Source organism: Crinia signifera, chromosome 5, assembly GCF_055691185.1.
Source record: "Crinia signifera chromosome 5, ASM5569118v1, whole genome shotgun sequence".
Taxonomy (NCBI): domain Eukaryota; kingdom Metazoa; phylum Chordata; class Amphibia; order Anura; family Myobatrachidae; genus Crinia; species Crinia signifera.
Window position 1 is genome coordinate 287,202,529 of NC_139221.1, and position 144,179 is coordinate 287,346,707.

General features: G+C 42.0%; 3 protein-coding genes across 5 annotated transcripts; 1 reads left to right on the forward strand and 2 right to left on the reverse strand.

Moving 5' to 3' along the window:
* Positions 1 to 10,619: 10,619 nt before the first annotated feature.
* IGF2BP3 (insulin like growth factor 2 mRNA binding protein 3) lies at positions 10,620 to 90,154 on the forward strand. 2 transcript variants are annotated; one of them, XM_083189163.1, is made up of 16 exons: positions 10,622 to 11,186; positions 11,296 to 11,461; positions 13,311 to 13,371; positions 44,924 to 44,972; positions 72,409 to 72,460; positions 72,549 to 72,612; positions 75,855 to 76,166; positions 76,781 to 76,915; positions 79,933 to 80,055; positions 80,141 to 80,276; positions 82,666 to 82,797; positions 83,089 to 83,208; positions 83,296 to 83,370; positions 84,220 to 84,351; positions 86,792 to 86,905; positions 87,299 to 90,154. In XM_083189163.1, exons 2-16 carry the CDS (start codon positions 11,437 to 11,439, stop codon positions 87,401 to 87,403), a joined length of 1,635 nt encoding a protein of 544 aa, XP_083045289.1. In that variant the 5' UTR covers positions 10,622 to 11,186; positions 11,296 to 11,436; the 3' UTR covers positions 87,404 to 90,154. The 2 variants fall into 2 exon arrangements, with proteins under 2 accessions (XP_083045288.1, XP_083045289.1); XM_083189162.1 differs by having other exon boundaries at positions 10,620 to 11,461.
* Positions 90,155 to 110,796: 20,642 nt separating this feature from the next.
* Positions 110,797 to 116,433, reverse strand: MALSU1 (mitochondrial assembly of ribosomal large subunit 1). Its single transcript, XM_083189164.1, has 4 exons — positions 116,060 to 116,433; positions 112,391 to 112,569; positions 111,448 to 111,529; positions 110,797 to 111,209 (listed from the first exon to the last, which is right to left on the reverse strand). Exons 1-4 carry the CDS (start codon positions 116,298 to 116,300, stop codon positions 111,052 to 111,054), a joined length of 660 nt encoding a protein of 219 aa, XP_083045290.1. The 5' UTR covers positions 116,301 to 116,433; the 3' UTR covers positions 110,797 to 111,051.
* Positions 116,434 to 127,982: 11,549 nt separating this feature from the next.
* On the reverse strand, positions 127,983 to 138,594 carry LOC146081157 (protein QNR-71-like). 2 transcript variants are annotated; one of them, XM_083189165.1, is made up of 11 exons: positions 138,437 to 138,594; positions 133,193 to 133,345; positions 132,209 to 132,352; positions 131,968 to 132,135; positions 131,529 to 131,687; positions 130,450 to 130,818; positions 130,212 to 130,373; positions 130,033 to 130,135; positions 129,750 to 129,967; positions 128,865 to 128,955; positions 127,983 to 128,680 (listed from the first exon to the last, which is right to left on the reverse strand). In XM_083189165.1, exons 1-11 carry the CDS (start codon positions 138,501 to 138,503, stop codon positions 128,530 to 128,532), a joined length of 1,785 nt encoding a protein of 594 aa, XP_083045291.1. In that variant the 5' UTR covers positions 138,504 to 138,594; the 3' UTR covers positions 127,983 to 128,529. The 2 variants fall into 2 exon arrangements, with proteins under 2 accessions (XP_083045291.1, XP_083045292.1); XM_083189166.1 differs by having other exon boundaries at positions 129,750 to 129,955; positions 138,437 to 138,593.
* Between the last annotated feature and the right edge of the window lie 5,585 nt (positions 138,595 to 144,179).

Here is a 144,179-nt window from a genome sequence, read left to right on the forward strand (position 1 = left end):
GAAATCAAAATATGTGAAAATGACAATCTCCATGAATGGGACCACAGCCATCACATTGCTTGTTTTGTTGATAATAAACAAAATATATATAATCGCATAAGTTGTTCAAAAGTGGAAAAACACTATACTTGTTTATGTTCTGCAAATTTTATAGAAATACAGTGTAAACAAGTGGCGTATGGCTATTTTCCTCAAATTATCTGTTTAATTGGACAGTAGGCACGGCAGACTTTTTATCAGCTTGTAAACTACACTAACAAACAATGCAGAGTTCTAATAAAAATAATAGCTGCTATTAAGGAACATCCATAAAAGATATGTAAATGCTTGTGAAACTCTACAAAACAGAAAGACTTATGCAAGTAACCTTTTCATAATGATGATTATTAAGTGATTAGTGACTAGTAAGTCATTATTAGCTACTAATACTTAAAAAGGAAATAACAACTGCAGTCAATAACTAGTTTATATAGATAAACAATAAATATACATGTAATTATGCACATATTTAAAGTTTTGCATATAAGTTTTAAATCTAATTTAGTGACAACACACAATATAGTTAAATATAATCTAGGGAGGTTTGTGCTGCTATGCAAACAGGTGCAGAAGAACCAGATTCTTCATGGCACCTGATCCAGATGGAACAGAAAGTTTCTAACACCTTCAACTGTAAACTGGTTTGCTTCTAGCAAATAACCTCATTTTTATTATTCAGAAAAAGACAAATTTTATAGGCTTCTTTGAACTAATTTACCCATAGAATCATACTAGACATATAGTAAGCGGCTTCCCTGGCAATGTACTGGCATATTTTCTATTAAATGTTTGTATTATGTCCCTATAATCTAGAATGTAACTATCTTGAACTTAATATGGGAAAGAGACACGTTTAAATCTAGTTTTAGAAACATCTGTACACTTAGTGCCTAGTTAGTATAGTTATTAAATAGTAAGAGTTCAATAATGAATTCAAACTAAAAATATTCTAAATAATATGTAATATAATGTACTTTGTTGCTTTTTAACTTCTCCGATGTATCTGGGAAATAAAAAAAATATATAAAAATAAAACGAAACAAAAATATAGGTATTTATTAAGCAGCAAATATGATAATTTCCTGTGAAAGGAACCGAAAGCCATATTATTCATTTAAACTACAGCATTATAAACTGATAGATAAAGAATTGTGATGCATAAAAAAAGATCAAGCTTGTAATAATTATAAGGTTTTCAATTAGATTGTTCTGTCCTATCATAAACTAGGAAACTGGGAAGACAAAACCAGTTTAAAAAGCAGAAACATTTAAGGGTGGGCTGGAACATCTATCAAAGCTGGAAGAGAGATGGAATTCTGAGAATTCTGATCAGCTCCTAATTCTTTTGTTAAAGTCTGTGTTTGAAGAATAATAGGAGCTTATTGGTTGCTTCTGTACCCCTCATATTGATCTCTTGATCTCATATTGATCTCTTTTCAAGTTTTGATATATATACCGCCAACTTAAAATGGTTATTTGAAAGATGTTTTTTTTTATGTTTGTGAACTTGAATTTTTGCATAACCACGTTCATTGTTTAATTTACAAAATATATTTTTCAAAAACTTGTCAAGTGATGATCACAGTTCAAGTACAACTTAAAAATAATACATAATACAAATAATTGATACCCCCAAAATGGAACGGTCAGCTGTAAGGTTATCTTAACTGGTAAAAGAACCACATTTATCAGTCAAAAACCCTAAGCAAAGTTTGTAACTTTATCCAGGAATTTCAAGTTTAGCTTTCATCAAGTAACTAATATTTTAACTGATTAATGAGCGAGTGAATCAATATTAAAATAAAATCTGGATTATTTTAGCTTTTATTAGATAATTACTATTGTTTTTTTTTTGTGTATATATATATATATATATATATATATATATATATATATATATATATATATATATATTTGTCATACCATGTGAAGGTAGGAAAAATTTATTTGGCCAAACTGTTTTCTGTACATGTATCTGTATTAATGTATGGATTAACAGTGGATGGATACTGAAATTGGCTATTTTAAACATTCAGCAAAGTAATCCATTTGGTAGTATGTTCATTCCTCTTCTTCACTTGTTTGTTTTAACCTGCAAATTCCAGCACTACATAGCAAGTCTTTTCCTGTTTGGTCACACCCAAACATGCATGCAGGACCCTCATTTAATAGGAGAATTTCCCTGCCTCTACCATTCAAGGCCCCTCTCATTAGCATGCTGACCCAGAGCCACATGGCCTGTTACAGGTTGATTGATCATCTGAACACATTCAGCTCATGTTAACATCATATATATATATATATATATATATATATATATAAATATACACATATATATAATATATATATATATATATATATATATACACATACATACACACAGTATAAATAAATATACATATAGGGTGTGTGTGTGTGTGTTTTGGCTCATAGTACATTTTTATTTTATTTTACTCCAACATCAATTGCTTGGGGAAAAAAGTATGCTTCTAAATCTTCCGTCCTTTTCACATATTTTACTAGTTTACCATCATTACATGTTCTCACTATTTACCATTATGTTTCAGTTCCAAAATAGGATTTGTTTCTCAAACTGCTAAATATATTTATTTTAATTTGTTGTACAAATTTCTTGTAATGTAAAAAAATTACTTGATTTTTTTTTCTATTGTAATGGAAATATATTTGATTTTTGATACTTTTCTGAGCTATATAATGGTTTGAATTTAACAAAAAAAAATAGTTTCAGGAAATATTTATAAATTTGTAGTTTTATTTTTCACAAATACTGGGACACGAAAAACTAACATTACAATGAGCATGGTGTGGTCTGATTCGATGAAGCAAGCGATTATAAATAAAAAGGATGTGGTTTTGTTTTGTTCTCAAAGAGATAGAATTGTAACAAAACTTTTGTAGAACATTATTAAGTTGGTGGCATTCCAGATGTAACACCAGCAGAACACAGGCACATTTACTGGGTACTTTACCTTAAACAAGTGTTCATTAAAACAGTAAACTACAATAATATAAACATATGATAACATAATTTGGGTATTAAATAAATGATGTGAAAGGCTCATCATAAATACATGTCTGTAGAACAAAATAACTTGAACAATGTGCAGTGTACATGTTGAGGCATCTTTGATAGCATATATAGTCTCAATTAACATGTTTACATATAATAAGAGCATACATAATATATACTATATTAGATCTAGGTTCCATGGCACACTCGTGTTGTTTTCACGAAGAAAAAAAACTTTACACTAAGCCCCAAAGTTAATGCATGCATTTTCCTTGTTCATTTGTTAAACTTATATTTGTTATGCTTTATTTTACAAGTTCTATTTTTACTGTAACTGTTTTATACCCATACAGTGTTGACCTTTGCCTTCGATATATAGGAGACTTTAGCAAACTTGTGGAATCCAGATTGGTGCAGAGATTAGGGAAATGTATGTTCCAATGTTGTGATGCTGGGTTCAAAGTGCAACACCCCCTCCCCTCCCCTCCCCCTCCACACACACATTCTACATTCCCTGAACACACATTCAGACAAGACTTGGAAAATGTATTGTTCTGGAAAAAAAAGTCTTCCTATTGGTCTACGCATATAAGGCCTTTAGACCTAAGCACTGATAATGGTTGTTACTAGTTTACCATGCTACAGAGCCAGAAGTATGCTGGAGGAATGTCAATCAACGATGTTTGATGTTCAGCTCTGGCTTGGGACACTCCCAATCATGTTTAGCTTCTCACTACCAGCTTTTATGGTTTTCACTTATGGGGTTTTATGCATGGGTTGTTGTCACATTTTACTCCACTAGATAAGATTATACAAGTTAGAAGTACTCATAAAACAACAATCTCCTTGCCTGGAAATCAACTTATATTTAAAAGTGCTGTTTGCATTAACGTGAACTTGTTTTATTAGCAAAAGTGACGTTAGGTAATATCAGTCACCTGTTACGTTGGTGTATAGGTACACACTTAGAAAATACACAAGGTTCCTAAGTACTATTGTTGTGTGTGACATAATTAATAAGTAGCAACATTCTGTAATTTTTCAAACACAGCCTGCAAAATGCTGATTCGCTAGTACTTTTTCACAATTGTATCCCTCCCCCCCTTACATATACAACTCTATTCAGCTGTAAATAATGTCCCATTTTTCTAATGTTATTTATTACCAGTTTCTTATATAGCGAACACATATTCTGCAGCTATTTACATTTGAAAATTCAGATCAGTCCCTGCCTCAGTGGAGCTTAAAATCTATATTCCCTACCACATGTACCCGCACACACAGACATTCTAGGGTTAATTTTTTGTTGGGAGACAATTAACCTACCAGTATATTTTTGGATTGTGGGAGGAAACCCACGCAAGTACAGGGAGAATATACAAACTCTGCACAGATAGAGCCATGGTGGGAATCGAACCCATGACTTCAGTGCTGTGGGGCAGTAATGTTAACCATTATACCATCCGTACTGCCCCATGTTATGGAAAATTCAGATTACTTGAATGGAAGTTTACATATATTTAGGGGGTATTTATCAGAGCTCGAAAAGAGAAAAAAAATGTGAAATAAAATATTAGCTAATCAGCTTCTACTTTGCGTTTTACAGGCTGTATTTTAAACAATAACAGAAGCTGATTGGTTGCATGGACGGTGTAATGGATAGCATTATTGCCTCACAGCACTGAGGTCATGGGTTCAATTCCCACCATGGCACTAACTGTGTGGAGTTTGTATATTCTCCCTGTGCTTGCATAGTACTCCGGTTTCCTCCCACAACCAAATTTTTTTTTACTGGTTGGTTAATTGGCTCCAAACAAAAATGATCCCCTAGTATGTCTGTGTGCGTATACATGTGCTAGTGAATATACATTGTAGGCTCCACTGATGCAGGGACTGATGTGAATGTTCATATGTTCTCTGTAAAGCGCTGCGGAATATATGTGTATGCTACATAAATAACTGATAATAAATAAATGACAATTAAATTGATAGGTTGGTACTTTATCTCTCACAATTTTATCTGTCTCCAATCATTGATAAACAATCCCCTTCAAAATGCTATATATATATATATATATATATATATATATATATATATGTGTTTATCTTTTGACTGGTAAGTAACGTGGCCAGTAAAATAGGAGCTTGTCTATGAATATTTAAGACTATTACTACATAGTTCTTCAGTATTCTTAGGGGCTATTTATTGGAGAATGGAGAGGAAAAAAAGTGGAGAGAAATAAAGCAATAACCAATCAGCTCCTATCATTTTTCAAACACAATATGTACAATGAGAGTTAGAAGCGGATTCATTAGTGCTTTAGGGGTGTGTTTTACCAACCAATCAGAATCTGCCTAAAGGTGCATACACACTTAAATATTTATCTGTCCAATCTATCTGGTGGGAACAAAAACCTGGAAATGTATGGGAGCAAATGACAATCAAATTTTTTTCCCCAAACACTTAAAAACAGACAGTGATCAGTCAGTCAAATTGTTTAAATCATTCTGATATAACAAATTTACCAAAGCATATATTTTTTTCTGTTTCTTGCATTTGGGTGGACATTTTTGATGGTCATTTGCTCCCATACATTTCCAGGTTTCTGTTTCCACCATATAGTTTGGACAAAGAAATCTGTACGTGTGTACTCACCTTTATATATTTACAGACTGTGTTTGAAAAATGACAGGAGCTTATTGGTTGGTAGTTTTTCTCTCTCCATAATTTGTTATATACCCCCAAAGTAGTACATTATTATGCATCTAATTTGTACAAAGACATGGGTTATGACACTCTATGTGACATTAGGAAATTCATAATTTCCACCATTAATTACACAACCCTAGAAAACAAATAGATCAAAAGACCTTAAAAACTGTAATCCCCCCCCCCCCCCCCCCCCATGAATAATTTAGCATTCTGGTACACAGGGAATTTTAGCAAAGCTCGGAGAGAGACAAAACACCATGCTTTATTTTACAGTCTGTTGGGGGAAAAAAAGACAGGAGGTGCTTGGTTGATGTTTATACTTTATCTCTCTCCCTCCCTCTTGCCAAGCTTTGAGATATATACACACCTCCTTTAACAAAACAACAACAGCAACCTGAAAATTAAAATGGTTATTTGATTATTTTTTTGTTAGTTAACTTCAATACTCTTATAACCAAGTTCATTGTTTAATTTACAAAATATATTTACAGAAACTTAACAAAATTATGTGCATATTTCCCAAGAAGTACATTTACAAAACCCTCCATTTTACATATTTAGTTTGCCATATTTAAAAGAATAATAACCACAAAACAAATCAGATTTAGCATTTACTATTATCATCATCCTTTATTTAATATTATTACCCTTTTAAATATGGCAAAATTGGTTAAAATTCTAGTTTTGTAATACACTAAAATATACCACTAAACACCTAACTGTAAAAAACTGTGTAAAACTAATACTTTAGGAGGTATTTGTCAAAACTTGTGAGAGATAGAATGCCAACCAATAAGCTCCCTTTTTCAAACACAACTTGTAAGGCAAAATCTGATTGGCTCTTACTGTGTCTTTGAAAATACTTAAGAAATCCTGTATATTGTTCCATAAAATGAGAGTGGTAAATATCCTAAACGTTGTAGCTATAGTCTATGGATTGATGTGCAAATGCTTGTAAACAAACACACACACTATTGTTATGTTAACGTGGCTTGTCAACAAATGTATTCTTTCTAGCAGAGAAAGAAATCCATACCCAACATACTGAGCCTCTCCATGTACACTGCTGACATATGGTTTGAATTTTAAAATAGGAATTCCTCCATTTTAGAGGAAACAGTAGCATGCTGAAAATATGTAGCTCCTGCTATATATTCACTGCAGATCAAGTTTGTTTTGCATAAAGCCCACAAAGGTCCCTTACAGCACATTCTTCTTATGGTACATCACATGAACTCGCCTGAGCTGCAGAACATTCCTTGCTGGTGCATTTTGTTTTTCACTTGGATCAGAAGGAATAAATATATCTTTTTACTCATTTTATTCAATGCCATCAAAGCTCTCTGTGCATAAGGAGGAATGTGACACAATAAGACAATATAAACGTCTATGAATTATATATACAGTGTTACCAATAGAATTGCCCTGCCAACTAATCATTGTACTGTAGTGTACTGATCATGTGGCTTATAAGTTGATCCTTCCAGGAGCCCCACACTGGATCAGGGTCCTAGTAGTGCCTGGTGTGCCGGGACTACTCGCCCATCTACTAGTCGCCACGTGTTCCTGTTTATGAGTGTATCAAGGGGGGTGGGGGTCTACTGACCACACACAAACACACCGATCTCAGAGCATGGGGTGGCTCAGTAGCTAAGATCACCCTCCCCACCCAGCTGCAGCTATAGAGCCTCCGTGCTAGAGCGACAGCTCTCATTCATTCCATTGAGGAGAGAAAGAATTCACCACGTTCCATCCGCTCCCCGGTCAGCGTGTAACAGAAGAGGCCAAGTACTCAACCTATAGGCTGCTGCCCCCGCCCCGCCTATAGCCTGGTGTGGGAACAATGAGAGCACACGGTAAACAAGCGGAGTAGTATATGGGGGGAGGAGGAGGGGGGCTGATTTGGCGCCAGGGGCGCAAGCATAGGGAGCGCTGAGAAGCCAATGAATGGGGAAAGGGAAGGAGATACACCAGTCAGCCAGTGCAAGGGACGTGAACGAGGCTGCGGGGAGGGGATTCAGAGCCTGCGCTCACCCAATGGGCTGCTACTAGAAGGACGCGGCTACACACGGGCGCTGGTGACTGCCTGCCTGCTGCTGCCGCACTGTCCCCGGCACCATTCATGGGCTCCTAGCGTGTACTACTTGCGTGCACCGGCCGCTTCTGCTGCTGAGCTACCGCCGCACCTCGCCCTCCAGGCTGCGGCTGTGCGCCTAGTGTCAGTGCTAACTTCTCAGCGTACACACCCCTTTCCCATACTACCAGCAGCCGGGGAGCACTGCTGCGGGCTCCAGCCATCTACAGGATCCAGGTCCGGCACACCCCAGGGTGTAAGTTCCAGGGCGATGCTGTTAGTGCCCAGGCAGGAGAAATAACATGAAACATGTGGATGTACTCGGATAAAATAGGTTTTAATATTGTTGGCTGTGTACATGATGGTCACAGTTACTTTGTATCTTCTCATGTCCATGACAATCCATATAATAATACGAGGTTATCTTATATTGCTATTCCAAAATGGACGCTTCCAGTCTCAGTATATAGGGACAGGAGTACAGTATGTATGGCTGGAGCAGCCCGCAGGGAATCCTCAGTCCAAGGACACCATGGTTTATGAGCTGAACGTGTAGATTTATTACATAGAAATGATTTGGTATAGTATGGTGTAATAAACACTACATCCCCCTATATGAAGTGACATGCTGCATTGTTTGTAACCACGCCTTGCCTCCCCCCCACCCCCTTCTATACCATAACCTACGTATCCATCTCCCAGCCAAGTCTGTTTATTTCTGTAAACAAGGCTGGTAATAAATGATCTAGAACTTATAATACAAGCTAAAAACTTTTCATAAGTAACTATTTTTAATTAAGAGTTTAAGCTGGAATAAAACAAACCCCTGTAACCGATTCCTATATAAAGAAATGCATAGCATACAATTGGCACATGTACTAGGCCCTTTCTATCGTCATGGTGTAATACATTTAACTGGATTCACATCAGCCATTTAAAACCCGCAGTGAATCATTATTTATGGACTACAAAATGACATTAAAAATAATAATAAAGAATGGAAGTATTCAACTTCTATATATATATATATATATATATAAATACGTGGTATGCAGTCACAATAACACACACACACACGTATGCATGTGTGTTGGAGTGTAATATACACACAATCGTAATCATCACAGTAGTAGTATCACAGTAGTAGAAATCCACTGAGGCAAATCTGAAGTTACTGCGAGTACTTCATATCTTTTTTTAAATGTATTTAATATTCACAGCTCATGAGTATATATTCTATGCAATAATTAAATAGATGCAAAATGATGGAAGGGGTTTTACCCACCCCCCAAAATGATTATATATAAACATAGCTAAAGGGGGGACATTTATTAATAATACACATTCTAGAAATATACGGTAGTAGAATAATACAACAATATCAGGAATAGAACATTTTAGATTGGAGTCACAGTATACAACCCACAATACACTTTGGAGAGAGAAGATGAACAAATACACACAAAATGCAATATTGCTGAAGTCTGCTTTCTGGGAACAGGTTACCCCATAGAACTCCTTATCAATATAAACTCGAATTAATAATACTCACAGGTTTCCTATGTCGAACTTAGTGTAGTGAAAACTAAATCTGCAACAAGTGAACAAAATGAAAGCAGATGAGAAAGCAGTGAGCCTTGCCTGTGATGGAAATAAAGGCTTTCTATTGAGTGGAGATTCTTGCACCTCCACTCAACATTTTGTTTTTACTAGAGGCAGCCTCTTCCCATCCCTTTCCCCTCCCCCACAGACCCACCATTGTATTTCTTACAAATGCAGAAAAAATTATGAATGGCTCTGTGAGCCAGCAGCAGCAGCAACACGCACCGTGCCCGCTGCTGCCATGGCATGGAGGAAGAGAGGCGTTGTATGATAGGAGACACTTTCTCCCATGCTAGCTGTACAATGACACACTGATCCCATCTATTGTTGGATTTATCTCTATGGGGTTTTGTGCCATCGCCGGCTCAGCAGAGACTTAAAGTTAACCAATCAAATAATAAATCAATTACCATACGTGTGCCCTGATGATGCTTTGCCCCTTGTATAACCCATTGGCACATAGCCCCCCTCCTTGTCATATATCGCTGAGTACCCAAGTGCATGATTCAGGACCTCAGCCCAGAAAGCCACCGCACAGCACACACAGACACGGACACAGCAGCATTGCTGGAGATCATAGATAGATGTGGGCATAGGCAGTGTGCAGTATATGATCGCTATACTGCAGCCGCACCACACCCCCTTCAGCAACCACGTCTCCATCCCCCCTCGTTCACTCTTGAAAGCGATCTACCTATTCAAAGTCCTCAAGCCATATTGGCAAACAGCGAGAGGAACTGCACGACCTCCCCCCTCCCTCACTGCAAGAGGGATTCTTTACGCACACCCAGAGAAGAGGAGGAGGAGGAGGAGGGCGTGGGCGGGGAGAGATGTGCATGGTCTCCCCTTCCCTTATTATAGCCTGTGTGTCCTATAAAACCAATCTAAGATACATTAAACTTCCTTTCAGGTGAGTCCTAACGAAGCCTAGACCCTGTGTGCCAGCCCATTGCCCCCCTCTCAGTCTACAGGGGGGCAAGCAAGCAGCCCCCCTTCACCCACACTGGCACCCATGAATATTGCTAGAGAGTGTAAGACACTTTCTTGCTGTAACCCTTCAGCCTATAGCCCCCTCCTTTCCCATACATAGAGGAATCCAGCAGCAGCAACCAACCCACCCCCATCCAAACTTGTCTCCCCCTCCCCCTTCATCTCCATCTCCTTTTTTTTTTTTATTCTCCTCCCCTCTTCCCCTTGTCCCTCTAACCCAATCTCTCTCTCTCTCTTTTCCACCCCTCCCTGACTTTTTCCCTTTCCTCCCTGCTTCTCCTCTTCCCCCAAATCTACTCTCTAATTGAGAACCTGGGAGTCCGCCTCACGTGAGAAGTTGATTTGTAGTTTGAACACGTGGCTCATTCAAAAAGCCGGAATATTAAAGTGATCACCCCCCCTCTTCCTCTCGGTTTTATTTAGAGGCGGCGCCTACAGTAACGTAGAGTGACATTGTCACAGTCTGCCTGCCAAAAGGATTTGGGGGAAGACAAAAAGTAGTTTTTTTCCTCCTCCTTTTCCCTCCTCAGCCCGCCATTCTAGTGCAAAAGCTGTTTTTCTCCTTTTTTTTTTTTTTTTTTCTCCGGCACATCCGGATAACAGCCCCAAATTGCTGTTTCTCCCTCTGCATTCGGTGCCTGTAGTCCGGCAGCGAGCACAGACCTGATTTACTCCCCCGGCAGCGCTCACCGCCCCCCTCTTTTTTTTTCTCACCCCCCTGTGCAAACAGTCCGGAGGTTTGTTTGGGTGTTTTTAAGGGGCGATTTCGTGTTTTTTTTTTTTTTATTATTATTTTTTTCCCCCATTTTTTTATTTGGCTGTATTTTTTTCTTTAAAATGAACAAGCTGTATATTGGGAACCTCAGCGAGAACGTCAGCCCCCCGGATTTGGAAAGTCTCTTCAAGGACTCTAAGATCCCTTTCACCGGCCAGTTTCTGGTCAAGACTGGATACGCGTTTGTGGACTGTCCAGATGAGAACTGGGCGATGAAGGCCATCGACACCCTCTCAGGTAACTGCGCCCGTGGGCGAGAGTGGTGGTGGGCTCCGTGGGGCCTGACCAGCACCCTGCGCAAAATCAGGGGAGGGAAGGGGGGCGCGCACCCAAGTTGGCTGACCTGCAGCGGTAGCCGGGAGGGGGCTTTAAAGGCACGCATGCTGCAGAAGGGCCCACGCGTGGGCAACCTCGCCCCCCTTGCAGTGCGTTCGGCGGATCTTGTGATTATATCGGTTTAAATGTAAACGTTGGTCAGAGCACGTATGTTAGGGGTTGCATGGTGGTGTTATGCACTAAGGTGCAGAGACTGGGGTAGGAGGCTTGTGTGCTATTACTTCTGCACCCCTGACCTACTCAGGAACACTGTCGGTGCTTCCTCTGTATCGGTGTAGCCGGTGCTTGGATGTAGACCCGCGCAGCAACTTCGCAGGTACCGTCGTCTCCCGTTACCGTACTGCTAACAAGCCCAGGGTGGCTGACCCACCCACCCGTCCATCCACGTTAAATAAACTGGCGTGGGTGGTGGCCCATTTTAGTGTTCTATGTAACATTGCTGCTCCCAAGTTTTATTAGATTTAGCTTTACTTACATATTTATTTAAAGGAGGGGGTGGGGTACTCGATATAGTGAAGTCCAGTGCAATGTTGCCTTCACTACCCCCCTCCATTACTAGAGGATACAATGTTGTCTTCACACCCCCCTCCATTACTAGAGGATACAATGTTGTCTTTACACCCCCCTCCATTACTAGAGGATACAATGTTGTCTTTACACCCCCTCCATTACTAGAGGATACAATGTTACCTTCACACCCCCCTCCATTACTAGAGGATACATTGTTACCCCCCCTATTACTACAGGCTTCACCCCCTCCATTACAAGGTAGCATGGCTGTATTCGACCACCCCCTCCATTACTAGAGGATACAATGTTACCTTCACACCCCCTCTAGTACTAGAGGATACATTATTACCTTCATTGCATTGTGTACAGGTGACTTTGCATCTCCTAGCCCACACCCCCTAACAGCCTTCCCTGGGAACACCCCATGCCTATGTATCACTGCAATAGAACGCAGGACTTGCCCAATGGTCAGCCCACACGACACCAATATGTATATTTGCAGGATAACGGAGGGAGGTGGTTGCATTGATGATCCAAATGTGGTTTGTGTATTGGTGACCCAGGTTTTGATCTTTAGAATGTCTTGGGGCTCATTCATAAAGAAGGGGGGGGGGGGGAGGGGACCAATCCTTCAGCCCACAACATGTAAACATGCACATGACCGGATCACGAGTGTCACTGAGCGAGCCTTCACTCCTCACTGGCTCGCTCAGTTCACACTTGCTTTATTTAATCTATATGCTTTCGAGTATCGAGGACTGTAATAAGAAAGCACAGTAGCTGTTTGTTAAAGCAGCCCCTTCTGCAATACTTACCATCCTCAGTCATCCTTTTACAGCCAGCGATCACACCCCCCTCCTCCATTTCTGGTATTTAATTATTCATTATTGCACTGCTGATCTCACATTAGCTGCCGCTTCCTTAAAAAAATGATATAGATATAGTACATGTGTAATCCCAAGCAGTTTATGTTCCTTTATTATCCACCAGCCAATTGCTCACACATTGTATGTATTTGTCATTTTATTTGATACATTATTCAGGTTCTGGGTGTCCATACAGATAGTAGCTACACCCCTCCTTTTTGTATAGAAACATGTTGCATCTCCCTCCTGTCTTTTTCTTGCTGAATGCAGCAGAAGCATCAGAAAAGGAAGTCTATGGGGGTTGGAAGTGTAAGCTGGCCTGCTTGTCTATCTTCAGACCTTGAACACTAACCTTATATATTTATTTGTTTCAGGGAAAGTGGAGCTGCATGGCAAAGTTATAGAAGTTGAACATTCAGTTCCCAAAAGGCAGAGGTAAATAAAACAATTCAATATAATTTTAAAGGGAGAGTTCAGTGTAATTATTTCCTACTCCCCAACACCCCCCCCCCCCTTTGTAACAATGTGGTGAACAATGATGTGTGGCCCAATATAGCATTTGAGCATATATTCTTATATTTACTTACTTTGCTGTGTGATTATTATACACAGTATATTGGTACATGGTATGGGTTTATGTTATACGCCAGTGTTGAGCTTTATTCTATACACTGCATTGAATCTTATCTGCTGACACATTCTATGTCAGTGTGCTTAATGTAGAAATTGTTTTGGGGGAGTGGAATGTGTCTATTCTACTGAGGCTATTCCTTCTTCCTTGCTGGCCATTTATTGTAAACCCTGTATTAAATATAAATGTGATTTTTAAATGAAGTTGTGACTTTAGCGCTACAAAAGTTGTAGCCTTGGAAATTGAGGATTGTTAGTCTGTATTTACCTGCTGTTGCTTTGTGATCTGTTTGTTCATTTCATGGGCCTCTTGCAGAGTTTGCTGCCATTTTAAAGGTCTACATAACGATTTTTTTTAAATATTGTACTGTAACTGTTCTGTACATTTCATTGACACTTTCAGTGGTGTATTTTCTTCACCATAGACTCAGACAATGCATATTAAGTATGTGATTCACAACTAGGGTGCTTCTGCTTTAAATCGCACATTTGTAATTATTATTGAGGTAACTGAGAAATTTTGTGATTCTAAAGGTGCCCATACATGGTGTGATGTTCGGGTGCCATGCGCTCTCCCGCGTATATCCCATCACACGGATCAAAAAAGTACGTCCCGATCACATCGCACGCAAATCGCATGGGTTCTACACCAAAACGCATGCAGTTATTGCACAGTGTATGGGCACCTTAAAACACATGAGATAATAGATAATATTGTTACTATTGTTGGGTATTCGTGCATGGAGAGAGTGCTAAAGTGGAGAAAAAGGGCACTGACCAATTGTCTCCTAACTGTCAATCTTCAAATGCAACCTGTAAAATGAGTTGAAGGTTGGTTAGTGCTTTTATTTCTCTCACATTTATCTGCCTTCATGCTTTGATTAATACCTTCCTTTTGTCATTGTTGCAATACACATGAATTACTTTTTTTTTTCACTATAACAGTTTATTCTAAAATGAAGAGTTTCTGGAAAAAAAAAATACACTAGAAAAAATGGCTTGTTGATAAACAAGTGCATATAATTTTGTTCAATAAATCCAATTTATTTGGGACAGAAACATTTTATGCATGGGTATGTCGCTGACATATGGTTTCAATCTGACAGGGTTGGTTTTCTAGATTCTCTCTAATTATCAAAGTTTGGGGAGAGATAAAAATGTGAGAAAGTTCCAGCCACTACTTCACGTTTTAAAGGCTGTGTTTAAAAAGTGACATTAAATGATTAATTGGTACACTCCTAATTTTATCTGTGACCTATGTTTTTCTTCTTATACAAATATAAAGATGAGCTGAAGTTGTGTATTTGTAATAACTGTCTGAAGTTTAAATTTATGTATATTTTTGTTTCCTTTGTGTAAGCTAGTATTTCCTGTATCTTTATTTAGCTTCAATGCATTGAGCACCTCTGTGCTTGTAGGGTTAAAGGAGGTGTGGGTGGTGGGTAAGGTCTTTGTTTGATGTTTGCATGGTAAATGTGTACCCAGTTAGAGCCCACCCACTCTGCTGGTATGTTGAAAATCTAAGGTTCACTTTTCAATGAGGCCTTTCCACAGCCGACATCTTCCGTTTTTACTGTGTCTCCACCTACCCACCCCCACCCCTCCTCCTCATCATAAAGAATAGCATGGTGGTGTCATATTTTTTTTTATTTTTTTCAAACTCACTAGAGTCATGGTTTGCTTAAAAATAGATGAATGAAATTCAGAAAATGTCTTTCACCCGTTCCCTTGTGCCTCACTCCAAACCTTTTATCGCTCATTGAGCGAATGTTCCAACTCTTATACCATGTGTGTTTGTGAATGCACAGCTACCCTCCTCCCCCACCACTCCTCATTAGTTTGAGTCTTTCAGGAGCAGCTCAAGCTATGCATTATGGGGGCAGGGAGGGGGTTGGGAAGTGGCAATCTATATCCTCCTCACATAAGGAAAAGGTCAAGAGGTGGTGTCAGTTAGGGTTGCCATAAAGTTGAGCTGAATTCAGAAGACCAATCATTTGAAAGTGTGCTTGATTTGTTATGCAAAGTAAAATTCTTAGGCCCAGCAGCCACTGCATTCCAAGCCATCTTGGGACTTTGGAGATCTGACGTAGACACTCCCACATTGCTGGAATGACCTTTATACCTGCTGTGAAAGGCAGGTTGGGAATATGGTGCTGCAGAAGGCTTATTGAAGCATTAAAAGACACTGCTATAGAAAAAGGGGCCTTGTGAAGGTTCTCCTGATAGTGGTTGCATGGGGGAGGGGACTGCAGTGTATCATGGCTCCAACCCAGTGTTGGTTCCTGATTACACTACTGAAGTCTCCAGAGAATGTCGTAGGAATGCAGTTTTTTTTTTCCCTCTAGTGTGTGTAATGTTTCGACCTTAATGAATCCACAAAAGACAATTTCAGCGTGGTGTTTGTTTCCTGTAGTAAGTGTTTTCAGTTCTGTAAAGGCTTGTAGTAATTATATACCATTATATTTACTGTGGTGCCTATTTCTGCCCCCCCCTACTTTTGTGTGTAAAAAATAAATAAAAATGAAATGATTAAAACCGAATTAATTGAATAATTACTTTGTAGAAATCAGCAGCCACATATTAAGAGCAGAGTATAATTTTAATATTTTTTTTTCAGTTAGTGTAATAATTAATGATAAAGCGCATGCATATTCTGCTACACTTTACAGAGACGATTTCAGTCATTCACGTCCGTTCTTGCCTCCAGTGGAGCTTACAAGCTACATTACCTACCACATGTGCAGAAACCAGTTAAGCTGCCTGTATATTTTTTGAAATGTGTGGGAGAAAATGCCACACAAGTACGGTGAGAACATACAAACTCCACACAGTTCCCTTTGTGGGAATGAAACCCAAGACCACAGTGCTATGTGACTGCAAGCTAATCATTGCACCACTTTGGTTTGTTTTTAGTGTGTGTGTTTACATTTTATTTATTTTTTAAATATTTTGTTGCTGTACATTTTTGTTCAAAATTGTCACTTTTGTGCAATGACTCCTATGTTTATTTTCTTAATCTTGGTACGTTATATGCATGGGTGTGCGCAACTGAATGTGACTCTCACCAAGGACATGTCAGAACAACAAATTGTGTAGAAATTTGCTGTTTTTGTGCAACAACCTTGTAGTACTCCGTTTTCTTGTTCTCAGGAAGTATATATTTATCTCTGGTGTATATTTCCAGTTATATTTCTACATTCCGAAATAGAAAATCCCAAACCTTCTTTATATCTATAGCAGGGCAACAGTTGGAGAGGTTAGTCATTTATGTAATCCATTCCAAGCAATCTGCCTGTGAATACTTGCAATCTATAAATATATACCTCTGTCCTATGTCAATAAAGCAGCTCCTATTCTGTAGGCCAGTATACATGTGGCTTAGCTATGTGTGTAGGGGGGAGGGGAAGGTTTAGCAGCTTGCTGTAAAGAACACACACCACACACACCACACACACATCTTTGCCTAACATTAATTTTAAGTCGATCTCAACTTGTTTAAGTCTGTGTGGTTTGAAAAATGTGATCATTCATTATGATTCTGGAGCATTGTACCATTTTTTTTTTTTTGTAAACTTTTTTTTTTTAATTTCAAATATTTCCAATTTATTATGCCGTTGCATTTTCCTACAGCAGTATGAGTACACTATCTTCCCTGCTTTTACATCATAAGATACTAGCTAATCATGTTTATGCTTTGTATACCTATTATCCAAGTAGCTCTCCTTTTGTGGTGCAGCTTTTTTCAAGGTGGAGTGGTGTTGTTTTTTTTTTTTAATTGTTTACATTAAACTAATGAAAAACTACATTGTATGTAATATATATCCTAAACATTTTTTCACTTACCTTAATTTAAAGATTGCATTTAATTTGTAAAAACCCACACACTTTGTTTGCAAGCAAAGCAAAACGGGACCAGATTTGTGCCTTGGGGAAACCATGTTGCACTGCACAGGGGCTAATCTTAAATATGGGCAAAGAGGAAAAGTAGGGTGTGTCCTAGCTCAACTCTAGAATGCAGTGTGAAAATGAAGGCCGTGTGGCATTTTACTCCGCGTGTTTGAACAGAAAATGTATTTGCACATGCAGTCAGTCAGTTTTTTCCAAAAAACAAAGTTGCTACCCTCTTTAAATAAAAATGGAGTTGGTCCCCTTTTTTTTTTTTTTTTTTTTTTTTTTTTTTTTTACACCTTTGCTCTGAACTTTGTATCATCTTCATTGGAGGAAGGGTACTTCAGTTCTGTTTGCCACCATTGTACGTTTTCCTTTGCAACCCAACCCATAGAGGTGCAAGCGAAAATCTGCAATGTCTACTGCTGTAAATGGCTCGACATGTGAGCAGCCAGGCATTGCCGTGATCCCTGCTGGCAGGATGCATTACATTTCATTTGCCCTATGTGTTTTGATAAACTGCTGGGTAGTCCTAATGGCAACCTTGTTCTAGACATACCTTCCACTGTAAAGTTGTCTAGTCACCACAGTGGTCAGAGTGCTTTTATAAATATCCACTATGACTTAATTAGCTAAATGCTCAGTGTGGTGGTCTTGCTGGAGTCCTAAAGGGGTCTGCACATGTGGTGATGTTGCAAAGCGATACTAGATCCCTTCGCACACATCGGTGCGCTGAGCGATCTGTCAGGGCCAGTGTTCTCTGGTGAGAACACTGACTGACTAGGTGTATCATGCATGCATGATCTGCATCGCGGATCACTATGGAGCGATGTGTAGTCATTTACGAACAGATCTAGTAAAATTAAGTCAGATCGCTTAGAAAATGACACAATTGCTATGTGTGTAGGGGCCATAAGTTGTGGTTTTTTTTTTTTTTTTTGACTGCAAGGATCTATTTTCGGAGTTGGTGCGCTAAATTTTGAGTTTAAATTTTGCACATCGCAGTCGCTACAAAAGACTGTCAGAGTGCATTGTTGGCTTATGAGTGCTTTATATTTCCTAGGTGATGGGAAATAGTGTCTGCATGTAATACCAGTAAGATCATGGCTAGTTTTAAAAGCATTTAAATTTATACAGCGATTTTTGCATCTGTTCCATCTTAGCCAATGGCACCCTGTCTAGTAATTGTGCAATTTCAATGGATTGCAGAATAAAGTGCTATATGGCTTTTGATCTCTAACAAAGCTTTAATGGAAACTAGAGGTGGGTCTAACTATACCTTTTTTTTTTTAATGTTTATAGCCTTTTAAAGGCAAATATGGGCAGAACTACAGTTCCCTGAAGTGTTTGTCAATAGTGTGGTGCGAAGGCTCGGGTTTTGAAAGCATGTAATTGGCTAATGCCACAACTAAACAATAACTCGTCTTCAGCATGTGCAATTGTAATCCCTACTTCATATATTTCTCTTGGCGCATAAGCACTGCAGGAGTTTATTGTATATTAATATACTTCTGCGCAAGCCTATTCTGCCACACTTTAAAACTGGGAGTTAAGAGGCGCCGGTTAGTACCTCCTTAAATGGCTGTGGCTTTCTCTGTTTGGCTAAAACTATGTGGCCAGATGGAGATGGGGCTTTATATTTTTTTTATCTGTGATTTAATATCTGCTTTATGGAAGTTAACATTTGTGATTTAATGAAACTTCCTCTTTATGTCCTTGCCCCCTCATAGTAATAGATGTGTTGTAATTCCTGCTGCTTATACCTGGTAAAGGCCTGGAGCTGTACTATGTAGTTACCTGCTGCTTGGGAGTCAGAAGTGGTGTGTTTTTTTTTTTTTTTATTTTTTTTTTACAGCAGAAACATGTCCTTTGTCCAGTCCATTGACTAGAACCACTTTGCTGGGATTTTTTATTGTAACTTGTACTAGAAGGACTGTGTACCGTACTGGCTGCTTTCAGATAAGTAATGCTGACCTCTATCATGTCACATCAAGGAGCAGGTTCTCCAGGTCTTGTAGATTCTTTAAGCAGCCTGTAGTGAAACATGGAAGCTTTGTTCTAGAATTAGTTCAGATTTTGACTAATTAAAGTTTGACTCCTACCTGGAATATATCGCTTATAGCAATATCACGTGTCATGTGTATCCAAATCATTGGACAAAACAAAGGGTTGTTATATTTTAAATAATAACAATTTCCATTGTGGTAAAGCTTTGTCACAAATGCTAATTTTTTTCATAGCTTTTGAATCCTATGTATTTTGAAGATTGTTTGCTGCAGGTTTATTTAACAGAGCCGATTGTTGTATTTTGATTTCTCGTAGCCAGAAAGGCAACATGTGGCGCCCCAGCATGCTACAGTTATGGCTGTATTCCTTTTAAATGGGGCCATTGCATTCCTGAGCTAAGGTCACGTTTGGGAAAGAGGGTGTGTCTTTTTTTTTTTTTTGAACAGTTTATTTAGTGGGTTTGCTTTATTTTGCATCCTCAATTTTAATGCTATGGAACATGGTCTGGAATGTAAATGTTTGCTTATTTTTTAATTTTCTTGTATGTTTTTGGTTTTGCATTGCTTCACATTTTTATTTTTGTGCATATAAATTTACTTTTTTAGTCTTGAATGATGCATTTATTAAACTGGTTATGTTTGTGTGTGTGTGTGTGTGTGTGTGTGTGTGTGTGTGTTTATCATTTTCATAATCAAAAGCACAATGTTCTGTTTGTGTGTGATATTCCGTATCTTATGTAAATCACACTACAATAGAGTTCACCAGATACATCTTGTGCTCTTTCTTGAAGACTATAAATCGGACTTCTAGTTTTGTTTGTGCTTTCTCTGTCTACGTCCTAACCCATTGTACTTTTGTTTCTGACATATATGTGCTGTATCTACACGACTTCAAATAACGTTTTTGCATTAAATAAAAAACATAGTGGGGCTCAACTCTTCTAAATTCCAGCACAGATTTAAGTTAAAGGAACCTGCTAACACTGGTGTACACATGCAAATCCCACTGCATAAAGAATGCTGCTACTATATGTTAAACTATATGAACTAAGGGAGCACAAGACACAAACAAGCTGATTTTGGTGGTTTGATGATGAAAATATATCCATCTTATCCCACCAGCAAAGTAAACCCATATCCTCGGAAGATTCTGCAGTGCTACTTATAAAAATGAACCAATGCTCCTATATATACTATAAGTATTTTTTTATTATGCAAAAGTGTGTTGGGGAACTTCCGACCCTGGAGCTTTTATCAGATGGTAAGAAAACAGAGAGAGAATAAATATATTTATTAACTGTTTCTTATTTAGTGCATACATATTCCACAGCGCTTTACAGAGAATATTTGAACAGTCAAATCAGTCCCTGCCCCAGTGGAGCTTACAATCTGTTCCCTACAATATGTACACACAGACATTCTAGGGTTAATTTTTTGGGAGTCAATTAGCCTACCAGTATATTTTTCAATTATATGAGGAAACTGGAGTACCCAGAGGAAACCCACGCAAGTACGGGGAGAAGATACAAACTCTTCACAGTTGGAGCCATGGTGGGAGTCGAACACCTGACTCCAGTGCTGTGAGGCAGTAATGCTAAATATATACCAATAATCAATTGACTTATAATAAATATAAGTGACTCTTTTATGTTCAACTGAAGAAATATATCTCAGTATAAAATTGCTGGCCATTCCTCTTGTATTACCACAAGTCAGATGGGCGAACCTTTAGCCCTCCAGCTGTTTTTGAACTACACATCCCAGCATGCCCTGCAAGTTTTTATTTTTGCACTTGCTAAAACGTGCAGGGCATGCTGGGATGTGTAGTTCCAACAACAGCTGGAGGGCCAAAGGTTCCCCATCCCAAGTACCAATGTCCTGGTGCACCCAAGTGATGTGGACTGCTCGTCTAAAATTCAGAGCCTAGCAGTGATGTTCAGTCAGGGTAGGGAGGCAGTCAACTGTCACACTTAAGTCAACTCCCAGAATTTTGACTATAAAAACTACACTGCTCAAGAAAAAGCAACTTCCATGTATTTTTCGGATGTCTACAGCAAAAATTACATCCTGTCTTGGATCACGTATAGCTCTTAAAAATCACTTTTTACAAGTCATTATCACTATTGTATTTAGGTTGCACTTTTATTACAAGATTTTGAAAGCGTTGAGAGGACTTTTTTTTTTTATTTTTTTATTTACAAATTATTTCTTGGACAATAGTCAGCCATCATACTTTTAACAAGTTTCCATACTGTGAATATCTTTGTGGCACGTTTCCCACCAAGATTTTCTGCAATGAAAATGCATTTTGAACGACATGCAACACCCTATTTCTTTTATACTTATTGAGGTTCTCTACTCCATCCTTATATGCATGAGACTCCCTGAAAAGCTTTCAATTCCAGTGGACTGTGGGCCTTTTGAAATTCATATCCATTTATTATTTACTAAGTTTGTTATATAGCGCACACAGATTCCGCAGAGCTTTACAGAGTATAGTTGAACATTCACATCAGTCCCTGTCCCAGTGGAGCTTACAATCTATATCTCCTAACACATATACACGCACGCAGACAGTCTAGGGTTAATTTTGTTGGGAGCCAATTAGCCTACCAGTATATTTTTGGATTGTGGGAAGAAACCGGAGCACCCGGAGGAAACCCACGCAAGTACGGGAAGAATATACAAACTCCGCACAGTTAGGACCATGGTGGGTATTGAACCCATGACCTCAGTGCTGTGAGACAGTAATGCTAACAATTACACCATCCGTACCACCCTAAATTGTGGTCCAGCATAAACTCTCTCGTTTTTTTATTTGCTACACTAACTTTACGAACCATACCAACCCAAGTCCTATGAAACTATATATATATATATATATATATATATATATATATATATATATATATATATATATATATATATATATATATATATATATATATATATATATATCTCTATCTATATATATATATCTATCTTTAGGTACTAGAGAAAATCATATTACAATTCTGGAATCTGCATCAAAAATGCAACCTAAGCCAACTTAATTATAATTTTTTTTTCTTCCCCTTGTTGACCAGTGTTCGATGTATTATACAAAGGATAAATAGCTAGCTAGGTCTTTCGTATGGTTCGGTGCTTTTTGCCTTAAAATGGCTCTGTAAAATTATAAAACTTTTTTTGTAGAGTATGAGTAGAAATATGAACACCATGAAGAAACCCACATAAATATTAGGTTAACCTGTAGGAAGCAATTCAAATGTTTATCTGGGCACCCATCACAGCAATTTAATTGTTTCTTTGATCTGTTGCCCTCCATAGAAGGGGTGTAGCTGCTAATCCGGTCTCAAATTCTGGTTAGGATGCCCAAACCTTTTACTTTGCAAGCATCTTATGGGACCAGGAGGCTGTGTGAAATGCCAACCCCATTGCGAATTTGTCTAAACGGAGCAACAATTGAATTGCTCTCTAGTTCTAGCCACAATGTAAAACTATTTCACCCCACCCCCATACACTCTACACAAATCAGCCACAAGCATGAATTAAACTCACAAGGTTTGCCAGTGTTTCCCAACTGCAGCAAACTTCTGCAAGGAGAAACCATGCACTGTTAGGGTTCCCTTATGACGGAGTTGGGAACCCTAACAGTGCATCTCAGTCTTTAGTACTGAGATGACTATGTTTTCAGCAACAAGTTGTCGTTTAACACAGTTGCTATGTACAGACAGCATGATATTGGGTCAATGTGTTTATTTTAATTTAGTCGCATTCTAAAGGATTTTTATACATGATTCACTTTTTTCCCTCTTTAGAATGGTTAAGTTTTAACAGTAATTGTATAATATATTTAAAAGATGGTAATACATATATATATCTCAATTGTGATATGTATATGTCATGATATGCTGGCTTTTGTCCAGTGCAACTTACCATAACACAAACCATTTATTCCTGTGCTGAGTCAGCACGAAGCAAAGCAGGTTATTTACTGAGTATTAAGAGGCTGCTACAGAGCTTTGCAATTCTTTCTCCAGCCTAATGGCTTAGTGCTTGAGCCTAGTCATGCCCTAGGTTACATGGTTTATTTTTATAACAAAATGTAATGCAGAATCAATGCAGAAATAAAATGAAAGTGAAAGCTTGCCTGTTAATTTAACATATTCAAGTGTATGGCATTGTTCCTCCTCCAGCAACAGCATTGGTACCACGGAACAAATCACCATGGCGACTGTGGAACAGTGTTGCACATGGGATTTGCTGATCTTTCTAGTGTGTTCTGTGTTCCATTCAGGGAAAGTGAATTCAGAGTATCTACCCCCCCCCCCCCCCCTCTGGGAGCATAAATCAGAATGTTCATCATAACCATGTTTCCCTCTTGGAAACAGGACTTGCGGTGGTGTGCTGCTAGAGCTATGCACCCTTTCCATACATGGGATGTGAAAGCCTGATGGTAAAGGTGGGTGTTACGGTTCTTTATTAAACATGAATGCTCGTCCAGCATAATTGGCTGTGCAAGATAGAGAAGAAGGGTTTTTTCGTTTGGTGTATGTGATGGCAAATGTGGTGGTAGAGACTTTGGGTTATTTGTACTTGCTTGCAATATTTCTGAGGTTTAGATTCTAGATTTGACGTGGCTTTTCTTTAAAAGGCGCAATCCGATTGGTCTTGACTTTAAAAAAAAATTGTCAAATCTAACCGCTAAATTGCTGACATCACGTCTGCCTGCAATTTTTTATGTATATACTGCTTGTTTTGTTTGTGTGGGTTTTTTTTTTTTGTTTGTTTGTTTGCAGGATGCTTTTAATGTGACCTTTTTCTCTCTCTAAAGTATTTGTGGTTCCTGTTTTAACATGGTCCAATCTGCAATTTGTAAATTGTGTATCTGCTGTAATTTATTAGTTCCTGATTTCTATTTTAGATTTTTCCTAACCCACACTAGGTCCAGATTTTTGATGAAATCCATGCTTTAGCACAGATGGTTAAATCAAATTAACTTGGGATTTCATTAGGTCATCTGTGCTTAAGTATAGGCATCCTTCTTTTTAAAACTTTTTTAAGGCAAAAGTCAATTGTTGCTCCATTCGGCCACAGAAGTTTTGAGATGAAATGTGGGGAAGAGTGACCAGTTTGTGTGCCCAAATTGCACTTTTCATTTAGCACCCATTAGTTTTAGTTTGCTTAATGATAACAAAAAAAATGAATGTGTTCTGCACTTTTATAGACTGGAGATCGGTGTAGAAAAAAAACCTATTAAATTCCACCATTAGTGTGCCTTGAGGACTGGGTGGGAATCTCCGTTATGGTGCCCATACACTTATGCGATGGGATTCGATGCGACATCCAAGTACGATGTCCATCGAATCCGATCACATTTTTTGGGTGCAAAAGTCGGGTGCTGGAAGAGGGCGGGCAGGGGGGGGGGGGGGGGCGGAGTAGTGTATGCTAGCAGTAGCGCTTGCGGGCGGCAGGAGTCAGTGGTGGCGGCGGCAGATTTGTTTAAAACACTGGGCTGCCCTGTGATTTGGCTGAGCTCTCTCAACCAATCACAGGGCAGCCCAGTGTTTTAAACAATTCTACCGCCACCACTGACTCCTGACACCTCTGAATGCGTCCCCTCCGTCCTCCACCCACGGATTGTATTCGAGTGATCGCATGTGGTTAAAAACCACATATGACTGCTCCTACAATTCGATAGATATTATGTGCAGCATATAATATCTATCGACGCAACATTCAACGGCCCGCCAAAGTCCCTTATAAATGCATACAATCATTCGATTTATCGGCCAGAATTGGTCGAAATCGAATGATTGTATACAATATCTCACAAGTGTATGGGCAGCATTAGTCAGACGTTGGTCTTCAGTATCTTTGTAAAGCTCAAATGTGTAGGTTTGTTAATTTTTATCAATTCAATTTTTTTTTTTTTTTTTTTTAAATTGGGCGCTCATCAGAAAATATTTACACGGTTTAACTGCAGTGCAGCCCCTTTTTTTAATTTATTTAACGAACAATCTAGTGGGTCTGGGAAGCAAGATATGGCAACTTTGCATAACATAGAGGGGGTAGAGGAAATTGATTGGGTTCAGTTTAGGTTAACGGCCACTTGGACCCCCCCCCCAATCCCGACCCCTGCCGTGGGCCTAAAAAAGGGGTCTGGCCATTACACAAATTGTCACTGATGCAAGATATGGCAGAGTTGCATAACATAAAGGGGGTAGAGAGCATGGGGTTTAAGGAAAAAAAAAAAAACCTCTGGTCAGATCCTGGAGCCCACCACAGACAGGTGTATGAAACAAAAAAGGATAACGTGCAAGTAATACTAATTGTTCAACCAAACCCGAGCAACGCCGGGTACCCCAGCCAGTGTATATGTGTAAAATATATATGCACTTGTTTTATGGCTCATAAAATGGTATATTGTGATTCCCAAACGTGCAGGATGTTTGTGCTGCATGATGTCTTATGCATTCTATGTGGTGCAAACATGTTTGATGTATAAGATACTCTTTACATTTGCAGGCGTTTTTACTCGTTTAAAATAAAGACCAGTTTGTTTGGCTTAAGTCGGTCACTGTTTTTTATTTTTTATTTTTCACATCAAATAGTCTGAAGCCCAAATTGTTGACAGCTACATACTAATGGTATGTGTAATGATGACAGCGTGTTGAAAAACATTGTGTTAAATGTATGTCAAGATTTTATTTCTAATGACCGCACCTTTTACATATGGAAATCTGAAAACGATGTGTGTTGGAGGTGCTCTACCTTGCAAAGGATATACTGGAGTTCTGATGTTTTTCGAATGTTCCGTGAATACGTCATTGTTTTTTGCTAGATTACCTTGGTACATCCTAATGCAGTGGCTGACCAATGCAGTCCGCAGGGCACCCCAACAGTCCCGGTTTTAGGGATATTCCTATTTGTGCCCGATATAATCAAAATGATCGAGATTAGTCACCTGTGCTGAAGCCTAGCTATCCTTAAAACTGGGACTGTTGGGGTGTTAAAGACCACGTTAGGAAACCACTGCCATACTGTGTGAGCAGTTAATTATACAACAATTAAGAGTGTTTAATAATTTAGTTTATCTTTTTTTTTTTTTTTTTTTTTTTTTTTTTTTAAGTTGGTATCCTAATATTGATGTTTGAATTTATATGGACACTTCGAAAAATTGCCTTATTTATTAATATATCTATAAAAGGATGGCATATCGCTAATTAAGTGGAACAGTTGAGTTTTTTTTTTTTTCTTCTTTACACCTAGTGCATGGGATTCACAGATGGGCAGATTGTAACCAATTTTTTTTACTGGAATTGGCAAATTACGTTTACCATCATTGAATTTCACAAATCTGTTTGGGCTGAACATTACTAGTAACATCGTGAGCCTTTCTGAAGATCTGTGTCTGCTGAAAATGTCAGCAAATCACTGAAATATATGTAATGGATTGGGAAATCTTAAAATTGGGGGGTGGGGGGGACGGGGGACGACACTGTCCTGAAACTGCTGTAATGTTGGGTGGCTGCGTTTTTGGAAATGTCAGTGTTTCCTGTGCCACAAGTGTACTTCTCATTTTCATGCTGATTCCTGATTTAGATGTTTTAGTAAATTATGTTCCATGCAACTAATGCGGGTACAATACTTCAAAATGTTGGATGTGTGATGTCTCCTTGCCCCTCCATTATCTGAAAGTCTCCTCTTAAGATCAGTATTTATAATTCCAAATAAGATACTAGCCTAATTAGAGCTTCTGTAAATAAGTAAAGGCTGTGCTCATGTCAGCCTGAATTTTCCGTTTTTGTGGGAAAACAGTGGAATTTGGGGAATGTCTCCTCTTCCATAAATGTGTTAATGTGTGTTTTTTGTCTTTTGGTTTTTGAGCAGGCATTTGTTTAAAATTCTCACACACACACACACACACACACACACACGCGTTAACATGAACTTGTTAACGTGCCCGTATTTGCGTGGGTTTCCACCGGGGACTCTGGTTTCCTCCCACAATCCAAAAATATACTGGTAGATTATTTTGCTCCTAACTAAATTAACCCTAGAATGTCTGTGTGTACATGTGGTAGGGAATATAGATTGTAAGCTCCACTGGGGCAGGGACTGATGTGAATGTTCAAATATTCTCTGTAAAGCGCTGCGGAATGTGTGCGCTATATAAGAAACTGTAATAATAACTTGGGCACAGGGATTATTAATGTTTTTTTTTTTTCATGCTTTTATCCTTAATGAAGCTTACATTGTATGACATTTTTATTGTAATGGGGTTTTGCACCTCCCGTCCCCTCAAATACTCAACCTTGCCTTACCATAAAATTTTACAGTATGACAAGGACAGAGGCGGAGATTCTCGAAGAATCCCCGCCCCCCTTCGCCGCCCATCGCATTTATAATTATCGCATATATTCTAACATATGCAATAATTATAGCAAAGGACAGCTCTTGCGTTTAAGAGCTGTCCTTTGCGGTGAGAGTCGCCGGGTCCCTGCGGCTCCCCCCTCCCTCCTACACTCGGCGCTGCTGCTGTGCCGGGCTCTCCTCCTCCCTGCACCCGGAAGAGGATCAGTGCAGGGAGGAGGTCACAGGTCCGGGCAGCACTGCTCTGTGCTGCCTGGACACAGGTGAGGGGGCGTTGCGGGGCGGCGGTGGGATGCGGTAGAAGCCCATTGGCTTCTATGGGGCATCGCCAGATTTTTCTGGCGATGCCCCCCGCCGCGTTAACCCAGCGGGGGATGCTTACAGCATCCCAAAATGCGGTAAAAACCCCGATAATGGGGTTTTTACCGCATTTTTAGCTTAGAGAATCTCCCCCATAATAATTAATCCCAGGTAAATATTTGTCATTTTCATGTATGTGTGTTTTACAATGTCTTGTAAAAGTTGATACCTGAAAACAAGACCGTACAAGGTGCACATCCCACAGTTCAGAACTATCGGGGTTCCCTAAAATGTCCCTCCCAACTCCAGGCTTCTATAAAGCTTGCAAGGACTATCAATCGGACTAAACCTCTTCATTGGGTACATAATTGCACTAGACCCCACATAAATTTACCACATTATATGATTGTCTACCCTCAGAATGAACGTTAAAGTACAGGTTGAGTATCCCTTATCCAAATTGCTCGGGACCAGGAGAATTGTGGATAACTGATTTTATTCTGTATTTCGGAATATTTTAATATCTCAATGATGAATTTGAAGTATCTTGCATTTATGCTGTATAACCACATGGAATGCACACATATATATTTTATTTGTTAAAAAAACAAGGTTTCAAAACATGAAACTAAATTTGTACACTAAATTTGTACACTATCTCAGTCACTGAATGTAAATGCCAAGCAATCATTTTCCTGCACATATATAGTGCCAGTTACATATCCTGTCCTAGTAGGGCTGTTACAGATGTCCCCAGTAAGTTTTATTTATTTTTTTATAAAAATAATTTTTTTTTTTTTTTTACTTTCTGGAGTGTATGGGTTTCGGAATAATTTGGATAACTGATATTCGGATAAGGGATACTCAACCTGTATTGCAAAATGTTCAGGATTGTTGCTTTAATATTTAGGGCGAGATGTATTAAAATACATCACCGCCCTTCGCCCCCCCCCCCCCCCCCCCGCTGCTAAGCAGGCTGTCCCCGGCGCCGCCTCCTCCCCCCTGCTTCACTAGGGGGAGGAGGGGTTTACCTTCCGGGGTCCAGGAGGACCCTTCAGGAAGGTAAGTCAGAGGGGGGGTCGGCGAGGCCGCAAGTTTGCGTCGGAGGTGGCGAAAAGAAGCCCATAGGCTTCTATAGGGTATCGCCACCCAAAGGTGGCGGTACCATTTTTGATACATTGGAAAATGCGGTAAAACCGGGGTTTTACCGCATTTTCCGTTTGATACATCTTGCCCTTAATGCCTACAGAATAAAGCATGTAAGTTTTTGTATCCTCAACATTAATGCCATCACTATACCTGTAGCACCCCCTTAACATCTTCTAACAAGCATCTTGTAAATGATTATCCCTGTTGTGTAGATGCATAAAATGCCAGAACCCCCATTTCAGATGACACTTTACAACATTTTTCATACGATCCTGTATACACAACCTGGCTGCATGGCACAGACTAGATGTGGCAGTGTGACGTTTACTTGTGATGTAAGGTTTAGACCTGGGCGTTCTCACAATCCCTTGTCTCTATAAACTTTTCTTACACTCCAGAGACCAGTAGTTTTAAAATTAAACTATTTTATTTCCATTAAAAAGATTTGAACCAATCATAATTACCTTTCTATAGTTACTAGTAGTGGGCAGTGTTGGTTTTGACTTATCAGTCCCTAAAGGTTTTTTTTTTTTTTACAACCGGTACAATAGTTATTTTTTTTGTTTTTTTTGTGTGTATATATAATATATAACTTTGCAAAGGAAACAATGTGCATAATATCCTTAATCAATGGTTATGGTAAATAATACTGCAGCTGCAAAAGTCTACTGACGCAGTTAAAAGCCTGTGTCTCTAGATGGCATGTAAAAAGGAAGGGGGGGGGGGGGGGGGTTGCAGTGAGGCTGTGAACATATCAAACCCACATCTTCCAACATGTGACTGGCTGATATGCTAATCTCTTGTCAATGAGCGAACTGTAAATCACATCTCTAAGCAGAATGAGCTTCTCTCCGTGTAACTGCTTACAGGTAAAATGTAGCTTGGGTTAATAAAAACCAAATTTTTGGTTTGTTAAAGTTTTTAATCCGAACAATAGGGAGGCATGAAGGGGACGTTTCTTCCAATGTGTTGACTTCTGAAAAAAGTAAATGCAGAAGTGTTGGAAAATGCAACAAAAACATTCAAGAGCAAATACTATTGGGTAGGGTACAGAGGGGGAAATCTACTAAGATGCTATTATCTTCTAGAATGCGCTACGTAAATAAGTAGATTCTAATTGGTTGCCCATAGCAACATCCCATCTGGAATACAATTCCCATCGTAATAAATTTCCCCCATAGTATGTATGTATTTATTTATTAACAGTTTCTTATACAGCGCAGCATTTTCCATTGCGTTTTACAAAAGGAGACAGTGATACAACAAACAGGGTATTTACAGATGGTAAAAAGGTAGGAGGGCCCTGCTCGAAAGCTTACAATCTGCAGAAAGATACGTCTATTTTACTTTACACCTGCTACTCACTGGCTTTATTTTGGCTGCTGCTTTATCATATCCTTTCTATTAAAAAAAAAAAAAAAAAGTGTGTAGTGTGTGTGTGTTTTTTTTTTTTCTTTTTTCTTTTTTTTCTTTCCTAAAACACCCAGCCCCTTATTCGTCTGTGACTTCTTCATGAATTGGGATTTCCATCTTTACTGGCAACAGTCTAGTAAAATGTCAACTAGGTTGAGCTAAGGTCTACAAGATGCCATTGTTACAGGAACAGTTCCTATGTAAATTCCACAATGAAGGCCTGTTTTGTAGCCTGCTCCTACATCATTTGTGGCTTTCACTCTCTCCCTTCTTCAACAAGGTTTTACTGTGAAATGCTACCATAAGCACTCCCTATAAACCCAAGATTTACAATCACTCTCAATATTTTTCATAGTGGGTGTACACATTGCCATACTGTTGCTGGTGATTAGCTATACGTAGCCATGTTCAATGATACGTGTGAGATTCTGTCCCCAGACAGGCGTATCTGTTACACCACACTTTGTTTTGTAACAAATCTAATGTGATTATTTGGGGGTGAACAAACTTCCCAGAAAGTAAAGAAATATGGATTTTTTTCTTGTCTCCGTAGCATGTTAATGAGTTTAGTGTGTGTGTGTGTATTTTTATTTTTTGTTTTTTTCCTGATTTTACACCATTAAAGTCTCCCATCTTAAAGTGCCGGTGCTGTGTAAATGTTACACATCTTGTACATATTTTAAATTAGGATTTGAAACCTTTGTAAACATTGTAATTGTGGTCTGAAGTGGTTTAAAAAAAACTGCTCACAAACTAGAGCAAAACAGGACTAATAACACTGCCACTTGCAACGCTACCAAACCATTGATCTTATAAATTGGGCCCCACCGTTCCCAAGGCAACGTAAGCTGCTGCACTTCCAAAATGGGCAGGATTATATAGCTCTTGGTGGTGGGGGAAGGGGCGTAAGAGGAAACTTGGCATCCTGATGTTTAATGTAAAGGAAGTTGACATACACATGATTGTGAAGTGTAAACGTGTGTCTGCTGGGATCATTGTTAAGAGGATGGTGCTACGTGGCCATTAATAGCATGTGGTGGATCTTTGATACATAAAGAGGGGTGAAAGAGAAAAAGGTGATTTGGGAAACAAAATAAAAAGCCTAGTGTTATAATATATGTTTATTTACTTCTGGTGGTAGACTATTGTAAATCGGTGCACTTTTAATTAAAAAATTTTTTGTTTTTTGGTCTGTACATGATAAACTTTATTTTTTTACATTTTTTGCTATGAACTACTTTATTAAGACCTTCACTGTTTTCATAGGTTTAAAGAATTTAGCAATGCATATAATAGAATATGCTTAAACAAGATGTCTATTATAAACTGCACAAATACTTTCTATAGTTTTAAACGCTAATGATTACACATCTTAATGTGGAAGATTAAGACCCCCTATGTTCAAATTTACAATGCGTAGACCAAGGATGGGGAACCTTTGGCCCTCCCAGCTGCTATTGAAACACACATCCCAGCATGCCCTGCTACAGCTTTGCTGTTTTGGCCATGCTTAAACTGTTGAAGGGCATGCAAGGAAGTGTAGTTCAACAATCATTGGAGGGCAAAGGTTCCCCATCCTTGGAGTAGACTTTTGCCCCAGTCCCCCAAAAATACATAAATAAATATCTTGAATTTACAGCTGGGAAACTATATGTATCTAGAACTATAATTTTGTCACCAATCATTAGAATTATTGTTTTTTTTCCATGTTTAGGAGCAAATGGTCAATTGTCATTTGCTCCCAAAAAATTCCAGATTTTCATTTCAACCAGCCAGATTGGAAAGATAATCTTCTAGTGTGTATGGACCCTCAGAGAACTGGTTTTGGATGTGCTCCTCCCCCATTAATGCCTGCACTGCATTGCAGTAGCTTTCCTGCCATTGGTTGGTGTGTGTTGAGAGCCATTGCAGCTATTCTACTCTGCAACTCTTATTTTTTTTGGTTCTCATACTCAAATTAGTTTTACACAATTAACCAGCCCTTATGTTGCTACATAGAATATCTTAAAATTTTATTTTCCCACCCTTGCAGACATTCTGATGGTCAGTTGGTTCATGCTTGGCCAGAATCTGCCATGTGGGGCATTGTGGTTGCTGGATATATTGCGTTACGTTCAGCTTGTGTGATTACTGCATGATTATGTTCTTTTTGTTCGCCAGGATAATGTGCCTCGATCTGCCCTTGCCACTAGTTGTATATGTGTGGCTAGACACTTGGTATGTTGTCAATTGTGTTCAGTAGACATTTTTTATTTTAAGACTAGTATATTAGAAGTGTAACGGTTGAGTATGTATTAAAGTGAACAAATATTATTATAATTTTTTTATTTTATTTGTGGTGTAAAAGTCCATACCATACTTCATCATGGCAATTATGCTTTTTTTTTCTTATTAAATGAATTATCAGGTTTGCCAACCCTTTTCATTTGTCTAACTCAGCCATTCTTTTATTTTATAGAATGCCCAGTTTGTGCCACTTATATATCCAAAGCGCTCCTATATCTGTTCTAGTCACATAGTAGCACATCTCTGGTCCATAGTATAATACATCCATGTAAGAAAAAATGGAAATAGACCAGGTGTGAGCTATGTCGTAGTCGCTCTTCTCTCCCTTTCTTTTCTTTTTAGTCTTGTTATTCAATTAACAGTATTTGTAAGGGGTTACACTTTTTTTTTTTATTTTTTTTGCTAGGACCAATTCAATTTGCCATTGCTCTTTTAAAAGCCAAATCTGCATCCTCAATTTGCAAATTGAGGTCCGTTTCTGCAAAAAATAACGTGGGTTTGTCGGTAGCAAATTCAATCTATTCTATGTGAAAACGGCTGATTATTTCCGAGGAGCGGAAATATCTGTCTGGATTGGCAAGCTGGTATTTTTACATCTAAAGTATTGTTGCGTAGACAATTTTTCCCCCTACAAATCTGGGTGGAATTACAGGGCGATAATGCACCGCACATCGTGTGGTTGCTCCTGGCTGATTTTATGTATTTCATTCAAGGCAAATGTTTGCCAACAAATTATTGTGATCTAGTCAGCAGATGAAAGTTCATGGTTTTGGCTATTTAGATTTCTAGTGTGTGTCGACCTATTTGATGTGTCAACCTAAGCCCGGTCTACCTTTTTAGTGGTTGACCTAATGTATGTTGACCCTATGACCCATACTTGTGTGGTTTGTGTACCTTCCTTGCACAATATTACACTTGATAACCAGTATATACTAGTAAGAATTCTGTGGTAGAAGAGGCGGTGCAGTTTTGCACAGATGTAGAAAAAAGTGTAGGTTTTTTTTTTTTCTTTTTGGTGTGTGTGTGTGTGTGTGTGTGTGTGTGCGCGTGCATAAGGGTATAAATATAGGGTACTTGTGTATTTTGGCGGCGCCCATCGCATACCATAAGGCATACGATGGTATGCGATGCGATATTGTACAATGCCATACAATTTTTAAATTGTATGACATTGTATATGGCATACAATGCGATGCGATTAAACATTGTATAAGCACCCTAATGGGTGCTTACAATGTTAAATGCACCCCCACGCCACCCCTCCACTATAAACGTGAACCCGAAGTGTGGCGAGCGCAGCGAGCCCGCGTCCTCCGACCTTTTCATACACCCACTATCCACGTCGGCGTGGAGTTGAGAATAGAAAGTGTGGCGAGCGGACGCGGATACCTGTGAAGCCCGCGAAGGGACTCCGATACCTGTGAAGGTATCCGCGGCCCCTCGCGGGGCTCGCTGCGCTCGCCACGCTTCGGGCTCGCTGTGCTCACCACACTTTCTATTCTCAACTCCACGCCGACGTGGATAGTGGGGGTATGAAAAGGTCGGAGGATGCGTACCGCCGCCCCTCGCGGGCTCGCTGCGCTTCGGGTTCACGTTTATAGTGGGGGGGTGGCGTGGGGGTGCATTTAACATTGTAAGCACCCATTACGGTGCTTAAAAGCACCCTTTAGGGTGCTTATACAATCTTTCATCGTATAGGGGCCAAAAATCGCATTGCATGCCATCGTGTGCACGGCATGCGATGTGACGCGATTTAAACATCGCGCGATGGAAATCGGGGGCGCCGCTATAATACACAAGTACCAAATATAGTTCATAGAACAGGGGTGGGAGTGGTTAATCTTCAATATATGTTAACAATAAAAAGGTAACAAAACCATTCCTAATTTAATTTTTATTATTTGCAACTAACCTTTTGTCCACAAACTTGAAAGCATATGAATTTAATCTGTTCTGTGCGCTTTTGCTAGTGGATAAATTTTTTTTTTTTATTCTAGATTTCTCTTCCTCCGTGGACTTGTGTTAGATATATTAAGTGAAACTTGTGTTTTTAATTCAGATCTAGTTTTTATGCAGTAGCAGGCACACAATAACGCTATTGCTGCAATTTATTAAATGTTGTCATCAGGCTGATTTTTTTCTAATCTCAGTCAGATTCAAATCGTAATTGTCAGCCCATCATTTTGTGCCTCCACAATGCTGCCATGCATGTGCTGTGTGCTGACTACACATGTGATGTGATGGGTTATGGTATATTAGACTCCTCCCATCATGTTGTGCCTCCACAATGCTGCCATGTATATGCCTTCTGCTGACTACACATGTGATGTGATGGGTTATGGTATATTAGACTCCTCCCATCATGTTGTGCCTCCACAATGCTGCCATGCATGTGCTGTCTGCTGACTACACGTGTGATGGGATGACCTTCTGCAGTAACTTGCTGGGATCCTGTAATTATTTATATTGTCTGATGGGGTTCCAGAGCAAAATCATTTGAGGAACCCTGCATTAGACTATATATTACAGCTGTGAACAGTATACATTAAATACATGGAGTTCTGTGGGGTTTCTCTTTGGCCCCTCTGCTGGTTGCTTTGGTCAGAATGTGGGGTTTCTCTGGCTCTTCTGCTGGTTGCCTTGGTCAGAATGTGGGGTTTCTCTTTGGCCCCTCTGCTGGTTGCTTTGGTCAGAATGTGGGGTTTCTCTGGCTCTTCTGCTGGTTGCATTGGTCATAAGGTGGGGTTTTTCTTTAGCCCCTCTGCTGGTTGCTTTGGTCAGAAGGTGGGGTTTCTCTTTAGCCCCTCTGCTGGTTGCCTTGGTCAGAAGGTGGGGTTTCTCTTTAGCCCCTCTGCTGGTTGCTTTGGTCAGACGGTGGGGTTTCTCTTTGGCTCTTCTGCTGGTTGCCTTGGTCAGAAGGTGGGGGGTTTTGATCAGGCAGCAAGACTAAGGGGGTATTCAATTTGGGGGTAAGCCGTGACCCTGTCCCGTTCTCGGTCTGCTCGACTGAGAACACGCAGGCGGGATTCAATGCCCTGCCTGCAGTGGGACGAGAAGGGGTTTGGCCGCTAGTTGTGGACGGGAAGAGGCGAACTGCTTGTGAAGTCGGGCTCATTCTGACAAGCTACCCTGTTCAATGCTGTCAGTTAAGACAGCATTGAATAGGGCCCGGCGGCCATCTCCCCCATCGGGAGATGCTCGGCGGTGATTACATAACCCACTAAATACTTGTCTTGTGCTTTGTTGACTGACAGGGGCGGGACCAGTGATGCATAATGAAGGCTGCTTTCTATTTTTGTTTTTAGTATGTAACCCTTCTCACTGGTCAGTAACCCAGACATATCACTAGGGATTTAATGTTAATATATTGATTTTATACAATCCCAATGTGAGGTGCTTTCTGGGGAATAGTGACTTAATTGTTCATTACATAAGGTGGACATTTGCAGCATTCACATAACACTGACAGAGGATATATAAATCATTTTATGATGATGAACTTCAGCTACTTAATGGCATATTTTAACGTTTTCCTATCTGTATAATTTTGACATTTCTTGCTTCTGCTTATTTGACGTCTACCTAATGACCCTAGTTATGGCTCCAATAATGTTTCTACCTGTGTATTCATTCTGACACTTATTCCATTTTTACCTGAATTGCTTCTAATTCATTTAAAGATTATTTAATTAAGGTAGAGTCTGATTAGGGGTCACATAGGCCCAGGGTAGAAAATATCAAAGGGTCTATTATGAGGAGCAGCAACCCTGTGGTCTATGCCAGTGGTTCTCAACCTCGTTCCTCAAGTACACGTTTTCCAGGTCTCCACACAGAATCACAGGTGAATTAACTCCACCTGTGATCTTTTCAAATGTGTCGGTGAATAATGAGTGCAACTGCCAGGAGACCTGGAAAACATGCACGTTAAGGGTCCTTGAGGACCGAGGTTGAGAACCACTGGTCTATGCCATGAGTGTATACAGTGCATCAGCCCTGATGTCTCCCTAAATATGTTCAAGTGTAAAAATTTGGAGGAAAATAGAAATACAATTTTCTATTTATGCTGGTCTGCGTGCACAACTGGTCACTATTATTCAGTTATAGTGATTTATTAACAGTTTCTTATATAGCGCATACATATTCCACAGCACTTTACCGAGAATATTTGAACATTCACATCAGTCCCTGCCCCAGTGGAGCTTAATATCTATATTCCTGTCACATGGACATGCACACAGACATTCTAGGGTTAATTTTTGTTGAAAGCCAATTAGCCTACCAGTACCCGGAGAAAACCCATGCAAGCACAGGGAGAATATACAAACTCTGCACAGATAGGGCCAGGGTAGGAATCAAACCCATGACCTCAGTGCTGTGAAGCACTAATGCTAACCATTGCACCATCTGTGCTGCCCCCAGCTAGCCAATCAGCTCCTACCTGCAATATTACAGGCTGTATTTGATAAACAACCAGCCAATCAGCTGCTACCGTCAATTTTCACTCTCCACTTTATCACTTTTTTAAGCGTGATACATCTGGCCCTATGTCTCATTCAGGGCGGGATGTATTCAAATACATAGCCGCCCCCCCCCCACCCCCCCCGCCGCGATGCAAGCACATATGTACTATCATATGTGGCTGGCATCGCGATGCGGTGACGGAGCCCCCCTGCGATACCTGTACTCTGGTGTGCGGGGGGTCTCCGTCACCTTCCTGCCGCCTGGTTCTCCCCTCATGCCGGGGACAGCTAAACATTCCGGGGTCCAGGAGGACCCTTCAGGAAGGTAAGCCAGAGGGGGGGTCGGCGAGGCGGCATGTTTGCGGCGGGCGGCGAAAAGAAGCCCATAGGCTTCTATAGGGTATCGGTGCGGCCGGGTTTTGATACATATGAAAATGCGGTAAAACCGGGGTTTTACCGCATTTTCTGTTTAATACATCTCGCCCTCAGGCTGGATCAGCCAGATCTGCTGCATTGCTGTATTTATTCGCATCATTAAGCTGGCCATACATCTACAGATTTATTGGCAAATCTGGCTGGTTGGAACAAAAACCTGGTTACAGATGAGCAAATGAGTTGTTCATTGGCTTTGTAATGCTGGAAAACTGACACTGTCATTCAGATATTACCAGGTTTTTATTCCAACCAGCCAGATCTTAAAATCAGTAGTGTATGGCCAGCATTAAGGGAGAAGAAGGGCGTGTTGACCCGTTTCCTGGGCTTGGCTGGGCCAAGGACTGCATCTGAAATGTTCTTTTACTTGTCCCTGCAAGGCCCCCTGATACTGCAAGTGGAATGGGTCATAAGGTCGACTCTATAAAGGTTGACATACATTAGGTCGACCACTAATGTTGAAAGGGCTTAGGTCTATACATGCTAGGGTCGGAAAGTCAACACAAGCATTAGGTCGACAATGGGAAGGTCGATAGTCAAAGTGTCTATGAATTTTTATCTGCGTACAACTCTCTGGGCTCGCCATGCTTTGGGCACTGTGCCTCGCTGCACTCCGCACACTATTACAGATGGAACGCCTGTCAGCCAGCCTGCAGGATCGCCAGATGTCCTGAGCTGGCGCATGCTGGAGGACAGGAGCGCCATCTGACTGGGACGCGCGAGCATCTCGCACACTTGTGCGTCCCTATCAGCAATATGGCAGGGAGCGGCATCCCTGCTCGTCTCTGCTTCAGGGAGACGGGCAGAGAGTGGGGGCGGCGGAGGGCTCCGACAGACCGGGGCGTGCCACCCCTGCTGTCAGCTGGCGTGGGGTGGCGATTGGTGAGTATCAGCAGGAGCAGCTCCAATTGTATATTCTCCCTCCATACCCTTGTGGATGGTAGAGTATGAAATACCGCCTGTTTTGGGGTAGAAATGTGAAACTGATGTCGACCATCCCATTGTTGACATAAAGCTTGTGTTGACCTTTCGACCCTGTCGACCTAAGCCCTGCCGCCATTTAGTGGTTGGCCTAATGTATGTCGACCTTCAGTATGAACCTAGCAACCGTATCCCACTGGAAGCCGCAGTAGCAGAGGAACATTGTGAATGATGGTTGAGATGTTCCTCTAGACCTGTGATATGATTGCCGTTTTAAGCAAATGCAGATAGTATGGGTAATGCTAAGGATTGCATATGCAAGCAGCACTCTGAATGAGGGAGATGAGCTGGATGCTGCTGAACATCAACATTATTGCACAGGTGTGTATGCAGTAGTGTAAGCTAATAAACTGCTTCAATCTGTTGGATCAGGAGGTTGCAGCTTATGAACTGCTTCAAAATGTAGAAGACCCATCCACTAGCCCTTAAGGTGGTCATACACGTCCTGATGCGGGCTGTACGGTGTGTGCTTTGAGGTGTGCACTCCCGCGGCACCTCATTGCACAGTACAAAAAGTATGTGCTGCACATTTCATCGTATTGCATGTACACTGGGTGGACTGGGCTCTAGTCTGGTAATCTTTAAGTTACATTATCTGCTTTTTGACCTGTATTTGTTTCTAAAAAGAAATTTGCAGAATATGGGAGGAGCTTTAGATGTGGGTGTAATAATAGAGGGTAATGCCACTTAGTACAGAGGTACACACTGGGTGTATTGGGCTCTAGTCTGGTAATCTTTAAGTTACATTATCTGCTTTTTGACCTGTATTTGTTTCTAAAAAGAAATTTGCAGAATATGGGAGGAGCTTTAGATGTGGGTGTAATAATAGAGGGTAATGCCACTTAGTACAGAGGTGTAATGCCAAGCTGACAATCTCTGGTTAATCATATCTGAGTATTATTATTTTTTTGGGGTGGGGTGTTAAGAGGGTGAACTGTGTGGCCCCTGTACAAAAAAATAATCATAATTAAATAATTTTGAAATTCGATTATTTTTTTTTTTTTACAAGTTGAATAGTGTTTGTTTTTAGAGCTGTATTTGGCTTTTTTAAAATGTATTTTATGGCACTGCAATGATGTAATCATGGGTGAGATTGTTCCTTATTGCATAAGGTACATGTGTGTGTTCAGTAAACCTACAGAGATGAATACTCTTAAAAAAAAAAAAAAAAAAATCTAATTGTCATAGTGGTGGACTATTCATACTTGTACCTGTCTATGGATGCAGGACAACTGTGAAGTGCCCATAAATTACATTTACGATATCTGTCGTTCCCCGGCAGCACCGCCAATACAGTTTACAATATTGGCGGTGCTGGGAAATGCCTGGTGTGTACCCAGCATAAAGCTTCTAAAAATCGAGGTGATGTTGCCCATAGCAACCTATCCTATTCTGTCAATTTCTAGCATGCAGTAAAGAAATTATAGACCAAATCTGGCTGGTTGCTATAAGTAATAGCACCTCTTCCCCCTTTTTTTTTTTTTTTTTTACTTTTTTTTTGGAAGCTTTATTATAAATAAATAAATATATATATATGTGTGTGTGTGTATATATATATATATATATGTGTGTGTGTGTGTGTATGTATGTATGTATATATATATATATATATATATATATATATATATATATATATATATATATATTCATTCATTCATTCATTCATTCATTGTGTGTTCTGCTGATGCCGGAGGCTACTTATGGTGTGGACTCATATTATTTGGCTTTTTCGTAATCATTGGGAGTTGTGGCTTCATGGTTCTTTTGTGCATAAATAAAATACTGGAGTCCATCCGCAGCAGGTTCTGCAATTAATCTGCACCAGTTATCACATGAGGAACGGCTCTGAAAAGGGCGGTGACTTGGCAATTCTAAAATGGAAACCAATTGATTAGTATTAGTTTCTAGTTCTAGGTTTTTTTTTTGTTTTTTTTTCTATTACCAGTGGGTCTGCGTGCATGTTAGTGATCCGCTATAGGAAACCTTGTTTCAGATGTGCGCGTTCTAAACCTAAATATTTAAATACAAATTTAAACTACAGTCTGTGTATTTTTGTTCCTTTATTTATTGAAAGCAAACACGCTTGCATAATACACCCTATGGTCGACTCTAATTGTCTAGCATCAGGCATGTTAAAGATAATGCTGCAACATACATTCCTGGTGATATTTATTCGTAGTTTGCAAATGATGAAGACGCCGGCTTTGTTCACCTCCTGTCGTTTCCCTGAAATATGCCAGCAATCTGCAGCACGCTCTCGACAGCGTCTGTGGATTGTTGCAAGTTCCTGTGAAATTTAATTTGTTGCTTTTTGAAGGTTCGGTATTCTATTAAAATGTAGAATAGGATGTTTTTAAGCACATTCCTAATAAGATGTCAGTGACACAAACTTTTTGGATAATGGAAACCATTATCTTTTATTCCACAAGCTTTGTTCTTAAAAAGCAGATCCGCGGTCAATTCAAATATTCGCCTGTTAGCGGCGGTCTCAAATCAGTGGTTTTCATCCTCGGTCCTCAAGGACCCCCAACAGTGCACGTTTTCCAGGTCTCCTGGCAGTTGCACAGTTGCACTCAGCTCCACCTGTGATCTTTTAAAATGTGTCCGTGGCTAATGAGTGCACCTGTGCAACTGCCAGGAGACCTGGAAAACGTGCACTGTTGGGGGTCCTTGAGGACCAAGGTTGAGAACCACTGTCTTAAATGACCAGTTATAGTATAGATGCAAATTAACCATGGGGCAATTACAAATCGCGAAGTGAATTTTTTGTGCTAGGGTTTGGACTCCGTTCAATTGCTGCTGTGACTCAGCGGAATTCATTTATGCAAAATTTTTCATGTATGCGATTAAAAATAAGGTGTGCATTTATATGTATTTAATTTTTTTTAAATTAATACTTTGACTACACTGTAGGGTTACTACACTGTAGGGTTTGGCCATGTTGGTTGCGCTGTTGAAGTATATTGAAGTGTCCGTAGGCTGAAGTAAACCAGTGCCACCTGGTGTCCAAATGATTGCAAGATATTGGAACACCTAGCAAATGAGAAATTTAAGGTCTTTCCACAATGAAACCAGGCTTTTGTGGTTAAACACTAAACTTTCAGAGACTGTTAATGTCTTTTACAGTAAAGTTGATCTGATGGAACATCCTAATTTTCCCAATTGTCAGACATGGTTCCCTAGATTCTGACTTAAGCTGCCCATACACGGAGCCGTTCGCCGGCATCCGTTCTGTACTATGCAATGCGCGCTCCCGCGCATCACATAGTACGGTACAAAAAGTATGTGCTGCACATACTTTTTGTACTAGGTACACATCGTATCGGATCGCAGTGCATGCACACTGCATGCACTAGGGATGCAATCCGATGTGTGCTGTTTAAGTCCCAAACGGATCCGTTAAACGGACCATGTATGGGCAGCTTTAGTCTAATTTTCTGAATACTTATCGAGGCATGATAAAATTTAAGCAAATTGGTGGCAATATCCGTTGTTTAAGAAACACCTCTAATTGTATTTCCCCTATTAATTTAGGCAAGGTGTTATGACATAGTTTTATTGTTCCTGGAAGCGCTGTGCCAGGCAAAACTGGGCGCAATCCTAAAACTTCACTAATTTCTGTTCACCACCCCAGTAGTCTGCCAGTAGTAATGTTAGTGCACCCAGTAGCAGAAACATTTGAATAGCTGCTGGCAGGAACGTGTGGGGGCTGTGATAATTTAATCACAACCATTGTCAAGAGTGGGATAGGAAATGGTTTTTGTGCAACTACTCTTAAAAATATTATTTTTGTTGCAGTTCTGGTCAACCAGTACATGGTTGCCAGGGAAAGCTCTTGTACAAACACTGTATATATGATCACTTCAAATAAATAGGAACTAACACATCCCCTTTGTTGGTACATTTTTCTTGAGTTTTATTTGGCATGGTATTCTATTTTCCCCATATCGTCAAACTTGGAAATTATTATATATATTTTAACAAAAACATTCTCACCATGTGCCAGATGCACTAAGCTTCAAAAGTGATAAAATGCCAGCCAATCAGCTCCTACCTGCCATGTCGCAGACTGTGTTTTGAAAAATGTAATGCAGAGGAGCTGATTGGTTGGTTGTTTATCACTCTTCATTTTATCACTTTTAAAGCTTAGTGCATCTGGCCCCATGTCTTGAATCATACTAATACGGCCTACACACATGCCGATATTAAGGCATTTTCTAAGCGGTTTTGCAAAGTCGCTTAGCAAATGCCCTCACATCGGTGTATGTGTGGGGGCTGTATCGGCATCTGTGCGCGTCCCCGCGCGTCTTTATCGGTGGCCGAGATTGATGGACAGTGTCCATCAATATCGGCATCGGCAGTGTTCTCCCACCGGAGAACACTGGCGCTGTCCGCTCGCTTAGCACACAGAGCTGACAGCTCGCTCTGTGTGTGGGCTGTCAGCTCTGTGTGCTAGGCGATAGCGGCGCAGAACAGCCCGACCTAGCATAGCTAGGTAGCCCTGCACACATCGGCATGTGTGTAGGGCCCATTAAACTCGGTGGCATTACACCTATTAAGTGGAGCCGTCTACAGCTCTAAAATAGAAAAGTGTATTATGACCACCTTTTGCTAGGCTTTATATTTCTAACCTTAAGCACTGCCATATTTTTAGAGGAACTAGCCTCCTTGCAATCTGCTTCTCATGTAGCGATTCAGTGGAGATCGGCATTTGCTACCCCAGCTGTTGCATGGTTGCTGCAGAGCTGATCTGTGATAAGGCAAGTTTAGTAGTGTTATATAAAATGTAAATTGAGATCCTCTCATACGACGCTTTACGTTGTGGAACCCAATTGACCAAACCATCTGTTATCATAGGAGCCAACTTATGGTGCAACACTACCACCCCATATCGCTACAAGGCAGCTGTCGTATAGGTGGTCCTCAAGGGTTCCTGATCCCAGGCAGGATGGATTGCCAGGGGGAGGTTTTTAAATGAATTCTTATTAGGGTATTGGGTTAAGAGATGCGATCTTCAAATTGGGAAAGACCCCTTTTTAAAAAAATGTAGGTCCCTTTCTTATAAGAGGTAATATGACTTTACATGCAGAGATTGCGCCAGGTTTAAATTTGTGTTATCTGTGCCTTATGTTGTAGCTTAAACCTGCCCCTTACACGGTAGTGACTGGAATGTTATAGCTTTTTCTTAAATTGTGTATATCTTAAAGTGCTATTCAATTGTTTATGCAAAGTGATCGATTTGAGTGCTCAAATGGTATCTTTTTCTATTACACCCATTAGTTTAGTGGGGTTTGGCAACTAAACTTTAAGAACAATTGAATATCCCCCCTCAAACTCCCATTGTGAGCAATGACCACAATCTAACGGGAGTTAAATTTTGTGTGGGGTGGGGGGGGTGGGGGCATGGGTTATTGTACTCTTGTGATATAGAACATTTTTAAAAAAAGTCTGCTCTATGTATAGTTTAGCATGTACATTCTTGGGGATTCCAGGGAGTGTGGCATTTCAAGCATTTGCTTGTTCATCTTTAAAACACACTGCAGTAAGGGTTTCGACACCACAAATGTCTGGCTGTAACTTCTGCAGTAGAAATGTCTCCTTGCAGGCAAGTTAACCAATGCAGTGCCAGGCGTGGCTTGTCTACATTTGGTTCTGCTCGCGTTCTGTAGCTCCCCATTGCTCAGTGATTTTTCCCTCAAGAAAAGTTTCTCAGAATAGCATGCATGTAGCAAAGGGACAAAAAGACCAAAAACTTTCTCCCCTCCCCTCACAATGGAAGGGAAATGCAGTGAGCTAATTGAATGATTTCAACTTCAAAGACCAGGAATGATCGGAATTCCCAGCAATTGTGTGTGATTAGTTAGCTCATAGCCAGTCAGATCTCTTGCTTTCAGTGGTTAGGATGCATCTCAGATTTCCAAGTCGAATATTCTTGAAATGTTGAGTTACAGCTGCCTTCGTGCTGCAGACTTTGCGTGTATCTGTGAATGAACATTTTGATGTCTGCTAAACTCCCTTTCCTGTCTCTTGCACATGACCTTGTCTCATACGTTTTCTCTCTTTCAGGAGCCGGAAGCTACAGATACGAAATATACCACCTCATCTGCAGTGGGAGGTAATTCCTTCTTTGTAAAACTTATCTGCAGTGTTTTCTTCATTAACAGTACTGGGGCTAGAATTTAATGTAACGGTGGAATATGTGAGAAGTGGGTTCTATTACGTTGGTTATGGACTTTTGGATTTTGAGCAGTTTATTCCATGAAATGATTATTAACATGGATTTTTATGTCCATTTACACTTATTTATTAACCGTTTCTTATATAGCGCACACATATTCCGCAGCCCTTTACAGAGAATATTTGAACATTCACATCATTCCCTGTCCCAGTGGAGCTTACAGTCTATATACCCTACCACATGTACACGCACACAAACATTCTAGGGTTAATTTTTGTTGGGAGCCAGTTGACCGACCAGTATATTTTTGGATTGTGGGAGGAAACCGGAGTACCCGGAGGAAACCTACGCAAGCATGGGGAGAATATACAAACTCGCACAGTTAGGGCAATGGTGGGAATTGAACCCATGACTTCAGCGCTGTGATGCAGTAATGCGAAACATAACCTAAATGGAGAACCCTGTACTGTATTTGTAAAGGAACGAATAAAGCCTAAATTGAACCCGTGGATTGTAGGGGTGCAGAGCGATATTTAAGTGTATAGCTGATTTCTTATACCGGGTGACTTTTTACAGTTTGGTTCCAGTTCTAAAGCACCTTGGAGTATGCTGCTGCTATATACTGTAAACTTTATTCAGTAATTCATCTGATGGGCTTTAATTGTAACTTCTGCTCAAATAGAAGATTATATTATTCTGTGATTTGTGTTGTGTGTCTGTGTACTATTGGAACAATTACAGCACTGGGTGCTATTGTGTGTGATGTGGAGAATGTAGTTGTCCTAGTAAATGGCTTCCCTCATTAGCACTTGTTTCTCCAGATGGGTTTCCTGTCCTGCAGAGCAAATTTTAGATTTGACCCAAAAAAATTATTGTGTTAAGTTAATCCATGTTGTGTTGGCAGATTTTGGGAATATTTTCTCTCTTTGTGAAGGAGATATCGACATGCTATAATTCAGCACATAATCTTCTCAGCCCAAGTACCCCTATTTTTTGGGCTCATAGCGTTCAATCCCCTGACATGGCAAGCAGAAATCCACCAAACTCAGACTTTATGTAGTGCAGAGTACTTTGCACTAGTTTAGTCACTATGCCTATATAAACCTGGTGCATTTTGTGGGTTTCAGCAGCAGTCTCATCCATCAGCAAAATATGAATATACTTGCCTCTATCTAAAAACAATTGATTGCCCCTTGGTATAACCGTTTTTTTTTTTTTTTTTTTGTGTGTGTATTACTGCTGCCCATTAAATTGCATTTCTCTTTTTATAAAAATGTTACCCGCTTTCTAATTGGTTAAAACAGCTGTTTTTTTGGGTACCTATCTGTGGAATTCAATAGTTATTATCCTTCATATCACCTATGCATAATTTAAGATATTCTGCCATTTTGGGATGTAAGTATCAAACCCTTAAGTACATGAAAATGGTGGATTGCCATCATACATGGGAAAAGTGCCCACTATGAACTATTTTCAATTGATCTATTGTACTTGGTTTTGAAACTAAAAAACTGGGTACACAAGTCACTGAGCGATTGTGAAGACCTATTGCTCGTGCCAGAGCATATTGGGCATTGTGTGCCCGTGGTCACTAGTGACATTGCCAGGTTTGTGCTGCACATCAAACCGGAGAATATCACTAGCGTTCTGTAATATGCTAATGAAGGACTTAACATCGCACCAGTGTGTACTGGGAACCCATGTGGACGGGGATTTGTTCCAGTGTCAGAATGAATCCCCCATTTCTCCAGTGTGTACCCCAGCATAAAACACACTGGTGTGGTGGTCTGGTAAATATTTGATAATGTGATTTGTTTTTATAGTACCACTGGTTGTATGCTAGGTGGAAATAGCTGCTTGACTTGGAAGATTTTTATATGAAGCTTTCTCCCCCCTCCCTTCTTACAGTCTACATGCTGAATTTTTGTATTTTCCGCTCTTCATGGTTTCAAATCTACAAATTAAAATTTACTAGAATTTGTTGCAGTTGTGAACGGATCATTGTGCATGTTTTCAACATGCAAGAAAAAAAAAACGGAATGAGACGCCTGTCTTTTGCCATTGTTAGATTGCAGTTTCTTTATTCATACATTTTAACCTATGTGCACAAAAGTGCTTCATAGTTGCCTACCCTCCTGCATTCTGCAGGAGACTCCCTGAAATAACAGAAATCTTCCTCTCTCCCTCATAAGTCTACCAATCTCCCTCATTTAACCTAGTCCACATTACACTGTCACATTTTGGGGGGAAAAAAGAAATGAGACCGACACATTTATATTGAATCATCAGCACCATTTCCCAGCACTTTACCAAGTATAGTAGCTCTTGCTAACTGCTTTGGGGCTCATCTACATTTGGATATGTCATTTTACAAGATTTCTCTCAGATGTAGCAGTACACTTCTACAGTAGGTGCCACATTCACAATCTCTCCATATATGGAAAGACACGCCCTTTGGGAGGAGCATGACACGCCCCCTCAATGGGGTGCTGTGCAAAATTCTGCTACCAACTATAATCTCTACGAAACTAGTTTCAGCAAAATATGCACTTCATACTTGCCTACGTTTTGAAAGTCATTTTTTTAGTGTCCTTTATGAATGTAACTAGATTGTGTGTGTGTTTTTTTTTTTTTTTTTTTTTTAATTACACCAATTCACTTTTTATAATACATGGGCAAAACTTGAAGAAAAAAAGCCTACTATAGAAAGGGGCTTTTTGATAGTTACTGCAGCCAAGGATTCTGGGTAGTGTCTTGCAAATGAGCTTGTTTTTAGAAACTTTAACACCTGTAGTAAAATTTCTGCAATATGCAACTAAAATGTGCTGCTGAATTCTTCTGTTGAATACGAAATGTTAACTTGCCAGGTTCTGTAGAGTGTGTACGGCAGACATCACATTGTATTAACCAATATCCTTCAGTGTGTGTGCTTTGAGAACCATAAACAAATGAATTGGTGGCTCTGTAGGCAGGGAAGGGTATATCTGTAGTGAGAGCTGTGTAGAGGTGGTATTTGTAAGTGTGCTTCCCCTCCATCGCTCTTTACCCATAGTTGCATATGTTGGTAATGAAAGTGTTATATGAGCAGGAAGATGCTTGTGCTAGTCTGACTCATTTTGATTTACTGTATGAGTAAGTCGTTGGTCACAGTTCCTGGCAGAAGTTTGTCCCACACTGGCACTTCGTCATGCACTCATTAGAAACTGTGACCTCACTAAAGACTATTGCTAGCTGCATTCTGGCAGTGTAACTTACACAATGTATTACTTGTAGTGCAGCTCAGAATACTTTAGCAATGGAGCACCTAGTGTAAAGCACAGCAGCTTTCTTGCTGTGGCAGTTTTGGAATCCCCTGGTGACTAATCTTGTGTGCTAGTGTTCTGTGTACACTTGGCTGTCGTCCAAAACAGCAGTGGAATCCTATCTCTTCATCTCTCTCATTACGGCCGGCTCTTCTCATTGGTTTACACAACACTTGGCAAGTTAAACTCATACTTTGATAATGACGGGTATGTGTGGGTGTGTATGTAAATGATGTGTGTATATTTATGTAGTACAGGTTCGGATTTACTCGGATCTTATTGGCTATCAGCTGTCACATGTTTGCTCCAAAACATGACAGCCAATAAAATCCCGCTTTGAGATCTGCTTAAATCCGAATCTGCACATCTCTAATATATGTGTATGTTTATTTTACTGATATGTTTGATTCATGTACAAAGTATGTTGATCTTGAAAATGTGACTAAGTCCGAGTACCTAAAGGCAATGCAATTTTTAAGGGCTCATTAAAATACATGAACTCTGATTTTGATCATATTTTGGGTCTGAATTAGCAACTCGAAACTGTCCTATATTTCAATCGACCTATTCATCGGTAGAACTGAGCATTGACTTGTTAAGTATGTTAATATATTGTACTTGCACATTTAATTAACACAAGACCTGCACATTTCCTATGTGTAAACTATAATTGCAGTCCAAGGGCAGGATCTTACTGCAAGAGCTGTCGTTGGCGTTAATAATCGCATATGTTAATCAGTCTTGATGATAATCGCATATGCACTAAGTGGGGCCAGGTAAAATGTGATGCTTATTAGTATTTTATCTTTCTCCACTGGATCTCTTTCCAAGTTTTGAGTGTTCTTCACCATAGGCACCAATTCAGTGCGCTGTCCTTTAGTGTTCATATCCATGCACTGTTAAGTCCGACTAACTGGTTTCCAACAAAACTAAGTCAGCGGTGCAAACAGCGAAGCATCGGGGCACTTAAGTTGAAAAATGACGATTCTGGAGACTTGACACCTGCGAGTGTTGTCAATTTTCCGACATAACGGTGCGCTAATTTGAATAGCACAAGGAGCTCCCCATAGCTATTCACAGGGTGCTGAATTGACCTAAATTGACATAATAGTGTTGTTCTATTAATCAACACCCCAAATAACCTGCACAATACTATGATTAGAGGCGAGCCCACGTCTGTTAATTTGTCTTGTGGGTCTTCAATGAAACATTCAACCTTTTGACTACAGTGAGTGCAGAGGGGTAAAAATGCTGAGAGCAAATAGATCTGAACACGACAAACCTGTATGGCTTGCATTCTGTTTAGTTTTACATATATTTTGTTTTTAATTTCTTAAATCATCCTTTCTGTAGTGATGCATTTTCAATAGCTGTTAATAAAGCACCGTCAATGTGCATGTGATGAATCTGTAGCAAAATGCTGGTTTATGTTCCCCTGTTCACTTTGCTGTTTGCATTTTGTCAGTGGTTTATATACTGTGTAGTGTATAGGAGAGACTGCTCGACCGATCATTTTTAGCCTACATTCTCCTTACCTCAAGCTTTCTTGTCTGTATGCAAAGGGCTCTTTAACTGAGGTGGACAAAGGAATGTAGAAGATGCGCCTCAGCTAAAATTTTAAGCTAGTTTACTCTACAAACACTTCTCTATAGTAGTGTGTATCTATTGTGTTTGGTTTCTCGGTGTGTTTATTTCAATTGATTTGATTAATTCCTTAAGTTTTTTTTTTATATTGCACACACTATTCATTGCATAAAGAGATTTTTCTCATGGGATGCGGTGGGGATTCCGGCGTTGGCAATATTGGTGCTTGCTTCCAGACTACCGCCAGGTGACTGGGGCCGGAACCCTGACCTCAATGAGGATGCCAAATGTAATTGTGGGGTGGGGGGTTTCTACGGATTAGACTGCGGGTGGGGCAGGGTGAGTATACAGTATTTACTTGACCCCTGTTGTGATGCCGGGCCTAAACTCCAGCATCCGCAGTCTGTCACCATTATGGATACCATTCACATAAATCCCTGTAATTGGTATCGGGTGATAGGTACTTTACTGTGCCCACTTGCAGACTGTGTGGTTGGTAAAGTGTCCCGAAGCATGGCAAGCGAAGAGCTACACTAATTGGGAGTCAATTTGCTATGTGGTTAGCCTGCATTCAGCTCCGAGGGTGCAGTTAACGCCAGGATCTACTATCATTCTGTGTGGCAAACCGAAATTCTTGTTAAATAGCGCTGCTTGTGCGCTTACTGCTGATACTAATTGCATAGCTTCAGCCACTTAACCTGGAACTAAAATAAATTGACAGTTAACCAACCACTACCAATATGTCAGAACTGCATGTTACGTCCATCATGATAAATTTAATTCTCTCCATTGTAGATTAGGTGAAAGAGGGTCTCAAGTGGTTGCAAGGAATCTCCATAGGTTTACAACTATTTGTGTGGCTGAGAGGGATTTTTTGTTTGTTTTTAGATTTGAATAGATTTCAAAAGCTGAAAACAGTTGGAGACCTGTGAGATTGGTGTACATTTTAAATCTATATCTACCCATTTGAGAACACCAGGCAGCCTTGGAAAAATTCCTGCACAGGACTAAGCGCATTGGGCCACTCACACTATCCACCACATGGTTTAATTTTACCATTCTAAAACTACTTATAATATTCGATTTGTATTTAAGTTTTAAAAGCTTAAGATGCTTGAATAAACAGTTTGGACAATTCAAGCATCTGCTTATTCTATTCCACTCTAAACTCGCTGATCACCCAAATTAATGCTACAGTCAGGAACAAGGGAGGAGGGACCAGCACTGAAGGGGAATCTGAAGGTTAAGTGTGAAACCTGAAGGTTTACTTTGGGTCTTCAAGCCTGATACTGTTCCCATCCTGTTTCTGAGGTGCTCTTTAGAGAGGTGAGGCATCATGGAGCACATGTGACAGAGGGGTGATTGAGGCTAAAATAGTTCTATGGCCACAACCTTGGTTGTATTGAATGGGGAGATTTTGCTTGAAGAAACGTTTTCTTAATCTAGACTGTTTCTGGTTGAAATTGCATTGGACATTGTACTTCAAGGCTGTAATAGTTTGGAATAAGGACTTTTATATTATGGACTGTGTTCTCTAACCAATTATTAGACCACAGAGAATATTTCAGGACCTAAAATAGTTATCATTTGAAAGACTAATATATTAGTTTATAGTTGCATTTCTTTCATCCTGTTAATGCACAAAGATGTCTTTTAATTCCCTAGTCCCTGAAGTGTACTAATTTTATTCTATATGGACCACATGTATATCTAGTGACTGCTAGAAAGATTGTCAAATGAACCTATTGAGTACTGTATTTATTTATAATTTTGTATGCATATAAAATGAGTTTGTCAATCACACAAAATCAACACAAGATCCATTGTGATGTAACAAACACTTGGGGGTTATTCAATTGTTTAGTGGGAGCTCATATGTAATGGGGACCTTGTAGCTAATTCATTTTTTACCACTAAAATATTGTATAAGTGCCCATTAGTACCGGCCTAAATTAATGCCTGAATGTGCTGATTTTATCACATTTCTCAGTTCACACCTGGAGTCTGTGAGTTGAACTGCCCCCTCCCCGAAAAAATAAAAAAGGCTAATTGCACCTGACTGAACTAAGCATTTAATTGCTCCATTCAGCACCATCTAGAGGCAGCTGTGGGGTAGAACAATTGAATCAACCCCTTAACTGGGAACTGAATTTATATTCTATGAATATTAACATGTTTGTAGAGTGTCAATACTGTGGTGTGTATTTTTTTTTATTTTATTTGTTAGACTGCAGTCTAATAAGTGAATGTTCTTAATGCTTCCTTCAAAGAAATCCAATCACATGCAGTAAATATGCTTGTGTTTGTATAGGAGACAGAGGATTTACTTTCCCTAGCCTTTTTACTTCAGACTTTTTTTTTGTTAATGTTGCACTTTTTTGGTCTTTGTTCTATTATAAAATAATTTCACATTAGAAATAGTGCAAAATCTGTTTCTGCAGTAAATCTACTGTAAAACTTCAAATTTTTTGAGGTTATTTTTTTTTTTTTTGGTATCTTTCCTTTTTTTGTTAAAGACCTTCTTTTTTTATTTGTTTTATTTTCAATTTGTATTTTTCATGGCTCTTGGTATTTACACCAGTTGGTAGAATGGTAGAAGCAGCTGTAAGAACAAATATAAATCCTTTCTAACAGCTACAATCTCCCCCCCCCCACACACACACACACACACACACTCCTAAATTGTCAGTTCCTCCCTTCCCCCAAATACAAACTTCTGTTGTCAAAGGATGTAATGGCTGACTGTTGGCTTGAACATTTTTTTTCTTCTTCGGTTCTTTTGTCCCTGAAAAGGAACATCTGTGACCCCCTTCCCACCGATGTTTAAATAAGTAGCATTGACTTATTTTTGTGAAAGTAAAGGTGACTGCTATTGAATATTACAGATTCTAGGTAGATATTTTTAAAGTTTTATGTATTAAGTGTTAATTTGGTTTCAAACCTTTTTTCCCTTTTCTTCAGAACGTCCTGAATTACTTGTCATAATAAAAGTAATCTACATCTGAAATGCCACTTACAAGACATTTATGATTTAAATGGGCAATATATAATTGACAGTAGGAGGTTTAACATTATATTGATTTTGAAGAGGGAATCCAACACACTTTGTGCATTTACATAGTCATTATTCCATTCTTGTATTTTTTTTATACCCTTTGTCATGTATATACATCTAGGTGCTGAGCTGTTAATATCTGCATGATAACAAGCACTTGAAGTTCAGGTTACAGTTTTACTAATGACATTCCAAGGGCATGCATAGAGTCATGGAATTTGACGGTCAAACATGTTCATGGTAAATCTCAGTATATATGTGTGCGTGTAGAAAAAAATCAAATACATCTGCAAAGTGTGTTGGGGGGGGGGGGGCGGGGGGTTAATAAAACACACACAAAAAAGGTTTCTTTGGTTTTAAACTAGTTAGTTGACCCCAGATTGAATACCTCCTCGTCTTTCAATAAGCTGCTTATTCATATTACATCTGAATGTGTAGCTAGACATTTTAATACAAAGATGCTTGTGACCCTTTATATATATATATATATATATATATATATATATATATATATATATATATATATATATATATCTATATATATATATATATATATCTATATATAGATATATATATATATATATATATCTCTATCTATCAAACAAAAGTGGTCAGGAATTGCGCTCGGAGTAGGCCTTTCGACCAGCTGCAACTCTGGAACGACTCTCCTGTTAGTGAGAGACAGAGATAGAGTACAAGGAAGGGGGGTTGTCCAGAGTGCGCTCCAGTAGTACCACCTAGCCGGTAAGGGTATAGAGTCCCAAATTTGTGTGATCCTGCAGTCACTTATATTCAAACGGAGTGTTCATAAACTTCAAAATAACACCGAAGACTTCGAATTTAAAAGGTAGTTCTTTATTAGAAGCCCAACGCGTTTCGTCTACACGACTTCATCAGGGGCAAAGGCATGGCCTGGTATGGCCAGAAATCCAGACAGAAGTATACAAATGGGAGTATCCCTTTACATGTACGGTATTGGTAGGTATGGGAACTAAACGCCAAAGGTAAAAATCTCCAAATATAGCTCCTTGAGAGGAAATATAGAACCAAAGGGGTGGAATCCAAGGTGTGAGACTGGAGGGAATGTCTTCCTCTCTCACAGCCAGCCAGATAAAATCAAATATAATAAGATCCGCAGCAAGCGAATATAGGTGCTTACTCCACTGCAGACCAGGATATATATATATCTCTCTATCCTGTAAAATACTTTTTCTATTTCTTTGATCTGTCTCCTTGTACCTTGCAATCCATTCAATCTGCTTTGTTTGCTTTTCCTTCTCTTAATCCACGTATGTGATTATTATAAAAGATATCGCTGATCTTAACCCACTGTAATTGTAGTAGCTTTTAATTTTATGAATAGAACATTGCATGGTCAGAAATTTTGCTGATTCATTATATAAAGTTTGTATTGCATTAGAATATTTTCACAGTCATATATTGGTCTGAGTGACTCACTCTGCGAGAATGACTTTTTACAAGGCTGATTAGACGTATACTTTGCCCACAATACAATACTTTATTCCTCCTCGATATAACTCCTCCTTATCTGTGTATACCTCTTGTACAATTTTTTTTTTCCCAGCCAGTGCCTTATTAAAGCGGAGAATTTATACCTTGTCACGGACTTTAGGAGCCTGTACTGGTGGTGCCACCTAGAGGTAGCCTTAAGTATTGAAGCATAAAGTACATTCTCATTCATAGAGGGCCAGATTCTCTAAGCTTCAACAGTGATAAAATGGAGAGTGATAAGCAGCCAGCCAATCAGCTCCTACCTGACTTTTTTTTATAACAGTCTGTGACATGGCAGGTAGGAGCTGATTGGCTGGCTGTTTATCACTCTCCATTTTATCACTTTTGAAGCTTAGAGATTCTAGCCCAGAATCAGAAGTTTGATGGCAGATCAGAAGCATTTGGCACTTAATTTTAGGGTAGACTTCAGGGTTAGAGTTGAAATAAAGGTTTGCTGGACCAAAGCTCATTCTCTGAGTTTTGTGTCATGTTAAGGCATTAAAGTAGCAGGTTATCTAGTAAGATTTGACCATGCTCTGATTTGATCCTTCCAGGCCCTATTCATATATTCATAGCATTCTGAATCAAATATATTTTTGCTCCAGATCTCTAGGCAAAAGTGATGTAAGAGCCCCCGGTACCAGCAGCCACAAAAACTAATTTACCTGTCCATGTAGACACAAATCCCATGAACAAAACAATTTGCTCCACATAGAAGAGAACACAAATGGAAAACACAGTGCAACTAGGCCAAGATAGAAACCCCACAGCAGGGACAGGGCAAGGCACACACCCCAAACTACTTTCTGCCCACATAGAGCCAAATGCATACAAATGCCCAATGCAGTGCACAAACTGAAGCAATAGCTATTAATCACACATGGCCATACACACGCCTCCATACTAGGAAAGAAGATGCAATCCAGTGCTTCAAAGCACACCCCACAAACATGTCCATACCACCCTTGGTGCGTGTGAGTGGCCAACCTTTCCCTTTTGATAAGGTTGGGTATCTTGTGATGGCCCGGACTCACCGCTGCGGAATTGGCCCTTTTGAAAAGCCAAATCAGCATTTTGAGGAAAATGATGCTAAATTTGGCAATTTCGCCGATCCAAGTATTCCAAAAGTTGGAAAAATCCCTTTTGAATAGATCAAATTTGATCTTTTCTATGAGAAAATATCTGCTGGGACTGAATGCGATCTATCAATTTTCAATCTATTAGTACTGTCCTTTTTTTATTTATTTTTTTATGTTATCTTCATGACACAAGTATAGCTGATATAAATTACAAAGGTGTTAACTGAAGGTATGTAATGAGAAGCTGTACAGATGTGAAACATATGTTAAAATGCAAACACTACCTGAGAAGGAATATGTTGGAGTTGAATTGAATAAGAACAGACAAATATATCCAGCACTTTCTACTCTTAATTATTATTATTTTTATCAGCATTACATTTATACAGCCTAAAATAGGGATTCTGGGCTGGTCTTGAATTCAGGGGGAGTTTAGCATAGGAAAAGTTTCTTGATAAATCTAATCCCATGCATTAGTGTGGGAATGTGGCCAGTGCCAGGGGCTGGTCACACAAGCAATTGATTTAGCTACCACACACTTTAGACGTAGGCTAATTATCCAAATCATTAAATTGCGAAGGTTATGGATTAAAGGGTCAACAGTGTCTAGATCAGTGGTTCTCAACTCTGTACTTAAAGACCCCCAACAGTGCACTTTTTCCAGGTTACCTGGCAGGTGCACTCATTATTCACTGACACATTTTAAAAGGTCACAGGTGGAGCTAATTATTTCACCTGTGATTTTGTGTGGCGACCTGTGAAACATGCACTGTTGGGGGTCCTTGAGGACCGAGTTGAGAACCACTGGTCATTGGCTCACTGCACTCACCATGCTTGGTGCAAGTCGGGAGTCAATCTGAATTTTAAGCATGAAGGTCCAAAATTATAAAGGAAACAAAAAAAAGCCAAGGCCACCTTTTGGCGTCCTACCGTTTACTGTCTGGACACTGTTGATTTATCATCCGGATCCCTTTCACCAGCAAAGTACATGCGGCGTTTTCAGATGCAGAACTTTAAATCTGATTAGGCGGTAACAGGGAGCCCATTCAATGCTGTCTTTCCCAAATAGCAATGAAGATGCAAATCGACAGAATGTACAGTCGTGACCCGGGTTTGAATACCCCCCTTTTGTTGCAAAATAATACGGTTCCTGTTTCTCATATGCAGCCTCAGTCACACACAGATATAGACCTGTCCTATACGGGATGCAGTTAATTTGCCGGCGGTCGGGATCCTGGCGGTCGGAATCCCGACACTGGAATCCCGACCGCCGAAATCCCGAAACTTTCTCCCTCTGTGGGTGTCCACGACACCCATAGAGGGAGAATAAAATAGCGTGCCGAGCGTAGCGAGGCACCGGGCCCGCTGCGTGGCGAGCGCAGCGAGCCCGCAAGGGTGGGGGCGATCCATGTCCCCCCCTTGTCGGGATTTCGGCTGTCGGGATTCCGACCGCCGGGATCCCGACCGCCGGCAAATCGTATCGGATCCGTCCTATACAAATACATTGGTCTCCTTGTATGTCCTATTCGTATTGCGTTACAAGAGTCTCCTTTATGGAAAAAGACACCAGGTACTAGCGGATTTGCGTAGGACCTGCCAACTTACTTTACACCGTGCAACTCCTGCTGTGTGGGGTATTGAGCCTAGTACTCCTTTTATACATGCTACCCTGGAATTAGAGGGCATTTTGACTGCTGGGTCATCTTCCCGGGTGCAGTCTTCACCCTTTCACACTTACAGCAGCAAATTACCGGGTGAAGCAGTTCTACCCAGTAATTTGCTGGATAATCCGGGTTTTTTCTTATGTCTGAAAGGAAAACCCCGGGTCGTAAATCCCGGGTCCTCAACCCAGATAAAAAGAAGGGTTGGAGACTCGAGTTTTAACACCTGGGTTGAGACCTACCAAAATCACGGGTTGATGCATGTTCATGTGCAAAAACCTGGGATTTCGGAGTATGTCTGAAAGGGGTATAGATGTATGAGGACACAGCTGTGATATGTGGAAAGCTGCAGAGTAGGCACTACATGAATACCTGTTAATAACAGCACAAATATTGGTTGTTCCAGCACCCACAAAGCAAGATCTTTTTAAGGGTCTTCACTTACCCAGTTATTTCCTAATTCAGATTATTATTATTATTATTATTATTATTATTTTTTTACTAAGAACACTAATTTGATAAACCCATCAATTTCAAATTGTGGCAGAGGTGTGGACTTGTAAAATTCCAAAGCCATTATTAATTGAATTACACAGCACTGACTCATCAGGATTAAGGGATGCTTAAAAACTGGAGCTGGTAAATGACTTCATGTTAAATTCTGTTAGGTGGCTGTACCTGGTGCTGTGTGCCCAGGTGAAAGGCATAGTGCTACTCACAGCATGCTTCTGCAAGCACTCAAAGGGCGGGATTCTCCAAACTAAAAATGCTGTTAAACCCAGTTTTCGGGGTTTTTACCGCATTTTCATATGCAGCAAAGACCCACCACTGGGGCTTCGCTGCGGGGGGGGGGGTGTGTGTTACGCCAGTTCTATATGGCGTAACCCCATGGAAGCTTATGGGCTTCCTTTCGCGACCCCTGCCGATCTGCGCTGCCCTCCCTCCCCTGTGTCCGGGCCACCGCCTCCTGCTGTGATTTTTATTTTTTTATAATATAATGTAGGTCACATCTTTTTTATGGGTAAGTTTTACTTTTTTTTCAAGTGCTCTTTTATAAGGCTTATTTAAAATACGTTGGGGGTATTCAATTATGGCTTTTTTTCCCACCAGTATAGTCCAAAGGTACATTAAACCTGGTTGTCTCAAAATAGTGATACACACATAGGTTGTATCTTTTGTTAAACTAACAGCTAAAGAGCCACAGGCTTACCAGTAGTAAATGGGACTTTTTGATCTGTTGAGTGTCTTGAACCCAACAGATGTTGTTGTTTTTTTTTTTTTTTCAGCAGTCCTGTCTATAATTGGGCTATTTTCCACTATCACATGTCTAGCACACATCTCATTGGATAATTTTCAGTTCCCATTGGAGGACAACTAGTGCCAACTGCAGCCTTTTATTTTTGCTGCTGCTGCAACATTAGATATTTTTAAGTTATTTCAGGTAACAAGCTTTTAGTGGTATTAGCAGAAGCAGGTGCCAGGTATTAGGGAGGTGAACTGATGATTGTGCAGCTTAGGGTGCCCCAAATAAAATGGAATGTCCTAATGATTATTCTCCTCAATCAGAAGTGTTGCGGGACCTACCCCTGGCGGAAGCCATACTACCACCCTAAGCTACTACTAGTCTGAGAGACTTTTTTTTTTTTTTTTTTTTTGTGGATAGATAGAAATAGGTTTAGAAAAATTGATGCTCAAAGGTGCCAGATATCTTAAGGAAAGTTGTCAGTAATGCAGGTTAGGTCCGGATAGTGAGCATTCGAAGGGGACTAAAAAAAAAAAAAAAGACTGTCTCTTATGGCTAGTGAATTTTTTGGAGTTACCTGGAAATGATTAAATTACAGGATCTACTAGTGATCCCCTCAGCAGTAGGATTTTTAGTAGAGGTTTTATTTACAATTTCTTATATAGCGCAATTGGAAACAACAGTGATTACACAAACAAACATAGAGGTAGGAGGGCCCTGCCCGCAATCTTAGAGAGATACATATATTCTAAGATCTTGGCAGTGTTTTTCCTGATCTGATCTGGTTGTCTATTGAGAATATGTGGAATGTGTAAAAGGACAAGCGCCTGAACGTGTAGTATGTAAACTTGAATAATGGGAAATTTTTTTATTTAAAATGCCAAGTTCTCATTTACCATATTAAAGCATACCATAAGCATAACCATATGGACACAGCGCTCATCCAATCTGTAGGTGTGCGGTTGTTTTTTTTTTGTTTGTTTTTTATAAATACTTCTCACTCTGTAGCTCTCAAGCCACCTTACCTACTGTCCTGCAGATAGTTTTTGGCCTTCTAAGGTCCCACAGAAAGCTAAATGTAGGCGTCAAGTATCCCCCTCACAATGCTGTGCTGGGTAGGCTGCTGACAAGGTCAGACATCCAGGAAAATCTGAAGAACTGCATTGCTGAAAAGGAATTTGCACATATTATTTATGCAAGTTTTTTAAGTCACTAGAATGACAAGAATTCTGTCATAACCTATATTATGGTGGTAGATGTGTCACCACGTCAAAGCTGGAAGCTGTAAAACTCAGGTTTAAGAATGTTCGTATTCTCTGAATGGTTCCATTTTATTCCCTTTCGCTCCCTCCCCCTTGAGCTACTTTCTTTTTGCATTCTCATTTTATGAATGAAACTCTAGTTCAGAAAGACATCTGTGCCACAACAAGCAAGGGAGACTTGAGCGTGCACAAATGCTGCAACTTAGCACAACAAGTGACTTTCCCCAGCTTAGATTTAGTGAGATGGAAAACAAATAAACGCTTCCTTTCAGCTGCCCCCTATGAATTGCAGCCCTACCAACTTGGCTGGGCTCCCCTCCGATTACATGAGAGAACTGTATAATGAGAGATTGCTGCCGAACAGCTGAAGATGCTCTCCTCTGCTATTGATTTATGGTTTGTGTGTGGCCACCTAAGTTATTCATTTTAATGTACTTTCTGAACGGCTAATGCCCTTTTTTTTTTAACCTTTTAGGGATTAGGAAAAAATCTGCTGGTCAACCTAGATATTGCGTTCTACACTGAACAATATCGGTTACCAATATCATTCATTGACGACATCCATGGCAGTTGAACATGCAGGTCGTTGGCCAAAAACTGAGGTTGCTACACATACACAGTAACATAATAGGAAGACCGCAAATCCAAAAGCCCTAAAAATTCTTTAACCACAATAACAGGTACATAAAATAAAAAGACCCCGTTAAAAAGCAGAGGAGTAGGGGCCATCAAATCTAGGGTAACGAAAACGTAAACCAGTTATTTAAATGACTTACAACCGACCAAAAAAAAAATATAATTATATAATTTTTTTTTTTTTTAAGTCATGGGGTAATTTTGCAAACTTGATGTATTCCATTGAGGCCACAAAGACATTTCCTAGTTATTGATGGGAATTGTGCAGGGAGTTTGAAGGTCCACAATTGATGATGGAGCTGGTTAATATTCATCCCCTGTAATAGCTGTCATAGAATCTGTCCCATACTTCGTCCCTCCTGAAGTGAGTATGGATCGTTAGGACACCAGCATTATGGTTGAATTTTTTATTTTATTTTTTTTAATCCGGAACGTCAACACAAACACTAAAACATAGCACCGCATCCCCTCACATTTATTATTTATTTATTAGCAGTTTCTTATATAGCACACACATATTCCGCAGCGCTTTACAGAGTATAGTTGAACATTCACAACAGTCCCTGCCCCAGTAGAGCTTACAATCTATATTCCCTACCACATGCACACGCGCACACACAGACATTCTAGTGTTAATTTAGTTAGGAGCCAATTAGCCTACCAGTATATTTTTGGATTGTGGGAGGAAAGCGGAGTACCCGGAGTAAACCCATGCAAGCACGGGGAGAATATACAAACTCGGCACAGTTAGAGCCATGGTGGGGATCGAACCCATGACCTCAGTGCTGTCAGGCAGTAATGCTAACCATTACAACATCCGTGCTGCCCCACATGGCTCGCTGCACACGGTGCCTCGCTACGCTCGGTATACTATTTTATTCTCATACCACTTCCTAGTGGATGGTAGGGCATGAAATACCACCTGAAGCCCATGTTGACCTAATGACCCTGTCAATATAATGACCCTGTTGACCTAACCCATGTCGACCTAATGGTGTCTACCTGCTGGGTTTGCATGAAGAACACTGATATAAGTCTCTTGCAGATCTTGTACACTTACTGGCTGTATAGAGGTAACACTGTCCAATAGTGTTTGCCTGCACTCAATGCATTGTTCTTTTAGTACAAGCCACACCCTCCCTTTGAAAGCAGTGGGAGGGATATATGCAAATACCAGTTTAGAGCAAGGTGGGAATTCCCCCATCCCCCCCCCCCCCCCCCCTCCATGGCTGCACGACAGAAGTTCAACTGATGCTCCTTTTCCTGCACACATGCATTAGTAGCAAGGGGATACTCACATATTAGCCCACAGCCTCTGGTGGGGCAAGCTAAGATGTGGAATCTCCATGGTTTGCATGTGCTCGCTAACCACGACTTAAGTTGCTTTACGCTGTACCAATGTGTGCACAAGCGGTATGCAGGATCAGACAGAATTATTTGTCAAGTACAGCATTTCAGATATACTGTAAATTAAAATATGCTTTCTTTACACTGTTCCAATATTGAGATTTTTTTTTTGTCTAGCTTAGATCAAATAAGTCATGCGCCCCCCCCCCCCTCCCAACATCCCATCATCAATAGAACTTGTACCTTAGTAAATTTTACCCCTTTTTAGACTACAACCATAAAAATCCACTGACCGTTCTTCATCAGAAAGTAAGTGGTTTTGTAATCTACAAAATTGATTCTGTGCTGAAGTTTTGTAAAACAGATTCTCTTATTTTGGTCTGTTTACCCTTTTGGAACATTCAGGGATCAAAATGTTCTCCTTGTGTATGACGCAATATTGAAAAATTCAAAGACTTTTGTTTCTCTTTCCGTGCATGACACATTTGTGGGTAGTGTAGGGGGAAAAAAGAATAAAAGCAATTTGAGTTATTGGTTCACGTTTTTGCAAGACTATTATTTTGTATCCTTTAACTGACAGCTTGTTAAAGTATATTTTTTGTTTTTATATACACATGCTATTTGTATTTACTATATTTTAAATTTGCTTACAGTGGACTGGTTTATATGTGTAGTTATCAAGTACAGTGTGTACTAAATTTGTTTTTAATGTAAAATCCTATGGACTTGAAAATGGTTATATAATGATAGGTTTACATTTCTTGCTCCAGTGGTGCAATACAACTTTCAGAGCAAATAAAATGTTTTTGAATCATTTAACTGAATATATTCCTGATGTATGATTAAACTAATTTTTAGATGCAGCAGTTTTCTCTTGCAATTATTTTCATATACCACTATTCTTCCTATACAGCATGGGCAGTACGGATGGTGTAATGGTTAGCATTACTGCCTCACCGCACTGAGGTCATGGGTTCAATTCCCACCATGGCACGAACTGTGCGGAATTTGTATATTTACCGATACTCGGTTTCCTCCTGGTATCCCCAGTGCAACCAGAACTTGAAGGCTCCCATACACTATTCATGCGACTTCAAAGTTTTTGGGCCAATACTTTGTAAAGTGTCAAATTGTATAGGTTTTCCATTCGATGCTCGATACTGCGAGTGGCGGAGCCCCTAGATCGCTAGTGCTGCACTGATAATTTATCAGAATCACAAGGAATCTGATGGAAAATCAAATTTTTTTTTTTTGTGTGTATGCGATGTATCGCAGGAAGTTTGACTGCCATTGTCAGCCCACTAATATTACTTACACATTGCAAACCCTGCTCTAACCCGGTATTTGAAAAAGTTTCTGAAATGGGTCTGCGCAAGCTAAACCCCTTTCACATTGCATGGTGGAGCTTATTACTGGGTTATTACCAGGTTGGTGCCTTTCACACGTAACCCGGTTCACCCATAGCAAACAGTGTAATGTCATTTGTAATATACTTTTGTGGCTCACAGATTTGTATTGTATATAAAAATAAACCTGTTTATGTACTGTACCAATGTTTTTATATATTAGATAATTCTTTACAATGCCAGTGATTTGCTTGGCAATGTCTTTCTCCCCTCTTATTCTAAGCAACTCCCTCCCTTCAGTCCATGTTGCTATAACTGTATGCTTCTCCACTACTTCAGATGCTATTTCTCTTGTTTCCTGATTCAGGATAGTGTCCTCAGGCAGGGAGACAGCCTATATCCTCCTTTTGCAGAGTAATGTGTTCAAAATTCCGAGTCTGAGTCTTTCACACCGCAAAATGAATCGCCTTTCAACTGTGAAGGATCCTTCTTTTAACACTGTTTCAATTACTGGGTTTTTCACTATGGCGCTTTCACACTGCACCTAGAACCGGGTTGACATGCTTAAAAATCGGCAATATACCGTACTATTTCTGCGGTGTGAAATGGGTATCGGTTCCCTAATCCAGCCCATCAAATATCTATGGCAGAATTGTATACCATAAAATATATTGTACAATTTATCGTGGCTAGACATATCAAGGAACATCTCATTCAATATCAGGGTCAGACATATTGTAATGTATGCGGCACTTAACCCTTGTCAGTGCATAAGCCTAACCACACAGCCCCCCACAGCCAGTGTATCTTGCCAGGACTTTTATTAGGCCCCCACACACAGTGATTTAGGGGCATTTACTAAGCAATCTCACTAGATCGCTAAGACAATGTCCCTAAATTGCTCCGTGTGTAGGGGACCATAGCGATGCGCAACCCTGCACTTTGCTATCGCCTGCCGATTAATATCCCGCATGCTGGATAAATCTAGTTAATCGCCGGTCACATTGCTGTGTGCTGGGGACCCATTATTTCTCATAAGTAATAAGTACAACAAAGTGCTCGCTAACTGCTTTGGAGGACCGCATTTAAAAAAAAAAACAAAAAAAAAAACAACCACCCTCATCCCTAACTTTCAATGAAGTGGAATGCAAATTGTATAGCCAAGAACAAACATCTGGTTTGGTACATAAAGTAGCGGAATAACCCTTGTAGCTGTTTGGGGGGGGGGAAAGTGTGTGCGGTTATTTTTTAATTTTAAACATACTCTTTCTGGTATTTAAGCATTGTCTCGCAAGGTGGTGATGTATAATAGGTGAGCTACTTATTGTAGACCTCTTAGCCCTGTCCCCTTAAGTCAACCAAGGCTGTCCTGCAATATTTCTTTATCTGCATATCCTGTTCTGGAGAAGACTCTTTGACATGTTTGTGGTATTCTTTCATTTTAGGATAGCTGTATGCCTGGTATTTTCTTTGGCTTCATGCTTATTGCTGATACCGGAGCCAGGACACTTGTTTACAGCAGCTGTTGTCACCAGGCTACTTAGATCAGGAAATTAGGAACAGCGCAATGACCATTTCCCTCTATGGGCAGTATTCAAATGTTTTCAAAGCCACTAGGTGGCGCCCAACATAGCTTTTCAATTGTAGCTCAGTTTTTGGACACATTCAGCTGCTGGCGTCGTAATCTCATCTCACACCCCCCTTGGGGTGGTGAGCTGAAATGCATGGGAAGTCATCCATTTGAGGGCTCAAACAGAACTATTCACAGCGCGCCAATTTGTGTGGTCAGGTTTAGTTGCCACACGTTCTCAGCATAGACCAGAACTGTACATTCCGGTGTTGTTACAAATAGATTCCAAATGCTCTCTATTTTGGAATCTTGAGGTCTCTGGTAAGGCTTCATAGTGTGCATTGGAAATACATGGTCAGATGGCATTACCCCAGCTCCTACTCATTTCTTTGGTGTTTGCTGTTTCTCCTTGATCCAGTCCAGGCAAAAAAGTGTGTGCATCCAGCACAGTGTGGTTAGATGGATTTTTTTTTCTATGTAGATAAACATGTTCTTAATACAAACTGCATAAGGAGACTAGACCCAAGATGAGTGGCTTAATGCCCCATACACCCGGGGGCGAGGTGAGCGACCTGGATCACTGCACTGGCGATAACTAAATATATTTGAACCATGCTTGAAATATCTGGCGATAGCGTCGCGCATTGCAATGGGGCATATGATTTGTGCTTAATTTCTAGGTGATCTAGTCATCGCTTTGAAATGGGGCTTAGATCACCCCATGTGTATGCCCCATAAGATACACATTGTAGGGTTTTTGTTTCCCAAAGCTTTTCCCTCACATTCCTGTTTGAGAAGAATGTTTATCTGTCTGTTTGGCAGGCACTGCCTTGCTTGCAGTTTATTTCCACCCCCTCAGGTTAGTCACGATTATCCTCTTGTATGGTTTGCACAGGTTGTGCTCTTTTTAGCTGAAAACGGAACAGATTATTTTGTATTAGGAAGATAACTGACTTGTATATTTGGGTGTGCTATGCTGGCCTGACTGTCGGGATTCCGACTGTTGGTATACAGAACTCTGAATCCTGAATGCCGGTATTCTGACAGGGCGGCGGGCTCGGTGGCTTTCTTCGCTCGCCACAGGTTCTAGTCTCTCTCCTATGGGAGTCGCGGGCCCCCACAAGGGAGAATGGCCCATCAGTCAGTATCCAGACTGTCTGGCATTTTACAGTCAGGATTCCAATGCATGTGTATGTGTACAGCACCCAGTACATTTAAGGGTGAAACTATTGGGTAGTTCTATGTATCCAGTAAGAGGATGTCTTTCATAACAAATGCAGAAAACATTTACCTAACGCTGTGGATCCGCCCTAGAAATTCGATACAATTCTACTGATTTTTAGCTTCAAATTTGTAAAGCTTGGTACACACTATGAGATAAATGCAAACGATATGTTCAATAATATCCTCATTAACAATATTATTATTCAATGTATAATCATGTGGGCTCCTGTTGGACATTAACAATGCGCCCAGTCATCTGGATATGCAGTCAAATTGACAATATGATCAGCAACTATATATTCGGCTGGGGTCCTGGTGATGGACCATAAAGCATTGTTTATTGCTCAGATTGTCTGTTCTGTGGCCCCACCAATATCTAACTATATTGGCAGTGCTGCATATTATATAGTGTGTACGCACCTTTTAGTCTACACAAGGATATACATAATCTGTGCAGTTTGCTCATGGGCGTTCATGGAGTAAAGCAGCCCATACACGCTGCTTTGTGGGCGTGCTGTACTGGCACAGATCACATTGCATTGCATTGCATGTGCATCCGTTGTGCATGCAATGCGATGCAATGTGATGAAACCTAAGTACAAAAAGTATGTGCAAGCACATACTTTTTTTACTTAGGTTTCATCGCATTGCATGCACAACGGATGCACATGCAATGCAATCCGATCCGTGCTAGTAAAGCAGCGTGTATGTGGGCTGTTTTACATGGACCTTACTTAGTCCATAGTTTCTAATGCTGGGTACACACCAAAACGATTTTGGCACAATCCCATCAATCTGGATCCAATTCAGACTGATTGGATGCAGAATTGGATCCGAATCCGATCCTACCTGCTGCAGGTAGGATCTGTAAAAGATCCATTCATCTGAATACAGAGGGGATCGGATCGTATGCAAATCGTACGATCCGATTTGCATCCAATCCAAATCGTTTTGGTGTGTACCCAGCATAAGGCACAGGGCTGCTATGCAGGGAAGGCAGATGGAAACCTTTTGTAAATGTCCCCATCTTGTATAATAACATTTCTGCTGGAAAAATGAATCTGAATTGAGAGATAAATTCAAATATATTCTACAGTATGTCCAATCAATTGAGAGGTAATAAATTCCAGATTTTCATCAAGTGGGTTTTGGCTGGATTTAAAGTACAGTCACCAGCTTTTGTTCATTTTACCTTGTATATTAGGAGATACGTTTTTTAAAATAGATAAGGTGTCTCCACTTCCATCCACGCACACACCGTACATGGAGTTCAAAACTCCCTCTGCAGTCCCCGGGTTGCAGATCTTTGTGGGAGGCTAAAGAGGGACAAGATGTGTCAAAGCATTGTGAGTGAAAAATGACTGAAAAAGCAACCAGCTACAATCTAACACATTATGTGAATTGCCAATTAGATGTTTATTAGTACTTTCTTTTCATGTAGATTATTTATTTTCTTATAGAACGCGCACACATTCCTCAGCGCTTTACAGGGAATATTTGAACATTCACATCAGTCCCTGCCCCAGTGGAGCTTACAATCTATATTCCCTACCACATGTACAAGCACACACAGACATTCTAGGGTTAATTTGTTGGGAGCCAATTAACCTACAAGTATATTTTTGGGATTGTGGGAGGAAACCCATGCAGGTACGGGGAGAATATACACACTCCACACAGTTAAAGCCATGGTGGGAATTGAACCCATGACCTCAGTGCTGAGAGGCATTAATGCTAACCACTACATTATACATGCTGCCCCAGATAAGTACACAATGAATTATTTTATGCTAAAGTATTTAAAAATAGTTATCCTAGCCCACATTATCTGCGGTAGACTTTCTTGACCCTAAACACTGCAGAGGTACTGTTTCTGTGTATCTATGGCCTCCATATTCCTTAGCCATAACATGTAATCCACCTGCCTAATATTGTGTAAGTTAGGCCACAAAAACAGCTCTGACCTATCGAAGCATGAGCGCCACCCTGTGTTTGTAGGAGTCCTGTGGTGTCTGTCACCAAGATGTTAGAATCTTATAGGGCTGTTTCACATGCTCCGGCTGATGCCGGGCAGCGAAACCCTGCACAGACAAGAAGCTGTTCCATACACAGAAGTTTACAGTGGTGGGGATGGCCACAGCCTGGCAGCCGTCCCTTCCATTGGTGACATCTGGCCGTGGCCGTCCCGTGTGAATGGACACAATTGTGTTTATTAGTAACTCCTGTGTACGGCGTGGCTTTTGTCCGGGTGGGGTTTCGCCGCCCGGCAGGAACCGGAGCGTGTGAAACTGCCCATATGACTTAAGAGGATCTGCTGCCATGGCTCAGACTTCTTTTCCAGTACATCCTGTTGGTGGTAGATGAGTTTAAGGTGTTGACTTTGCCTCCCAAATGTAATCTCCCAATCTGATCGCAATGCTTAAGCCATTCCTGAACAATTTTTGTAATGTGACAGGATGCAATATTCTGCTGAAAGATCACTGGCATCAGGAAAGTAAACTTAGTCTGCAACAATGTATAAGTAGGTGTTACGTGTAACATCCACATAAATGTCAGGAGCCGAGGTTTCCCACAGAATCACACGTCCTCAACTGGCTTGCCTTCTTCCCTTTAGTGCAGTGGTTCCAAAACTGCTCAGGCACATGCAGGGGTGCCTTGGGTTGGTGGTCCAAAACTGATTAAAATTATTTATGATCAATGTAATATGCAAAATTCAGCGCTTGTGGCCACCAATCATATAAAAAAAAATGTGGATAAACAGAAGTGAATCCTGTCCCTCACCACATAACTGGAAAGAAGAATGACCTATAAGCACAACTTATTTAATATTTTCTGAAAGTATGGGCAACAAACTTTGTACCTAAGGGCACGGTGAAAAATATTCTAATACCCTATAAGGTGCTGTGATTCAAAAAAGTTTGGGAACCCCTGCTTTAGTGCATCTTGGTGCAAAATTCTTCCCCAGATGCACAATCACTTGCCTGTCAACATTATGCAAAAGATGATTCATTGTACCAGCCATTTGTCCATTACTCCATGGGCCAAATCTGCTTTTGTGTGCCCATTGTAGGTGCTTTCATTGTTGGACTGATCAATTTGGCCATTGTCACGCTACAGTAGCAAAAGATGGCATGCTCTGTTTTCGGGCTCCTTGCTATCCTAAGAAAATATACCTGGTTATCCTAGCAAGCTTTAACTTTTCCAGCAATTTCTGTGGGATTGTACCAAATGGGCTTCACTTAACGTGGCTGATTTAATTTATTGATGATATAATGGTCTCCTTTTCCCAGCACAAAGGTACAATACTGCTCCAAATCCAGCTACTAATGGCACTTCATGTGAACTTTGCAAACATTGCACCAGATTACCACCAAACACCTTGTAGTTTGCTAGTCCCCACAATGCACCCAAAATGAAAGGTCAGCCACTCCTGTCATTAGTGAACACTCATAAAAAGAAGGAAAAATGATGAAAACCGCACCAGTCTGATTATGCACTTATATATAGAAATTACTAAATTTAAACAATCCTTATTTTTCTGGGTCAACTGATTTCTGGAGATACGGTAGATCTCCAATTAGTCACAAACCACCATGGACCGTGTGTCCAGGAAATGGTTACATATGTGACCGTCACTGGTACACCAAAGAGTCAGGCAATAGCAATATATTAATCTAAATCCAAGAGTGGAAAAAGAGAGATGACTGTTTGGGGGCACTCATGTCCCAGAAAAAGTGTTGCACTGTAGCTATTTATTACAACATAAGTTTTTTTAATAATATACTCTAAAATATGACTTCTATGACATGAAATAAATGAAACACACTGAGAAATATGAATAAAATCGCTTCAACTCCAGAGAATTGGTGAAACTTACTATAGAAATTATTTACACAAATGTGAAAAATGACCGTCCTATAACCAAATATGTGATATCCAATAATTGGGATAGATGCAAGTTTAAATCAGGGGTCAATAAGTCCGATTCATTAATCTTAAATTCTCAGATCGCCACTCAATTGCTTAAAACTGTCTGCCCAGGGGTATACAAATTGGTTATTGAAAAAACATAGTATAGATATTTTTCTTAACAAATAACTGCTATTTAATATATATTACTGATCAGTAGAAGGTACAGAGAGCCAGCCCTTTCGGGACATTGCCACTTTGGCTGTTCATGCTTCTTGTCATCTGACAGCGGACAGGGAATGAAAGAGTGGGAGGTCTTGGGGTTCTGGCTGAAAAGATAGTATGAGTAGCGAGTATGTAGCGCTAGGTTCAATACAAGTTGACCCTTATACGAACAAGCAGTGCAGGCTACACTCCTGAATCTAGATCAGCACTTAACTGCGCTATAAAATAATAAGTATAAATACAGTCTCGATAGCATAATATAATTTGGTTCCTTAGTACAGGGGTTCCCAAGCTATTCTAACTCCCGGCACCCTGGCGTATCAGAATTTTTCCAAGGCACCACTAGCACCCCCAAAAATGCTGAAAAATAAATATAAAATTTAAGTTTATATGTGTTAAAGGGCAGGATTTGCTTCTGTTTGTACACATATTTTATGATTGGCAGCCACCAGCACTGATTTTGGTCCATAAATAATTGAGGTTATATAATTTGAATTGCTCCTGGGCCACAAACCTGGGGCACCCCTGCAAGTGTCCCAAGGCACCCCAGGGAGCTGCGGCACACAGTTTAGGAACCACTGCCTTAAGGGGGTATGCAATCGCTGTCGTGCTCCCGCAGCCATCTCCCAACGGGGGAGATGGCTGCGGGGCCCTATTCAATGCTGTCTTCCCCGACGACATTGAACAGGGGTTCTCCGCAGAACGAGCCCGACATCACAAGTTGTCGGGTTCGTTCTGCCGAGAAAAGCCAGAAATAGGCGAGCTCTCGGCCAGAGCTCGTCTATTTCCGTCCTCAACTCGCGGCTATGCCCCTTTCTCGCCGATGAGCGGCCGGGACATTGAATTCCAACCGCCGAGCTCCAGTCGAGCAAAGCGAGAACGGGACAGGGGCACGGCTGTCGAGCTTGCTCGACAGCCGTGCCCCTGACATTGAATACCCCTTTTAGTATCTATACTTGCCCCGATCCGTAAATACAATATTAGTTATAATCCTAAACCTTACAGTATATCTATTGCTGATCCATATGTGATAAGTCATAGACCAGTATATTGCTCACTTTATATGTCTTTATATGTCCAATTTCAACACCTATGTCATACCCTTAGTGGATATAGTATAAAGTTTATAATTCAAATGATTTAGCCCACCGCGTCTGGAAAAACACTAAGACACCGAATATGCAGGAAATTGACCGCTGTTACGAAAGCGAGGTATGTCTGTCCGGTAATTACCACTGTAGTAAATAAAAGATTCTCGCTGATCTGCCACCACCGCTGTAGAACGAACAAAACTACTGTAGATATTGACATTTTAAATATTTCCCAGATACATGTTCCCCAGCAGTTGTCTCCATTATTAATACTTCACTAGTAGTTGCGGGAGATTGTTCAGACTGTTCGGTTTGGCACAATTGTGGGAAAATGGGGCTGTTGTATAAACAAGACTGACCCCCTATCATAAATGTGGCCAGGCTAAGGATTCGCCGGCGGTTGTCTGTGTTGCTGACCGATACAGGAGGACGCTCAAATTAATTGGCTCACCGCAGCTCTTATATGTACCGGAGACTGACCTCAATCCAGCCACAATGTGTAATTCCCTACCGTTATATCCATTCACCAGGGCCGTCACCATTCAATTTTTCATCCTTGTTGGGTATTGTAGAACTGCTCTGCAGCAATATACTGCCCTTTTGTGCTGTATTTAGGGAATCCTGTGCGCAGTCTTTTTTCCTTTGTCACACAAGCATTGCTACCGTTTTACATTGCGAATGGCAGCTGTGCCGAGGCCCTGCGCATGGTAGTAAAACCCCAGTACTTGCTGGTTAGCCAATGCACCCCTTACTGCATGGATCAAAGAAACTTGACACCTTCTATGCACGAAGGCTGTTTCATTTTGTGTGGTGTGTTTGGTTTGTCTTTGAGGCTTGTGCATCCCCTCGCGCCCCCCATAATATATTTAGAGGCTCTTTGCTTTATTTAACACTGTAGGTATGTAAAAGGTCTACAGAGTATGCTGATGTGCTTCCAACTGTTTGGTGGAAAATGTGAGGATATTGTCTGTAGGAGACGATTAGTGTGGGATATCCATCAGGGCGATATGACTGTGACGGCTGTAGAGTACATGCCTGTTGGCTCCTGGCCAGCCAGTGGACGGCTTCCTTGCGTTTTGTGATCTGATTCTTCTGGTGTAAAGTTTGATTTTCCCCAATCTAAACTTGAGAGACTGAAAGCACAACATGTAGTTCTGCTTATTCACCGATCGTGAGGATCAGTTACATATTATGTTCTAGGAATCTGAAGCTACTTTGAAGTACATTAATAAAATGTATACATTCTTGCACCCTTTCTTGAGTATATACTTGGTTTTGATATAGTTCATCTTACACAATGTTAATCCTTTATCTTTTTGTTCCTAAGGTACTGGACAGTCTTTTAGCACAATATGGGACAGTGGAAAACTGTGAGCAAGGTATAACAACAGATTTAAGTCAAGTTGTTTGCTAATAAAAATGGGAAGTGATGATGAAGATAATGGTGATTTCTATTTATATCCCCAGTGAACACTGAGACAGAGACTGCAGTAGTGAATGTAACCTATGCCAATAAGGAGCACGCTAGACAGTAAGTATCATCCCTTGCACAGGAATAAGAAAGTGCATGGTGGTGCTGATGAGTCATTAATAGCAGATGAAGTTGTTTATGGGACAAAATATGGCTAGCTGTCAAACAGGCGAGTCTCCTAGACACCTAAAGAAGGAAGAAAGGTTTTTTGTTATTTTCCTACTTAATTTTGTTAGAGCGGTGTCCGACTAATCCGACATTCTTCATGTAAAATATCCAAAAGCTGTTTCATAGACCAAGTTGGCGTAATGGGCTTGATGCAAGAATGTTGGTCAGAATGGGGCAGATGTATTAAGCCTTAACGAGATAAATGCAAGGTTGATAAAGAGAGATAAATGTCCAGCCAATCAGCTCCTTACTGACTTTTTTCAAACACAGCCTGTAACATGGCAGTTAGCAGGTGATTGGCTGGACGTTTATCTCTCCATCACCCTTGCAATTATCTCTTGTTAAGGCTTAATACATATGCCCCATTATCACTTAAAATTCACTTTTTACATTCCCATCTAGACATTTTCCTTGGTCACCTGGGTAGAGTAAAGGCCCATACACACTTGGTGATTTTGAGCTCAAAGCCGCCCAGTGTGTATGGCCCGGCGATTAGCGGTGCTGCGCGCTCCCGCATAATCGCCGGGAAAGCCACTCAAATCTGTGCTATGCAAATCTGTCCGCCCCCGCTGACAGTGCCGAGCAGGGGGGGAAGCCGCTCAGTGTATGCACTGAGCAACTTTCCCCCCAGCGATAACAACTATCATCGCTGGGCATAATCGCCCAGTGTGTATGAACCTTAGGTAATGACCAGAGGGAACCATATCACCAATACCTTATGACAATGGAGCCTCACTACCAAGGATGCAGGGACCCTGCATTGAAGGGGGAGGGGGGGGGGGGGGGTAGGTGGATACAAGCATTCGGTAAACGTGGGGTTTTTCACTTTTTTTTTTGTGCCGACAGGCTGTATTTCAGGCCCTACCACACTAGGGTGTGGAGGGAGAATAAGTGTGCCGAGCGTGAAGCATGACGAGGGGACACGGTGCACTTTTTTTAGTGTCCATGTCGAGATTCGGGGCCCAAAAAAACTGGAAAACCCACACATCGACCTTTTTGACTGTCGACCATCCCCATGTCGACCTAATGCTTGTGTTGACTTAATGACCCTGTTGACCTAACCCCATGTCGAGCTAGTGGTGTCTAACTAATGCTTGTCGACGTAGTTGTCTATCCAATGATCCATACCTGATGGGGGGCTGCTGCTGGTACCTCTTTGGAGAGATCAATGATCCTCTGTACAAACCGCATCTACATCTTAAAGCAGAGAGACTTTACATTGCAGCGTATGTGGTTTGCATCTCTGCAGGTTGTAAGCATCTCTATAGTGGTTTTTTTTTAATTTATTTTTTGCATATTTTAAATATATACAAGGAGAATATTTATACTTAATTTCAATATTCAACTTTCTCCAGATGAACAAAAGCAGTAATAGGTATATCTAATGCACGTGATATGAGATAATGTGATATGATAAAAAAAAAAACACTAAAACTTTTCCTGTGGAATTCAACATCACTAAATTATGGAATAGCGCAATAATATCTGTGGTGGAACTAGAAGGTGGTGGGCCCAGGTACAAAATTATAATTTGGGTCTGCATCCCAACTCAAGTTCACAATATGCAGCACTGCAGTGGGTGACGGGGAGGCAGAGTGCCCCTTTGTCTTCAGGGACCCGATGCACTGCACCTGCTGCACCAATGGTAGTTCTGCCTCTGAATCATATGCTAGATGCAGAAGCTTAAAATGTAAGTGTTATTGAATCGGCACTCTCTGCTGTGTATCTGTACACCGTTGCTTGGATCTATGAGGCAGCTGGTGGGCATCCCTACAGCCGGTAGTTGTAGCATTTAGCACATTTTCATAGCAACAGAATAAAATCTCGCAGTAGATATTTGCATAAGCGAACGTACCTGAATCAGGCTGAACAATAAGTAAAACTATAAAGAGGTTTGTAAGATTTGCCTCAAAGATGTTGGTGAATTAGAGGAGCCTTTTGTATAAAGTGTTTTTTTTTTAACATGTTGTTCAGTGTCCAACATGTCTCCCAAATGTAATCTAGCAAAATTAAAGGTAAACATGCAAAGTGAAAATTCCCCTCCATTCATGTGCTCTATGCCACTGTATAATCTGCATACTGGAAACGAGTATGTGTGAGGATTCTGCCTCCATGTGGCTGGCTGGAAAATGACAGTTTGAAGGGAAAGTTTTAAATGCCTGTTCAAGAGTCAAAGTAACAAATCGAGTTTAGTGCAAATGTAGTGGAATGCTCTTATTTCCCCTAGTTTTGTGTCTAGTGCCGCCCATACACGCACCGATCCCGGCGGTGCGATGTGCGCGCTCCCTCTGCACCTCATCGCACAGTACAAAAAGTATGTGCTACACATACTTTTTGTACTTGATATTCATCACATCGCATTGCACGCACAAGGCATGCGATGCGATGGATGCTATTTAAGTCCACAACGCACGCCGGGATCGCAGCGTGTATGGACAGCTTAGGTTGCAGTTATTCACATATAGGCCCTTATTCAGATCTGATCGCAGTACAAATGTGTTCGCAAAATGGGCAAAACCGTATGCACTGCAGGTGGGGCAGATGTAACATGTATACAGAGTTAAATTTGTGTGCTATTTTGTTTCTATGCAGGGTAAACACTGGCTGCATTATTTTTACGCTGCAATTTAGATTTCAGTTTCAACCCACCCCACCCAAATGTAACTCTCTGCACATGTTACATCTTCCCCACCTGCAGTGCACATGGTTTTGCCCATTTTGAGAACAAATTTGTACTGCGATCAGATCTGAATAAGGGCCATGGTAACAAGAAATAAAACCAAACATTTGAAACTCAACCCTTTGAGAGCCAACATCTGTGCGAGATGTTCTAAATATATGCTAAAAATGCCAGCGTCCCTCACATTTGTTATAAAATTCAAATTAAATGTTCTCTAAATATTTCCTGTATAAGGTGAACGTTACGGGTCATTATGATGAATAAAAATGTTTGCTTGGCAATTTAAATGCTTATTTTGACAAATTCACTTGACACTCGAAGGGTTAAAGCTCTAATCAAAAAGGCTTTGTGTAAACCAGTCTCTTGCTTTGAAATGCAAAGTAAAGTTTGATTATTATTTTTTTTTATCTAACAATTTTTTCTTTCTTTCTGCTTTCGCTCCATTTCCAACCAGAGGCCTTGAAAAACTGAACGGCTATCAGCTTGAAAACTATTCCCTTAAGGTGACTTACATTCCTGATGAGATGGCCACACCACAAGCCCCCGCCCAGCAGTTACCGCCTCAGCCGCAGCAGCCGCACCCTCAAGGGAGGCGTGGGTTTGGGCAAAGGGGACCTCCCAGACAGGGGTCCCCAGGTGCTGCTGCGAGACCTAAACCTCAGTCGGAGGTTCCATTGCGAATGCTGGTTCCGACACAGTTCGTAGGGGCAATAATTGGAAAGGAAGGGGCCACCATCAGAAACATTACTAAACAGACTCAATCAAAGTAAGTTTTCATATGGAAATATTTTATTGGTGCCCCACACTAAGAATGCTTCAGTCTTGTTAACATTGAACACCTTTTTATTCGATTTTAATGTCATGCTCAAGCACGCGTTCTCTCCACTTTCAAATAAAATTAAAGTTCCTAATGAAGCCGGTGTACTACAGCACCTGGACATTAGAATTTTTGGGGGTGTTTTTTTTTTTTTTTTTTTTTAAGCTTCCCATGAGAAATGACGACTGCATTAATTTGTCCCAAGATTCTTATTGTGGTCGCTACAATGTCATGAAAGCAATGTGCTTTCTGATTCACCTGGAAAACAAAGTAAACCTAATGTACTTGTTAATTTATGTGAAATGAGATCATCTACTTTGGAACTCTTATAGTCTGACCCAAAGTACTGAAGATTAAAATATACTTGCCTACATACGGTGAAGGAAACAGTCTCTTGATCAATAAGCCTAACACGTGGTGCCACAAAGTCCTGTAAACCAATAGGCTCACAACATGGCTGCCACCACAGTGACAGGTACACTTTTATGCAGGCCTTGCGATCTTGCCAAGTGCACAGTCTGTTGAGAGCATAATCTGCAATCTGCTGTTTATTTTCCTTCTAGAATTGATATTCACCGTAAAGAAAATGCTGGTGCTGCAGAGAAACCAATTACTATCCATTCAACACCTGAAGGTTGTTCAACCGCTTGTAAAATAATAATGGAGATCATGCAGAAAGAAGCTCAGGATACTAAATTGTAAGTAGCATCTGTGAGGTGTTTGAGGTTCTCGGGTGTATGCTGTTAAATTTATCCTGTGCCCCAGTGGGGCGCTCTCGTCCCCTTTTCATTGTTTGGAGTGTTCAGAAAAAGTTTGGTTGGCTTCTAAATCTGGCTCTGTTCTGTGTTGATAATACCCCTTTGACACCGACAAATATTTCCTGGGTTATTGCGTATGAGCTCTCAACAACCCAGGAAATTGGTCAGTGTTAAAGAGTCCAGAAAGATTGTCTCGGGTCCAACATTCGCTGCACTGTAAAGGTGCAGCTGGAAGATGCTGACATCTCCCAGCACCGCCCCGGCCTCCCGATTACGCCACCCGCCCGGATTTATGCTGGGTCAGGAGGCTAGTGTGAAAGCGCTTGCAAGCTGGGATTTTGTACCGGGCTTGCAAACCTTTTCCAGTGTGAAAGGGGGGGTATAACTGTGTGGTTCCTCTGGGCTCAAACCTGTTCATAATTCCAATTTTGTCAATAATCGTTTATCTATAGTGAGCAGTGTGGCGGCCAAATGGTGTGTACACACGGGTGGAGTTGATTTTAGATAGTGTGGCGAGCGGACGCGGAATACATGTAAAGTAGTCCACGTCCCCTCGCGGGGCTCGCTGCACTCGCCACACTATCTAAAATCACCTCCACGCCGACAAGAATAGTGGGGGTATGAAAAGGTCAGAGGCTGCGCTCACCACGCTTCGGGTTGGCATTGAAAATAGGGGTGGCGTTGACAATGGGGGTGCATTTAACATTGTAAGCACCCATCAGGGTGGCTGTACAATTAAAAATCGCATCGCATGCCGCTATATTGCATGCAATGCCGTACGATCAACATCGTGGGCGCTGTGATAATATACAAGTACCGAAAAGATTTACAAATACAGAAGCCAGCAGCGTAGTTGCCCGTCCTGCATTCTGCAGGAGACTCTCTGAAATAGTAGCAATCTCCTTCTTTCCCTGATATTAGTCGAGCAATCTCCTTTATTTCACCTAGCCCACATTATGTAGCTGTTAAAATTTTGAGGGAAAAAAAGGAATGAGAGATACATTTGCATTGAATCATCAGCGCCATTTCCCCAGCATTGGTGATCAAACACAATGATCCGTATTGCTAGATGCATTTCTTGTGTACATTTATATGGAGCCACGTGTAAAACACAATAGATAAACAATCCCTGACACATATCAGTGACTTTTCGTTAGCAAGTATAGTAGCTCTTACTAACCACTAACTGCTTTGGGGCTCATCTACATTTGGATATGTAATTTTAAAAGATTCTAGGTGGCACAATCTCTTTTCACAATATATGGAATTAGACACTCTTTGGGTGGAGCATGACACGCCCCCTCAATGGGGCACAGTGCAAAATTCTACTGCCAACTTTAATCTCCCTGAAACTAGTTTTCAAAATTAGGCAAGTATGAGCAGCAGGAGTGTAATGTTGGGAGGGGGGCTACCCACCATTCTGAGGTAAATGTTCAATATAAAGGTTGTATGAAGTTTTTCTTAAGAACAGCCTCTTCCGGTTGTGACCGGATGTGACCTTACATTTATAATATAGGAATTTGGTTGTAGTGCTGCGCTCTGTCACTAAGATTCTACAAATGGGTAAAATAAATGATTTTATTGTGCAAAAAAACTGTATATAACAATTGCTCTTTTCAATAACAATGTCCAGTCACTTGAGACTGGAGGATATGTATTCCTTCAAGGACAATTAATCTATACAGAATGAAAATAAAAATAAAGCAAATAAAACATATATAAAGAAAAAAATAGTGGTAGAAACAATGGAAAAAAGTGTCACTGCTCGAGAAGTGTTGTTAATTGACCGACAGTGAGGATGATAATGGTGAAAAAGGTTTTGCAAATTAATGCTGATTGCGTTGATCTGTTCAATTAATTGCGTGGTGTGTGCCCGCTCATCTAGCAAATCTGCCAGATTGGTCCATATAGCAAAAAAACAGTGGATTTGAATAATAAGTTCAGCGGCGTCCCGCTATTTGTAATCCTTATGTGCTGATTAAATGTTCTAGGTACCTTAATTCGTGTTCGGGAACGGTGGTATCTGTGGAGGTGGTTTGGGGAGTGGGGGTCCCGGATGGGTGAAGCTGACTCTGTCTCCCGCTCGTCACCGGTAGCTGAGTGCGATGCACCGCTAACCGGGACACGGGATGTACTGAGGTTCAGTACATCCCGTGTCCCGGTTAGCGGTGCATCGCACTCAGCTACCGGTGACGAGCGGGAGACAGAGTCAGCTTCACCCATCCGGGACCCCCACTCCCCAAACCACCTCCACAGATACCACCGTTCCCGAACACGAATTAAGGTACCTAGAACATTTAATCAGCACATAAGGATTACAAATAGCGGGACGCCGCTGAACTTATTATTCAAATCCACTGTTTTTTTGCTATATGGACCAATCTGGCAGATTTGCTAGATGAGCGGGCACACACCACGCAATTAATTGAACAGATCAACGCAATCAGCATTAATTTGCAAAACCTTTTTCACCATTATCATCCTCACTGTCGGTCAATTAACAACACTTCTCGAGCAGTGACACTTTTTTCCATTGTTTCTACCACTATTTTTTTCTTTATATATGTTTTATTTGCTTTATTTTTATTTTCATTCTGTATAGATTAATTGTCCTTGAAGGAATACATATCCTCCAGTCTCAAGTGACTGGACATTGTTATTGAAAAGAGCAATTGTTATATACAGTTTTTTTGCACAATAAAATCATTTATTTTACCCATTTGTAGAATCTTAGTGACAGAGCGCAGCACTACAACCAAATTCCTATATTGTAACCCACGACGGACATAGTCACCCGTTATAAGTGCAGCCGCTAGTCCTAGGGACACACCAATAGAATCTGTGCGCAGGTATACCAAAAACAGCCCCCTGTTTTTTCCAACTGTACTGTTACATTTATAATAGAAAATGGAGTAGCCTTAAAAAAAAAATCAACAGTACGAATTTTTTTTTTCTAGCACTGAAGAAATCCCTTTAAAGATACTTGCTCATAACAATTTTGTTGGCCGTCTTATCGGCAAGGAAGGGAGAAACCTGAAGAAAATTGAACAGGACACGGATACAAAAATCACAATATCTCCGTAAGTCGGCCCAGCAGATTCTTGTCTTGTTCATGATGTAACCTTTTATCAGACTCTTAACAATTTTATGTTTTGATGGCCTTAGACTCCAAGACTTGACACTATATAATCCTGAGCGGACTATAACTGTAAAAGGCAGCATTGAGGCCTGTGCCAAAGCAGAGGAGGAAATCATGAAGAAAATAAGGGAGTCTTATGAAAATGACATTGCTGCAATGAATGTAAGTCATCCGCTTAATAATCTGGATGGGTGGGAAGTGGAAATGTATTCCTATGACCTCTTACAGAGTTGAACATGAAGCTGGAACGGAAATGATCCACACTGAATGGAATGATGCTTCAGAGTCTGACCTGCTAGGGTATTAATCTTGCTTCAAAAATGCTTTTTAACCCCTAGCTTGGTGAGCTGTTTTTTAAGTTCACGGGCTTCAGACTGCATACACACTCCTCCCCCCCCCCCCCCCAATAAAATTGTTAGAAATGGTCATTATCATGCACATCGTTGACTATATAGTCTAGTGTGTACGCATCTCTAATGTTTTATCATCCTGAGTATAATCAATCATCATTTTCTTTGACGTGCAGTAAATCTACGGCCATTACTAATTTTTTTTTGTTTTATTACATTGCTATTTAATCCATGGTTTTAAATGGATGTAATTCGAGAATACTCTTAAGGACTTTGAGGCTTTCTGATTTTACCACCAGCAAATAACATTTTACAATATTAAGAAAAACTAATTTCAGAATTTGAGCGCAAGACAAAGATGTGCAGCTGTGGTCACAGGAACATTGGAGCTTTGTCATTCACCAACACAATGGACATATGTAGAAAAAAGGTGGAAAGTGACCAATAGAGCTACCTCAGGTTTCGTACAGAACACACCACACCACGCAAACATATGAAAGATAAACATTCATTGTCCCCTGTGTGAGGGAGTGGCGGCCATTTTTCCTGAAGACCAATCTTCGCTTTTAGTGGCGGCAGCATCTCTGCTCCCTGCTGATCTTACCTGAGGCCTCTCACTTCCAGCAGCCATGTAAGGACATGGCTGCTGTGACCTTCTCTACTTGGTGGTGAGCCTCCTGAGCCGACACTTGGTGTCCACTACCCCCCAGATGACATCGGGGACATTTGCAGCTTTGCCTATTAGGATTGTTTTATGCTTTTATCAACTTTAAGTTTGTCTACAATTACCTGTTGATATGAAGAAAAGCTCTGTTGAATAACCACATCTTTTTTGGTTACCCTTATTTATTTATTTTTCACATGTGTTATGTACAAAACCTTTGGTAGCGCTATTGGACACCTTTCTCCAAGGTTTTAAAATATGTAAAAGGAATTTATGGATAGACCCTTGTACCAATTGTAAAGCACAATGGAATGTGATGCACTATATAAGAAACTGTAAATAAGTGGAGCCTTAAGTGTATGTCACATATGGCCAGATGTATCAAGCTAAAGTGGAGAGATAAATAACCAGCCAATCAGCTCCTACCTGTCTCTTTTTCAAATCCAGCCTGTAACATGGGTTCGCTGATGGGCTGGCTTGTTATCACTCTCCATTTTGTCACTTTTTTAAAGCTTGAAACATCTGGCCCATAGTGTCTGGTTAGTAATGGTCACTAGGTTGTAAGTAAAGCCTTTGGGGGCGGGATGGGGTGGGGGGGTTACTTGGGAGAACAGTTCCAGAGTGCACATTTGCATTCTTGGGAAATATTGGAATGAAGGCCCAAACACACTCGCCAATTCTGAGCTGAAAGCTGCTCAAACCAGCAATTCTGAGCAGCTTTCACCCCAAAGCCGCCCAGTGTGTACGGCCCATGATTAGCGGTAATTCGTGCTCCTGCATCATCGCCAGGAAAGCTACTCATCTGCTGCGCTATGCAAAGTTGTCCTCACCCCACTGACAGCACCAGGCAGTGGGAAAGCGGCTCAGTGTGTATGCACTGAGCAGCGACCCCCCCCCCAGTGTAGACCGCAGTCATCGCTGGGCAAAATCGCCCAGTGAGTATGGACCTTTACCCCACAAAAATGGTGCATATACATTGTTGGGCTTTGTTTTTGCAATGATTTCGTTTTGTATGGATCGAAGGCCAGTTCTCCACTGACTATTGTTCATATGTACTGTAAATCCAAGGTAATATCACACTGTGGGGGAATGCGTCTACCCATGAGTTTATGAAAAGGGCTTTTAACAAAAAAGCACATATTTCGAATCTGGATATAGTCCGAGTATTGTGGATGACCTTCAGAACCGTGCATGTATTGCTCCTGCTTTGTGTATTTGAAAGTATTGTTCTTTAGAATTGTAATTTTCTTGAATGTTATGTACCATCTTTGCATTTTATCATAATCTACATAATGTGACAATTATCTATAAGGGACTGAGTCACTGAGATTAAAACTGTTCCGGTCTATCCTATCGGTCAATATTTTTGATTTTCTATTCATTCATTAGCTGTGAGAACACTTATGTCTTTGAGAGCATTTTTACTTTGCAGCATTTTGTCCCACACCTGCCTAAAACTTTTGCACAGTACGGTATGAATATATTGTATCATGTTTTTAACCACATGATAGTAATTTTTTTTTTTGTCTCTTTATAGCTACAAGCTCATTTGATTCCTGGTTTGAACCTGAATGCATTGGGGCTTTTCCCACCCTCCTCTTCAGGCATGCCCCCTCCCTCAGTTGGGGTGCCTTCACCTACGACCTCTACTTCTTACCCACCTTTTGGGGTTAGTACTGGAAACATTTGAATTGGTCACCACATCACTCCCGAACCAGACTGAATGAAACAAGTATTTAGGAATTTTAATGTTAAAGCCCTATTCACTCTTCCATTTGTATGACGATCTTAGCCTTGCATGGGCGGTTTCCGCATGTTCCTGCTTAATGCATGACGTAGGGACGTTCTCTTCCAGCCACTCACCATCTCCTTAAACAAAATAATATTATTGTCCGTTCCTACAAGCAGAGCATGTTTTAATACTCTCTATGTATATATATTTTTTTCTTCCTCTTTTCAGCAACAACCAGAGTCTGAAACGGTTCATCTCTTCATCCCAGCATTGGCTGTAGGAGCAATCATTGGCAAACAAGGACAACACATAAAGCAGCTCTCGCGTTTTGCAGGTGCATCTATCAAGGTATCCGGTCTTCTTCCCCATTGTTGTCTCTACACACATTTATGTACACAGCTGGAATTGTAACAATGTTTTTTTTTTCTTCGTTAGATTGCGCCAGCAGAGGGACCAGATGCAAAACTGAGGATGGTGATCATCACTGGACCACCAGAAGCCCAGTTTAAAGTAAGTGTAGACTTAGAATTACCCATCAGTATTTTCTGCATAGCTGAAACGCTTATGCAGATTGGGAATGGGTCATTGGGTAAACCATATTTAGGTCCACATGCATTAGGTCGGCTATGGAAAGGTCAACGTGAGTTTTTAAAAAAGTTGAAAAACTCATGTTGAACTATCGACCTAATGCTTGTGTCTTCAACTCTGTCATGTTGACCTTGTTGACCTTCAGTGGTTGACCCAATGTATGTTGACCTAAATAGGGTGTTGACCTTCTGATCATATCCCTGCAGATTAATTTAGCAATTATTAAAAAGAAACGGGTTGCAAAAGCAGCAAATATCCTGATCTTTGCTTTTTCATGCAGAACCATAGTTTGACCTGACTGATTTAATCTTTAATCTATTCCCTTTTATCCCATAAAAGCCCCCCCCCCCCCTGCTCCCCTCATTCTGTCCACATGCACCTCATTCCTTAACTTTATTTGTGTCCTATCGGTCTGCTTTGTCTAGACGGTCACATGACCTGAAAATCTCAGCTTAAAAAATACTCTTGACATCAGAAGCTTTGGACAAATACCAGCTGATGAGCAATCTTCTACTCTTTGAAATAAAGTGCTTCTCTTCCAAAGTGTGAACATCCTGGAACCAGACCAGGAGGTTTGCAAGTTTGTCTGTTTCAACAAAAATACTAAATGGTTTTAACAAGACCACTGAGATGACAAACTTGCTAACCAAAGAGCAAAGTCAAAACAAGCCTTAACCCCGCCTGTGACTATTGGTAGCCATTAAACATGACACATTAGGACATTACAGTATTTATTGGATTATAATAAAACGAACGGCTTTTCTTCCGCAGGCACAAGGAAGGATCTATGGAAAACTTAAAGAAGAAAACTTCTTTGGACCCAAGGAAGAAGTTAAACTTGAGGCTCATATTAAAGTGCCATCTTATGCTGCTGGGCGTGTTATTGGCAAAGGAGGCAAAACTGTAAGTTTTTACATAACAGCACTAAAATATGTAGCAGTGTCTACAAATATATAATTCAAGTACTATGTGATTTTATATTGAGCTTTCAGTATAGAACAGCATATAGGGTTGTAATCAATTCCGGGTCCCGACTGTCGATCCGTCCCGACAGCAATGACCCTAGTCCATTTTCATTTTGCTGGACAGCGTATCGCCAGGCGGGATTTAATGTCCCGCCTGCCAATTGTTGAAAAAGGGGAGTGTCATAAACGGCCATGGATTGACGAGATTCGGCCGTGATCTCAACAATTCATGGCGGTAATCGTCAAAACGAGCCCGACAGCTTTTAAAATCGGGCCTGTTCTGTTGCTCTGCCTCTTCAATGCTGTTGGGAAAGACGGCATTGAATAGGCACCTGCCACGATTTCCCCCATCGAAAATGGCAGCGGGGATTGAATACCCCCCATAGACTGGAAATGGGTATGGGGGGGACGGGGACACCTTGAAATGGCGGATATGATTTGTGTTCTGTACATGGTCTATACCACCAACATGTCCTTTAGTCACCTAAGCACTGAAAGGAAGTGGACAATGGCCCCCTTGTATCCTGTGTGTAGCAAGAAAGTTACATGCAGGAAAAAAAATTGATTTACAGGGGAGTTGGGTACTTCATTGTTCAATGCTTTATCACGGGTATCTGGTTATAGTAAATTAAGTGTAAGATATGGAAAACTTAAGTGGTGACATTTGGCCGTGGCCGTCCCATGAGAATGGACACAATCATGTCCATTATTAACTTCGGTGCACGGCTTTTGGCCGTGCGGGGTTTCGCCGGCAGGAGCTGGAGCATGTGCAAGGGGCCTCAGTCATTTGATTCAATACATTTTAGTTTATAGAACTTGTTGAACTGAACACCCCTGGTTATTGTGGATTGTAAAGTACGGAAGCAGTAAAAAAATAGATACAGGTTAAGTATCCCTTAAACCAGGCATGTCCAAACTATGGCCCTCCAGCTGTTGTGAAACTACAAGTCCCATCATGCCTTGCCACAGTTTTGCTGTTAGGGAATCCTAAAACTATTCTAAGGCATGCTGGGATGCGAAATGCTCGGGTACACGAGCATTTTGGATAAGGGATTATTCCGGATTTTGGCATTTATTTATTTTACATACTCACCTGGTCCCCTGGCGGTCCTACAACGGTCCCCCAACATCCACAGTGTTCCCCGGTGTACACAGCGGCCATCGGATTCCTCTTCATTGGCATCTCCGATCCCAAGGAGGCATTGCTCGGACGTGCCGGTGACGTCACCAGGCATTCTTAGGATTGGGGATGCCTCTGAAGAGGACTCAGAAGGACACTGGGGGACAAGGGGAGTATAAATAAAAGTGGAGGGGGAAACACAATATATTGAAAACCTATGGAATATTTCAGTTTTGGGATATCCGGATAAGGGATACTCAACCTGTATAAGGTATTCAATTGGTGTTTTTTTTTTTTTTTTTTTTAAGGTCAAATTGCTAATCGACCTATTAATTTCATTTGCTTTTTTTTTATTTTGCCTAGGTGATGGATACATGGGTCAGTGAATCCATGTGTTTTTGCCCATTTTCATGAGAAATTGCAGGCGTTTTATTCATGTTTTCACCCCCAAGAAAGGACATGGGGGGAAATGTTAAAACCTGATGGAAATTCCCACAGTTGAATACACAGGTGTCGAACTATATATATAAAAAAAAAAAAAACAGGAATAATTTGCATACCAACCATAGAGAGATTCATTAACAAATGTGATCATACATACAGATCATACATACAAAATGGCTAATTCTACTGTTAAAGTAAAATTTATTTCATGCATCAAAAATGTTAAAAAAAAAGGCTATTTACTTTTTCTAAAGGAGTGTGAAATGCACTGAGCTGAATCCGTATGTTCTAGTCTATCCCGACGCCCCAGTCCTAAAGGAATATATACCCCAAGTAATGTGAATTCTAAATAGTGTAGTATGTACTGTAACCCATAAAACACTCCTATTTCACAGTAGGAAGTAACAGGTTTATCAAGAAATCTTTAAGTGCTCTATATAGATGCTCAATAATCTGCTTTCAAAATCCAATCCCAAAGGGAACACTTCTAGGCAGATTATCCATATTCTCCCCAGTCAAGTTAAATGTGTTTTTTAGGTTGTTTTTTTTTTACCAGAATTTTTGTTTTATGGGAACCAAATAGCAAATACATGTATTTCAAGTAAAAAAAAAAAAAGGTTAACCTGGATTAAGGCATACAATTGATGTCTGATATAACACATGGCAGTGTGATGTGCACTCAGTGGTGTAACTACAATTTGCATTGAGGGAATATTATAGTTAATCAATGTCTTGCATATTTACAAAGTGTGTTGCTTAAGGAAATGTCATAACGGATCAATGTTTTTGTTTATATTTTTTTATGATCTTGTAGGTTAACGAGCTTCAAAATCTAACAAGTGCAGAAGTTGTTGTTCCCCGTGATCAAACCCCAGATGAGAACGACCAAGTGGTTGTTAAAATAACAGGCCACTTTTATGCAAGCCAGGTATGTAACTGCGTAGAGCTTTATCAACCCTACTAAAGAACACAAGTGGCGCTTCCATATTGCAACCAATTGGATTCTTGCTAAAATGTTATAGAATCTACTCACTAGAATCTGACCATTTCACTTGCTTGTACTTTATAGATGGGTTGAATAATCTCCACCCAGGTGTGCTTTAACCTATGTATCTATTGCCCTTCAGTTTTTTATTTTGGGGGGGGGGGGGGGGGAGTTAGAAATGGTACCTGGGCATATGTGCAGTGCAACAATATTCTTGCAAATGCAGCCTCACTTGTTGCAATAATTGTGCTGCTGTTTATATGATGAAATGCCTACTTGGTTCTAGGCTGCAAATTGTTATTTAATATATTTTTTACTTTTTTTTTTACTTTTAAGCTTGCACAGAGGAAAATTCAGGAAATTCTGGCTCAGGTAAGAAGACAGCAGCAGCAACAGCAGAAGACAGCGCAAAGTGGACAGCCCCAGCCAAGAAGAAAATAATGGTTCAGAAAAATGGCCCTTCAGAGACAGATGCCAGACCAAAGACAGACTGCGTAACTGACAGGCACCCAACACCTGTCAGTGCTAACTGGTTACAAAATGCCAACTAGCTTGTCACCTGTTTGAGGACCAGGCAACAATTTAAAACGGTCTCTGAGAATGTATTATTTAGGCTCTCAAACTTTTGAAACCCAGCTTTAAAAAATCAAAAAGAGAAAAAAAAAAAAGGAAAATGAAAAGCGAAAAAAAAAAAAATAAGGACCCCTTCACTTCCCTTTTGATCTATTCTCACAAGTTAACATAAATCTTGTTAGTCTTTTTTTTTATTGTTCTTATTCCCCAACAATTTTAGAACTTTGTTTAATGAAGCTTTCTCTTATGAGTTATCTGGTTCAAAAAGAAAAGGCATTGCTCTTTATACGTCCAGTTGTATTAGAAAATGAAATTTAAATAGTAGAGGGTGGGATAGTGTTACAAGATATTGATAAGATTAAGTGTTAGTCCCAGTGTTGAACAAGTGGCATTTTTTTAATTTGGTTGCATTTTTACTTAACACTGCCATGAATAACCTAAGGGAAGTGTAGAAAGGTGTTGGCCAGGGCATAAAAAGATGAATATGCATTTTACTAAACTACCTCAGGCATTTAGTACCTCAATGAGAAATTGTTCCTTTTTTTGCTTTTTTTTATTTTAATTTTTTGGGTATTTTGTATACTTTATAAAGCTAATAGTTCTTGAGCATTTTATTTTTTTAATAAAAATAAAATATCAGCCGCCAGCTAGAAGTGCTGAAATATTTAGTCAGAGAATGCATCTGCTAGCTGATGGCTGATGGGAGTAAAAGATGGGGAGTTGCCTCGGTTTCGCTGAGGACTTCCACAACATCATTTTGCTACAAAATTCAGTGAATGTTCAAAAATAGAATATACGGAGAATAAGACGTCACCATACAGATAGCAGCAATGCCGTTTATTTTTATTTTACTATAAGATGAAAAAAAGTTTGACGGTACTTTTTTCTGGGAATATGACACAAGGAAGTGATGGAAAGAGGCCAGCTGGGTTTGGGGATTATATTTTTAGGATGCTTATAAGACTGGATTTTTGTTTTATCTTTTTATTTTTGTGTTTTTATTTTTTATTTTTTTTGTGCTGCTTGGTTGAATGCAATTGAACCCTTTGTGCCTTTGACCATCACTACCTAATAATGCTACATTTAAACATTTGCAGCCCGTTTGAACTTTGCCATTCTGTTCAAAGAGCAAGCTTCATCAGTTTGGTAAACCATAAACAAAAATCAAATAAACATACTTGATCTATGGGAGCATAAATATATATATAAAATATATAAATATATTTCCTTTCTTAATTTTATTTTTCATAACCATCAACTGATGCTTCCCATTAGATGAATACGTATTATGTTCAGTTACCATTACCGGGGTAGAGAACAGGGGATGGTTAAACGTTTTGTTTGATCACATGATTGAAAAACGAAAGGCTTACGTTTACATATGCAGCCGCAGTAAAAAAAAAAAAAATTAAAAAGTTAAATAAAAAGTAGAAGAAAAAAAAAAAGGCCACACAAAGCCACTTGGAAGGTTTAAAGCTGAATACAACCATCTATTCTGGTTTGAAATAGATACAGCAGGGTTTATGCACACTTTATTTTTTTGCAACCAACCATTAACTCTTTCATTTGGCAGTAGCAAGTAGATAACTATGTGCTTCTGGCAGAACCAAGGGTATAAAGCGGATATAGAAATCAAAGGGCAGGGATAAAAGGAAAGCTACCAAATTCTTTTAATTTCAGAATGTAATTTGAATGATGATTGTGGTAATATTTACATTCAAGTTTCTACAATAAACTTCAGTCTACCTCAGTTTTGAATATGTGGCAACACATGGTGCATAAAGACTGCTGTGTGTGTGTGTATGTGTGGTCATAACAGAGCCATGCGATTTACCTCTGAACCTTTATTTTTATTTTTTTTTGTGCATGAGATGAACACAATCACCATGCTGCACTGATTTGAGGGGCACAACTAGCAAATACCATTTGTTTCATCATTTTGTTGATCTACCTCTTAGATTCATATTGAAATAGAGGCATTTCTACATAAAATAGATAATTTCCCAAAGATCATTGTTGTACAGATTAGATCTTTTTTTTTCTTTTTCTTCCTTTTCTTACTCTTTTGAAAATGGTCTACATTGTTTTATTTCTTTCTTCTTCCACTATACCTTACTAATTTGGTTATTAAATAGAACTCATAACCTATGTTGTAGTTTTAAGAGAAACATGAATTTTTTTTTCTTCTTGACAAGAGTGACTTCATTAAGTGTTTAGATTTTTTTCTTACATTGATTAAAAATACTGAATTATGAAAAGTCGTTAAAAATAACATTGAACATTTTGTTGAGGCCTAAGTATAGACCCAACTTTCTTTTTCTTAACATGTTGAAGCAGACATAACTTGATTATTTTCCAAGGATTTTTACGTTACAGATAGGTGCTGCATTTACATCTGCTGATTTAAAATACTGTCATATCTCTTTAAATTTCTAGACTGTTCGTGTGGTAATCATGTTATTTTCAATTGAGACTTGGTAACTAGGAGTATTTTGGCAATAGATACAGTAGAAAGTAATACTGTAAATGAGTTTAATATCTGCAAAGCATGGATCATTTTTCATCTGTAATGTGCCCCCAAGCAGCTCCACTTGCCAGATGCCTCTGAATGGAATAAAGAGTTTAACTCCTAATTTGAATTGTGTGTTTTTTTTTTGTTTTTGTTCATGACAAAAAGCAAATCACTACTTAGGTTTATCTCAAATTAGTACAAGTTAAACAATTATTAGTATTGGAGTTTATAAGGTGCCACAAGTGGTTCACAGTGCTGTACATACTAGGGTTGCCAATCCCGGAGCATTTTTTCAATCCCAGAATTCGGGATTGAAAAATGCCCGATCCCGGGATTGGCTTCCCTAATTAAAAAACCCGCCCGGCTGCCCCGCATATTTACTTACATGTGCGGTGCGGCCAGGAGGGTGGGCGGCTGATTGATGCCGGAAGGCGGGCTGGTGAGCAGACGGGAGGCGGGCGGGTGAGCAGCGAGCAGCAGGAGCCGTGTAGGCAGCATGCAGGAGCCGGTGCTGGTCAGGCGGGCGATTTGTTATCATGCTGGACGCGTCTGTGCAGCTGCTTGGCCTGCGCAGCGTGACCTCTGGCCTTGTCGCGCTGCGCAGAGCCATACTGCCGGGTAAGGGAGAAGCCAGGCAGCGTCTGAGCCCGGTGTTTTAGGGGCCAAATAACGGGATCCTGCCGGGCAGCGTCTGAGCCCGGTGTTTTAGGGGCCAAATAACGGGATCCCGCCGATCCCGGGATTGGCCACCCTAGTACATACACACATATTAGAACAATACAGGGTACACAGAACTAAACCGAACAGTAACTGAAGAGCAAAAACAGAGCACAGGTATCAATTAGCTGTATTGTGTACCAATAATTTTGCTGCTGAGATGTAGGGAACCAGAGGGAGCAGTCTTGCATGTTAACAGGTGCGGGTTGTCAGTGGTAGAAATGAATGAACACAAGAAGCGATGCCGGTATAGATGGTAGGTGAGTAAGATAGCTGCAACTGAATTGCAAGAGGGGCATGCTCCAAGGAGCTTACAGCCTAAAGCAGGGATAGAGAATCTTTGGTTCTTCAGCTGTTGAACTACACATCCCAGTGTGCCCTGCTACAGTTTTGATATTTGTTCATACTGAGGGTGAGATTGAAAAATTATAGGTAGGACCTGATGGACTAAACCTTGATTTGTAGGAGGAATCCGGAAGAAACACACTCAAGTATGAGAAGAATATACGAATTCCACAAAGTATAATCTTTAGTATTACTGCCTCACAGCACTGATGTTTATCTCTGTGTCTCTCTGTGTCTCTCTGTGTCTCTCTGTGTCTCTCTGTGTCTCTCTGTGTCTCTCTGTGTCTCTCTGTGTCTCTCTGTGTCTCTCTGTGTCTCTCTGTGTCTCTCTCTGTGTCTCTCTGTGTCTCTCTGTGTCTCTCTGTGTCTCTCTGTGTCTCTCTGTGTCTCTCTGTGTCTCTCTGTGTCTCTCTGTGTCTCTCTGTGTCGACGCACCAATGAGCATAAATTCAACGTACATTTACTGCACACATAAAGCTCACGTACATTTAAGGTTTAAGGTAATATGCTTGCCAGCCTGGTTGTACAGATAGCCACTGTCGACCTCTCCGATAGTGCAAAACACCACCGCCCAGCTGCAGACCAAAGGATCACACACCAAGACGCCGGAGTCTCGCCACGGACGAACAGGATCAGCAGGACCACCAGTGGAAGAAAGGACGTCACACGAACAAGCCACGCCCAATGCGTTTCGACTACGGTCTTCGTCACCCCCTGACGAAGACCGTATTCGAAACGCGTTGGGCGTGGCTTGTTCGTTTCGGGGCATCAGCCCCTTTCTCAAGAAGCAGAATACAACAGAAAGCAGACTGACAAACCACTCCTGCAACAGTACCTTTTTAAATGCTCAAATTCACGCCATCTCCGCCACTCAGCGTCTCTGTATGCTCAGCTGTTGCGAATCAGGCGCTGGAGAATGACGTGACGCGGCTCTCACCCGCGTCTCAGTCTCCCCGGCAACCCGACTCACACCCCCGGCTGTCATAGACCAGTGCCGCTCACACCAGCGCTGTCTTGACAACCGGACGCTAGCTAAACGTCAGATGGTAACACTGGTAGATCACATATACATTCATAGACCAGGGTCTCTCATTCACAACCACAGCTAGAGCGGCTCACCCGCCCAGAAGGGTTGCGAATCGATTAACCCCCTCAACGAGTGCATAAGATCTTGACTGGAGAAGTACATTCACATGAAATTCATGACAAGAGCACTGTATGCATTTATAACATACAATTATGTATATACTCATAGAATATACACAAAACATATACTCATAGAATTTACACAACACATACATATAAGAAAATATATAAAAAAAATACATAAAGAAATTACACAGATATATAGAAAAAAGATGCATGTACGGACTGGGTATTATATTTATAAATAAAGTAGTCGATATTAAATACCTATTCATCTTACATGAAACTGCTCCACACAATCCGTTCATTAAGACCGTGTGGGGCTACAGTATTTAGACGATAAATCCAATTAGCTTCAAGTCTGAGTAATTTTTTTCACTCTATCCCCACCTCTATTTGACTGGGGTATCTGGTCTATAACTTGATAGCGTAATGAGGCTAAAGTATGTACACACTCTTTAAAATGAATAGCTACAGGCTGGTCTGCTTTTTTTGCCACCCAAGGCCGCCTTGATTGACGACCGGTGCATGGCCATTCTTTCCTTGAATTTTCTGCTTGTCATGCCTATGTAAAAAAGGCCACAAGGGCAGACAATTATGTAAACAATGAACTGTGATTCACGTTAGCACATGCTTGATGTGATGTATTTTAGATGTATGTGGATCTTTAAATTCACTCCCAGTGATCATGAAATTACATGTCACGCACCGGGGGCATTTATAACATCCTGGTTTCTTATGCACAGTATTAGTGTTTACATCACTATCAAATCCAGTGATATCGGTGTGAACTAGGATGTCACGTAGGTTCCGACCTCGGGAGTAAAGGCCCCCATACACTAGGGCGACTTGTCCTTAGGACAAGTCGCCCCCGACTTCCCCGGCTGCTCCCCGGGGGAGCTTGATTAGATTGGCACTTGATGTGCCGTTTTTTACATGTGATAAATCGTCTCGATTTATCACATGTAAAAAACCCAAAGAGCAGAGGGGCTACAGAGCAGGGCTGCTGGTGGGAGCAGGGGGGGCTGGGGATGCTGCGGGGGACACAGGTGGCATAGAGCCGGGCAGAGGGAGCCGGGAGCTGTCCGTGCTAGAAAAAAAAGCCTATACAATGAATGGGCCAATTGCTGACTGGCTGAGAGAGCGCTCAGCCAATCACAGGCCGCCCATTCATTGTATGGGCTTTTTTTTTTTTTATTCAGTACTGACAGCTCCCGGCTCCCCCTGCCCGGCTCTATGCCGCTTGTGTCCCCCGCAGCGTCCCCAGCCCCCCCTGCTCCCTCCACCGCCGCGCCGCCCCACTAGGTCCCAAGTCGGGTGGTCGGACGTGCAGCAGGTCCGACCACCCGACGCAGATCCGATGCACATGGGACCGCGCATCGGATCTGAGGGGACATCAAAACTAGCCGATTTTGGTCCGATTTCGGCCAGATCCGACTGATCTGGCCGAAATCTGACCAAAATCGGCTAGTGTATGGGGGCCTTTACAGGTCAGAGGCCTCACCTCTCAAGACTGGTAAGCTGACATCAGTAGCTACTATGGACCACAAGGCTTTGGTAGCAATGGGGACCACAGAGCTAGATGCGTCAAACGTAGTGATGAAGGGGAATACTGGGGTTTGTGTTTTAACAGCTGGGTTAAGAAGATCTTCTCTTTTTAATAATAATGCTTTATTTTTAGCTTTAATAAGCTGCCCATAAGAGTATCCTCTATGACAAAATTTGTTTATAATAAGCTCTAATTCAGAGTGCATCTTCGAAGGGTCACTGCATATCCGCACCACTCTCACCATCTGCGAATATGGCAGGCCCTTCTTTAATGCAGGGGGGTGATGGCTGCTAGCATGTAACAGGGTGTTATGGTCTGTAGGCTTTCTAAACAGCTCCGTACTCACAACCCTGTCAGTCACCTTTACAGACACGTCCAGAAAGTCTATACAAGACCTGCTGGTTTTGAATGTAAATTTAATGGGCGTGTCCGCCTCATTAATTTCATTCATCATGTCAGTGAACAATTCTTCCCCACCATTCCAAAACATAAACAAATCATCTATGTATCTGCAGAACGTCCAGATATCTTGGCCAAGTCTATGTTGGAAAAACATTTCTTGTTCAAATTTGAACATAAAAACATTGGCGTATGCCGGAGCTACAGCCGCTCCCATGGCACACCCGGACGTCTGCAGATACATACCTCCATCAAACAAAAAATAATTTTGAGTGAGCACCAGTTCAAGCAGTTTAAGGTACAGACTAATATTAAATTCAAAATGGTCCATGTTCATTAAGAACTCTTGCATGGCTGCTAGACCCTGCTCATGGGGGATGGACGTGTACAAACTGCACACGTCCTTCTCACACATGAGTGAATGATCACAGATATCATCAGCATGAGACAGTCTATTCAAAAAATTAGTAGTATCCTTTAAAAATGAGGACTGGGTAGACATGTGAGGCTGGATCAACATGTCCAGGAGCTGTGAGATGGGTTGGAATAGACTACCCCTGGCAGATATGATGGGTCTGCCAGGGGGGTCGGTTTGATTTTTGTGCAATTTTGGCAAGAAATACAATGCCGGAATTACAGGATTCTCAATTTTTAAAGCTAGAGCACACTTAGATTCCAAATATCCATCTATCACAGCCTGATCAATAACTGCAAACAATTCACATTGGTACATTTTAGTAGGGTCACAGGGTAGTTTCAAATAAACTTTATCATCCCCAAGTTGTTTATACAGTTCCCTTCTATAATCTGATACATTCTGGATAACTATCCCGCCCCCCTTATCGGCGGGACGGATAGTTATCGATTTATCGGCACTCAGTGACTTCAATGCACTCTGTTCAGCCCTGGACAAGTTGTAATGTGCAGGGTGCTCAGCTATGTTAAAGCGGGACATAGAATCATTGAGTAACCTCACATAAGTTTTAATTGAAGCGTTATTACTTATGGGATCAAATTTAGACAAATGTTGACTGCAGATGAAAGCACCTGTGACACTGGTATCAGGAACGGTAACAGAGTCCTGAAAATGTTCCTTAAGCCTCATGTTTCTGCCCAGTTTATGGAGATTACGGTACTCTTTACCTAGAACGGCGCCCGTCGCGGGCATCGCGGGTACATTTATGCCTGCCCGCGACCGACGCGATGCCCGCGATTTTCCCATTGAAAACCATGTTAAACCTGAAAAATCGCGTCGGTCGCGTCGCGGCCGGCCATAAACGTACCCGCGATGCCCGCGACGCGATGCTCCCGATTTCCCATAGGAAGCAATGTTAAAAGCCGCGATGGACCCGATTTTAGTGTTAAATGCCTCAATCCACCCAATTTGGCCATAGGAATCAATGTTAAATGGGCTACAGAGCCCATTAACCCTTAAATGTCCCCCCAAATTTTTAACGCCACCCCACGATCAACGCCAACCCGAAGCGTGGCGAGCGCAGCGAGCCCGCGAGGGGCGGCGGTACGCGTCCTCCGACCTTTTCATGCCCTACTATCCACGTCGGCGTGGTGTGAGAATAGAATAGTGTGGCGAGCGCAGCGAGCCACCGAGCCCGAAGCGTGGCGAGCGCAGCGAGCCCCGCGAGGGGACGCGGATACCTTCACAGGTAAGCGCGTCCCCTCGCGGGCTTCACAGGTGTCCGTGGCCACGCGGACACCTGTGAAGCCCGCGAGGGGACGCGTATAACTGTGAAGGTATCCGCGTCCCCTCGCGGGGCTCGCTGCGCTCGCCACGCTTCGGGCTCGGTGGCTCGCTGCGCTCGCCACACTATTCTATTCTCAACTCCACGCCGACGTGGATAGTAGGGCATGAAAAGGTCGTAGGACGCGTACCGCCGCCCCTCGCGGGCTCGCTGCGCTCGCCACGCTTCGGGTTGGCGTGGATCGTGGGGTGGCGTACAAAAATTGGGGGGACATTTAAGGGTTAATTGGGGCTATTTGGGCTCTGTAGCCCATTTAACATTGATTCCTATGGGAAAATCGCGGGCATTGAGGCATTTAACGCTAAAATCGCGGTCAATCAGGCTTTTTAACATTGTTCTCTATGGGAAAATCGCGGTAATCGCGGGTACCCGATTTTGATGTACCCGCGATTTACCCGCGATTTACCCGCGATGCCCGCGATTACCGCGATTTTACCCGCGATTTCAATCGTGGGCGCCGTTCTAGGTAAAGAGTACCGAGATTACTTTGCCACCCAAAACTGTCATGAAGATTGGTAGGTATAAAAGACAAACCTTTATTGAGAACAGATTCTTCAATAGGCGTCAGTGTCCTTTTTGAAAGATTAAATACTAGTTCTTCTTTGACCCTCTCGCTCTTGAAGATCCTCTGGTTCTGTCCACTGCTGCGGGTTCTTTTATCCCACGCCCTGCCTTGCGGCGGATGGTAACCCCTAAAGGGGGCCTAGCAGCGGATGGATCATCAGACTCGGGCCACCCAAAGTCACTGTCACTCTGTGAAGAAAAGCGATGCTGTTCCTGTCTCTCTTTGCGACCCCGCCAAGAGTTGGTGTTGCGCTGTCTATAACTGTATCTTGTTGGACAGTGTGTAGCTTGGTCTTTTTAAATTTTAGAAGCTCTGCTTTATATGTCTCACACTGGGTTTCCAATTTGTGCCACAATTTCTCATGCTCTTTATTCTTAAGCACACTGTCATGCATGCTTTTAAAAGTCTCCAGTTTATCACGGGTTGATTTTATTTCACGTCCTGCTTGCTCTATAACTAAGAGCATTAGGTCAAGTCCACATTTATTCAGGATGGCAACCCACCGTCTACAAAATTCTGGGCTGGATCTGCCTATAGTAGGCACATTATGCACTCGGAAACCACGGGGGATCAATTTTGCTCGAAAGTAATCAGAAAGAGACTGACCATGCAACAAAAAGTTGGTCTCTTTTTTGCGCATTTTCAACAGTCTAAAATAGATGTCCTCAACATTGGGGCCAGACTCGCTTAGAGGTTCATCAAACATCATTTGTGCCGCTTCATCGGCAGTAAAAGACAGTCTCACATTTCGGTAATACAGTATTTCCAGGGATATAGATATATATCTATGTGTAATTTTTTGATAATTTTTTTAATGTATTTTTTTTATGTATTTTCTTATATGTATGTGTTGTGTAAATTCTATGAGTATATGTTTTGTGTATATTCTATGAGTATATACATAATTGTATGTTATAAATGTTATTAATGCATACAGTGCATTTGTCATGAATTTCATGTGAATGTACTTCTCCAGTCAAGATCTTATGCACTCGTTGAGGGGGTTAATCGATTCGCAACCCTTCTGGGCGGGTGAGAGCCGCTCTAGCTGTGGTTGTGAATGAGAGACCCTGGTCTATGAATGTATATGTGATCTACCAGTGTTACCATCTGACGTTTAGCTAGCGTCCGGTTGTCAAGACAGCGCTGGTGTGAGCGGCGCTGGTCTATGACGGCCGGGGGTGTGAGTCGGGTTGCCGGGGAGACGAAGACATGGGTGAGAGCCGCGTCACGTCATTCTCCGGCGCCTGATTCGCAACAGCTGAGCATACAGAGACGCTGAGTGGCGGAGATGGCGCGAATTTGAGCATTTAAAAAGGTACTGTTGCAGGAGGGGTTTGTCATTCTGCTTTCTGTTGTATTCTGCTTCTTGAGAAAGGGGCTGATGCCCCAAAACGAGCCGTTGAGGGCTGAATAAAGAATTTGTTTGCTGCAGTGACGTGCTGTCTCTTTTTCACCTTGGAGGGGAGACCCAGACTGCTATTTACCCCAGCGAAGGCACGCAGCTTTATTACCCATTTGAGGAGAGTGCTGGTCCGTATACCTGTATGTATGTGTATATATATATATATATATATATATATATATATATATTCCAGAACAGACTTGCCTTCACCCACATCATGCTCTATCACTGTGCATGGGCGAAAGGGGGGTTGTTTGCATAGCTATTAGTAAGGGACAGTAGGTACAATTGTGTACACACATATCTGTCTGATTTAAGACCTCTCTGCCTCCAAGGGTCAGCCTAGTAGAGGAGTGGACTGTGGAAAAAAAATAATGCAGTGCTGGGCTCCTACACTGTGTTGGCTAGTAGGTACCAGTATTTTGGTGACACCCAAGTGTGCCCCCGCTCCGGCATAGTGATGATCTTTACTGGCAAGTTGCAACTACTATATAACCTGCACCCTTAACAGGCTTATAAGATGTAATAGAGCAAAGTCCCCTGTGAGGCGGTCCCCTTGTACCTTTTTCCATAAATCTGCCTGTACTGTCTTCTGCAGAAATATCCTTCTAGCAGTTAGATAAAAACAAAATTATTTTGCACCTACGGTGTTTGTGCTGAATCCAAACAGATTTTCACACCATACTTCTGATGGCCATGGAGTTTCTGAAGAAAATACGAATTTCCTTAAATGTTCTAGTGTTGTCTAATATTTCTGCCCACTTTACCATTTTTAGGGCAATTGGAAAAGACTGACACCAAGAGAATGAGTAGTTGCACTTAATATCTTCTAAATATTTCTAGGCTATTTAGAGAACCTCCTCTGGTGAAAGCTATTTTTCTGTAATGATCTGTATAATTAGTTACCTGTTTTTAGGCATTCTTCCTGTAAAATGGGCCTAAATTCAGATGTGGTTGGTTCCTATCTGCCTCCTAAGAAGCAACATTGGATCACCAAAGTACCATTGGGCGGCTTGTGCAACCCATGGGGAATGTGCAAGGTGCTCCATGGATATCCTTGGTCTTTTCCCTCCACTGTTTTCACAAACTAGCATTCTGAATGAACTTTTTGCCACCCCCAATATCACTTAAGTCTTCTGGTCTGTATGCTGTTATTCAAGACTGTGCAGAATGGGTCCTGTCTATATTGAACATCTGTATTCTGTGGCTCAGGTCGGGGCAGTGGCCAGACCTGAATAACCCTCAATATGTAGAAAGTATCCAGTTAGGTGTCTTGTCAGGCCCACATCAGGTTCCATTTTATGTGGCATTTATTCCCCTAGTAGCCTGTGTCCAGGAAGCTCCAGCTCCAGTTTGTGTGGGTCAGTACCTATTTGTAAACCTCTTCAACCTGATCACCAGCCTTGTGCCCATTGTTAGCTTCATATTTGTGCCAAATTCTGTATTGGTCTTTAGGTAGAATCCAGACCTGCTTTTTGGTATGAGTGGTTTAACAGAACCGTGCAGGGGATTATTTTTTCTTCCTGGCTCAGCCTGCAAATGCCTCATGGGCATGTGTGCAACCCAGATGACCCATTCACGATCATAGATTATATGAATGAAAACTCTGCCTGATTCCATACATTTCTTGGTCCTGTATCCAAACACCTACTGAATCACAATTCTTACCTACAATGGCTTTAAGATATTTTCTGCATATCCATGGCTAGGAGGTTCCGTTGTAGACCAGATGTCTTTGGCACATCTTAAGTCACAAATATTTCCTTAATGACCACAAACTGATCCATCTCCCACTCCTATAGAATCTAGACTTTCCAGCAAGGAAGGGCATCCTATCCTTTTACAGTATGGAGGAAGTTCATAGTATTAGGCATTTAATTGATTTTAATACGAGATGACCCTGAAATTCCGTGAGGCAACCACTCAATGTGAGACTTTATGGGCTTATCCTCTAGCTTACTTCCAGGCACAACACTACATAACCTCTGTGGTACAGGCATGTTCAGAAGCTGATTGGACAACATATTGGATCATTGCCTTTACAGATCAATACCCTCACAGAAGGCCATGTCTATTTATCACAGATTCTTGAGTGAGAACTTAGATCAAGATCTGGTCAGTCAGGTAATGCGTCAGTGGTTGACACCATTTATATCCCTTTCTATGGATGACCTACTACGAGGGTTACTAAGATCACGCACACTATTAACTGCTAGCACATGTAATGAGCGTTTCTTACATATATATCACAGGACTTTAGGTTTAGGATGGGCTTATCTGATCGCCATACATGCCCTAGATGTAGGGCGCTCTGTATCACTGCTTATGGGAGTGCCCGGTGGTTCAGGGCTTTTGGAGGTAGGTTAGAGGGGATGCTGAGACCTACTTGGTTAATTTTGTGTCCTTTACTCCTAAGTGGGTAATTTTGGGCATCTTTCCAAGGGAACAGAGGCTTGCACCGGGTTGTAGGAAACTGTTACTTGCAAAATCACAGTGGCAAAGAAAACTATTCTACAAGAAGGGATACACCCAACCCCAGCTGGCTTTATATGATACAAGGAGAATCTCAACTTTATTTTCCACATGGATTGGTTTGAGACCATGTTTGATAAAGTGAAAAAGGCTTCCTCCATTTTCAATACATGAGAAAGCTTTATCGCAACTTTGCCGCCATCAACACAATCCCAGATTTATACTAGCATGCGTTTTGACCCAGTGGTACGAAACCCATATCTGGCTTGGTGATTCCCCCTATTGTGTTGCCTGACAGATGAGCGTCAGACCACCACCACCACCCTCTTTTTCGACCTTCGTTGTATTCCATCTATGCCAATACAATGTATGCGTTTACATTATTCATAAACATTGAACCATTCACAAGTCTGCATATTACAATGGAGTACCGTGGAAATGCTGATTTTTGTTTTATCATATATTTTATTATTACATGCACTATTTACTATGCTTATTTGCATGTAAACATTGCATATAAGAACAATATTGTTTTTTTTCTCAGATTAGTCATCCAATGATAATGTCAGGTGATTATGGCTGTGAACCGACACTACTGACCTTCGTGCAATGCCCTATGTCTATGTTAAGGTATCTTTCTTTGTCACGTCCTTCTCATATCAATTGACATCCCCTGGATGTATGCAATATTATGTCAGCTGATATCCCCAACAGAATGAAACTCACCTCATCTAGAGGCTCTATATGCCTCAAAAGGTTTCTTTAATCCAATGTCCACCGTTCAGGGGAAGCATATTACGGCGGTAGGTAAGGGATATCAAATTTATTCCAAAAAAGAAATTCCACCCACAGCATGTACAAGATAAAAGGTAAGTCCAAAAGACAATAGTAACAAGCAATAAATGAAAATAGAAAAATAAATTAGTTTAGCAAAAATGACCACTGCTGGTGTGAGGCCATAAACCACCTCCTTAAATCCAGATAAAGAAAAAGGGGTGAAAACTGATAGAATAGGGATAGTCTCTTCATCTGGTAGCGTCGATCCTGTTCACCAACGTGTTTCTGGCACTGATGGTGCCCTTTTTCAAGGTGTGGACGGATAACACACCTTTTCAGGTGTATTAACCCCTTCCTGACAGAGCTAGTTTTTGCGTTCCTGACAGAGCCATTTTTTTCAAATCTGACATGTCTCACTTAAGTGGGGATAACTTTTTTTTGCTTTTACTTATCCCAGTGATTTTGAGATTGTTTTTTCGTGACACATTGTACTTCAAATTAGTGGTAAATTTGGGTCGATACAGTCTGTGTTTTTTTGTGAAAAATACCAAAATGTCGTGAAAAAATGGAAAATTTAGCGATTTGCAAAATGTTAAATTTTCTGCTTGTGAGACAAATAATCATACCACTCAAAATAGTTAATAACTAACATAGACCATATGTCTACTTTATGTTGACATCATTATTTCAACTTCCTTTTAATTTTTTTGGACACTAGGAGGCTTACAATATGAATAGCAAATTCTCAAATTTTCAAGAAAATTTCAAACACTGATTTTTTTAGGGACCAGTTCAGTTCTGATATGACTTTGAGGGACTTGTATGTGAGACACCCCCATAAATGATGCCATTTCAAAAACTGCACCCCTCACAGTATTCAAAACAGCATTTTGGAAGTTTGTTAACCCTTTAGGTGTTTCACAGGAATTAAAACAAAGTGTAGGTGAAATTTCAAAATTTCATTTTTTTTGCAGATTTGCAATTTTAATACATTTTTCTAAGGAACACAGTACATTTTACTAGAGAAATGTGACTAAAAATTGATTCCCCCAATTCTTTTGTTTTCAAAAATATCCTATATGTGGCCCTAGTGTGCACGTTGACCAAACCACAGGCTTCATAATAGAAGGAGCACCTACTTGATTTTGGAGCCTCCTTTTTATGAGATTATTTTTTAGGCACCATGTAGGTTTCTAGGCACCATAAGATGCTAAAATTTAGGAACCCCCCCACAAGTTACCCCATTTTGCAAACTACACCCCTCAGGGAATTCATCTAGGGGTATAGTGTACATTTCAAACCCCCAGGGGTTTCACCAATTGTGGTACAACTGGGCAGTGAAAATGAAAAATTACATTTTTTACACAAAAATGCAGTTCTGGCTCAAAATTTTTCATTTTCACAAGGAATGAAGGAGACAAAGCACCCCAAAATCTGTGCCCCAATTTCTCCCGAGTACCGCAATGCCTCACATGTGACCAAAAAATACCAGTTGGGTGCATGGCAGGACTCAGAAGGGAAGGAGTGATTTTTGGATTTTGCAGCTCAGATTCTGGTGGAATTTTGGTGGGTGCTATGTCGCATTAGCAAGACCCCCCAAGCACCAATACAGTGGAACCCCCCCACAAGTGACCCCATTTTGCAAACTACACCCCTCAGGGAATTCATCTAGGGTATAGTGTACATTTCAAACCCCCAGGGGTTTCACCAATTTTGATACAAGTGGGCAGTGAAAATGAAAAATTACATTTTTTTACACAAAAATGCAGTTCTGGCTCAATTTTTCATTTTCAGAAGGTATGAAGGAGAAAAAGCACCCCAAAATCTGTGCCCCAATTTCTCCCGAGTACGGCAATGCCTCACATGTGAACAAAAAATACCAGTTGGGTGCATGGCAGGACTCAGAAGGGAAGGAGTGATTTTTGGATTTTGCAGCACAGATTTTGGTGGAATGAATGGTGGGTGCTATGTTGCACCAATACAGTGGAACCCCCCCACAAGTCACCCCATTTTGCAAAGTACACCCCTCAGGGAATTCATCTAGGGGTATAGTGTACATTTCAAACCCCCAGGGGTTTCACCAATTTTGATACAAGTGGGCAGTGAAAATGAAAAATTACATTTTTTTACACAAAAATGCAGTTCTGGCTCAAAATTTTTCATTTTCAGAAGGTATGAAGGAGAAAAAGCACCCCAAAATCTGTGCCCCAATTTCTCCCGAGTACGGCAATGCCTCACATGTGACCAAAAAATACCAGTTGGGTGCATGGCAGGACTCAGAAGGGAAGGAGTGATTTTTGGATTTTGCAGCTCAGATTCTGGTGGAATTTTGGTGGGTGCTATGTCGCATTAGCAAGACCCCCAAAGCACCAATACAGTGGAACCCCCCCACAAGTGACCCCATTTTGCAAACTACACCCCTCAGGGAATTCATCTAGGGGTATAGTGTACATTTCAAACCCCCAGGGGTTTCACCAATTTTGATACAAGTGGGCAGTGAACATGAAAAATTACATTTTTTTACACAAAAATGCAGTTCTGGCTCAAAATTTTTCATTTTCAGAAGGTATGAAGGAGAAAAAGCACCCCAAAATCTGTGCCCCAATTTCTCCCGAGTACGGCAATGCCTCACATGTGACCAAAAAATACCAGTTGGGTGCATGGCAGGACTCAGAAGGGAAGGAGTGATTTTTGGATTTTGCAGCTCAGATTCTGGTGGAATTTTGGTGGGTGCTATGTCGCATTAGCAAGACCCCCAAAGCACCAATACAGTGGAACCCCCCCACAAGTGACCCCATTTTGCAAACTACACCCCTCAGGGAATTCATCTAGGGGTATAGTGTACATTTCAAACCCCCAGGGGTTTCACCAATTTTGATACAAGTGGGCAGTGAACATGAAAAATTACATTTTTTTACACAAAAATGCAGTTCTGGCTCAAAATTTTTCATTTTCAGAAGGTATGAAGGAGAAAAAGCACCCCAAAATCTGTGCCCCAATTTCTCCCGAGTACGGCAATGCCTCACATGTGACCAAAAAATACCAGTTGGGTGCATGGCAGGACTCAGAAGGGAAGGAGTGATTTTTGGATTTTGCAGCTCAGATTCTGGTGGAATTTTGGTGGGTGCTATGTCGCATTAGCAAGACCCCCAAAGCACCAATACAGTGGAACCCCCCCACAAGTGACCCCATTTTGCAAACTACACCCCTCAGGGAATTCATCTAGGGGTATAGTGTACATTTCAAACCCCCAGGGGTTTCACCAATTTTGATACAAGTGGGCAGTGAACATGAAAAATTACATTTTTTTACACAAAAATGCAGTTCTGGCTCAAAATTTTTCATTTTCAGAAGGTATGAAGGAGAAAAAGCACCCCAAAATCTGTGCCCCAATTTCTCCAGAGTACGGCAATGCCTCACATGTGAACAAAAAATACCAGTTGGGTGCATGGCAGGACTCAGAAGGGAAGGAGTAATTTTTGGATTTTGCAGCACAGATTTTGGTGGAATGAATGGTGGGTGCTATGTTGCACCAATACAGTGGAACCCCCCCACAAGTCACCCCATTTTGCGAAGTACACCCCTCAGGGAATTCATCTAGGGGTATAGTGTACATTTCAAACCCCCAGGGGTTTCACCAATTTTGATACAAGTGGGCAGTGAAAATGAAAAATTAAATTTTTTTACACAAAAATGCAGTTCTGGCTCAAAATTTTTCATTTTCAGAAGGAATGAAGGAGACAAAGCACCCCAAAATCTGTGCCCCAATTTCTCCCGAGTACGGCAATGCCTCATGTGTGACCAAAAAGTGGCAGGACTCAGAAGGGAAGGAGTGATATTTGGAGTTTGCAGCACAAATTCTGGTGGAATGATGGTGGGTGCTATGTCGCATTAGCAAGACCCCCAAAGCACCAATACAGTTGAACCCCCCCACAAGTGACCCCATTTTGCAAACTACACCCCTCAGGGAATTCATCTAGGGGTATAGTGTACATTTCAAACCCCCAGGGGTTTCACCAATTTTGATAAAACTGGGCAGTGAACATGAAAAATTACATTTTTTTACACAAAAATGCAGTTCTGGCTCAAAATTTTTCATTTTCACAAGGAATGAAGGAGAAAAAGCCTCACATGTGACCAAAAAATACCAGTTGGGTGCATGGCAGGACTCAGAAGGGAAGGAGTGATTTTTGGATTTTGCGGCTCAGATTCTGGTGGAATGAATGGTGGGTGCTATGTGGCATTAGCAAGACCCCCGAAGCACGGTGAAATTATGAACCTAATATTCCATAGATGTGTGGTATATTTTAAAACACTCCTTTATACATAGGCCGGGTTTGTCGGGGCAAGTGTCACACTGGAAAATAGTTTGCTTTCTTATTCCCTTTTTATAGCAAACTTTGCACCTTTTTTGTGTCCTGCCCTTTTTTCCAGTGGAGGGGATTTCATCAGGAAAATGCTGCCCTGGTACAATACGGGGGCCAGTACTAGAAGTACTGGGGCCCTCTGCCTGCTGGTTCCCAAATATTAGGCCCTTTATGACTTCCTCTTGAAAGTGCATAAATGTCCCCCTCTGGCCGGTAGAACGGAATAGCACGTAAGCGTTATACAGTGCCATCTGGATGATATACACGGCCACCTTCTTGTACCAGATTTTTGTTTTCCGCAGGGCACTGTACGGCTTCAGTACCTGATCTGAAAGATCCACTCCGCCCATGTACCTATTGTAATCCAGGATACAATTAGGTTTTGAGGTGTGGGTACTGGTACCTCGTACAGGGACGGAGGTGGTACTGTCTCCGTGAATTGTTGTCAGTATAAGGACATCCCTCTTGTCCTTATATTTGACCAACAACATATTTTCGTTGCATATTCCCCTGCTTTCACCCCTTCTCATTACTTGGGCAATGTGCGTTTTTGGGAGGCCTCTTTGGTTCTTGCGCACAGTACCGCAAGCTGCTGTACCTCTTGAACCAAGGGCCTTAAACAGGGGGATGCTAGTGTAAAAGTTATCCACATAGAGGTGATAACCTTTATCCAGGAAGGGGTGCACTAAATCCCAGACAATTTTCCCACTAACACCTACGAGGGAGGGGGGGCATTCTGGCGGTTCAATTCTTGAATCCTTCCCTTCATAAACCCTAAACCTGTGGGTGTACCCTGAGGTGCTTTCACACAGTTTATACATTTTTATGCCATACCTTGCCCTCTTACTGGGAAGGTACTGGCGGAATTTAACCCTTCCTTTAAAATGTATAAGGGACTCGTCGATACAAATAAATTTTTCAGGGATGTACACCTCTTCAAATTTGGCACTGAAATGATCAATGACCGGCCTGACTTTGAATAGCCGGTCAAAGGTGGGATCATCTCTGGGTGGGCACTGTGCATTATCGGTGTAATGTATAAATTTAAGAATTGTCTCAAATCGAGTCCGGGTCATGGCCATACGGTAAAATGGAGTACTGTACAGAACATCTGTACTCCAATATTGCCTAATTTCTGGCTTTTTTACTATGCCCATATGAAACACCAGACCCCAAAACGTCATCATCTCTACTGCATCTACAGGGGTCCACCTAGCAAATGATGACGTGGGGTTTTGAGCAATAAACTGCTGGGCATATAAATTAGTTTGGTCCACCATTAAATTTATAAAATCATCAGAGAAAAATAATTTGAAAAAGTCAATTTCTCTGAGACCTGTGGAATCAAATTGGATTCCTGGCATGGCCAAAAACTCAGGAACCTGGGGCTCAAAATTGTCTGGTGGTGGGGTCCATACGAGATCAATTGTTGGGGGGGGGGGTCTCAGCTGCTCTACGGGGGCGTCTTTGAGGGGGTCCCTCATCACCAGAGGAGGAAGAGGAGCTTAAGACGAATCCTTCAAATTCCCCGCTTGCATCACTGGCTGTGTCAGAGTCAGAAGCAAGCATGGCATATGCCTCCTCCACTGAATACATTCTCCTGGATGACTGGGAGGACATTTGGGAGGACATTTGGGAGGACATTTGGGATGCCATTTTTATTTTTGTGTTACTGGTAGTGAAATGTTTCAACACGTGTATAGTGTAGGGGGGGGTACAAACTTTATTTCAACCTGGGGGGAATGTAGTGTGTAATGTGTATGTAGTGCAGAAAAAAAAAATACTTTATACCAAAAAAGAAAATTGAAGGGGTTAAAAAAAAAAAAAATTGAAGGGGTTAAAAAAAAAAAAAAGGTCCTGCGCCAAAAATTGAGCACAGATGTTGGTCAGTAACGTCTGTCACTGAACAGCGCTCAAAGGCAACAGGAATTTGATCAAAAAAAAAAAAAATAGATCAACCCTGTGCCGAAAAAGCTGATCAGTGATGTACGTCACTGATCAGCGCACAGTGGCCACAGGACACCCACAAAATCACAGTGTGTGTAAAAAAAAAATTAAAAAAAGACCACACAGCACCCACAAAAAAAAAAAAAGGTGATCAGTGATGCGACACTGATTACCAGTGAGGGGCAGCAGGTGCACAACCTTTGGTGCAACTGACAGTGCAACTGACAGGTATATATAAAAAAAAAAAACCTCTGTACCCCCAAAAAAGTTGCTGATCACCTCAGATATAGTGATCAGCACAAAAGGCGGGGGCAGCAGACACAAAATTTAGCACTCTCTATCACTCTCTGTCACTATCTCTCTCTATCTCTCTATCTCTCACTATCTATCACTCTATGACACTGCAGCAGCAGCACTGACAGGTATATCTATATATAAAAAAAAACCTGCGCCCCCAAAAAGTTGCTGATCAGTTAATTTATACTGATCAGCACAAAAGGAGGGGGCAGCAGTCAGTTATATAAAAAATATATAGCACAATCTGTCACTATCTCTCTCTATCTCTCTCTCTCTATCTCTCTATAACTATCACACTGCAGCAGCACAAAATATAGCACTCTGTCACTAGGCCTCTCTATCTATCTCTCTCTCTCTATCTCTCTATCTATCTCTCTCTCTCTATCTATAACTATATCACACTGCAGCAGCACAAAATATAGCACTCTCTGACACTATCTCTCTCTCTATCTCTCTCTATCTCTCTCTATCTCTCTCTATCTATCTATCTCTCTATCTAGCTATTACACTGCAGCAGCACAATTTCACAGCACAGGAAGGCACAAGTAGCAACAGGATCCAGGAAGCATCCAGCACACTACAAGCACAGATCAAGCAGTGATCAAGCAGTGATGAAGCAGTGATCAGGTAAGTATGGAGCAAGGTTCTGGTCAGTATATGGCGGCAGGTGGGCACGGTGACCGCACTGCACGCTATTCCAGACCGGAATGGCGTCTGCAGTGCAGTCACCGTTAGTTTAAACCCCCCTCCATGGCTGTGATTGGTCCGTCGGTCCGACGGACCAATCACGGCCTTTGGGGGCGGGCGGGGTGAGGTGGGGTGACACCAGTGTCACCCTTACACCCCGCGGTGATTGGTGCTGTACTTTACAGCACCAATCACCTCCGATCCCGTGTCACCGGCGAACGTTATTCGCCGGTGACACAGGAAAACGCTGTGAATGGCTGTTCACACTGAACAGCCAATCACAGCGATCGCCGACGGGGGGGCGGCATCGCAGCCCCCCCTGGGCATGCACGGACATGTCTGCTGTCAGGGACAGCAGACATGTTGAAACTGTCACCGCGTCTATAGACGCGGTGACAGTTTAAATCCATGACGTACATTTACGCCATGTGTCGGGAAGTGCTTCCCGACCATGACGTAAATGTACGTCAAATGTCGGGAAGGGGTTAAACATACATAAAACTTGAACCGGAATACAATCCGGATAATGTCTTGGTCCTAATCCATAAATAACAACAACTGCCACCCTAACAATTGCTTCAGTGTACTGTCCCCTGATGGAACTGTCTTTATTTACCATGTACTTGTCCTAAATTCATGTACTGTAATTTGATAATTGTTTTTTGTTCATTAATGTATTGATGGGCACTGGAGAACCCTTGTAGCGCCATATTGGATATTACACATACCTCAGTGAAGGTGCATAAACACCATAGGATTTTTTTTAATCCTATTCAATCCTACCTGTTATTTCTGACAGGCGGAATGATCGTCCACTTATGACAAGATTAAGTTAACTTTACATTCGGGTCCGTTCTTCCCACTATCGAAAAGTCCATGGTTTGTTGAAACCAGCTGCCGATAGTAGAAAACGGCTATGGATTTAACAACCCAGTGCCCATTTTTCAACAATTCAGATTGGACTTTTAACATTGACATTGTTTAGGAATAATCACAACATTGCAAGTTCATTTACACAGATTAATTTTGAGGTCACATTTATTAACAGGATCTGTTCACTAAAGCTGGGTACATGCTATGCAATTTTATCCACTGATATGCACAATAACAATATCGTCAACTATATTATCATGTCTATCATTTGGCGTGAACCCAACATATCATTAAAAATTACCCAGTCAACTGAACATGCGGTCAAATCTGACTATCGTCAGTCTTGCATGTTCAGCGGGGATCCCAGTGATGTCACTGAAAGACGCTTTTGCACTAGATCGTTCATTCAGCAGCACCACCGATTGCTAGAGAGATTGGCGATGCTGCATATCGTATATAGTGTGTATCCAGCTTAAGAATAGTCAAGGAGATTGCTGTAATTAAAGATTGGCATGTAATTAACATTTAGACTAGGACTTTCAGGTTTTGTGCTGTCCAGGCTAGGGATGTCTAGTGTTCACTCTAGCACTCGCCATCTTTGAAAACCCATGCAGTTCCTCTTCCCTGCCTGGGTTGTCGCTGTCTGCTGTAGTGCTTCTAGCACAGTGTTTGTCTGTATATCAGCACTGATATGCAAACCAGACCTCCGCTAGAAACAACACAGCAGACAGCAACACCCCAGGCAGGGACGAGGAACTGCATGGGTTTTCAAAGATGGCAGGTGCTAGAATGAACACTAGGGGTGAGATTTAATAGGATGAGAGATTCAGAAAGTCAAAGATTTGGTGAGAAATCTCCAGGTTTTTTAAAGAGGCAATCATTTACACTGCAAAATCTAACTGGTTCTGCAGTGTAAATGATTGACACATTAAAAAAAACCTGGAGATTTCTCACCCAATCTCTCACTTTCTGAATCTCTCATCCTATTAAATCTCACCCTTAATGTCCCTAGCCTGGACAGCACAAAACCTGAAAAAAACTGATGTCCATCAACCGTCAAAATAAATTGATGGTGAATACTTTTACCATCCTTTGGGAGACCCAGATGGTTTCTCGCCATCTAAAGTAAAAAAATAAAAAATAAAAATAAAGTTTTTTCCCCTCAGGTGCCTGGACACCGAGCATAACTCCACCCCCAACACCGCAAAGCCTCGTCCTCTAGGCTGATTGGATTCCCTCATCAACACCATCAAGGCCAATCCAATTTTACACCAATGGCCATCCCTAGCCCAGGCAAAAAAATAAATGCTGGCCAGTGTGGTCTTACATGCAAAACATGAGCTTAGCCTAGTTTTCCTGCTGGCAGCCATCAGTGTGGATCAGTGAAAGCAGTGTCTCCTCTCTGCCTCCTGTAGATATTTGTGTTACCAGGACACATTGAGACTCGATGTCAGGTTTGTTTATTTCCAACTGAAGAGGATTGTAAAAGGATAATTGGTTTGTATTCCAATAGGTTGCTATGGGTGATAACCATAAAAACAAATATAAACTGTTCTTGTGTTCGGTTTCTCCACAACCGAAATGCTGCTCTTTGGATGAATCTTCTGCACCATCTTGGCAAACAGCAGGAGCATTGCACATGGCACCTACTATTCAGCTCAGCTCAATATACAGTATGAAGTCATTGTAGGCAACAAATCACTCTTTATGCTGTGGAAGACCGATTGTGAAATCTGCTGGCAAAATCTCTTGCACAATCTGAGATAACTGGTCATCGTGGGACCGCAAAGTCCACAGTTTCTCCAATTCATAGGTCTCTCTGGTTTCTGCTAGCATGAAATGAACCACAATGTTACCTGTTCAATAAAAAAAAATGTAAGTATTACATGAGTAACAATAAAGGTTTGGCTCGTTTACCAATGAAACTGTGCACTGAACCGCAGCAATCAACTGTTATCTATCTAATACGAGATAAACAGTAGTCATGTGACTAATAACAAAGACAAAGGAGCTGGAACGTCTACCTCTGTGGTGACAATACGTTACTTTATTCTCAATTAGTTTTTTTATGTTAACAAAGAATACTGTACCTACCAAAGTCTATGCACATCCAGTCATCCGTGTCCCTTCCTTCTATGGAGAGATGAGGTTTACCTTTGTCCTTCAGATACTTGTACTGAGAAAGAACATAAAGGGCCGATTACCGGTCACATCTTTTATGTAGGCGGTACAGTCATTGCTCACCATTATGAGAAAGGTTTATGCAGCTATTAATCAGCTCATTACACTAAAGTAAAACTAAAGGGAAACCCGGAAAGTGTATAAAGTAGTGCATAACCCTGTGGTTCCCAAACGTTTTTGAGCCATGGCGCCCTAGAGAATTACAATTTTTTTTCACGGCACCCTGAGGCTGAAAATGTCTTATTGAGAAATTCATATTTTTTTATTAGGTCATCCTTAGACTTATGTGGTGAGGGACAGGATTCACTTCTGCTTATTCATATAGATTATGATTGGAAGCCACGAGTACTGGTTTTGCCTATTACATTGACCATAAATAATTTGAGCTGGTCTTGGCACCCCTGCAAGTGCCCCAAGGCAACCCCAGGGTGCCTAGGTACACAGTAATTCCCGTGCATCATTACCAACCCCCTCCCTCGTCCTGCATGTTCAGACGATGGAGGTCCTCGTTAATGGCGGTCAATCTGCAGCCCCAGCATGAGTGACCCTCCCCCACCATCACTCTCTCCCCCCCAACTGGCATGTGTATATGCACTTGCCGAAATTGGCACCCCCGCCGCCAATATTGATTGGCTAGTGTGTAGGGGGCTCAAATATATTTCTCCATAGCATTGATCTCCAAAATGTGGCTTACATACAAGCACTTTTGCTGAATTTAACGCTATGAAATTGTTAATATAAAAATAAAATCTTCAGGCAAATGATGGCAACTTATTGGACACTTAAAGATAAATATTATTCACTACCAAATGTCCTATTACAAGCAAGTGCTACTAATGCAGATATAGGGTCCTACCATTTTCAGGATGTACTGCGACATTGCTTGGAGATGTCGTGAAGAGGTTCCGCTGACAATTACGAAATATTCAACGTATTTCATCTCTGGGGGGACCCTGATGACGCAGAGATCTTTGCAGTTTTCCTGCCTAAGCAAATCTACAAGTAGATTAATACTGAACTCTGGAAGATCCTCATCTGAAATGAACAGGAAATAAAGAAGATTATGCTGTGATTACAGCTAAACTAAAATCTTCAGGTAACAGACAAAACAATTATGGTAAAAATGTATTTATTATTTATTTATTAACAGTTTCTTCTATAGCGCAGCATATTCCGTTGCGCTTTACAAAGGAGACAGTGATACAACAAACAGGGTATTTACAGACAGTAAAAAGGTAGGAGGGCCTTACAATTTATAGGGAAATAGGCATTCATACATAAGGATAGATACTGTATATTGCATCGATTCCACCAGAATGCCAGGTTCTATGACTGGTTCTGGAATTTGATAAGCTTGCCTGAAGAGATACGTTTTTAGGGAACGCTTATAGGTTTGGAGACTGGAGAAGAGTCTTATTGTGCTTGGGAGGGCATTCCACAGAGTGGGTGCAGCCCGAAGAAAGTCCTGCAGTCGGGAATGGGAGCGAGTAATGAGTGTGGATGAGAGATGCAGATCTTGGGAGGAGCGTAGAGGTCGTGTTGGATGATATTTTGAGATAAGAGAAGATATGTATGTTGGTGTAGTTTGGTTTATATGATAGATATGTAGATATGATATGTAGATATGTATGTTGGTGTAGTTTGGTTTCCGTGAGGAATTCCATGAGCACCGGCCACTGAAGACCTGAGGGGTACACTAAGAGCATTGATCTCTGACCGCACTTTCTCCCCCGCACGATCTGGTCTCTGCTGTCGGTATCCTCCGTCGGCACAAAGCGCTTCCTAACCGCCGCTTATAGACGGAGGACGGTGATCAACTGTGCTGCTATCAGGCATCCACTGTCGGCACAAAGTGCCTTTTCAAACTGCCGCTTACAGAAAGAGAACTTTGATCAGCTGTGCCTCTATCAGGAGCAGCGCAAACCGGCATTTCAAACGGAGCTGACACCTGCCGTACACGGTGCACTTCAGACTGCATTTGGCTTGCTGGCCGGTGCAGTAGTTGGATTAGCACCAAACACCGCAAGGCAAGTGGCTAAGTGTACACACTGAGCAATTCAGTATACACTACAGAGATTGTGAGAGACAGCGCCGAATATTCTACTTAGTGACCGAGCGCATACAATTTCTATTGGACATCTACCTCTGATAGTGAGCAAAAGGAAACATCTGCTCACCACCTACTTTGCCTGGGAGGATTTACAAATTATTATTTACTCCAAATTGTGCCCTGGGACATTATTCCCCATCGTGTGCCTGATACATCATTCCAACATACGCATCAAACTGTCCAATTCAGGACTTGGTAACTTTATGTTACATTTTTATGCATATACATTAGTATGGCCTTTTTAATGTAGTATTGTGGTATTGCATGCTTGCAATTTTTTGTCCTATCTTGTTTTATATTATTTTATGCCTTTTTGTTATTTGTGTAATAAATATATTTTTTAGTATACAGAAGGCGCCCACTGGTCCTTTTCTTCTTCACGTAGTTTGGTTTATGGCTTTGTGTGTAAGTAAAATAATTTTGTATTGAGTACGGTAGAATACAGGTAACCAATGAAGTGACTAGCTTTGCAGACGATGTAAAATGTATGAAACTACACCGCTGGAATCTGTGATATGGGTAGCATTTTATATCATTTGAAAATGCTGCTGCAATATAAGTAATGCAAAAGTTATAGAGTAACAGACGTAGCCACGGCAATCGCTGCACGTGAATTCCATGGCAATCCGTGCGATGGCGATGCCATGCGTGTTTGTCTAATTTACTTCCGCGGATCATAGAGAAGCATTAAGCAGCGGTGTCACAGCACAATAATTCCGTACCACCAATGTGATTTTGGTGCAACAAACAAGCACAAGCAGCTACAGTAAATCACAGCAATGATGTGATTTATCTGACTATACTATGTACATCTGATTATACTGTACTACAGGTAGGGTGACCAACTCATCCCTTTAATCCGGGACACATATTAATTACACAGGTTCTGTGGAAGTTTAAAACCAGGTGAAATGGAGTCTTGAGGTGTGGCAGTTTAAAACCAGGTGAAAGCCAGCCACAGAACCTGTGTAATTAATGTGTCCCGGATTAAAGGGATGAGTTGGTCACCCTAACTACAGGGTTGCCTATCTGACCCTCTCCTTCTGGGAGAAAATGCTCTGTTCCTGGACTTCCCTGGTAATGTATGATTATCATCACCTGTGTTGAAACACCTTTCTTATCAATTACCTGGCTCCCCACAGGTGATGGCATCATACATTACCAGGGAAGTCCAGTAACAGACCATTTTCTCCCTGAAGGAGAGGGTCAGATAGGCAACCCTGCTGTACTATATATTGCTATAGTGACAGTATAGCAACATATAGTATAGTGACAGTACAGCGGTATAGAGAATAGTGACAGTACAGCAGGATATAGGGGCGCATTTATCATTACAGAGCGATGCCGGCGCGGTGACATCGTATTGGGGTATCGTGCAATACCGCCGGTATTTATCAATGCAAGGAGCCCGTCCCTGTGAAGCCCTGACCCGGAAGCCATGGGGTCTGTGCATGAGTGGTAATGCGCACACACCCCCCACCCCGCGACTCGCTGACCGCACTGCCGCTCGGGCAGTGCGATGTGTAGCCATAGGCTACAATGGGCTATCGCCATATCAGAATGGCGATAGCCCAGGGGTGTGAAGCCGGGCTGCCCGATGTTTATGCATCGGGCAGCTTTGCATCCCCCATAGAAACCTATAGGGGATTGCGGCCCTGCAAGGGGGATCGCAGCAGGGATTGCAGATTCCTGCTGCGGTCCCCCTTTAATACATTTGGGGGATACATAACATTTGCGGTTAACCCCCGAAAACACCCGTTTTTAGCCGCAAATATTACTTGATAAATGCGGCCCATAAGCCCTTATTCAGATCTGAGCGCAGTACAAATTTGTTCTCAAAATGGGCAAAACCATGTGCACTGCAGGTGGAGCAGATGTAACATGTATAAAGAGTTAGATCTGTGTGAGTTCTTTTGTGTAAATACTGGCTGCATTATTTTTGCACTGCAATTTAGATTTCAGTTTCAACACACCCCACCCAAATTTAACTCTCTCTACACATGTTACATCTGCCCCACCTGCAGTGCACATGGTTTTGCTCATTTTGAGAACAAATTTATACTGCGATCAGATCTGAATAAGGCCAAAAGTATAGAGTAGAGCTGTAATATAGTGATAGTATATATTATAGTCACAGTACAGCAGTATATAGTATAGTGACAGTACAGCAATATGAAGGCATGTCCAAACTGGCCCTACAGCTGTTATGAAACTTGAAGTCCCATCATGCCTTGCCACCGTTCCGCTATTAGGGAATGCTAAAACTATGGCAAGGCATGCTGGGATGTGTAGTTTCCCAACATCTGGAGGGCAACAGTTTTTAATATTTATTTACAATTTCTTATATGGCGCAGCAGATTCCGTTGCGTTGCGCTTTACAGTTTGGACATGCTTGTACAGCATTATGCAATATACCCATTATTTCCCCTGCAGTGGCTCCTTCCGCCTGGTCATTATCCGGGTCCAGGATACTGTGGGAGCTGATCCCCCGCAGTGGGCATGTCCCGGGCAGCAGGGAGGGCGGTGGACATGTCACCCGGGATCTCGCAGACGCTCCCGCATGTGATACCAGCGGCCGGACACCGTGGTGTAAAGCAGGGGACGCTCTGTAGCCACCATACCGCGCTAACACCCGGATCACTCTCTGGGCCCACATCCCACACGTGTCTTCCGGCCTGCTGTGCTGTGACCTTCCGGACGCACCGAGTGGAAAGCACGGCAACGCGGCGCTGCTATCGGTTGCTAGGACGCCAGAGGCAGCAGTACACAAGCGTGTCAGTGTGGCGCCACTTGCTGGCCAGCAGCGGCAGAGGACGATGGGTTCTTCTGTCAGCTGACTTTGCTTAACTGTAACGTTGGTTCTCAGCAAGCAAACAGCAGGGATAAGTGAGATCTTGGCACACTCTGACAGTGATTGGAAACCCCTTTCTTTTCTATATACTCATATTTTTAATTTATTGTATATATGTTTAGATTGAATCACAGAATACACAGCATGTCAGAATATTTGATTCTGATTCTTCTGATTCTGATTAGTAAATTGGGTTCTTGTTTCCTAGCACGGCGCCCATCACATTGTATACCATAAGACTAAATATGGTATGCGATGCGATGTTGTACAATAAAAATTGTATGGCATTGTATGCCATACAACGGCATGCAATGCGATGGTATACGATTTTTTATTGTACAACCACCCAGATGGGTCCTTACAATGTTAAATGCCCCCCCCCCCCACCCCACTATCAACGTGAACCTTTTCATACCCCCACTATCCACGTCGGCATGGAGTTGATTTTATATAGTGTGGCGAGCGCAGCGAGCCACCGAGCCCGAAGCGTTGCGAGCGCAGCGGAATACATGTAAAGTAATTTGGGTCCCCTCGCGGGGCTCGCTGCGCTCACCACGCTTCGGGCTCGGTGGCTCGCTGCGCTCGCCACACAATCTAAAATCGACTCACAATCTAAAATCGACTCCACGCCGACGTGGATAGTGGGGGTATGAAAAGGTCGGAGGACACGTACCGCCGCCCCTCGCGGGCTATGTAGCTGAAGGGACCTTAGGTGAGAGACTCAGGGATGGTGCGACTACGGAGTACGGATGTGAGATGTTGGATGTGGGCATTTGGAATGGCCTACCGGGATACCGGGAAAATCCCCGGCTGGCCCGGTCCTGTGTCACTCTCTGCTGGTCCGGCTTATATCGTCTGCCAGGTCGGATGGCAGCTCCGCCGGCCAGCATTGGTGAAAATAAAAAATATATATATTTCTGGGTGAAAATACACAATAATATAGCTACTGAAGGGCTAATGCGCATGCCCAGCCGCTTGGCCTTTGCTCCATGCCTAGGGTTACTCTGGACAGTCTGGAAATTAAGAGCGGAGCCCAGAGGGGTGGCGGATGGGTTAACGAGGGGGGCTGTCAGTGGTTCAGTGAGCAGAAGGATGGGGCTGTGGGGGGGACAGTCATCAGGAGGGCAGTGATCAGGAGGATAGGGTGACAAAAGGGATTGTGGGGGGACAGTGAGCAGAAGGTTAGTTGACATACTGTGGGTAGCTAGCTGGATATGAACAGTGAGCAGGATTATGAGGTAATACAGGGGGCTGTAAGGAACATTGAGCAGGAGGATGGGGTGACACCGTGACTGGGCTGGAGGGTGACACAAGGGGCTGGAAGTGACACAGGTGGCATGTTGTTGGACTGGCACAGAGTTGGAGTGATATGTGGCTCGAGGGGACACAGAAAGCATGTGGCTAGAGCAGGGGTTCTCAAACTCGGTCCTCATGTTCACGTTTTCCAGGTCACCCAGCAGGTGCACAGGTGCAGTCATTACTCATTGGCACATTTTAAAAGATCCACAGGTGGAACTAATTATTTCATTTGTGATTCTGTGAGGAGACCTGCAAAACATGCACTCGGTGGGGTCCTGAGGACTGAGTTTGAGAACCTGTGGGCTAGAGCAGTGGTTCTTAACCCTGGTCCTCAAGTACCCCCAACAGTGCACATTTTCCAGTTCTCCACACAGAATCACAAGTGACATAGGGCCTTATTCTAGTTCACTCGCAAAGGCAAATTCCTTCTCAAATGGACAAAACCATGTGCACTGCAGGTGGGGCAGATGTAACATGTGCAGAGAGAATTAGATTTGGGTGGGTTATTTTGTTTCAGTGCAGGGAAAATATTGTCTGCTTTATTTTTGCACTGCAATTTATATTCAGTTTCAACACACCCCACCCAAATTTAACTCTCTGTGCACATGTTACATCTGCCCCACCTGCAGTGTACATGGTTTTGTCCATTTGAGAAGGAATTTGCCTTTGCGAGTGAACTAGAATAAGGGCCATAATTATCTCCACCTGTGGATCTTTTAAAATGTGATTTGATTGCATGCGATCGCATACGATTTTGCACTGAAAAGCATCCAAATGCATTGGAATTAGTATTAAACATGTTCAATGGTCCCCAAATGGCATTTTTGAGGCTGTACCACCCCCACTATCAATGCGAACCCGAAGCGTGGCGAGCGCAGCGAGCCCGTGAGGGGCGGCGGTACACGTCCTACGACCTTTTCATACCCCCACTATCCACGTCGGCGTGGAGTTGAGAATAGAAAGTGTGCGAGCGCAGTTCAATGGCCCCCAAATGGCATTTTTGAGGCTGTACCACCCCCACTATCAATGCGAACCCGAAGCGTGGAGAGCGCAGCGAGCCCCGCGAGGGGCCGCGGACACCTGTGAAGCCCGTGAGGGGACGCGGATACCTGTGAAGGTATCCGCGTCCCCTCGCGGGGCTCGCTACGCTTCGGGCTCGGTGGCTTGCTGCGCTCGCCACACTTTCTATTCTCAACTCCACGCCGACGTGGATAGTGGGGGTATGAATAGGTCGTAGGACGCGTACCGCCGCCCCTTGCGGGCTCGCTACACTCGCCATGCGATGCGATTTTTTCGCATACGATGCCCATCGTGGGAGCCGTGATAATCCACAAGTACCAGACTCAGAGATCTGGAGTGACAGAGTGGGAATGCTGGAGGAGAGAGACACAGGACAGAAGGTGACCCAAGTCTGCTTGATCTTCTGTTGTAAGATGATGACATTTGTTTTATTCCTAATAAACAGGCATCTTCCAGACCATATCATCTCCTGCATGAATAGTGAATACCGGAGTGGCAGAGAAGCATGTGTCTGCAGCTGGCTTTTTCAGGGCTGTGTGCGCAACCATGCCAGCACAGGTGCAGGCGGTGTGGGTGTCTGAGCACTGATTGGTGGATGGCTTGTGCTATCCAGGGCAGGCGACAGGGGGGGTCAAAGGGGACACCTGTACCGGGCCTCAAGCTTGTTAGGGTGCTCAGTGGCTGTTAGCATAGCTGCGGCAATGCAGTGACTAGCAATGGTTTATAAAGGCACCCCCTGGTTCCTGTAAGGGTACTTACTCGGACCCTCCTCCGGTATTAGTGAAATATTGTAACAATAATAAAAAAAAAACATTCAATATGTAGTATACGAAAAATGTTTTGCTCAAGGGGGCGGGGTTAGGGGGGGGGGGCCCGCCAGAGATATCAGTGTTCCAGGCCCCAAGATTTCTGTTACCGGCCCTGGTGCTATCCACCAATCAAATTTAACTGCAGCTTAGGTAAGTTTTCACAAGCAGCGAGAGAGAATTGCCCTATACACTAGGCCGAGGTATCGCATGCTAGCCTCGACTGGGTTAGACTCAGGCCGGGGGAATGGGGGTTAGGTTTAAGCACTAGTGAGGGCACTTAGGGCTAGGTCACGGTAAGGTGGGGGAGAAGATTAGGGTTAGGCTGCAGGGAGGAAGGAGGGTTAGGTTTAGGCACTAGCGAGGAGAGTTAGGGTCAGGCTGCAGGGTTAGGTTGCTGCAAAAGGGGGGGGGGGGTAGAGTGAGAGGGTTAGGGTACATATGGAGCCCCTATTGGATTTATTCATATCAGGATGTCACTGGTATCCTGAGCACCGGGATAATGTATGTATCCCTTTTTACTGTGTGGGTCAATTTGTTTATTACTGTGTGGAGCAATGTGTGATTTTGGACAGGGCAGTCTCTACACCTTGTGCAAAGAGGTTAAGGCTCATTTTTATTACACCATGCCCCCTTTTTAGATAACGGCAACTTGCATCCATTTGCCCCTCCAGGCTGGAAGTTGTTAGCCAACCCCTGCTACCCCCCCCCCCCCCTTTCCTAGTTGGTTTGAAATGCTATCTCTAGTTGTGACTTTTTTTTTGCATTGCGCAGTCCGCTTCTTTTCTCGGTTGCAAACGTGACTTGAAACTGTATACAACTGGGGGCTGGGGGCTGGGGGCTGGGGGGCTTGTATGGAACTGGAGTCATGGGAAGTGTGTTTTCTAAAGTATGCTCTGCTGCCGTCTCCACAGAGATTGCTTTGGACACTGTCCAGGGTCAATTTATACTTTTGAGTGTGTTTACTATGATTTCCACACTCCACCCTGTCTCTTAATGTGGCTTGTCATGCTCAGATAGACGTCTTAACTGCAATGATTCAACATTTAGGTTGATTTCTTTTTTATTTTTATATATTATTATATATTATCAGTTAATTTAGTGTGTGCAGAGCCTGTCCAATGTCTGTTTAAACAATGTGGTCACAAGCCATAGGGCACCCCAAAACTAGGAAAGGTGAGTGCCGATGTTAAGTGTATATATATATATATATATATATATATATCTTTCTGCTATAACTAAAGCCCCTTACACACTAGCCAATGATCCGGTGCAGTGATGTCACCTGACCCCGCTGCTAGCATGCATTGTTGACTATATTGTCATAGGCATGGCGTAACGTTGCACAGGAGAATGCATCGTTAACTATATGGAGCATACACACTAGACCAGGGCTGGGCAACACCAGCCCTCCAGATGTTGATGAACTACACATCCCAGCATGCCTTGCATCAGTTTCAGCATGGCCACATAGCAAAACTAATGCAAAGCATCCTGGGATGTGTAGTTCATTAACATCTGGAGGGCCGGTGTTGCCCAGCCCTGCATTAGACTATATGAACAGCTATCATTAATGATATATCGTCTGGTAAGGTTTTGGGTTAAAGTAATATTGTAGGCTCTCCCCAATGTCTATAAAGGTTTTGTTTACACTTTACAGGCTTTATAAGGGTTATCAGTCTTTCAAGCCATTACACTGAGCAGGACTGAAACCTTTTCTTCCACTTTCCAAATTTTTAGCCTCACAACAATTATATTTACTAACTTCTTGTTTATAACTTTCTTGTTTACTGGCAAAAGCCGCTATTATACAAATGCGTCCTGGTGTTGAATGTCTTCATTCTGTTCCTCTGCTTCTTTTGAATAAGCCGACTGTACATCACAAGTGCTCCAGCTGAGGCCTGATTGATAACCGCATGATCTCTAATGTACATTTCATACAGCAGCTCAGTCTGTAGGGTCACTGCTCCTTATAGGGTCACCAGAGACTGATCACCACTCACCAACGCTACCCTGTATTCTCAGCCTGACGAAGAAAGTCTCCGCACACAAACATGAACACTGGGCTCAGCAACACACAGCTGCAAGTAGTCCATGAAGTCTTCTCCTGTTTATGAAAAGCCTGCAGGCCCATCATGTGCTAGAATAGGGAGCGACGCTGGAATTGATGTACAGGACCCAGCCTCCCGCTCATGTGCTTATGAGTCACTTAGATGTATCTCAAAAGCTTATCAAGTTTCTCACTTGGCAGAGGTGTGAAAAATTATTCTGAGGTGAACCAATTATGATTATACATGTATATGTGTATATTTAAAATATGTATTATGCCTAGGGACATTTGTGTCCTGCCAAAGGGTGAGGAGATTGAAATATACACAATGTGTTATGTCAGGGAAGGCAATGGCTGTTGGGGAGAGAGGTTGCTCACCAGAAAATGCACATTAATAAGGTATTTAAATATTATAATAAAATAAAAATGGAGAGTGATAAACAGCCAGCCAATCAGCTCCTACCTGCCATTTCACAGGCTGGGTCTGAAAAAGGACAGGTAGGAGCTGATTGTTTATCACTTTTTGAAGCTTGATAAATTTGCCCCGTAATGTTTAAAAACTCATGTCAACCTTTTTTGTGTCAACTATTGACAGGTCATCCTTTTCTTGTGTCGGCCATTGGCATGTCATGCTTTTGCTTGTATGGACTTTTTGTCAATGTTGACATTTTTCATGTGTCTACCTATTACCTGTGGACCAATAGTGGTCGAATTATCGACTGGATACCTTCCTCTGGACCCACATTATGTAAGGTTTATCACATTACATCACTTGGTGCCTGTAGAAGATAAATAAGGTGGGATGTAAGCTATAGCAGTCTACACCTACATATTCTCCACTAGGCCCATTCGTCTGCAGGAGACATCCAGGGTTAGGCAGAGAGTGAGTCCAGAGATCATAATGTAGCAGTGGGGAGATTATTCTAACCTGTTGGTCTATGGGGGCTGCAACATTGACACTTTACAGAGAATAGTTGAACATTCACATCAGTCCCTGCCCCAGTGGAGCTTACAGTCTATATTCACTAGCACATGTACACATAGTAGTAGTAGTAGTAGTAGTAGTACGTTTATTTATAAGGCGCCACAAAGTGTCCGCAGCGCCGTACATACACACATACCTCCCAATATTTCTGGAACAGGAGGCGGAACAGGCAATTTTTTGGGTGTGGCTACTGAAAAGGGGGCATGGCATATGCACACGGCACTACCACGAGGTCATGCCCCCTTTCCACACTGTGGGGGCATTCACAGCAGCTCCGTGAGCTGCTGGCTATGCCCCCAGCCCCTCTAGATAGACAGCCCCTCTAATAGAGTTAGCGCTCCCCCACTCCGGCGGCAAGATCTTAATAGATCTTGTCGGTGTCCCCTCCTGCTTCGCCTCGCTAATGAGGCGAAGCAGGAACTGTTATAGCGGCGCAATAGACGCAGCTATAATAAATCTACCCCTCAGTAACCATCTTTGTCCACATTCATCTCCATCATTGGTCACAAGCCTCTAGTAGTATGTTAATTGAGTCCTCACTACTTATATTTAAGCTGTAATGTGTATCGAACTGTGGCGCTCTTTATTTGTACTCTATTTTTGTTATTTATTCAATGTTTTTCAATTTATTCTATTTCTTGTATACTTACTTTTCCAGAGTCCATTGGGGAAAATGCAATTTGCTCTTCAGCAATAAGGGAGGGTGTTCAATCAAGCCTCCAAGGCTGGGTACACTACAAGATGAGTCTCACATCTAACAGAGGGGTAGCTGTATGAAACAGTGATAAGGGAAGAGAAGTGATAAAGTGCCTGGTATTTTATCACCAGCCAATCAGCTCCTGACTGTTAAGTTACAGTCTGGGTTTAAAAAATGACTGTTAGAAGCTGATTGAGTACCACATACTTTATCACCTCTCCTCCCTTATAACTGCTTCTTACATCTACCCCAGAATGACATGTAGCAGTAATGTCCAACAGCTTGTCATTTATTTACAGTGTCTTATATACGCAGCAGATTCTGTTGCGCTTTACAATTGTAAACAGTGATAAAACAAACTGGGTAACAGACAGACAGGAGGGCCTTGCTGCAAACTTACAATCTATAGGGATATAGGAGGGAAACACAAGGACAGGCACCAGTAGTAGCATAGCAGTCCCACCAAGTTACAAGTCCAAAAGGGAAGCTACAGTATATAATACATAAGTGCCTCAGAGGGTTATGCGTATGGAACTTAAATTTGATAGGCTTGCCTGAAGAGGTGAGTTTTCAGGGAACACTTGAAAGTTGAGGTTAGTGGGGAGTCTTATTGTGCGTGGAAGGGCATTCCATAGGATGTGAGCAGCCCGATGAAAGTCCTGTCATAGTGAATGGGAGCTAGTGATCCGTGCAGAAGAGACGCAAATCATGTGCAGAGCAGAGTGGTCGAAATGGGAGATATTTTGATATAAGTAAAGAGATAGAAGCTGGTGCAGTATGGGGAATAGCTTTATTTGCTAGCAGAAGGGTTTTATATTGAATAGAGGGACTGGCAGAGCGGATCAGCATCTTTCTAGCAAGATCAGCCTAGCAGCAGCATTAAGAATGGATTGCAGTGGCGAGACTCGGTTCTTGGAAAGAAAAGTTAGGAGACTATTGCAGTAATCAATGCGGATATAATGATTGCATGGATAGGAGATTTAGTAGTGTCTTGTGTGAGAGAAGGTCATATTTCAGATATGTTTTTAAGATGCATGATTTGGTGACAGACTGAATGTGGGAACAAAGTTCTGATTCGAGAATGACCCCTAGGCAACGAGCTTGTGGGGTAGGGTAGATTGTCACGTTGTCAGTTATGGAGATATCAGGATGGTAACTGTTGGCTGGTGGGAATATAAGTAATTCCATTTTGGAAATATGGAGTTGGAGGTGGCGAGAAGACATCCACGATAAGAAGGCAGAGAGGCATTCAGACACTCAGCTCAAAACCACTGGTAACAACTCTGGGGTTGATATAGATTTGCATATCATCCACATATAAATGATACTGAAATCCGAAAGAGCTGATAGAGTTGGCCAAGAGATGAGATCTAGATTAAGAAAAGCAGAGGACCCAAGACGGAGCCTTGCGGAACTCCGACTGACAGAAATAGTGAAGAGGAGGTAGAGTCAGAGAAGCGACAGAGTGATCAGATAGGTAAGATGTGAACCAGGAAAGGGCTGTATCATTAAGACCCAGGGAGTGCAGTGTCTGCATGAGAAGAGTATGATCAACAGTGTCAAACGCACCAGAAAGATCTAGAAGAATAAGCAGTGAGTAATGGTCTTTAGATTTGGCAGGTACCAGATCATTCGCCACTTTAGTCAGTGTTGTCTCAGTGGAGTGTTGGGAATGAAAGCATGACTGAAGCCGGTCTAATAGGGTGAGAGTTAAGAATGTGTGAGGCGAGAGTAGACAAGTCTTTCCAGTAGCTTGGAGAGGCATGGGAGCTGAGAGATAGGACACTAGTTAGAGAGAGTTAGGGTCAGAATTGTGTTTTTTCAGAATGGGAGTAAATCACTGTATGTTCGAGCAAAGAAGGAAAAGTACCAGTAGCAAGAGATATTGCAGATTTTTAGTTAAGGTTGGCATAAGAACAGGAGACAGAGTTTTAATGACTTTTGCAGTTATAGGATCAAGAAGACCGGTAGTAGAATAGGAACCTAAGAAGAGTGGGGAAACTTCCTTTTCATTTGGGAGCTGAAATGAAGAGAAAGTGCCAGAGGGTTCAGGTGGGGAAGAAAGAGGGTTAGAGGTTGTGGAAGAGCATACCATTTAATCCCGGATTTTATCAATCTTGTCCGTAAAGTAGGATGCAAGTTCTTGTGCACTGATGGTAGCCGGTGAGGGAGCGGGAGGGTACACGAGACATTAATGGTGTGTACACATTTATACAATGTGCATGAGATTTTGACTATATAGTCAAAATCTCATCTGGATCGCATGGGTTTTAACCCTTGCGCTCCCGTATCACAGCCAGAAAGTCTTGGCTGCACAGAGTATATAGTGCAGATCTGCACTATATAGTCTAAATTGTGTGTACACACCTTTAAAGAGTCACTTAGGGTTGGTGGCATATGAAGAGATGAGATATTGTCATGTGCGATCATGGACACACTACTGTGCAAGATACATGGTTCCGATGCAGGTCAGAGATAGCTCACTGCACGTCTCCAGCTTAAGGGGGGGGGGGGGGGGGGGGGCGCGCAAATCTAAAGACAAAAGGGAGTAGTTTTCCATAGAAACCACTTCTAGGTTTTTTTGTTTAAACATAATGTACTGATGTGCATAACTAGAAGTTAATTGGTTGCTACTAGCAACAACCTCTGCTTGTTCTTTCGAATGTTTAACACAACCCCCTATATTTTACTCAATTGACCACTACAGATTCATAACTACATTTATCCCTTTTAAACCTAAATCAGCCATATATACTGTACATGACATGTCCTGAGGAGTACATTCAGTCCACTCACCAGGTTATTTTGCATGGATGCAAGCGTACATAAATGCACCTAATTTTCCAAAAACATTAGTTAACTGGAAGGGTTGGATACCGCTCATTGGCATATTCTTAGTGTTGAATATTTCAGCCATGGTTGTGGGTTTTTCCCTTCCTACTTCAACTAGTATCCCTGGCAAGTTTATAATACATCAGTGATGGCTAACCTGAACACTCCAGCTGTTGAACTACACATCCCAGCATCAGTTTTAGCATTTTCAAATAGTAAAACTGTAGCAGGCCATGCTGGGATATATAGATCACAGCTGCAGTGTCAAGGTTAGCCATCACTGTAATACATGTTCACTCCAATCAGGGGTATTGGACATGCAACCTTTCAGATGTTTCTGAACTACAATCCTGCTACCAGTTTGCTATTCAGGAATGCCAAACCTGGCATGGCATGCAGTTCTAAAACAACTGGAGGGCCACATGTTGATCCGCCTGTTTTAGAGGATTGGCACATACCTTGCAACATTCTATGGGTCCCATAGCAGGACCCAGGATAGTCAAAAAACATGGGATAGTTGTGAGACATGCAGCCATGCTGAGACGTGGTGGCCACACATACTGCAACATATAGCTAGGACCTCTTGCTTTACCTCTGAGACTAGATGTTCACAGGATTTCTACAACACAACTTTGCTAAGTGGTCATAGTGAGCTTTCCAACCCCCTCCCCCAGCTTGGGAAGTGAGAGTGTCCTGCCAAGAGTGGCAAAGCATGGTTTAAGTCCTCAGCAGCATTGATACTATAGCCAGAGGAATGCAGTCTTTTGCTTTTGTGACCCACCTACTGCCCAGCATTTGAATCCTCTCCCAAGACAAGATGTACTAGGCTTGAAAAATTGAAGCGGAGAGTGACCAACCAACCAGCTGCTGTCATTTTTGCAAGACACCGCCAGTAACAGCTTATTTAAACAGGCATGTCCAAACTATGGCCCTCCAGCTGTTGTGAAACTACACCTCCCAGCATGCCTTGCCATAGTTTTAGCATTCCCCAATAGCTAAACTGTGGCAAGGCATGATGTGGTTTCACAACTGCTGGAGGGCCATAGTTTGGCCTTGCCTGGCTTAGTATATCCAGCGGAGAGAAACCGGTTAGCAGTGATGGGGGTGGAGCTATACCTTTGCATAATTATGCTCCACCCCTTACAGTAGCACTACAGATTCAAGCAAGGAGGGACATTGGTGTTCTGAATCTAGGAGGCCCATGTGTCGATCTTATTTTGGCTGTCTCTGTAGGCAGAGCTAACTAACTGAACTGCAGGTACAGGGAGGCGGATTACAGGATAGGGTGCCGGAAAAGCATCTTTGCACTCAGCCCCCCCCCTGTTGGAGCACTGGGAGTCGGGATTCCAATGTTGGTATACTGACCGTCAGGAACCTGATTGTTGGGCAGTCATACCACACCCACATTAGGACTACCTATGTGACTGGTCAGAGATTAGTCACCCACCAGCAATGCATAAGTCTAGTGAGGTCACAAGGGGCAAAAACATTAAGATTTAGTTTATGTATAATGTTGACTACCGTATTCCACTTGAGCCCGCAGCCATACAATATTTATACTATATTTGAAATTTTGACTAGACAGTTGAATTGCCTGAACACGATTTTCTTACTATGCCAACCCCACAGGGGAGAGCCTCAGGATCACAATCTATACACTGCAATATGAGACAATTTTCTTCTGATTTTGAAAATCTACACTGTAGTCAAAATTAGAGCTTAATATCGCACCATGTATACACCTTATAACTCCCACATTATTGCTGCATTTTATATTTAGCTCAAATCAGAATACAAGTTTAGAGAAACATTATCTTTATTAGATAAGTTACTAAATCACAGCAGTTCGGTTACAGATGACAGATATTTGAAGCTGCAGATATACAGCAAGTCATTAAGATTGTGCGTACAAATCATCAAGTCAGAGTTAAGAGTTCAGCCAGTGCACATGTATACAATTACAGCAGACAAGATCAGTTTTAGTGGTTTGTACCATTTTGTTTTACCACTAACATATGAAAAGGGAGTATGAATCTGTAAAGGTGGGGCAATTTATGCTGGTACCTTTTAGTTAAAATTGCACAAGCCCCATTTCATCAATTAGTATTCATATATACCCAGTGGCCAGCCAATAAAAGAGTGGTCTCAATGTAACCGCATCAAGCCGGAGGCAGTAGGTGAAACCCCTACACCAGTAGCTATTGGCTACAGCCATTTCCAAGCGGCTACTGGCCTCAATGATTGGCTAATGGAAAGATTTCTACTTGACCAATGAGGCTTTATATATTGAAACACTTCGATAAAGATCCCAGGATACTCAGTCTAACATAGGTATGCACTGAATATTAGATTATTCCAGCTTTGCTCTTCAGAAGTGGGTCATGCTCATGGTTTCCTTGAAAGAAAACCTCTTTAATCTGACTGAAGTACACCTTTATGCCTGGTCCACCACTTTTGTCTGCAGAATGCTCAATGGGTCTGTATGGTTTGTATTTCCTGGGGAGAAAAAAAAATAAAAAAAATTTACATTGAGAAATAAAAAAAATAAAGATAAATGTCACAAATCAGAAACCACTTGGTTTCTAAACATTGCATAGAATACGTAAACATTGAAATCCATGCTACAAAATAAAGCAGTCACTAAAGCCCATGGAAATCCACTGTATCCAAGACCACTCACTTGTAAAGAAGGGCGCCAGTTACTGCAACAATAAGGGCCACCAAAGCTAGAGTAATCAGCACCGCCAACACAGTTCTGGAAGTTCCAGCATCTACAGAAGTTAAAGAGTTAAAGTACACCAATGTTACATAAACCAATGTTTCCCAATGCAGGGAAGTAGGGTCAGCATAACACACTGGAGACAATTCTCTTTGCAAAATTAATTAAATAGAACATCCCTCTATCTAAAATAGAATCATTTCAGTTTAGGAAGGAACTTTGGAGAAGGGCTCTACTTTCAGAATGGACGCAAAGCCAATTACTGTAGAACTGGTCCTCAAGATCTACTAACAGTCCACGTTTTCCAGGTTACCTAGCTGGTGCACAGCTGTAGTCATTACTAACTGCCACATTTTAAAACATGCTGCATTCATTCCTACTATAGATCCACAGGTTGCCTGGAAAACATGCACTGTTGATAGATATTGGGACAGGTTTGTCCACCCCTGCTGTAGAATATTTGATGACTGGATTTGAAAACACAACAACAGGACAGGTATTCGGGATTACTGCATGATGGCAAGTGACCCTGCACTAGATATGAAGTCACCTTGCATGATTAGAGATAGAGAACAAAGTGTTGGGTAATTGAGACCTGGTGCTGAACTCTACTGGTTGAAAATGGGCTGTTCCTTTAGGTTGACATTATAGCATCCATACATAAGTAAAGCAATAACAGGTACAGACATTGAAAGACCAATGTCCTTTACTCAAGTCTCCCATTGAAGTGATTGTGGGTTATATACATAAAATATTGAAGCTCATGCTTTGTAGGACTTCTAGTTAGTGTCTAAGTTTGGTTATACACACACACACACACACACACACATTGCAAAAGTCACTTACCTCCCTTTATAGATACCAGTGTGCTAGCAAGAGCAAGACTTGCATCATCGCTCAGTGTGATATTCACACAGTAGGATCCCGGTTCTACGAAGGCTCTACGTAGAGTCACCAAGCATGGGTCAGAAGCCAGAACTTTTTCACAGATCATATCCTGAGGAACCATGCAAGTAGCATCTGACACAATTGTGCAGGCATCTGTAGGCAGGCTGAAACGAATGCTGTATATTAAAACATTGTTTATTGCAGACATCTACGCCTCACATTACACAGATACAGTACTCACCTTCCTTGGCAAGACACTACGAAGTCCATCAGTGAGTTTGTAATCTGAGAAGCAGATACCTGGACACTTGTCATTTCAATAATGTTCACCTCTAAAATGCCATCTAGGAGAGAAAAGAATAGTTAGGCTATTTGCCTCTTTTTGGAGCCAGAGAGAGTCAGCGACTTGTTACAACCCACCTACAACTGTAATTTTAGTGTTGTAGTAACCATATCTGTAGATAAAGCAGCCAGGCATAGAAGTAGTAGGCATTACAGTTGTCTGAGCAGTGGTAACATCTGGTATTTCAGTAGTTAGCAAGTCAGTTTCAGCCTCAAATGATTGCAGCCCAGTTGAATTGTCTGTAAACAAAAAAGACAGACATTGATTTTCTGGGAGGTAGAAGAGGGTATATGTTTAGGTGACATTACAACTTACCAGTTGAATTTGCAGTGGTGAACGATTCAGTAGTTGGTTGATGTGTCGTAGGGACTGTTGGTTGATGTGTTGTAGGGACTGAGGTAGGAGTAACAGGCTGACAGGGGCCAGGAATGGCTGCTTTGATGGTCAGGTTCAGACTGAAGTTCCCCAGTGTGGAGTAGGTGTGACTAGATAGTGGGCTATTGGAAACAGAGGAGCCATTCCGGTCTCCATAGTTCCATATAAAAGTCACTATAGCATTCTTGAGGTAGTTGCTTGGATCATGGACTTTGATGTCAAACTTAATAGGAGAATCCTTGATGAAGATGTTGTCTGAGGAATTCTTATCATTAGTTTGGGAGATGTTAACATAGAACGGAATTTGATCTAGAAGATACCGAAGAGACAAACATTGGTTTAGGAATCCACCATCTTGCAGATTTGCCAAAACACATAGTTCAGGATACCAGTTACCAAGATTCTCAAGGACTGGTATGCTGCATACACACTGGTCAATATGCCACAGAAAGATTGGAGAGTTTGTACACCAATTAGGTCTCAGATATCAGAATGACCCTACGGCACAGCCAATGCATCTGCATGGGAGACACCGGTCACCTGTTTACTGGCTGAAAGGACCACCAACACCAGATAGGCAGGCAGGCACATTTCAATGCGTGCCCATTTGGGAGGTCTGGTCCAACATATCGAATGGAGTATCTTACGTCGGTGAGGTGGTTGCACACAAATCTTTGTGTACCTGGCAAGCCCTGCCATAGGACCCTGAAAACATTAGCTACAACAGAGTGAACTCTATGGATGAAGGTCTCTTTTCAGCCTTAATAGGTTACTATATAGCTCAGTATATCGCCCAGTGTGTATGCACCCACTGACAGCGAATGTGCACTCCCGTGGGTAATAAAAGAGCCATCTGCACGTATAGGAAGTGGATTGTTAATGAGGACCATGCTGCAGAAGGTAAGTGTAGGCACTTGCGGATGCCAGCACCCCACAGCTGCTGGGATCTTAGAGTGTATATGCACCATTAGATATCACATCATTGTAAGTTACACAGATACCTACACATTCAGACTTACCTGTTACTATGTAGATACCACTTGCTTTGGCAACAGGATAATGTTTTTGGTTGCCTCTTCTGAAGACAGACACTTCAATCATTTGTGTGCCAGCTGTGATGTTTGTAGTGTTCAATGACAGGAGGGCAGAAGATTTCCCAGTTTGGGCGTAGTACTGGCCTAGATGTCAAGATGCCAGGTTAAGTTAGTATATTTATGGTTTCTATTCTTGTTCTAGTCCTCAAGGAGATCATTTTACATTCTACACCCCAAACAAGTGACTCCTGTGCAAACTAAGTCAATAAAGTTTATCCAAATTATTTTCCCTTTGGCCAGTGATCCTAGAGTCAAGCTTCACATCTAAAAGCGGTCTAAGCAAGCAGAGGCCCTTTAATTATATAGTCCTAAATTTATGAAGTAGTGCTGGCCTTGAATATTGAGGCGACTGACTTATACCAACCCAGTGTGGAGAAGATGTAAATGAAGTTATGTCGCCTCCATTCGTGGTGGTGGTGTGGGAATGGTTTTCCATCTGGATACTTGTTGACAAAACTGCAGTTTCCTTCATTGCAGAAATCTTCCCACTTGGTCCAGTTGTAAAAATACTGGTCTTGGTAACTGGAGGAAGCTAAAGAGTAGACCAGTTAGAGCTGCACGCATTGAAATTCTACACTTGTTGAATATGCCAGAAAGTCATTTACCATTTCTACATCCTCCTTCATAGACAATATCCCCATCTTCATTTTCCTTTTGACACCTGGGAAACTTCAGAGTCACAGCAAATGTAACATTCGACCCTATCAGCGCAGGGCTGTCACTGGTCAGGATTGCCAACACTTTGCCATCTAAATGGTACACCATAGAGAGTTACACAAATCAGGTTTCAGTGAATCATTGGTAGTGTTGCGTACAACAGAACAAGCAGTGTGCCACATCCTCTTGTACAGTGTATTCTAATATAGATAACCAGACCATTCAGTTCCAGGATCAGCAATTCCCTAGTTGGTACTAGGACATAGCGCCCACACACACTAAAGATAGTTTCCAAGCTAGAGAACATTTTACTCCTATGGAGTCCTCTGAATAGCCTGTACCTGCCAAGACTATGGGAGGAGTCAGATCAGGACACCAGGCAGAAACAATGTATATAGATCTGATCGCACTACAAATTTGTTCTCAAAATGGGCAAAACTATGCACTGCAGGTGGGGCAGATGTAACATGGATCGAGAGTTCAAGTCTGATGAGTTACTTTGTTTCTGTGCAGGGTAAATACTGGCTGCATTATTTTTACACTGCAATTTAGATTTCAGTTTCAGCACACCCCACCCAAATTTAACTCTGTACATGGTACATCTGCCCCACCTGCAGTGCACATGGTTTTGCCCATTTTGAGAACAAATTTGTAGTACAATCAGATCTGAATAAGAGCCATGGTCTTAACCCACCGCCCCCCCTGCCCCACCTGCAGTGCACATGGTTTTGCCCATTTTGAGAACAAATTTGTAGTACAATCAGATCTGAATAAGAGCCATGGTCTTAACCCACCGCCCCCCCCAACAGGATTACAGCAGTGTAAATGCTCCCAGTTAAAGTTACCCATTTCAGCTTGGGTAGCATGCAGGGTTGGACACTCACTAAACCGTGAGCCAGGTTGAGTAAAAGTAAGCCAACCCATGTTATTACCTTTCCAGCAGTTCTCCCATCTTGTATCATTAGTCTTCCAGGCAGGATAGAGCGTCTCATCCCATGCATTGCTGTCAGGAAGCCAGCCATGTATATGGTTATGGTGACCTTCCTTGCTGTAGCTCCTTCCATATTCCATCACATCCTGAAATCCTGTTAGGATGCAATATCCTGCATTAGTACATTATCATCCTGGTGATCAAAAATTCTCCCCACTAAAAACATAACACCCTAATCAATGTGTCTTCTCCAGATAGCTAGTAAGAGTCCTCATATCCTTCCCGGGTCAGAGATCAGTCTTTTTTTTTTTTTTAAATTGTAAGATCTGCAGAATTTCATTTAAAAAATAAATAAAGGGGGGGGGGGGGGTGTTCTGATTCTATAGATTTTCCATAGAGTGAGACTTGATGACCGCTTACAGTTCTTTCCATGAATTACTGGTAGCTACAGTTAAGTCACTAGACAGACCCCTTCTCCAAGTGGGGTCTCTTTACCAAGGTCAACTGTACTCCACTAAGTCAGGTCTGAGCAGCAATAGTCTTAGTACACAGAACATGGCAGCATCTTCTTAGCACCAAGAACTAGGGAGCACAAACTCATACCATCACTACACAAGAATGCCCTACACCAGGTTTCTGAGTACTGAATACACCAATTCCTTATGGTCTACAGAACTTCATCTCTAAGGGAAAGTTACTTTAAGCCAACTCATCCCAACCATACAAGAGCAAGATGTTCAAATGTGGATAGCAAAGATATTGTGGAAGCGTAAACATTGAACATATCCATTCACACAGTGTTGACCTGTATAGTGCCAACAGGTGACATGCCAGCATTCTGCTTAAGAGGGCAAGGGTGCATACACACTGGGAGTTTTTGCTCAGTGTTTATAGATAATGATTATGAAGGGGGAGGAGTTTTGCCCATTTTAGCGATTTTCCCCAGGGTGGACGGCTTTCCATAGTGGGACGCCATGGAAAGCAGGCCATTCCCTCGCTCATCTGCTGGTAGTACCTGCAGATTAGCAGCAGGGCCAGCAATGATGAGGGAGCGTGCAGCAACACTCATCGCTGCCCTGTACACAATCATACGGGATCCTGCATCAGCACTCACTGCACATCTCTGCCCCATACACAGCTGCTCAAACGAGTAAACTGCCCAGTGTGTATGGGCCTTTAGGCTACAGGAGGGGAGTGTAGCTTTAGAGACAAGAAGACTCTACAAAAAAAAAAAAAAAAAAAGTCAGGCGGACTACACAGGAAGTTAGCTTTAATTCAGATATCAGGATATTACATGTTAAAGCAATCCTTAAATTAGATGCATTGCAGGTCATATGATTCTAATAAAACCAAGTACAAGAGAACCAGTCATTTGACCATTTCTAGTTTATTAGAGTTATCCTTCATAGAGGTGCAGAGTAGTAACTGCATCATAGCAGCCCTCAAAACAAGTTAGTCATTGGAAGACCTATTGTAACATATATAACCATCCATTAGGCAGCTGCCTGGGGTGCACTACTAAAGCTGGGTACACCCAAAGCTTTAATCGTCTGATCTGTCTGGTGAGAACAAACATCTGGTAATGAATGAAAGCATATGAACTGCATCATTTGTTCACAAAGGGACAAAAACTATTTATACAAATCTTTGATTAAAGCAATTTGTCTGAATGACCATTGTATATTTACCAAGGTTTGGAAGCAAATTATAGCTTGTCATCATACCCTCCAACTGTACCGATTAAGCCAGTACAGTACCGTTTAACAGTCTGTATCGGCAACCCCCCCCCCCCCCCTCACCTATTTTCTGGCAATTCCTCTGGTCCTCCAACCCTGGGCTTGCAATACAGATGGTCCAGATCTGGCCCGGCAGGTCTAAAGTAGTAATCTAAGCCATCGCACCTGTTCCCAGGGGTGCATTGCGGTCCGTGCAGCGTACGTCATGAGGCCCACAGAGCCGCAGCTCTTTCCCTCTGGGGCTGTCCTAGAATGCAGCACTTTTTCTAATGTCCAGGTGCCACAGACAGAGGCAGTGCTGCAGCAAGATTTCCCTTTCTGTGGAAAGATGCTGGGAGTTGGACTTGAGGTGAGGGGACTCTGAAGCGGCCATGCAGCCCGTCAGTGAGTCCTCACATTAATTAAATTATCATCTCTGTAGCAGGACTAAACTAAACAGTGCCTGCGGGGTTGCTGTGCAAGCAGTGGATGTGGAGGGTGGTAGGTATCTTGGGAATAAATGCTCAGTAGCAGAACACATTTGGAAAGGGATTGCAACCACAACACCCATCGCCACGCCCCCTTCTCACATGTGTACCGATTTCTGCCCTTCAGATGTTGGAGGGTATGTGTCATGTTCTCCAACACATTGCCAGATTATTGTTCCCACCAGACAGCATGTGTGTACTCTGCCCATAACAACCATAACAAAATTAAGGTCAATGAGTAAGACATTCTTGTACTTAACACAGATGGAGGCTGTGTGTGATTGGTTTATTGAATGTCAGATCTTGCCTATATGGATAGCCACTTGCCATAGCTTCCTAAGCTGCTAGAAATTGGCAGCATAACTTGGGAACTTTGCTGGTCCCATGTTTTTAAACCACTGTGTTATCCATACTAATCACCAATTAGTGCTTTCTCCTCACATATTTAAGTAATAACTGCAGTGCCCATGCCTTTTCATACCAATAGAAGAGCGCCTTTAGTGGACTGTTATTTTGTAGTGGAAAACTTGTCCTTTGCAACAGGCTGGAAAAAGGCCTTTGATTTTGGATATAGCCCATGCCATTTGGAAACTTCCACCCTGAAAAGCCAGATGTGTAAACAAACAAAAAAAACCAAACACACCACAACTGTTCTGTCAGTCATTTAGGGATATGTATGAATGCAGTTTTCACACTGCGTGTGTGAACTACATGGCATTTTAATGCCGGGAGCGGTGGCGACGGACCTCAATTATAACTGCCAGGCTAATTTCCAGGTGAAGCAGTTCTACCAGGTAACTTGCCTTTTAACAGTTTTTTTTGCAGTGTGAACAGGTCAACCTGTGTCTGCATACCCAGATCTCAAAAACTTGTAAAAAGAAGGGTTTTACCTGTGTAGGCAGACAGTTCACACTGCAATAATAGAAGAAAAGAAAAAAAGTTAAGGCAAATTACCGGGTCGACATGCTAGACCAGTGGAAGCCAACGAGAGCTACCAACAGTGCACATTTTCCAGACAACCTAGCTGCTGCACTCATTAATTACTGACACATTTTAAAAGATACACAGATGGAGCTAATTAGCTCACATGTGATTCTGTGAGGAGACCTGCAAAACATGCACTGTTGGTAGCTCTCGAGGACTAGGGTTGGCTACCCCAGTGCTAGACCCAGTAATTTGCCTTGCCGCGAGAATGGTGTATAAGCAGCTATTTAACTTCAATGGATGAGAACATATGAACTCGTTAGCACCTGAGTTACCAGACTTTCATTTGTCAGTGCTCAGTGTCAGAGTAGGGTGTGAATGACCCAACAGCGAAATGCAGATGTAGGAACCTTTGTTTAAGGAAACTTCGTAAACTCTCAAGTGAACATAACTTGCAAACATGGATGCTACAGTGTCTACATATATATTCAAATAAGCAATGAAGCAGATTGGCATGAGGCAGGGGTGTAGTTTGCCCATATGACACCATGTGCAGGTGACCTGGATCCCCAATTTTTCCATCACTCCAGGGGTCCATCCTGCCCCCAGGGAGTGCAGTGCCAGCTCCAACAGTGACAGGAGCTGCACCGTAATGTTATGGTCCAGCACCTGGCTCCTGCCACTGAATACAAGACTGCACTTGGGCATCACCCCAGGGCAGGTAACACCTGGTTGCAGCTCACAGCTAGTGGTGTCACAAGGGGGCAGGAGAGCAAGTCTTGGGGTCATTTCTACAGAAAAACGAAGCAGCGATGTTCACAAGTTAAACCAGGTATTGTGATATAACTGTATAAGGATATTAGTTGGTGAAATTCCAAGAAGTTATCCTGACTTGCAGCAACAGACTTCCACCCCTTTCATACCACAAATGCCAGGGGGGGGTCACACCCAGAATTAAGACACAGATCCATTCCAGGAGTGACCTAGCATTTGCCATCTGCAGGCTCCTCGTGTGACCCAGCTTATCACCGGGTCAGTGATGTCATACAGGAGGGGGCAGAGCAGAGGCAGCACTTTGAGCTGACAGTAATGCCTCCTCTGTACTTTGAGCAGGACCCAGGTTGGTCGACCCGGGTTATCCATTCCCACTGCACCATACCCCGGGGAAGATCCTGTAGCAACCAGTGTTGAAATGCCAGGTCAGGGCTCCTAGAATTTTGGCCCAGGACCCATTCACACTAACAGGTAACCTGAAGTGCGCTTTTCTCCAATGCTGCCCATACACTGAGATGTGTACCGTGCGTTTTGAATTAGATGCAATCTAGTCCAAAAAGTACAGGCAGCACATACTTTTTGGATGATGTGAAGTGCACGGGAGCACACATTGCATGAAAAGCCCAAAACGCTCCGTGTATGGGCACCATAACAACCAGATGTTGCGGTTTTTACTTAAAGGAATAAATAAAAGTTACAGAATCAGATTGCTGTGGGCACAAAAACCAATACTCTTCAAAAGAAGGTAACCACAATCCATAAGACTGTAAATATGGCTTGGTAATAAGTAGTTAGACTGAAGGGGGAGGAACATATCAGTGGTCCTACAGGTTGTCCTTACATCTATTGCCATGGTAGGATGTGGAAGCAGCCCACACAATCAGGATATTACACTTGCAGCGTGGCCCTATAAGAGGGGATATTTGTGGTCATTTCTTCTCATACAGCCAACAGCAATACATTCTCTTTGCAGGATTCAGTCAGTGTGTGCACATACAAGTTGCATCGCTGCTCACAAAATGTTTGATCTTTGGCATACTGGTCACTGGTGAGGATTCAGCTGCATTCAGTGAATTAATCAGTCACAGACACTTCAATAGTTCTAGTGCTATAGCAGGCTTACCAATATACCCATCACAATGGAATTTGTAGTTCCACAACAGCTGCAGAACAAGAGGCTGCCCACTACCATCAGTTTAGAGTTTAAAAAGCATTAACCCTTTAAGTACTGCAGTAATGCCAAGTGATAATCAGACCTCCCCCCAGAAAATAAGAGTTTGCATTGCAATAACACAGTAACCACAACAGAAGTATAGCCCACATATGCCAAACACCCGCACTCACGTTTTCCTGCCTGGATGCCAGATATCAGGCAGAGAACCACCAACCCTCCCAGCACTGCAACCTGCATCCTCAGCCCTGACAAGTAAGTGAGCTGCAGGAAGATCAGCACACCAGCATTTATTACACTGGGATCAGTAACTCACAGCTGCAAGTAATGGCAATCACCCCCCATGATCCCTCCTCCTGTTTATGAGAAGCCTGCAGGCCCATCATGTGATGAATTTGTGGTGGCCGGTGTACGAAGGGAACAGGTTCCCCTTACCTTACTGCTTCGGAATCGACTCAGGTTCGCCCGTTGTTCGTTCTTCCGGTGGACGTGAGAGAGACGCTTCAATGAAAGGGGACAGCGTTCTGTGATGCAATTTGAATTTATTATGACGCAACCATAACCGATGCCCACTGACCCTCGCTGCGCAGCAGTACTTGGGAGCAATGAAACATCAATAGATAACAATACTTAATAACATCCACAACAAGTGACTGAACCGGGTTACACACGTACCCGCTTAGGCCTACTGACTCCACGTGTCCAAAATGCTGTAGCGACACTCGGGGTCAAACACCCCCACTTTTATAACTACTACTGGATCGGTCCGTCGGCACGGCACCGTCGACACTGGAGTCAAAACATTAGATATACACACAAATGTAGCTGTATACGGTATACCTCAAATAACAATTACAACAGTATCATACCTCCCAACTGTCACGATTCCGTCGGGACAGTCCCGATTTTCGGGTCCTGTCCCGACGTCCCACCCGCGGCAGGCATTGTCCCGCTGCGGGGGGGTGGCAGTTGGGAGACCCCCCAATGTAGTAGAATAGACGCTGTGCGCATGCGCACAGCGTCTATTCTCGTATGAAAATGAGGTCGCGGCTAATTAGCATAAGCCGCGCGAGTGTCCCTATTTCTTCAAAAGAAAAGTTGGGAGGTATGCAGTATTAATGATTGGGATAACCGGTGTACCCTGTTTTCAATAAGTCGCAATGGTGACGTCACCTTACGTGGGGCCCAGTCCTACCCAACCTGTGCACAGGGGCCTGGAAAGATCCGTTCCGTGAAGGAGTCCAATGTTTATAGTAATTCCAGTAACACTGGGTGATCAGGGAGCAATACCCCAATTGGTCCACAAGATGGCGGTGTCACCACAGGTATGCCACCAGCAATGGGTTTCCTAAGCTTAGAGAGTTCCCTTAGCTGTAGTGCAAATATTCGGGATTAATTCCCCCTTGTATCAGGCTGGAGAACTCCTGGGAGACGGCAGGGAAGCAACAGGGGTGAGACTTTCTATAGTAATGTTCCGGAGGGTTATTGGGGCCTCTCCCTGAATGCCCCAACCTATATAGCTGGCCAGGAGTGTGGGTAGGGGACGCAATGGGGTACACTATGCGGCGTCAGTGGGTGGCACAAATCTGCGTTGGTGGCAGGGAGTGGGCCTTGGAGCAACTGGCTGTAAAGTACCTGTCCTTTCTCCAGCAAGGTGCAGGCTCCTGCCCGTCTCGACCTCGTGCTCCGGCTGGCGGTCAGGCTGACTCTGTTCTCCGTCTTCGGCAGGGGCACTCTAGTGTGGGCGCTGCTCTCGCAGCGTTGCCACACTCAGACACGCCGCACCTGCTCTGGTCTGCTCCGGCGGGGGTCCTCTGCCACGCGCCCGCTTCTCCGCGTACCTTCGGCTCCTGCCACTGCTCTCCCCGATCCGGAGGACGCGTCACCCGGCTTCTCCTCTCCTCCGCGACGAGCGGGGGTCAATCAGAGGTCAGTCGGCGGTCGGCGCTTCGTCTCCCCTCTGCTCCGGTCTCTCACGCGGTCGCAGGCTGCGCTTCCCTCTCACCACGGGGCAAACACCACACGCCGTTCAGCTCCTTCTCCTCCCAGTCCCAACTGCGCCCCCTCTTCTCGCCCTGCGTCCAATCCCCTCGCGACAATCACCTGCCAGTCTCACACAGCGGCGCGAAATCCCAGGGGACATTAACCCCTTAGTGTCCAAAAACGGGGACATGGGGGTTAATCAGTCTTGGGGCACCACAGATTTAAGGAAAGATGCCTGAATTGATGCACAGACCCAGCCTCCTGCTCATGTGCTTATGAGTAGGGATGGCCATCATTGCCATTGCCATCGATGGTTGCCATGTGGGCCAATCAAAACAAGGGGGCGGGGCTTCACGGGTGTTGGGGAGGGGGAGCTATGCTCCGTGTCCCGGCACTTAAAAAAAAAAGAAAAAAGAAGCAAAACATCGTTTTGCTGTTCCATCGATGGAGAGAAACCATCTGGTTCTCCCCCATCGATGGCGAAAGTATTTGACATCGGCCCTGAACCATCGATGATTTTGAATCATCGATGGTTGATGGCCATCCCTACTTATGAGTCACTCATGCCCCTTTCAGATCGCACTTTTTAACCTGCATTTTGCTGTTTTTTAACCATTTCAAAACGGTAATATGTGCAGTCTGAAAGGTGCAGAGGGATTTTACCGTTTCCAAAATACCGGTTTTTGGAAACGGTAAAAATGCAGGGTCCTACCCGTTTCAGACCCGTTTTTTTTGCTGTCTGAATGGGTTTGAAACGGTACCCAGGCAGCAGTGAACACTATTGGTCCCCAGCGCAGTGCATATTTAATGAGCCGGATGATCATTACATATGTGCATATGTAATCAGCCGCTCATTACATATACGCATATGTAATGAGTGGACGGCTCATTCAATATGCACTGCGCTGGCTCAGAACATGCCCTTAACTCCTTCAGTGCCAAGAGATTGGTACAGGAGAGACCTGCCCTGGGGAGAGGGGTCTGCCTGCAGCTCCACAGGGACTCGTCAGACCGCACTAGCATGACCCTGTATTTGAAAAGTTTCCAAAAACGGGTCTGCCAGGTAAAAAAAAACGGCACTTAAATGGTAATATAACATTTAAAAGATGCGGTGTGAAAGGGGTTTTACCTGGCAGACCCGTTTTCAAATACAGGGTCAAAGCCAGTTATGCAGTCTGAAAGCAGCATTAGATGAATCTCAAACTTTGACTGAGTTTCCCCAATGTCCGCAGTGCAGAAAAGTGTATTTTCTATACACAATATAACAGTTCAGTTGTCAAACTTATTTTCACAACAAATCATGTATTACACCACAATAGTTACTCTCCAATGTTCTATAATCTCTGCAGACCAGGCTTTCAGGATTCATATAAGCATACATCAGTTTTTATAGTGGATATCCTGTAGCATACTTGCCTACCTGACCCTCTCCATGTGGGAGAAAATCCTCTGTTCCTGGACTTCCCTGGTAATGTATGATTGCCATCATCTGTGGTGAAACACCTTTACCTAGCTCCCACAGGGGCTGGCAATCATACATTACCAGGGAAGTCCAGGAACAGAGCATTTTCTCCCTATAGGAGAGGGTCAGGTAGGCAACCCTGTGTAATTGTGGTGATCACACAGCAACCAATGCCTAAAATGAGTTTCTTTATATGCAAACTATCAAATGAGGAATACATAGCGATACTGATGCCATAGATGTATCTATAATGGGCACAGGGCGGGGGCAAGCAGATTAGAGAAATCACCATGGACTAGGCACAGCTTGGCATCTGCACTAGCAGGAGTGGGTGGTTTGCACAAAGGGGGTGATTCTGATTGCAAATTTGCATGGGAGCGCAATGTAATGTTTTTCCTATGCGCACGTGCATGCTGTGTGCGAGGGGCCACAGCAAATAGAGTATTCGCTCTCACACAACAGTGTGGGCAGGGGGCAGGGGGCCGGGGGATGCACCCATTGTTTCAAGGGCATTCCCATGAAAATGCTGGGCGTTCTCATGCTAATGTCCCAATGACACGGGTACCGGGGGCAGGCAGCTGACATCGCTGGACACATGCAAAAAGACACCTGAGAGTGTATGCACCACATCATTCAATGGTTGGCGACCATCGCATGATGTGGGTGTCGCATAATAGGCTGCGAATCGATGTTTATGCAAAGCATCCATTGGCAGCCATGCAGGTGAATTCGCACTGCGAAGGGGGCAGGCAGCAATGCGAGTGGTGGGCGGGCTTAAAAAGACAAGCAGCGCTGCGTGTCATCCAGAATAAGGTCCAAAGACCCCTCACTGTTTGTCTACAGTGAACATTGCACAAATTGGGAGATGCCCACAGGTCTGGGTATGGGTCATTGGGATGACCCCCCCAAAGGTTGACACCTCAAATAGGTCAACATGCTTAAGGTCAACATGTTTGGAAGGTCGACACAAGCATTAAGTCGACAGTGTCTAGGTCGACAGTTAAAGAGTCGACATGTGTTTTTCCTTTTTTTTTTTGTCCCGAATGTCGTCAGATCGACATGGACACCGTATCGCTGCATTGCGTCTCCTTGCATGGCTCGCTGCCCTTGACATGCCTCACTGCGCTCTGCACACTATTCTATTCTCCCTCCACGCCCTAGTGGATGGTATGGCACGAAGTACCGCCTGTCGGCACATGTCGGCTCAAAAAAAAAGTCAAATACCCATGTTGACCTTTTGACTGTCGACCTAATGTTTGTGTCGACTTTTCAACCATGTTGCCCTATTTCAGGTGTCGACCTAAGGCTAAGCCATTTTGACCTGCAGTGGTCGACGCAATGTCAACTTTTTGTGTGTTGACGCAACGGTCGTATACCACAGGTCTGTGCCAATAGCATCTACATTACTGTACATCAATACACATGGTTTAAAACATTTATCTTGACAGGGAAACATGCATTTGTCACTATGAATAAAATGACTATTACTGTTTGGTTATATAGCCCCAGTCATACTATGCTTTGCTGTAAAGAGAATTTGGAATCATTCCCATCTGCCCCTGTCCCAGGCTGCTGGGGCACCAGAATTCAACTATTTAGCAGAACACAATAATTATGGCTGTATACAACCAGAGGCGTAGCAAGGGCGGAGCCGGTGGAGCACACGCTCCAGGTGCCGGAAGATAGCATGGTGCCAGAGCAGGGCCGTAACTAGGGGGGGGGGCTGGGGGGGTCACGCGCACCGGCCGCTGGAGGGGGGGGGCGCTGTCAGGTCCGGGGACAGCCGGTGGAGGTCTGGTGACAGGCAGCAGGGTTCCGGGTAGCCGCTGTAGCGGCAGCTTGACTACGTCCGTCTCTAATCCAAATGACTGCCTTGGCCCGGGCGCCGGAAACCCTAGTTTCGGCCCTGAGTATACACACTTACACAATTAAATGTGTGGGTCACTTTTGGATGACGATGATGAAAGGGTTTACTTTGCATGTAACCCACAATGGGGTATAGAGAATCCACCAAAGGACTGACGGCAGACAGCAGTATGGTCCACAACAGGCAATCCCAAGGGGTCCAGTCGGCAGCAGTGATCAGCTTAAGCGCGCTTTCAGGCTCAACAGCCCTTTCTCAGAAGTGTATCACTAGTGTCGAGTGGGGCCCTTTTTAAGCCCCACCAATTTTTGATAAATTGATGATAGATAAGATAGATAGATAAGATAGATAGATAAGATAGATAGATAGATAGATAAGATAGATAGATAGATAAGATAGATAGATAAGATAGATAGATTAGATAGATAGATTGATTGATTGATTGATTGATTGATACAGTACATACAGGTATAGTGCCTTTTTTGTGTCAATGTGCATCGAGAACATATTATTACACCTCTTTTCTTATTTTTTCAGGTGACTGCAAACTTCGATTAAAGACAACGATCATTGACGAAGTACAGAAACAGGAGACACAAGAACGGTA

Coding starts and splice junctions, on each gene's coding strand:
- IGF2BP3 (XM_083189162.1), top strand. CDS start 11,287: ATGAACAAGCTGTATATTGGGAACCTCAGCGAGAACGTCAGCCCCCCG. Junction 13,372..44,923: donor TCAGTTCCCAAAAGGCAGAG/GTAAATAAAACA, acceptor TCTCTCTTTCAG/GAGCCGGAAGCTACAGATAC. Junction 72,613..75,854: donor AATAAGGAGCACGCTAGACA/GTAAGTATCATC, acceptor ATTTCCAACCAG/AGGCCTTGAAAAACTGAACG.
- MALSU1 (XM_083189164.1), bottom strand. CDS start 116,300: ATGTGGGCCCAGAGAGTGATCCGGGTGTTAGCGCGGTATGGTGGCTAC. Junction 112,570..116,059: donor CACTGCAGGGGAAATAATGG/GTATATTGCATA, acceptor TGTTCATTTCAG/ATGAGGATCTTCCAGAGTTC. Junction 111,210..111,447: donor CTGGATGTGCATAGACTTTG/GTAGGTACAGTA, acceptor TTTATTGAACAG/GTAACATTGTGGTTCATTTC.
- LOC146081157 (XM_083189165.1), bottom strand. CDS start 138,503: ATGCAGGTTGCAGTGCTGGGAGGGTTGGTGGTTCTCTGCCTGATATCT. Junction 133,346..138,436: donor TGGCATCCAGGCAGGAAAAC/GTGAGTGCGGGT, acceptor GCATCCTAACAG/GATTTCAGGATGTGATGGAA. Junction 132,353..133,192: donor ATGGGAGAACTGCTGGAAAG/GTAATAACATGG, acceptor TGTACCATTTAG/ATGGCAAAGTGTTGGCAATC.